The following is a 144179-nucleotide window of genomic DNA, read 5'->3' as shown; positions in this document are numbered from 1 at the left end:
TTTTTTTGCTCTGTTTTTGGTCATGTGATGAAGTTTCTTCTTTTTCCAGCATTTCAATTTAGCATTTTTTTCATCGGCCATTTTATCGTATTGGTTTTTGTGCTGTTCTATTCTTGTTCTGGCATTTAATCTCAGTTTCTTTCTCTGTCTGAATTGCTGATTCTGCTGCCAGTTTCACTGCTTTTACCTCTTCAGTTCATAGAAACTCTACAGCGCAGAAGGAGGCCACTCGGCCCGTTGAGTCTGCACCGACAACAATCCCACCCAGGTCCTATCCCCGTAACCCCACATATTTACCCCGCTAATCCCTCTATCCTCCTGGGACACTAAGGGGCAATTTAGCATGGTCAGTCAACCTAACCCGCACATCTTTGGACTGTGGGAGGAAACCGGAGCACCCGGAGGAAACCCACGCAGACACGGGGAGAATGTGCAAACTCCACACAGACAGTGACCCAAGCCGGGAATTGAACCCGGGTCCCTGGAGCTGTGAGGCAGCAGTGCTAACCACTGTGCTACCATGAGAATAATTTCTCATTGTCAAGCTTCCTTTCTTCAACCTCATTCACCTGATTCAATTCTTCACTGAACTTGCTCTTATTTTCTGGTTGCTTTTTCAAAGAGTTCAGTTAATTCTCCATCATCTCATTAAGTGCTCCTGCTACTTAATTCATCTTGTCCATTTTTGCCATTCTTTTTTCAAGTTTGCTGTCAGTTATTTCATCTCATTGTTTTAAAGTCTTCCCTCGAGCTTTAATTCATTTTGCTGATTCCTCTTTATGTTCAATAGTTCCTAGTTTCTTTTTAGATCTTTAATTTCTACGTTTCTTCCAAGGTAAATCCATCATACTCTTATTGGACATATACATTTCAAAAACGGAACCTTCAATTCTACTCGTCTTAACTTCAACTAAACCCCTTTGTCTTCATTGTTAGTCGGGTCTGTTCCAACGAAGTGTTGATTTGTTTCCATTCTGCAATTCTCTCATTGCGCTTCTTGCGGGATCTTTTATTGCCCTCATTCTGGAGTCTGATACTCTGCTGTGTTGCCCTTTAGGGGATAATAGCCACATGTAGTCGCTGTTGCAATGTAGGAATCATAACGGCCAATTTGAATATAACCAGCTCCCCATAAACAGCAATGAAACAGAAGTCCTGATACTATGCCTTTAAGAAATGCATTTATATAATGTTTCTTGTGAGGGGTATGTTTAAAATTCAACTGTTTTAGACGGTGCCAATTTGTCTGCACCAGGCAGCTCACATGCTGAGAATGCAGGCTAATGATTGATTTTAGTTAGGCATGTGTTTGCTTTAATCTGAGTTAAGGCATTTTTGCTTATTTTGGTTTTTCCCCTGAGGTTTCAGTGTAGGGTTTTGATGAGGTTGATTGGGAATGGTTAGAGCTAAGCTTGAAGGGAAAACACTCTGTTCTCTTTTAGTTTTGAGACAGTCATTTTTCTGGATGGTCCTGAAAGAAGCAAGAGGTGTCTTTCTGTCTCCCTGTCTCTCTCTCTCTCTGGAGGCTACAGTTTGGGGTTGTCAAAAGACAGGTCTCTCTCGCTCCCTCTCTCCAGAGGTGTTCAAAAAGCTCTGAGGCAGTTAACAAGTACAAGCACGTAAGCCTGGAGTTTGCTAACTGATTTTGAAGAGAAGTTTAAGTCTATAAGAGGAATATTGCTTGAAATGGAGCTAATAGAGATAGGTTAGCAGTTAAAAATTGTATCTTGCCATGTTTAAATATTTCAATTGGTAAAAATTAAGCGAATTCATTTGCTATAGTTAAACTGTATTGTTAAATAAAGTTTGTTTTTATAAAAGCTTCCTGTGTGTCAATAGAATCACACCTGGAGTGAAGCACCTTATCCTCACAGTAATGCTAAAAATAAAAATAAATCTTGGGGTCTAGTCAGTCTTCACAATGTAGTCATGAGGTGGAGTTGCCGGCGTTGGACTGGGGTGGGCACAGTAAGAAGTCTCACAACACCAGGTTAAAGTCCAACAGGTTTATTTGGTATCACAAGCTTTTGGAGCGCCGCTCCTTCCTCAGGTGAGTGCAGGATTTGTTTCACAAACAGGGCATATACAGACACAAACTCAATTACAAGATAATGGTTGGAATGCGAGTCTTTACAGGTAATCAAGTCTTTACAGGTATAGACAATGTGAGTAGAGAGAGGGTTAATCACAGGTTAAAGAGGTGTGTATTGTCTCAAGCCAGGACAGTTAGTGAGATCAGGCACTCACCTGATGAATGAGCAGCAACCAAAAAGCTCGTGCTACCAAATAAACTTGTTGGTCTTTAACCTGGTGTAGTGAGATTACTTACTCTTCACAATGTGCTTTGAGGTTTCTGCTCTGGTACCCTAACACCAGTTAAATGTTTCTTTAATGATGTTGGTTAAAGGATAAATATTGGCCAGGATCCCAGGAGAACTCCTCTGTTCTCCTTCGAATGGTGCCTCCAGACTTGACAATCTCAATGCACACATGGCTAACACCTCCACCTAACACTGTCCATAAGCTCATCAAATCTGTTGCTGCCTTTACCCTAACTCACACCAAGTCTTGTTCAACCCTCTTCCTCACGCTTGATCATCTATTCTGGCTCCTGGCTCACCTCAATTGTAAACTCTCATCATCATTGTACAGTCCCTCAGGTAGATGTATCAACATCCTGGGAGTTACCATTGACTGAATTGCCCTATCCATATAAATACTGTGGCTACCAGAGCAGGTCAAAGGATAGGAATCCTGTGCTGAGTAACTTATCTCTTGACTTCCCAAAGTCTGTCCACCATCTACAAGACACAAGTCAGGAGTGTGTTGGAATACTCTTCACTTGCCTGGACGAGTGGAGCTCCAAAAACACTCAAGAAGCTCAATACCATCCAGGACAAAGCAGCCCCGCTTGATTGGCACTCCCTCCACTGTTTCAGTAGCAGCAGTGTGTACTATCTACACGATGCACTGCAGCACTCACCAAGGTTCCTGAGGCAGCACCTTCCAAACCTACAACCACTCCCATCTAGAAGGACAAGGGCAGCAGATCCATGGGAACACCGCCACCTGGAAGTTCCCCTTCAGGTCACTCGCCATCCTGACTTGGGAATCATCATAGAATCTCTACAGTGCAGAAGGAGGCCATTTGGCCCATCGAGCCTGCACCGACAACAATCCCACCCTGGTCCTGTCCTATTCCCGTAACCCCACATATTCACCCTAACACTACGGGGCAATTTAGTATGGCCAATCCATCTAACCTGCGCATCTTTGGACTGTAGGAGGAAACCCGAGCACCTGGAGGAAACCCACGCAGACACGGGGAGAACGTGCAAACTCCACACAGACACTGACCCAAGGCCGGAATCAAACCCAGGTCCCTGGCGCTGTGAGGCAGCAGTGCTAACCACTGCGCCACTGGCATTTTGATCTGAGTCACTGTTACCCTACTGATTGCGGGATCTTGCTGTGTGCAGATTGCTGCCACGTTTCCTACATTGCAATCGCGTCTGCACTCCATAGTTCATGGTCAGTGAATCGCTTCTGAGGCGCTACGTAGGGGCGAGATCTTTTATCCTGCTTTTTGCACTGGTCGAGCACTCTAAGCATGAATGACCCTCCGCCTTCAATAAAAGATAAGCCTTGTCATCACACACTGGCTGCCAGGAACAGGAGCCCATGCAACCTGGAGCTCATTGACTCACTGCCATCTGGTGTGCAGCCTGTCGGGGAACTGCCCTGTCACATCGGGCCTGGTTTTAACCCATTCAAAGCACATCCCTGGAACAGCGAGTTAAAATCAGGCCCCACTTGAGGATTTCCTCTCTCCACACGTGTCAATTCATGAATTAGGCAGCATCATTACACCAGATTATTGGTGGCTGCAGGATTGCCATGGAGATGATATAACATGCAGCATTTATAGATCCATCTGTTACGGGTAACCAAGACAACACACTGATGTCCTCGGGAGCTGACTGTTTGCGAAGATGATTTTCTGTGCTTGGGTAAAGACAGTGTAAATAGATGTCAGCAGCTTGCCGTTTCACACACTAATATGTTTCCTTCTGCAAACTCTCCGGGTCGACAGTGAGAGAGTTGTTCCTGATCCACGGCTCAAATAACAATCTCACCCTGAGTTATTTGATCTGACTAATGGGGAGGCGAAGGAGCCGGAGCCCCCATTAAACAGATAACTCTACAATCCCGGTTCGATTCCCGGCTCGGGTCACTGTCTGTGCGGAGTCTGCACGTTCTCCCCGTGTCTGCGTGGGTTTCCTCCGGGTGCTCCGGTTTTCTCCCACAGTCCAAAGATGTGCGGGTTGGGGGGATTACAAAGAACAAAGAATGGTACAGCACGGAAACAGACCCTTCGGCCCTCCAAGCCTGCGCTGATCATGTTGTCCTATCTACACCAACCGCTTATATCCCTCTATTCCCCGCCTGTTCATAAGCCTATCAAGATAAGCCTTAAATGTGGCTAACGTAACTGCCTCAACCACCTCACTTGGCAGCGCATTCCAGGCCCCCACCACCCTCTGTGTAAAAAACTTCCCCCGCACATCTCCACTGAACCTTTCCCCCTTTATCTTGAACTTGTGCCCTCTTGTGATTGTCATTTCTGCCCTGGGAAAAAACTTCCAACTGTTCACCCTTTCCATACCCCTCATAATTTTATAAACTTCTATCAGGTCGCCCCCTCAGCCTCCGTCTTTCCAGGGAGAACAATCCCAGTTTATTCAATCCCTCCATGGCCGTGCTAAATTGCCCCTTAGTGTATTACAGCATTGCAGCGTTATAAAGGAGTGTAGGAGTACTGGCTCCAACCCTGTCCAACTGGAACACAAAAGAGCTTCCAAAAACTACTTCCCGAATTTATATACGGGGTCCTTGGACAGGACCCTAAAGGAGAACTTGTCAAAACCTAAAGAATACTGCAACTCGTGATAACTCGTGCCAAGCCCTGTAAAAACAGTAAAAACAATCTCCCACTTACCCCACCTTCACAAAGCGAAAGCCAATAAAGAAACCCACATCCACATGAACGGCTACAAGTTAAAGCGCCACCAACTCCAGCTGAAGGAAATTTGGCATGTCCGCTACGACTCTCACCAACTTTTACAGATGCACCATAGAAAGCATTCTTTCTGGTTGTATCACAGCTTGGTATGGCTCCTGCTCTGCCCAAGACCGCAAGGAACTACAAAAGGTCATGAATGTAGCCCAATCCTTCACGCAAACCAGCCTCCCATCCATTGACTCTGTCTACACTTCCCGCTGCCTCGGCAAAGCAGCCAGCATAATTAAGGACCCCACGCACCCCGGACATTCTCTCTTCCACCTTCTTCCATTGGGAAAAAGATACAAAGGTCTGAGGTCACGTACCAACCGACTCAAGAACAGCTTCTTCCCTGCTGCTGTCAGACTTTTGAATGGACTTACTTTGCAGTAAATTGATCTTTCTCTACACCCTAGCTATGACTGTAACACTACATTCTGCACTGTCTCCTTTCCTTCTCTATGAACGGTATGCTTTGTCTATATAGCACGGAGGAAACAACATGTGACAATAATAAATCAAATCAAATCAGATCATACTGCAGAGTGAGCTTAGGTAGGACACTGACCTTCCAGCAACATCTAAAAACATCTACGGACAAGATCAAGTCCAGAAACAACTTGATTGCCAAATGAACTGGATCAACATGGGGAACTGCCACCACCCAAACCTCAGCACTCACTCCAGCAGACGGAGCGGTTTATAAAGTTAACTTTATTTATTAGTCACAAGTAGGGCTTACATTAACACTGCAATGAAGTTACTGTGAAATTCCCCTAATCGCCACACTCCAGCGCCTGTTAGGGTGAATGCATTTAACCAGCACGTCTTTCAGGCTGTGGGAGGAAACCGGAGCACCCGGAGGAAACCCACGGAGACACGGGGAGAACGTGCAAACTCCACACAGACAGTGACCCAAACCGGGAATCGAACCCGGGTCCCTGGCGCTGTGAAGCAGCAGTGCTAACCACTGTGCTACCATGCCGCCCCCCACTGTATTAGAATATCATATAGACAGACAGATAGAGGAGAAGATAGAGAGAGAGAGAGGCAGAGAGAGAGAGATAGATAGAGGTAGATAAAGAGAGAGAGAGAGAGAAAGACACAGGGACAGATGGAGGGACAAATAGAGAATCAGAGAGTGAGACATAGAGGGACTGATGGAGGGGCAGATACAGAGACAGAGAGAGAGAGACAGAGAGAGAGACACACAGAGGGACAGATAGAGGGATAGATAGAGAGACAGAGAGAGACTGACAGACAGATTGAGGACAGAGTGACAGACAGAGAGAGGGAGACACAGAGGGAGGACAGATGAAGGGATAGATAGAGAGACGAGAGAGAGACAAAGGGAGGGGCGATTTTCCCAGCCCATTGCGCTGCTCTAGCAGGTTCCCACTGGGTGCCACGACCTCCACGTGTCTCTGGGGATAAGATGTTAGGAGTCACCAGGCAATTTCCAGCACAGAGCTGATTACAATATTTAAATGAAGTATTAGAATATCGTAGCCTCCACAACCACTCCCCCTCCAACCTGCCCGGGCAGGAGAGGTCCCCTCCAGCAGGGTTTACAACTGCTCCCCACTAATGGGGAACAGGCGGCCTTGAGCATTGCCAGCCTGGCCCCGGCTCTGCCCAAGGGGCACCATGGCACTGCCCACCAGGCATCGGGCAGTGCCAAGAGGGCTGGGCCAGATGGGGTGCCACCTATTGGGGGTGAGGCCTTTTGGGGGCCAATCCATGGGGGTGGAGGTCCCACTGCCACTCTGCCAGAGGATCATTGAGAGAGGGAGAGAAGAGGGTGATCGGGAAAGGCCATCCAGCTGGGTGGGGTGGGGGCGGTCAGGACTGCCGGAGGCGTGGGGGGGTGGGGGGGTGGGGGGGGGGGGGGCAGTTGGGGAGATCGGGTCTGGCCGTGTGGGGGGGAGACATCGAGGTTGGCCACAAGAGGTCCAGGAGGCCAGTGATCTGGGGTGGGGGGATCGGAAGGCCAGCAATGCGGGGATGCAGGGCTGGCCGGCGATCGGCAGTGTGGGCCACTGCGCAGGCGCGAATCTCCACTCTGAAAGGTTGGTCCATGCGCAGTGGCCCATTCAGCGCTCTGCTGTCAGCCTCTCGGGCGCGAATAGTTCCCGCCCCAGATTTTCAGAGTGAATCTCACTCAGACACTCTGCAGTGCACAGAGTGTGGGAGAATCATTTTGAAAATCCCACTGGAAAGACCAGCGTGAATTACTCCAGTTTTCACACAAATTCAACACTTAGAATTGTTTTGGGAGAATTGGAGAGAGAGATGGAGAGAGAGAGAGAGACAGATAGAGAAAGAGACAAAGAGAGAGAGAGAGGCAGAGAGAGAGACAGATAGAGAGACGGATAGAGAGAGACAGAGAGAGAGAGAGAGATGGAGAGAGAGAGAGAGAGAGATGGAGAGAGAGAGAGAGAGATGGATAGAGAGAGACAGAGAGAGAGAGAGAGATGGAGAGAGAGAGAGAGACAGAGAGAGAAAGAGACAGAGACAGAGAGAGACAGAGATAGAGAGACGGATAGAGAAACAGAGAGAGAGACAAATGGAGCTACAAAGTGAGAGAGAGAGAGACAGAGAGAGACACAGAGAGAGAAACAGATAGAGAGACAGATGGAGAGACAGATGGAGAGACAGAGAGAGAGAGAGACAGATGGAGAGACAGATGGAGAGACAGAGAGACAGATGGAGAGAGAGATAGAGAGATGGAGAGATGGATGATGGAGAGACAGAGGGGATTTGGTGACACAGACACAGCTGCCAATGGTGGACTGATTATAATCAGGAAGAAGCAAGGGCTCAGATCTGGAGGAGCGCAGAGATCTCCAGAGGATGTGAGAAACTAAATGGGCAAAATAAACTGGGCAGCAAACCAAATAAGGAGACGTGAGGACAGATGACCAAATGCTTGGACAATGAAGGGAGGGGAATGTCCTAAAGGAGGACAGAGCGAGAGGTAGCGAGCTCAAGAGAAGGAATTCCCTGCGATTTGGGCCCAAAGGCTCCCTCTCAGCACCTTGCTGGATGGTCCAGTTAATTCCTGTGGCACTGTGAGCATCGCCAAAGAGCAGCCGCCTGCCGCCATGTTGATGCAGACTCTGACACCTGTAACTAATCCACTCGATGACCCTGACTCACCTTCCCACACACGGACAGTTTATCTCCTCTCTCCTCTATTGGCCATTGCAAGGTAAACATGTCGTTTTTACTGACAGCCTCACCCACTCCCGGTGTGGCCCCCTTTCCGCACCATCCTTCACCTATTGGCCTAACACTTCTGTTCTGAGTTGCAGTTGGTGCCCATTTTAGCGCCTCCCCCGCCACCCCCAGAGTTCCCAGCATGCCTCACGTGCACCATGAGGTAACTGCAAGCGCCAGGATTATTGCTACGTCAACAAGTGACTGGTTTAAAACGATCAACCCAGGGCACCAGAGAGAGGGCAGGAGGGGAACATGTAAACCTCTGGTGTGGTAACGTGGCCCCTGGGAGGGGACAATCCCTACAGGGCCCCATGATTGGGCTGGACCCCAGGGAGAGGCTGTGTGGGAAGCCAATTGGGAGTGAGGGGCTCGTGTCCTGGGGTAGGGAAGACCCTCAGTTGGAGCCAGGGACGGGTGGATGTGTATCGCAGTTCTGTAAGACCCCTATCTTGTATGTTAGATTAGATTAGTTAATAAACCATCCCTTGTTGAAGCCACATTGAGTCGCCTTCCAATTTACGACACTCTGGGGTCCACCTCTGTGTCAGAAAGCTGCAGGTTCAAACCCCGCTCCAGAGACTGCAGCAAGATCCCACAAACCACAATGGCCCTTCGTGTCAGGGGTACTAGCAGAGTAAATAAACGCGGTAACGGGGAAAGGGCCTGGGTTGATCGTTGTCGGTGCAGCCTCGATGGGGCGAATAGCCTCCTTCTGTGCTGTAGGGATTCTATAATTCTATGACAGGAAAATCTCCATCGAATCCCTACAGAGCAGTAGGAGGCCATTCAGCCCATCGAGTCTGCACCAACTCTCTGAAAGAGCATCTTACCCACGCCCCCACCCTATCCCATAACCAGGCACATTTAGTTAGCATGGCTAATCCACCTAACCCACGCATCTTTGGAGTGTAGGAGGAAACTGGAGCACCCGGAGGAAACCAGCATGAAGAGAATGTGCAAACTCCAGACAGTGACCTGAGGTGGGAATCGAACCCGGGTCCCTGGCGCTGTGAGGCAGCAGTGCTAACCACTGTGTCGCCCTAATGTAACAATGTTTAAACTTTATTTATTAGCGTCACAAGCAGGTTTACATTAACACTGCAATGAAGTTACTGTGAAAATCCCCTCGTCGCCACACTCCGGCACCTGTTCGGGTACACTGAGGTAGAATTTAGCATGGCCAATGCACCTAATCCGCACATCTTTTGGACTGTGGGAGGAAACCGGAGCACCCGGAGGAAACCCACGCAGATACGGGGAGAATGTGCAGACTCCACACAGACAGTGACCCAAGCCGGGAATCGAACCCGGGTCCCTGGCGCTGTGAGGCAGCAGTGCTAACCACTGTGCTGCTGGAGTTTGAGACATAAACACTTGTCTGGGACACAAGGGGAAGAACGCCTCTGCTCTTCTTCGAAATAGTGGCCGTGCGATCATTTATATCCGCCCACGAAGGCAGCTGGGGACATTGTTGTGACGTCTGGTCTCGAAAGACCCTGCAGTGCTCCCACTGAAGATGCACCCCATTGGGACTCGAACCCTCAGCGAGATGACAGAGAGAGACAGAGAGAGACAGAGAGAGTCTAACATGTTGCAAGCTGCTTCATCCCTGCAGCGGCAAAGATCATTTCCAGGGTTAAAAACATACGGCGGCGAGGTTACAGAAATGATTCAATCAGCCTCAGGGTAAACATGACCACATTGTCAGGATGAGGCAGCTGTGAGGCGCATAAATAAATAATACCACCTCTCACTTCCCAGCTGTTTGGTGAGGATTGAAAGCTCATTGGTCGATTGGGCTTCCTTCGCTTGGGTGAAAGTGCAACTTAATCAAGAAATGGATAAGGCGCACGGCCAGAAACAGAGAGACAGCAACAAAAACCGGCCTGGATCCACAGCTGAACCTGACCCGGGTCCACATTGCTCAGGTTTATTTATTAGTCACAAGCAGGCTTTCATTCACACTGCAATGAAGTTACTGTGAAAATCCCCTGGATTGCTGCTATTTGCTTTGCGTCCAGATTATAATCCAGCTTGCAGCAAGCAAGCCCCGACTAACAGCATCCTGCTTGTCCAAAAATATACTTTATTGTTAAAATATCTGCAAGAACATTACACACATTCCAAAATGGCTGTCACACAAAGTGCAATAATATCAGGTTCTTTACATCTGATTTTAATTTGATTTATTATTGTCACATGTATTAGTATACAGCGAAAAGTATTGTTTCTTGCGCGCTATACAGACAAAGCATACCATTCATAGAGAAGGAAAGGAGAGAGTGCAGAGTGTAGTGTTACAGTCATAGCTAGGGTGTAGAGAAAAATCAACTTAATACAAGGTAGGTCCATTCAAAAGTCTGACAGCAGCAGGGAAGGAGCTGTTCTTGAGTCGGTTGGTACGTGACCTCAGACTTTTGTATCTTTTTCTCGATGGAAGAAGGTGGAAGAGGGAATGTCCGGGGTGTGTGGAGTCCTTGATTATGCTGGCTGCTTTTCCGAGGCAGTGGGAAGTGTAGACAGAGTCAATGGATGGGAGGCTGGTTTGCGTGATGGATTGGGCTACATTCATGACTTTTTGTACTTTCTTGCGGTCTTGGGCAGAGCAGGAGCCATACCAAGCTGTGATACAAGCAGAAAGAATGCTTTCTGTGGTACATCTGTAAAAGTTGGTGAGAGTCATAGCTGACATGCCAAATTTTCTTAGTCTTCTGAGAAAGTAGAGGCTTTGGTAAATAACTCACCTCCTGACTCCCCAAAGCCTGTCCACCATCTACAAGACACAAGTCAGGAGTGTGATGGAATACTCCCCACAACACCCAAGAAAACACAACACTATCCAGGACAAAGCAGCCCTGTTTGATTGGTACCCCATCCATCACCGAAACATACACTGTGTTTCTCTCTGCACAGATGCTGCCAGACCTGCTGAGGTTTTCCAGCATTTTCTGTTTTTATTGCAGACAGTGTTGCATTTTTCAATGGAGAGTGTGTAGTGAGTGTGTGTGAGTGTGTGCAAGTGTGAGTGAGTGAGTGTGAGTGTGTGCAAGTGTGAGTGAGTGTGTGAGAGTGAGTGAGTATGTGAGTGTGCGTCAGGAGCGGGCAGCGGAGTGAGCAGGGAGCAGAGTGTGAGCTGTAAGGGCTTTGGCTCACAGGGCTTCGGCGGAGGCGAGGAAGGTTGTTTGTTTGTCTTCTGTTCCCCACCTTTTGTCTGATCTTCCAAAAACTAAAAAGGAAATGGAAGGTATGAGTGGGAGGCCAGTATACTGCAGTCAATGTGAGATGTGGGAGTTCCTGGAGATGACTTGCCTCCCGGAAGTCCATATCTGTGCCAGATGCATGGAACTGCAACTCCTGAGGGACCGTGTAAGGGAGCTGGAGCTGCGGTTCGATGAACTCAGTTTAGTTAGGGAACATGAGAGATTAATAGATAGAAGTTATAGTCAGGTAGTGACACCAGGGTCTTGGAAGGAAGACACGTGGGTCACAGTTAGGAGGGGTAATAGTCAGAAGGGTGATGCGCCAGAAAGTACCCCAGTGGCAGTCTCCCATAAAAGAAAGGGATGGGCAACAGATGGGAGAAGGGAAGGGAGTGAGCAGTCTGTGGAGGGATCCCCTGTGGTTGTCCCCCTCCGAAATAGGTATATTGTTTTGAATTCTGTGGAGGGGGTGACCCTCCAGGGGTAAGCCACGAGGACCAGATCGCCTCCACGGAGACAGGCTCAGGGGTCCGGAAGGGAAAGAAGGGGTTTAGGAGAGCGATAGTGGTGGGGGACGCAATGGTTAGAGGCACGGACAGGCGGTTCTGTGGGAGCGAACGAGAATCCAGGATGGTAGTCTGCCTCCCTGGTGCCGGGGTACTGGATGTCTCCGAGAGGGTAGGGAGCATATTAAAAAGGGAAGGTAGTCAAACGGACGTAATTATACACATTGGTGAAAATGATGTAGGTAGGAAGAGCAGGGGGGTCATACGAGAGAAATTCAGGGAGATGGGTGCTAGGCTAAAAAGTAAGGCCTCCAGGGTAGCAATCTCTGGACTGCTCCCGGTGTCTAGTGCAGGTGAGGCTAGGAACAGGGAGATTCTACAGTTAAACGCATGGCTAAAGGACTGGTGCAAGAGGGAGGGTTTCAAATTCATAGATAACTGGGAAGTCTTCAAGTCAGGATGGCAACTGTACAGAAAGGATGGGTTCCACCTTAACTGGAAGGGAGTAAATATCCTGGCTGGGAGTTTTGCTAGAGTGTTTCAGCAGGATTTAAACTAGTGTGGCAGGGGGGTGAGGAACAAAACAGTAGGTCAGCAAGTACTGAGGCTGGGGTTGAGCTGGGGGCCAGGGCAAGGCTAGCTAAGAAGAGGAGCACTCTGGAGGAGGATGACCTGAGTGGGCCTGGAGGTCTGGAGTGCATCTGCTTCAATGCGAGGAGCGTAACGGGTAAAACAGACGAACTTAGGGCCTTAATGCTTATGCGGAATTTGGATGTGGTTGCGGTGACGGAAACTTGGTTAAAAGAAGGACAGGACTGGCAGCTGAATATTCCGGGGTATAAGTGTTTTAGGCGAGACAGAGGAGGGGCTAAAAAAGGTGGGGGAGTAGTGATATTAGTTAGGGAGCATATTACCGCGGTGCAGAGGGTAGACAACTTAGAGGTGTCATGTACTGAGTCACTGTGGGTGGAACTCAGAAACAGGAAGGGTGCAGTCACTATGCTGGGGGTGTACTACAGACCACCCAACAGCCCCACGGGAAGTGCAGGATAGGATATGTCAGGAGATTCTGGATAGGTGCAGAAAAAATAGGGTTGTTGTAGTGGGGAACTTTAATTTCCCTGGCACAGACTGGAAAGTGCTTAGAGCTGGGGGTCCGGATGGGGAGGAATTTGTAAAATGTATACTGGAAGGTTCTTTGGAACAGTATGTAGATAGCCCGACTAGAGAGGGGGCTATACTGGACCTAGTTCTGGGAAATGAGCCCGGTCAGGTCGTCAAAGTTTCGGTAGGGGAACATGTGGCAAATAGTGACCATAACTTTGTTAACTTTAGGATAGTAATGGACAAGGATGAGTGCTGTCCTACGGGCAGGGTGCTAAATTGGGGGAAGGCTAACTATAGCCGGATTAGGCAGGAATTGGTGGACGTTGATTGGGAGAGGATGTTCGAGGGTAAGTCCACGTCTGGCATGTGGGAGTCTTTTAAGGAACAATTGATAAGGCTGCAGGATAGGCATGTGCCTGTAAAAAGAAAGGATAGGAAAGGTAGGATTCGAGAGCCGTGGATAACCAGGGAAATTGAGGATCTGATTAAAATGAAAAGGGAGGCGTACATTAAGTCCAGGCAACTGAAAACAGATGGAGCTTGGGAGGAATACAGAGAGAGTAGGAAAGAACTCAAACGGGGAGTTAGAAGGGCAAAAAGAGGTCACGAGATGTTCTTGGCAGACAGGATTAAGGAGAATCCTAAGGCATTCTATTCATACGTTAGGAACAAAAGAGTTGTCAGGAGAAAATCAGACCTCTCAGGGACAAAGGAGGGGAATTATGCTTAGAACCCAAGGGAATGGGGGAGATCCTAAATGAATTGGCATCGGTATTCACGAAGGAGAGGGACGTGTTAATCAGGAGTGTCTCGGAGGGAGGTGTTGATCCGTTAGAGAAAATCTCCATTACAAGGGAGGAAGTGTTTTTTAGGGAACATTAAAACTGACAAAGCCCCAGGGCCTGATGGCATCTATCCTAGACTGCTCAGGGAGACGAGAGATGTAATTGCTGGGCCTCTGACGGAAATCTTTGTCGCTTCTTTGGACACAGGTGAGGTCCCTGAGGATTGGAGGATAGCAAATGTGGTCCCATTGTTTAAGAGGGGTAGCAGGGATAACCCGGAAATTATAGGCCGGTGAGCTTGACGTCCGTGGTAGGGAAGTTGTTGGAGAGGATTCTTAGAGATAGGATGTACGTGCATTTAGAACGGAACAATCTCATTAGTGACAGACAGCATGGTTTTGTAAGAGGGAGGTCGTGCCTTACAAATTTGGTGGAGTTTTTTGAGGAAGTGACAAAAACGGTTGATGAAGGAACGGCCGTGGATGTCGTCTATATGGATTTCAGTAAGGCATTTGACAAAGTCCCTCATGGCAGGTTGGTTAAGAAGGTTAAGGCTCGTGGGATACAAGGAGAAGTGGCTAGATGGGTGGAGAACTGGCTTAGCCACAGGAGACAGAGGGTAGCGGTCGAAGGGTCTTTTTCCGGCTGGAGGTCTGTGACCAGTGGTGTTCCGCAGGGCTCTGTACTGGGCCCTCTGCTATTTGTGATATATATAAATGATTTGGAAGAAGGTGTAACTGGTGTTATCAGCAAGTTTGCGGATGACACGAAGATGGCTGGACTTGCGGATAGCGATTAGCATTGTCGGGCAATACAGCAGGATATCGATAGGCTGGAAAATTGGGCGGAGAGGTGACAGATGAAATTTAATCCAGATAAATGTGAAGTGATGCATTTTGGAAGAAATAATGTAGGGAGGAGTTATACAATAAATGGCAGAGCAATCAAGAGTATAGAAACACAGAGGGACCTCGGTGTGCAAGTCCACAAATCCTTGAAGGTGGCAACACAGGTGGAGAAGGTGGTGAAGAAGGCATATGGTATGCTTGCCTTTATAGGACGGGGTATAGAGTATAAAAGCTGGAGTTTGATGATGCAGCTGTATAGAACGCTGGTTAGGCCACATTTGGAGTACTGCGTCCAGTTCTGGTCGCCGCACTACCAGAAGGATGTGGAGGCGTTAGAGAGAGTGCAGGGAAGTTTTACCAGGATGTTGCCTGGTATGGAGGGTCTTAGCTATGAGGAGAGATTGGGTAAACTGGGGTTGTTCTCCCTGGAAAGACGGAGAATGAGGGGAGATCTAATAGAGGTGTACAAAATTATGAAGGGGATAGATAGGGTGAACGGTGGGAAGCTTTTTCCCAGGTCAGAAGTGACGATCACAAGGGGTCACGGGCTCAAGGTGAGAGGGGCGAAGTATAACTCAGATATTAGAGCGATGTTTTTTACACAGAGGGTGGTGGGGGCCTGGAATGCGCTGCCAAGTAGGGTGGTGGAGGCAGGCACGCTGACATCGTTTAAGACTTGCCTGGATAGTCACATGAGCAGCCTGGGAATGGAGGGATACAAACGATTGGTCTAGTTGGACCAAGGAGCGGCACAGGCTTAGAGGGCCGAAGGGCCTGTTTCCTGTGCTGTACTGTTCTTTGTTCTCTTTGTTCTTTGTTCTTTGAGTGTGTGCGAATGTGCATTGAGTGTGAGTGAGTGAATGTGAGTGTGTGTGTGAGTGAGTGTGTGTGTGTGTGCAAGAATGTGAGTGTGTGTGTGTGAGTGTGAGTGTGTGTGCAAGAATGTGAGTGTGTGTGTGAGTGAGGATGTGTGAGTGAGTGTGAGTATGTGTGTGAGATTGCGTGTGAGTGAGTGAATGTGAGTGTGTGTGAGTGAGTGTGTGTGAGTGCGTGTGTGTGTGTATATGTGAGAATGTGTGAGTGTGTGTGTGAGTGTGCTTGTGTGTGTGTGAGTGAGTGTGTGTGTGAGTGAGTGAGTGTGTGAGTGAGTGTGTGTGTGAGTGTATGTGTATGAGTATGTGAGTGTGTGTGAGTGTGTGTGTGAGTATGTGAGTGAGTGTGTGAGTATGTGAGTGAGTGTGTGAGTGTGTGAGTGTGAGTGTGTGTGTGTGAGTGTGTGTGAGTGAGTGTGCGAGTGTGAATGAGTGTGAGTGTGTGTGTGAGTGTGTGTGTGTGAGTGTGTGAGTGAGTGTGTGAGTGTGTGTGAGTGTGTGAGTGTGAGTGTGTGTGTGAGTGTGTGTGAGTGAGTGTGTGAGTGTGAATGAGTGTGTGTGTGTGTGAGTGTGTGTGTGTGTGAGTGTGTGTGAGTGTGTGTGTGTGTGAGTGTGTGTGAGTGTGTGTGTGTGTGAGTGTGTGTGTGTGAGTGTGTGTGAGTGAGTGTGCGAGTGTGAATGAGTGTGAGTGTGAGTGTGTGTGTGTGTGAGTGTGTGTGTGAGTGAGTGTGCGAGTGTGAATGAGTGTGAGTGTGTGAGTGAGTGTGTGAGTGTGTGTGTGAGTGAGTGTGAGTATGTGAGTGAGTGTGTGAGTATGTGAGTGAGTGTGTGAGTGTGTGAGTGTGAGTGTGTGTGTGTGAGTGTGTGTGAGTGAGTGTGCGAGTGTGAATGAGTGTGAGTGTGTGTGTGAGTGTGTGTGTGTGAGTGTGTGAGTGAGTGTGTGAGTGTGTGTGAGTGTGTGAGTGTGAGTGTGTGTGTGAGTGTGTGTGAGTGAGTGTGTGAGTGTGAATGAGTGTGAGTGTGTGTGTGAGTGTGTGTGTGTGTGAGTGTGTGTGAGTGTGTGTGTGTGTGAGTGTGTGTGTGTGAGTGTGTGTGAGTGAGTGTGTGAGTGTGAATGAGTGTGAGTGTGTGTGTGAGTGTGTGTGTGTGTGAGTGTGTGTGAGTGTGTGTGTGTGTGAGTGTGTGAGTGTGTGTGAGTGTGTGTGAGTGAGTGTGCGAGTGTGAATGAGTGTGAGTGTGTGTGTGTGTGAGTGTGTGTGTGAGTGAGTGTGCGAGTGTGAATGAGTGTGAGTGTGTGAGTGAGTGTGTGAGTGTGAGTGAGTGAGTGTTTGCGTTACACAGCTGGTGATCATTTCTGATTTTTACTCTAATTAATTTTGTGTCTGTGATAATTACGGATCTCGGGCTGATGGAGATTCCCTCGGTGAGGTGTAAGCAATCAAAGACAATCCCGGATTTTCCCAGGTTTCCCTGACAACCAGGTGTGTGGGATGAGCGGGGAATCCGTCCCTGGAGAAATCCACCCCCTTGTTGTCACAGAGCGATTTCCATAGGGATTGGAATCAGCAGCAATTTAACCCCCCCCCCCCTCACCCCCCCTCACCCCACCACCCCTCCCCCCTTCCCAATATCCTTCCTTTAAACCAATCCCCACCTTCTTCCCTCCTCCCAGAATCACTCCCGGCCTCAAATCAGAAGGATTGTCAAAGGAACTCACATTTGCATTTCTGAAGTTCTTCCCATGACCACAGGCTGCCTGAGAAGCGGGTGGAAGTTTCCGGATTTAATGCCGAGTGTGACAGCGGGCAGGACAGGCAGCACTGAAGCCCCCCGAAAGGGGGCTTTCTCCACCGCCTCGTTAGAAGGAAAATCCATGAGTAAGTCCCACCATGTCTCGTTGGTGGGTGACCTCTGTGGTGGATTCAGTTGTGCCTTTGTCCTGCCTGGACCACCGTTGTGTGTTTGTTTTGCCTGGACACACCCCCTGCCGGCTCCTCCCCTTGTCACCTAGTATAAAGGTGGCTGTCTCCTCCCCCTTGTTCAGTTCGGGTCGGTTACCTGTTGGGATGTGCTCCTGATTCTGTAATGAATAAAAGCCTACAGTTGTATTGTCACACAAGTAGTCTTTTGCCTAATTGATAGCGCATCAATTTTATTCATAACAGTCCTACCGGCCAGGGGGGGGCGCACCTTATAAAGGCCACTCGCGCGTTCGAGCGCCTCAGCATTGATTTTAAAGGCCCCCTCCCTTCCTCTAACTGCAATATTTATTTTCTGAATGTCATCGATGAATACTCGCGTTTCCCTTTTGCCTTCCCCTGCCCGGACATGACCACGGCTACGGTGATTCGGACCCTGAACAAGCTCTTCACCCTGTTCGGTTTTCCATCCTATATCCATAGCGACCGTGGGTCCTCATTCATGAGTGACGAGCTGAGGCAGTACCTGCTCGCCAAAGGCATTGCCTCCAGCCGCACCACTAGCTATAACCCCAGGGGCAATGGTCAAGTAGAGCGGGAGAACGCAACCGTCTGGAAGGCCGTTCTATTAGCGCTACGGTCTAGGGGCCTTCCAGTCAGCCGTTGGCAAGACGTCCTCCCGGACGCATTACATTCAATTAGGTCACTCCTGTGTACAGCGACCAATACGACCCCTCACGAGCGGATGTTCACTTTCCCCAGAAAGTCCTCCTCGGGTACCTCGCTCCCAGCTTGGCTGATGTCCCCGGGGCCCGTTCTGCTTCGGAAGCATGTCCGGACCCATAAGGCTGACCCCTTGGTCGAGGAGGTCCAATTGCTCCATGCTAATCCTCAATATGCTTATGTAGCGTACCCTGACGGGCGGGAGGACACGGTTTCTGTCCGTGACTTGGCACCCGCGGGTGCCCCTGAGGCCACCACATCCCTCCGCCCCACTGTCCCTTGTGTTGTGCGCCCAGAGACCGCTACGCCCCTCCTCCCTTCAGTCCCAGTCTCCCATATTGTGCGCCCAGAGCCCACTACGTCCCTCCACCCCCCAGCCCCAGTTCCCACTGTTCTCCATACACCACCAGGGCCACAGCCCACTCCTCTCACCCCGATGTACAGCTCGCTTGAGTTGCCGGTGCCGTCGCCACGCAGTACCCGACTACTGGACGGGACGACGGATGGGTCTGCCTCACGCCACCGGCGCCTCCTCTCGACGCTCAGTGCCTGGAGCCTGAACTGACTCCGCTCCCTGCTCGGGCGACTCTGCGACCTGCACTACGACGATCGCGACGGCGGATCAAGCCACCAGATTGTCTGGACTTGTGACATTGTTTCCGCTTCACCCCGTGTTGTTTTTTTAAAGGAGGGGTGAATGTGGTGGACTTCAGTTGTGCCTTTGTCCTACTTGGACCACCGTTGTGTGTTTGTCATGCCTGGACACATCCCCTGCCGGCTTGGCTCCTCCCCTTGTCACCTAGTATAAAGGTGGCTGTCTCCTCCCCCTTGTTCAGTTCGGGTCGGTTACCTGTTGGGATCTGCTCCTGATTCTGTTAGGAATAAAAGCCTCCAGTTGTATTGGCACACAAGTAGTCTTTTGCCTAATTGATAGCGCATCAATCTCTGATCGAGCCCATCACACCAGCAATGTAGCTTTTTAAAGACCCCCCAGTACACAAAAGTCTAAATAGAATACCACTCCCATAGCCTCCCCCACAATGGACACCGACACTATAGTTAAGAAAGCCCACCAATGCCTCTACTTTCTCAGAAGACTAAGGAAATTTGGCACATCCACTACAACTCTCACCAACTTTTACAGATGTACCATAGAAAGCATCCTTTCTGGTTGTATCACAGCTTGGTATGGCTCCTGCTCTGCCCAAGACCACAAGGAACTACAAAAGGTCGTGAATGTAGCCCAATCCATCACGCAAACCAGCCTCCCACCCATTGACTCTGTCGACACTTCCCACTGCCTTGGCAAAGCAGTCAGCATAATTAAGGACCCCACTCACCCCGGACATTCTCTCTTCCACCTTCTTCCGTTGGGAAAAAGATACAAAAGTCTGAGGTCACGTACCAACCGACTCAAGAACAGCTTCTTCCCTGCTGCTGTCAGACTTTTGTATGGATTTACTTTGCATTAAGTTGATCTTTCTCTACACCCCAGCTATGACTGTAACACTACATTCTGCACTCTCTCCTTTCCTTCTCTATGAACGGTATGTTTTGTCTGTATAGCGCGCAAGAAACAATACTTTTCACTGTATGTTAAGTGAGGGGAGAGATACAAAAGTGTCCAGAGGGGCAATTTTTTCACACAGAGGGTGGTGAGTGTCTGGAACAAGCTGCCAGAGGCAGTAGTAGAGGCGGGTACAATTTTGTCTTTTAAAAAGCATTTAGACATGGGTACGATGGGTATAGAGGGATATGGGCCAAATGTGGGCAATTGGGATTAGCTTAGGGGTTTAAACAAAAAGGGCGGCATGGACAAGTTGGGCCGAAGGGCCTGTTTCCATGTTGTAAACCTCTATGACTCTATGTGGCAATAATATATCAAATCAAATCAAATCATAAACCCCACATCACCCCTGCACCCATCCACCCAATACAACAACCCCACCCACTGGCATTGACCCCAGTACTGCCCATGCCATGCCTTGCTGCCCGGGCAAGAGCCTCTCTCTCCCCCTCAGCAGTGCACCCATCTGAGCTCCTCCAGCATATCTATCTGCCAGGTGCTTGCCAGGGGGATACCAGTTGTAACACATGTCGGTGTGAATGGTTAATGTAACGGGAGAGGCATTATTAGACATACAGGCTGATAATTAGATTAAAATTGATGATAATGAGGATCTAGGTGTTGAAGGTCGAGATTCCCGGTACGTCAGTGCTGGGTGGCAGGGACAAGCGCGACGGGATTTCCCACCGGAATGAAGCGCGAAGTGGGATTTTGCGCTCCTGTCGCCATTCAGATGGGATTGCAAAATCCCGGCCAATGAAGTACCTTCATTGTTGGAACGTAGGAAACCTGGCAACCACTTTGTGCACAGCAGGACGGCACGGTGGCACAGCGGTGGGCACTGCTGCCTCACAGCAGCACGGTGGCACAGCGGTGGGCACTGCTGCCTCACAGCGACACGGTAACACAGTGGGTTAGCACTGCTGCCTCACAGCGCCAGGGACCCAGGTTTGATTCCTGGCTTGGGTCACTGTCTGTGTGGAGTTTGCACGTTCTCCCCGTGTCTGCGTGGGTTTCCTCCGGGTGCTCCGGTTTCCTCCCACAGTCCGAAGATGTGCGGGTTAGGTGGATTGGCCAAGCTAAATTGCCCCTTTACCCGAGCTAGTTCCTAGTCAGGGGAACTAGCTCGGGTAAATGCATGGGGTTACGGGGATAGGGCCTGGGTGCGATTGTGGTCAGTGCAGACTCGATGGGCCAAATGGCCTCTTTCTGCATTGTAGGATTCTATTCTATGATTCCTAATCTCACCTCCAAACAACCTGTATCTAGTTATAAATTCCTGCCCCCTTTGCTTTGGTTCTCTCAGAATGCGAGAGAAAGTCTTGTTTTTTAGAAATTACCTCCCTGACTTTGAAGAGAAGCATTATTCCCAGAGGCGTTCGGTCAGCAGTGAAGTAATCGTCTACTATTTCACCTCAATTGGCCTCTTGATGAAACCAGTTGACCTCAACACTTGTTTTGTACCTTTCTCCCATAACATGGACAATTGGCGACCTCTGCTGGACATCTTGAGGTTTGCAGTATCTCACCGTGTGATCACTGAGCTCTGGTGACTCACTGAACAGCAACTTGGATCATAGACACTAGAATCATAGCATCTTCTAGTACAGAAGGAAGCCTTTCAGCCCATCATGCCTGTGCTGGCTATCCAATTAGTCCTACCAGCCTTCTTCTTTCCCTCCAGCCCAGCGATGTTTTTCTTTTAAGTATTTATCCAATTCCCTTTTATTTGATTTATTAGTGTCACACGTAGGCTTACATTAACACTGCAATGAAGTTACTGTGAAAACCTCCTAGTCGCCACACTCCGGCGCCTGTTCGGGTACACTGAGGGAGAATTTATCATGGCCAATGCACCTAACCAGCACGTCTTTGGAAGGAAACCGGAGCACCCAGAGGAAACCCACGCAGACACGGGGAGAACGTGCAGACTCCGCACAGACAGTGACCCAAGCCGGGAATCGAACCCGGGTCCCAGGCACTATGAAGCAGCAGTGCTAACCACTGTGCCACCGTGCCACCTGCAACGGAAAGAGAGTCTCCTTACGTCCCTAGCCCTTCATAATTTTGTCGACCTTTATTAAATCTCCCTCTAACATTCTCTGCTCGAAGGAGAAGTTATCCCAGCTTCTATAGACCTTCTACATTCACTGAATTCTCTCATCGCTGGCGCCACTCTGATAAATCTCCTCTGGGTTTTGAAATTTAACCAGTCTGATTGACATACTGGCTTTCTGTATGAAAGACGGAAATGTTTGTTTAACCAAGCTGTGAAAGATTAGAGTAAACACATTTCAGAGACGGCACAAAGGTACCAGGAGAAAGGAATGACCCACAATTCCACATTTGGCAACTCAAAGCAAGAGTTGAAAAAAACTCAACCAGATACACAGGAGCAACTGCAGACAGAAATGTTCAACTGGCAAAGCTGCTCCCTCTCCACAATCGGCTGCTCAGGGAGATGGGATCTTACCAGCTGCACCGTCTACACAACTACTGTCCATCCAAGAGCTCCACGAGTCCCAACAACTGCAATGGAACAGCAGCAGTCACCAAGGCAACAAGGACCATGAGAGCGACACTCTCTGGACAAGGAACAGCGTCCAGAACAACAGCTAAAATCAACTTGCACATGTCCCAGTCAGAGACCTGCATAGTTTAAAGACTATGGCTGGAATTTTCCAGCACTTCATGCCAACGGGATCTTCCAGTCCCACTGATGTAAATGGAGATTTCAATGGCTCACTGGCTCCACCAAGGGGCGGGCTATGTACATAATGCATGTGCAGAGGCTGACTAGTGGAATAAACAGTTGTCCATGCATGAGAACAGTGGGTAACTCGGGTAACTCACAGTCACACAGGATCCTGCATGTAAATGTATGTTTTGTTCACTAGCAGAGGAGGGTATTTGTACCTTTCGTTTGATATGAAAAGGGGACATTTGGCTTTTGAAATGTAACCTCCCTGATTGACACATCTGGCTTTCTGCAGTCATGTGACTATACCATGAGGCTGCCTATGGAGGAGAACATCTTAAGGTCAGTTCAATAAAGACTTCGCACTGAGAACACACTGGAGAAGCTGTATATATGAAACACTCCCCAAGGCCTTAACATCCTTCCTTAAATGTAATGTCCAGAATTGGACTCAATACCTCAGCTGAGGCCCAACTAGTTTAACAATAACTTTCTTTGTATCCTATGCCACTGTCTACAAAGCAAAGGATCTTATACGCTTTTTAAACAGTTTTCTCAACTTGTCCTGCCTGCTTCAGTGACTTGTGTATGTACACCCCGCATCTCTGTTCCTGCTCCCCTATTAAAAAAGAAAAACTATAATTACGTTTTTGAGAATACCTTTTATAACTTAAAGATGCCCCAAAGCACTTCGGATTCATGCACTCTCGAAGTATAGTCAATGCAGTAGTGTAGAAAACACAGGAGCCAATTTACACACAGGAAGATATAACAAACATCCCAGATCACCTGGTTTTTATGGTTATACAATCATAGAATCTCTACAGTTCAGAAGGAGGCCATTTGGCCCATTGAGCCTGCACCAACAACGATCCCACCCAGGCCCTATCCCCATAACCCCCACGTATTTGCCCTGCTAATCCCCCTGACACAAAGGGGCAATTTAGCATGGCCAATCCACCTAACCCGCACATTTTTGGACTGTGGAAGGAAACCGGACACCTGGAGGAAACCCACGCAGACACGGGGAGAACGTGCAAACTCCACACAGACAGTGACCCAAGCCGGGAATCGAACCCAGGTCCCTGGCGCTGTGAGGCAGCAGCAGTGCTAACCACTGTGCCACTGTGATTGAGAGATAAATGTTGATGAAGATGCCAAGGAGCACTCCCCTGTTCTTCCCCAAATAGAGCCATGGGATCCTTTCAGTCTACCTGAGAGGGCAAATGGGGCTTTGGTTTAAAATCTCTTCCAAAAGACTGCATCTCCAACAGTGCAGCACTCCCTCCGCACTGCACTGGGAGTGTCAGCCTAGTTTAGGATTGGGCACAGTAAGAAGTCTCACAACACCAGGTGCCCACAGGTGTCTTAATGTGATCACCCCAGTCCAATGCCGGCATCTCCACATCATAGTTGAGGAGTGTAAATGGGGCTTGAACTCAGATGTGTGAATGCAACCAACACGGATTGTACTGTGGGCCAGTTTATCCAAGTGTGGTCCCAGACAATGTGATACGACACTGTCCTAATCCCCCCTTTGGTTCCCTTTGTGTCCACAAATTTATTGACCTCAGTCTTCAATATAAAAAGAAAGATTTGTATTCCTATATCACCTTTCATTACACTGCATTTCCTTCTGAAATTATTATTCCAGAGTTTTTCTCTGTGTCAGCAGCAGAGGCTGTTGTTCTGGAGTGTACACAGTAAGAAGTCTCACAACACCAGGTTAAAGTCCAACAGGTTTATTTGGTAGCACAAGCCACACTAGCTTTCGGAGCGCTTGCTGCCCCTTCATCAGGTGAGTGGGAGTTCTGTTCACAAACAGGGTATATAAAGACACAAACTCAATTTACAAAATAATGGTTGGAATGCGAGTCTTTATACGTAATCAAGTCTTAAAGGTACAGACACAATGTGAGTGGAGAGAGGGTTAAGCACAGGTTAAAGAGATGTGTATTGTCTCCAGCCAGGACAGTTAGTGAGATTTTGCAAGCCCAGGCAAGTCATGGGGGTTTCAGATAGTGTGACATGAACCCAAGATCCCAGTTGAGGCCATCCTCATGTGTGCGGAACTTGGCTATCGGTCTCTGCTCAGCGAGACTCTGCGTTATCGTGTGTCGTGAAGGCCGCCTTCGGGAACGCTTACCCGAAGATCAGAGGCCAAATGCTCGTGACTGCTGAAGTGTTCCCCAACAGGAAGAGAACACTCTTGATTAACCTGTGCTTAACCCTCTCTCCACTCATATTGTCTGTACCTTTAATATCTTGATTACCTGTAAAGACTCGCATTCCAACCATTATTTTGTAAATTGAGTTTGTGTCTTTATATGCCCTGTTTGTGAACAGAACTCCCACTCACCTGATGAAGGGGCAGCAAGCGGTCCGAAAGCTAGTGGCTTGTGCTACCAAATAAACCTGTTGGACTTTAACCTGGTGTTGTGAGACTTCTTACTGTGCTTACCCCAGTCCAACGCCAGCATCTCCATGTTCTGGAGTGTGGCAGCAGAGGGCGCGGGAGGGAGGCAGCAGAGGCTGCTGTACTGGAGTGTCATGATGTGGAGATGCCGGCGTTGGACTGGGGTAAACACAATTCATGTCACACTATCGGTAACCCCCACAGCTTGCCTCCTGGACTTGCAGAATCTCACTGGCTGTCCTGTCTGGAGACAATACACATCTCTTTAACCTGTGCCCAATGCTCCCTCCACTCACATTGTCTGTATCTTTAAGACTTGATTAGCTGTAAAGATTCGCATTCTAATCAGTATTCTGTAAATTGATTTTGTGTCTCTGTGCCCTGTTTGAGATGTGGAGATGCCGGCGTTGGACTGGGGTAAGCACAGTAAGAAGTCTCACAACACCAGGTTAAAGTCCAACAGGTTTATTTGGTAGCAAATACCATAAGCTTTCGGAGCACAGCTCCTTCGTTAGGTGGGGTGGATATCTGTTGATATCTGTTGATATCCACCCCATCTGACGAAGGAGCTGTGCTCCGAAAGCTTATGGTATTTGCTACCAAATAAACCTATTGGACTTTAACCTGGTGTTGTGAGACTTCTTACCCTGTTTGGGAGCAGATTTCCACTCCATCTGACGAAGGAGCAGCGCTCCGAAAGCTAATGGCATTTGCTACCAAATAAACCTGTTGGACTTTAACCTGGTGTTGTTAAAACATTTACTGTACTGGAGTGTGGCAGCAGAGGGCGCGGGAGGGAGGCAGAGAGGCTGCTGTACTGGAGTGTGGCAGCAGAGGGCGCGGGAGGGAGGCAGAGAGGCTGCTGTACTGGAGTGTGGCAGCAGAGGGCGCGGGAGGGAGGCAGCAGCTACTTTGGGCTCCTCTTTCCCTTTTAGATTCTTTGTTTCTCATTGGCACCATGATGTCATCAGAGTGCGACGTGTTGATGTTTCCTGTCTCCTTTCAGGGAGGAGAGAAAAGAGAAAGAAAGAGGGAGGGATAGAGAAAGAGAAATAGAGGGAGAAAGAAAAGGGGAAAAGAAAGTGAGGGGGAGAAGAGGAGCAAAGCCAAGAGAGAGGGAAGAGGAAAAAACAGAGAGAAGGGGGGAAAGAAAGAAATAGAGAGGGAGGGAAGGAGGGAAGGAAGAGGGTCAAAGCGAAGAGAAAGAGCTGGGAGCCACCATTCTGTGTTTGCTGAAGGGCAGTGTGGCAGGATGCCCCGGAAGAGGGGGGAAGGAGCGGGTCCGTGCCTGAAGGATGCCACATCAGGAGGGTCTGGGTCCAGGTTGCTGCCCATTCTCCAGCACAGGGAGCGGCTGGTCCAGGCGGTCAGGGACCATCCCTTCCTCATAGTGACGGGTGAAACAGGCAGTGGGAAGACCACCCAGTTACCACAGTATCTGTACCAGGCTGGTAAGAAAGGACTTAAACTCCGATAGAGCCTTTCCCCGACCCCTGTGGAGAAGATTAAGGAACACGGGTGGGAGGGAGGGGAGGAAGGCAGGAGTTGAGTGTGTGTGGGAGGGGATGGTAGCAGAGCTGCAATGTGGCACAAAGTGGCAGAAAGCGGGCACTGCGTATTACAGGGGTAATGCGGAATGTAAAGATGTGAGTTCTGAAGAAACATGTGTCCCGAATGCATCCATGTGGGAATACGGGAGAGTGGGCTCAATTACAGGACAATCCTGTAAAATAAACACCCTCCCCAGCCTCAGAATGTCCCAAACTCACTTTACAGCCAGTGAAGTCATTTCAAAGTGCAGTGGCTGTTGTAATGCAGGAAACACGCACAGTAAGATCTCACAAACAGCAATGTGATAACGACCAGATCACCTGACTGTTTTTGTGATGTTGATTGAAGGATAACTATTGGCTAGGACACTGGACATAGCACCCATGTTTACTTCGCAGTAGCAGCCACGGGATCTTTTCTCGTCCACCTGAGAGGGAAGATGGTTTAACATCTGATATGAAAGATGGCACCACTAACAGTGCAGCACCACTAACAGTGTGGCACCGCTAACGGTGTGGCACCGCTAACAGTGTGGCACCGCTAACAGTGTGGCACCGCTAACAGTGTGGCACCGCTAACAGTGTGGCACCGCTAACAGTGTGGCACCGCTAACAGTGCGGCACCGCTAACAGTGTGGCACCGCTAACAGTGTGGCACCACTAACAGTGCAGCACCACTAACAGTGCGGCACCACTAACCGTGCAGCACCTCTTCAGTACGGCACTGGGAGATCTTGTGCTCGAACCCCGGAAATGGGACTTGAGCCCAAGACTTCCTGACTCATGCTACCCACCAAGCCGTGGCTAATACCATTGGTTTCGGGTGTGACGCCCTCTGCAGTTGGATAGCTGTGACACAAGTGGGATTAATGAGCTTGGGCCAGGAGCTGTAGCAGATCCAGCCTTTGGGGGGGGGGAAAGGGGTATTTAGGAAGTTTCTCTTTTCTTTTTGACAAGCTCACAGCTGAATATTACTGGTGAACCTTTCGCTTTCTTCTTCACCCCATGCCGCCCAATCCAGGACTCGGAAGGCATGGAATGATCGGGGTCACACAGCCACGACGAGTCGCTGCCATTTCTGTGGCTCTCAGAGCAGCGGAAGAGATGAAAACCTCTCTGGGAAAGAGAGTGGGTTACCAGGTTCGCTTCGACGACTGCACCTCTGAGGTGAGAGAGGCGCAATTGAATTGAATTTTCCTGTGTGAATGGACAGCGACTCAGCAGGTTGGCTGCCCAGGCTAGAGGTCAAAGATCAATAGATTTTTAAAGTTTATTTTATTGATGTCACAAGTAGGCTTACATTAACACTACAATGAAGTTACTGTGAAAATCCCCTAGTCGCCACACTCCGGCGCCTGTTTGGGTTACACTGAGGGAGAATTTAGCACGGCCAATGCACCCTGCAGACACGGGGAGAACGTGCAGACTCCACGCAGACAGTGACCCGAGCCGGAATTTGAACCCAGGTCCCTGGCGCTGTGAGGCGGCAGTGCCAACCACTGCGCCACCACATTCGGGAGAAAGGAATCGAATTTCCTTTATTCTTTCAGGAATGTGAGCATCACTGGAAAACTCAGTGTTTGTTGCCCAACCCCAATTATTATTTGGATTGTGTGGCTTGCCGCGCCACTGCAGAGGGCAGTTAAGGGGACAAACACATGGCTGGAGGGATAGAATCCCTACAGTGCAGAAGGAGGCCATTTGGCCCATTGACCCTGCACCGAGCCCTATCCCCGTAACCCCATGTATCTACCCTGCTCATCCCCCTGACACTAAGGGGGAATTCAGCACGGCCCCAGTCCACCCAACCAGCTCATCTTTGGAGTGTGGCAGGCAACCGGAGCACCCGGAGGAAACCCACGCAGACACGGGGAGAACCTGCAGATTCCACACAGGCAAAGGCCGGAATTGAACCTGGGTCACATGTAGGTCAGGCCTGGTAAGGACATTAGTGAACCAGATGGGTTGGTTATTATGATGTCATGATCACTATTACTGGCTTTATATTCCAGAGCTTATTAATTGGATTAAAATTCCTCCACCTGCTGTGGTGGGATTTGAACCCATTTGTCCAGACTCTCCAGATTACTAGTGAAGTGACGTTACCGCTGTGCCACTGTCTCTCGCTGGGCCGTAGCTTGTGTGGAGCATAAACAGAGCTGTCACGCTGCCTGGCCTGTTTCTGTGCTGCCAATCCTGTGTAGTGGCTGATTTTTATTCTCTTCCCAGGAGACTGTGATAAAGTACATGACCGATGGCTGTCTGCTGCGAGAGATCCTTCAGGACCCGGGCCTCAGTCGGTACAGCATCATCATTCTGGATGAAGCCCACGAGAGAAGCCTCAGTACAGTTACGAGACACTTTTCTCTCCACAATTCTGCTGCTTGGGTTTTAAACGGGAACCTGATTTATCTTTTAGCTGATGTTTCCCCCTGCAACAACACAACCTCACCCCATAGAACCATAGAAATGTTACAGCACAGAAGGAGGCCATTTGGTCCATCTTGTCAATGCCAGCCCGAGGACACCCCACCTTCCTGCACCCGGCCCCATAAGTCCTGCAGCTTACAGGTGCAGATCCAGGTACTTTTTAAACGAGTTTAGGGTCTCTGTCTCCACCACCAACTGATTTACTCTATCACAACACCTCAGAATTCTGAAAGCCTCCATTCAATCTCCCCTTATCCTTCTCTGCTCTGAGGAGAATAATCTAAGCTCCTCCAGCCTCCCCATGTAACTGAAGTCCCCCACCCCTGGTACCCTGATTCTGGTAAATCTCCTCTGCACCTCCACCTTGTTAGGATTATAGAATCCCTACAGTGCAGAAGAAGACCATTCGGCCCATCAAGCCTGTACCGACAACAATCCCACCCAGGCCCTATCCCCGTAACCCCATGTATTTACCCTGCTAATCTCCCTGACACTCGGGGTCAATTTAGCACGGCCAATCAACCGAACCCGCACATCTTTGGAGCACCCGGAGAAAACCCACGCAGACACGGGGAGAACGTGCAGATTGCACAAAGTGACCCGAGGCCGGAATCAAACCTGGGTCTCTGGCTTTATGAGGCAGCAATGCTAACCACTGTGCCACCGTGCTGCCCCTATGTCATCCACACATGGCAGTGTGTTTACCCATTGAGATCCGTGAACCCTGCCACAAGGGAGGTTGCATGGGTTTACAGGGATAGGCCCTGGGTGGGATTGTGCTCGGTACAGACTAGATGGGCCGAATGGCCACCACCTGTACTGTAGGGATTCTAACCCGTCGCAACCAATCTGCTCGGCTGCTTTACAACAGAGACGGCAAAACAGTCCATTTGTGTGACATTGCGATGTGTGCAGCAATGGGCAGAGTTTATGGTGTAAATCACCTCTGAACGCAGCATGGTTTCTCCCCACAGGACATTCTCTTTGGGTTACTCCGGTCCCTGTCGGCCTGGGTGCCGCCGTCGCGAGAGCGCGAGATTCCCCTAAAGGTCATTGTGATGTCGGCCACACTGGAGAGCGAGAAACTCTCGGAATTCCTGGGCAGATGTCCTGTCTGTCACGTGTCCGGCAGAACTTACCCCGTCAAGGAACTATTCTGTAACCTGATTGGACCAAAGGACAAAGAGAGCTCCGGATTTGTTAAAGAGGTGATTCCGAATGACTTATTCCGATATATCAATGTGAACACATCACGACAAGCGGGTGACCAGCCCAATTTAAGCTGGACTGTTTTGATTTGATTTGATTTACTTTGTCACATGTATTAGTATACAGTGAAAAGTATTGTTTCTTGCGCACTGTACAGACAAAGCATACCGTTCATAGAGAAGGAAACGAGAGAGTGCAGAATGTAGTGTTACAGTCATAGCTAGGGTGTAGAGAAAGATCAGCTTAATGCGAGGTAGGTCCATTCAAAAGTCTGACAGCAGCAGGGAAGAAGCTGTTCTTGAGTCGGTTGGTACATGACCTCAGACTTTTGTATCTTTTTCCCGACGGAAGAAGGTGGAAGAGAGAATGTCCGGGGTGCGTGGGGTCCTTAATTATGCTGGCTGCTTTTCCGAGGCAGAGGGAAGTGTATACAGTGGGCCTGATTTTACCATTTTCATTCTAAGTGCTGAATCTGGGCGCAATTCAGATCCAACTTGAAAATCTGCTCTCAGGCACCCCCCATAGACACTCAGCCTGAAAAAAAAATCACGAGTCTGAATCGCGCTGTGGGCGGGGCTTAGCGCGGCCGAAACGATCGGAGCTCTGAACTGCGCATGCACAGTTAGAAAAAAATTTGAAAAAGCGCACCCATGTCAGATTGCTCCCAGGAACGAAAAGCGGGAATGATGGCCCCACAGACATCGCTGTCCCCCTTATCCACTCACCCCCCCACTACCCAGACCGATCGCGACTCTCTGCCCCCCTTCCTCTTCACTGATCGCCCGCAGAGTGGCAGCGGACCCTCCCACCAGAGATATATCGTACCCCCCCCCCCCCCCCATCCCAGACAGTAATCTGGCCTCCCTCCGCCACCCGCTCCCCCACCCCCCAAAAACCAGACAACGACCAGGCCTCCCTCCCACCCCAACCACCCCCCTCCCAACCAGAGAATGATCTGACCCACCCGCCCCCCCATCACCGATCTGAGTCAGGGAGCCGTTGGAAGCGCTGAACTCGTCTCTTCAGCAGCTGGAGCGCCCGATTCAGACTTTTATTCAGCAGGTCCATTTTGGCGCAATTCTGGATCGGCGAACGCGGCGGTAAAGGGGGAAATGCTGATAAAGTTGAGCGGGCAGTTCATTAATTCGATATAAATGCATGCAAATGCATTTAAATCGCCATTGCGCCCGTTTTGGGCGCGAATCGGATCGTGGTCATTCCCAGGTTTTGGTAAAGTAGCAATCTGCGCAGGCGTGGGCGCAGCGCGGGGCGCGTTAATGGCCTCACACCCGACTTTGTCACATTTTTGCACTGGAAAATGGGCGCGACGCAATGGTAAAATTGGGCCCAGAGTAAATGGATGGGAGGCTGGTTTGTGTGATGGACTGGACTTCATTCACGACCTTTTGTAGTTTCGTGCGGTCTTGGGCAGAGCAGGAGCCATACCAAACTGTGCTACAACTGGAACGTTTTATGGTGCTGGGGAGGAGTGTTTAAATTAGTGTTTAAGTTCATGTTTTAAATTAGAAGCTGCTGCTTTCAGGACTCGATCTCGACTGATGCTCCGGTACTGAGGGAAAGTTACATTATCAAAGGGGCAATCCTTTGGCTGAGATTTTAAGCTCAGTCTACCTGTGTAAATGATCCCATTGCATTGATGGAACGTAATTGGGGTGGCACGGTGGTTAGCACTGCTGCCTCATAGCGCCAGGTACCCGGGTTCAATTCCAGCCTTGGGTGACTGTCTGTGTGGAGTCTGCACGTTCTCCCCGTGTTGGCGTGGGTTTCCTCCGGGTGCTCCAGTTTCCACCCACTCTTCAAAAGATGTGTGGGTTAGGGGATTAGCGATGGGAAATGTGCAGGGTTACAGGGATAGGGTGGGGTGCGTAAGATACCTTTTCAGAGAATAGGTGCAGACTCGATGGGCTGAATGGTCTCTTCTGCACTATAGGGAGTCTTTGATTGGGGAGATTTCCCATCCTCCTAACTCTGACCACCCATTGCATCACTCACGTCCATTACCCTGCCTTTAACACCTGCATCTTCAACTGTCTAAGCACCAAATTCTGAAATCCTGCGCCCCAAACCGCGCTCCCTTAAAACACCTCGCTGGCAACCTTTCTGACCAAACTTTCAGTTGTCTGCTCCGATGTTGTCCCCTCCAGCTCGGTGTCAATTGGCTTCTGAATTGGCTTCTGTGAATCCTCTTGAGGTGGTTTATTAGATGATGCGTGCTACCTAACTGCAGGTTGTTGTTGTGCTGACAAGATGGTGTCCTGGGGAGATGGTGGCATTTCAATAATATCACTCGGCAAGCAATCTAGAGGCCCAGGCGAATAGCCTGGGAACACGGGTTCAAATCCCACCATGGTCGCTGGTGGAATTGAAATTTGAAGTAATTAATCTGGAATTCTAAAGCTAGTTTCAGTGACGGTGACAATGAAACTGTTGTTGATTACCCTAAAAAGTTTAAAGTTTATTTATTAGCATCACAAGTAGGCTTACATTAACACTGCAATGAAGTTACTGTGATAATCCCCTAGTCGCCACACACTGATGCCTGTTCGGGTACACTGAGGGAGAATTTAGCACGGCCAATGCACCCTAACCAGCACGTCTTTTGGACTGTGGGAGGAAACCGGAGCCCTCAGAGGAAACCCACACAGACATGGGGGGAATGTGCAAACACCACACAGACAGTGACCCAAGCTGGGAATTGAACCCAGGTCCTGGCGCTATGAGGCAGCAGTGCTAACCACTGTGCCACCGTGCTGTCCATCTAAAGACCCACCTGGTTCACTGATGTCCTTTAGGGAATGAAATCTGCCGTCCTGACCTGGTCTGGAAAACACGTCCAGACCCACAGCAATGTGGTTAACTCATAAATGCCCTCTGGAATGGCTGAGCAGGCCACTCAGTTCAAAGGCAGTTAGGGATAGGCAGCAAATGCTGACCTTGCCGGTGATGCTCTTATATAAGACCATAAGACCATAAGACATAGGAGCGGAAGTAAGGCCATTCGGCCCATCGAGTCCACTCCACCATTCAATCATGGTTGATTTCAACTCCATTTACCCGCTCTCTCCCCATAGCCCTTAATTCCTCGAGAAATCAAGAATTTATCAATTTCTGTCTTGAAGACACTCAACGTCTCGGCCTCCACAGCCCTCTGTGGCAATGAATTCCACAGACCCACCACTCTCTGGCTGAAGAAATTTCTCCTCATCTCTGTTCTAAAGTGACTCCCTTTTATTCTAAGGCTGTGCCCCCGCGTCCTAGTCTCCCCTGTTAATGGAAACAACTTCCCTACGTCCATCCTATCTAAGCCGTTCATTATCTTGTAAGTTTCTATCAGATCTCCCCTCAACCTCCTAAACTCCAATGAATATAATCCCACGATCCTCAGACGTTCATCGTATGTCAGGCCTACCATTCCTGGGATCATCCGTGTGAATCTCCGCTGGACCCGCTCCAGTGCCAGTATGTCCTTCCTGAGGTGTGGGGCCCAAAATTGCTCACAGTACTCCAAATGGGGCCTAACCAGTGCTTTATAAAGCCTCAGAAGTACATCCCTGCTTTTGTATTCCAAGCCTCTTGAGATAAATATCTCAGAATAAAGGGAAAAAATATTTTGCCTCAACCAACAGCACCAAGAACTTGGGTTCGCTGGCCTTCTGTCTCTGTTACTCATCAATTTTGATACCTTGCTGTGTGTAATAGGTCAACAAACCTGCCAACAGGATAGTAATTACACTGCAAACTCAGTTGACTCGGAAGAACATCCTGGAAATGTGATAGGCGCTGTGTAAATACAAATTATTTCTTTCTAAACGATGGTGTTTGCTGAATGTCTCAATCTTGCCTTGTTCCTCATTTCCAGGTTGTAAATGTCACTTTGGACATTCACATGAATGAATCAGAAGGAGACATCCTGGTGTTTTTAACAGGTGGGTCACATTGTCATGGGCTGGTTCTGCAGCACAGCCTAACTTTAGTGAGGCCGCATTTGGAATAATGCGTGCAATTCTGGTCGGCACACTACCGGAAGGACGTGGATGCTTTGGAGAGGGTGCTAAGAAGTTAATCCCTCCACACTGCAGAGCAGATGAGTTGCCTGCCCAGACGTCCTTCTGTGTTCATCAGCCAAGTGCACAATGTTCCTGGCTGCTGTCTTGGAAAATTCCCTCCATCATGAAAGGATAGGTCATCTCGACTCAGTGGCTAGCACTCGCGCCTGAGTCAGGGTAATGGGCTCAAGCCCGAGAGAGGTGAGCACACAATCTAGGCTGCCCCCTCAGCACTGGGGCACTGTCAGAAGTGCCATCTTTTGGATAAGAGGTTAAACTGAGGTTCCCTCTGCCCCCTCAGGTGGTTTAAAAGACCCCACAGCTCGAAGTCCATGGGAGTTCTCCCTGTTGCCCTGGACAATACTTATCCCTCAATACATTCTTGTATCTGTATAAAACTTTAGTTAGGCCGCGTTTGGAATAATGCGTGCAATTCTGGTCGGCACACTACCGGAAGGACGTGGATGCTTTGGAGAGGGTGCTAAGAAGGTCTATCAGGATGTCGCCTGGTCTGGAGGGTTTTAGGCACGAGGAGAGGTTGGGTAAACTGGGTTTGTTCTCACTGGGCTGAGGGGCGACCCCATAGAGGTCTGCAACATTATGAGAGGCATAGATAGGGTGGATAGTCAGAGGCTTTTTCCCAGAATGGAAGGGTTGACTACAAGAGGGCACAGGTTCAAGGTGAGAGGTGGTAAGTTTACGGGAAGTTTTTCACACAGAGGGCGGTGGGTGCCTGGAACGCACTGCCAGTGGAGGTGGTGGAAGCAGCACCTGAGCAACATTCAAGGCATATCTTGGTAGACGCATGAATGGGAGGCGAACAGATTTGATTTGATTTATTATTGTCACATGTATTAGCATACAGTGAAAAGTATTGTTTCTTGCGCGCTATACAGACAAAGCAGACCGTTCATAGAGAAGGAAACGAGAGAGTGTAGAATGTAGTGTTACAGTCATAGCTAGGGTGTAGAGAAAGATCAGCTTAATGCGAGGTAAGTCCATTCAAAAGTCTGACAGCAGCAGGGAAGAAGCTGTTCTTGAGTCGGTTGGTGCGTGACCTCAGACCTTTGTATCTTTTTCCCGACGGAAGAAGGTGGAAGAGAGAATGTCCGGGGTGCGTGGGGTCCTCGATTATGCTGGCTGCTTTGCTGAGGCAGCGGGGAGTGTAGACAGAGTCTGTGACGGGTAGAAACCTGCGTATCGGTGCAGGCTTGTTGGGCCGAAAGGCCCGTTGCTGTGCTGTATTGCTGTTTGTTCTTTGTTCAAATAATGTGTCTAAAACAGATCAGCTGGTGATTATCAAATTGCTTTTTATGGAAGGATAAACGTGCTGTTTCACTGTCACGTTTCCGACATTACAATTGGCTCTAAAACACCTTGTGTTATCCCGATGTCTTGAAAGACACTCTGACTTTGCACCATGCTTAACTGTGACATTGCCGCCTGGTTCAGGTGCCCCCAGTCTGTTTCTCTAATTTCCAGGAGTAACACTGCGATTACACAAGCAAAATGACCTCATTGTCAGAAATAGTTTAATGATGTGACGTTAACCATAAATGAATGGGTTTTAAATCACTCTGTTCAATATTTTAGCTTTCATTTGTACCTTAATTTATTTATCCAAAGTCTTTTCTGACTTCCACTTGTTAAAACATTAACTCTTGAAGCCTCTGCCCATCACTTTGGATTCGAGAGCAACTTTCCACCTTGGAAAAAGATGGGAATAGAAAGCTGGTGGTGGCAACAAGTGAGCATGAAGCTTTCAGAGGGCTGTAAAAACCCATCTGGTTCATTAATATCCATTAGGGAAGGAAACGGCATCCCTACCCGGCCTGTCCTATCTATGACTCCAGTCTCATACCAATGTGATACACTCTTGACAGCCTCAAAAGTTGTCTAGCAAGTCATTCAGTCGGACAACTGGGGGGAACGGGGCAATCAGTGCCAGCTTTTCCAGTGACGCCCACATCTTGTGGATGAATATATGTCAGAAACTAATTTATTTTATGAGCTCAAAATCCTGGAACACTCTCCTCAATCATGTATATGTTGTATGTTCGATAGGTCTCACAGAGAGAGGTTCTGAGTCTTGTATGGTTGAACATTAAGTGTACATATGTGATTATGTATGTATGGACTCCATAAGTGCATACGGTTTTAGTGTAGGCAGACATCATGAATGGTGCAGGCTTGGAGGGCTGAAGGGCCTGTTCCTGTGCTGTCTTTGTTCTTTCAGTGATGGACCGAATGGCATCTTCTTGTGCTTTAAGTTTCCGTGATGCAAAATGCTCTGTTCCACTGAATGAGGCCCAACATGTGCTCCTTAACCATTTTCATTTTATAGGGCAGTCAGAGATTGAGCGAGCATGTGACTTGCTTTTCCACAAGGGGGAATCAATTGATTACGAATACGATGTGAGGGATCGATCGGTCGAAGGGCTGCTCATATTGCCACTATACGGGTCTATGTCAACAGGTAATGCCAATAGCAATTTTTTTTTTAATGTTCTTTTTGCAATTGACTTTGTTTGCTTCTCTGTGGGTCAGGGAGCTTTAACGTCTTTTCCCAGAACACTGATAGAAAATACAAGGGCACTAACATAAAGCTCCTGCCATGTGGAATGGTGTGACTGCCCTTCATTATCCCACCTGCTACAAGAGCAGCCATGGGTCCTCATTGGCAAAGCTTGGGCCCGAAAACTCAGTGTGGAAAGAGGTGCCTGAAGTTGAGTCGTTCCCCTCTTGGCAAGACCATAAGACATAGGAGCAGAATTAGGCCACTCGGCCCATCGAGTCTGTTCCATCATTCAATCATGGCAGATATTTTTCTCATCCCCATTCTCCTGCCTTTTCCCCATAACCCCTGATCCCCTTCTTTATCAAGAACCTACCTATCTCTGTCTTAAAGACACTCAATGACCTGGCCTCCACAGCCTTCTGCGGCAAAGAGTTCCAGACATTGGGAAAGCACGAGGGAAGGAAATTTGCTTAAAGTCTGCCCACCATCTGCAAGGGACAAGTCAGGAGTGTGATGGAATACTCTTCCATTGCCTGGATGGGTGCAGCTCCAACAACACTCAAGAAGCTCGACACCATCCAGCCTGATTAATTGACATTCCTTCCACAAACAGTTCCTCCCTCAACCACCGATGAACAGTGGCAGTAGTGTATTCCATCTACAAGGTGCCCTGCAGGAACTCACCAAGCTGCCACCTTCCAAACCCATGGCCACTACCACCTAGAAATACAAGGACAACAGATGGGAACACCACCACCTGGGCTTTCCTTCACTGGCAGTGTAGAGGGAGCTTTACTCTGTATCTAACCATGTGCTGTACCAGCACTGATGGTATCTCTCTGACGGTTAAGCTAATAAACTGTATCTGATTGCGGAAGCACTGTTTTAATTGACATCTAGTATTCTCTGATCTCAATCCTAACTGTGACTTCTCCTTCAGATCAGCAGAGAAAGGTTTTTCTTCCTGCACCACCCCACATCAGGAAATGTGTTGTTGCGACTAATATCGCAGCCACTTCCTTGACCATTGACGGAATAAGGTGAGAAACGCAAGCTTGATTTTACTGTCCCTAATGGCCCTTGGTTCTTTCAACGTCTCTTCCAAATGTGCTGACACCCTGAGCATCCATAAACACCATCAGCCCACCTCTCGATTGTACCTCGAGCGAGACTGGAAAATTACTCCAGTCCAGACTGAGTATTGATGGTGTTTGGCTGCGGAGGGAGTTATTGAACAGATCAAACCTGGCGCCTCTCATGTCTACATAAGCAAACTTAAGAAGAGGGTGTTGCCTAATGAGAGGCAGCAGGAGATTTGTCAGTACCTGCTGCAGAGCTGGTGGCGTAACCAACTGAACAAAGAACTGAACAAAGAACAGAACAGCACAGGAACAGGCCCTTCAGCCCACCAAGCCTGCGGCGATCACATTGTCCTATCTAGACTAATCACCTGTATCCCTCTATTCCCCGCCTGTTCATGTGCCTATCCAGATAAGTCTTAAATGTTGCTAACTTATCTGCCTCAACCACCTCACTTGGCAGCGCATTCCAGGCCCCCACCACCCTCTGTGTAAAAACTTCCCCCGCACATCTCCACTGAACCTTTCCCCCCTTATCTTGAACTTGTGCCCCCTTGTAATTGTCATTTCTGCCCTGGGAAAAAGCTTCCACCTGTTCACCCTATCCATACCCCTCTTAATTTTATAAACTTCTACCAGGTCGCCCCCTCAGCCTCCGTCTTTCCAGGGAGAACAATCCCAGTTTATTCAATCTTTTCTCAAAGCTAATACCCTCCACACCAGGCAACATCCTGGTAAATCTTTTCTGTAGTCTCTCCAAAGCCACCACGTCCTTCTGGTAGTGTAGCGAACAGAATTAGACACATTATTCCAAATGTGGCCTAACAAACATTTTATATAACTGTAACATAATTTGCCAACTTTTATACTCGATGCCCCGGCTGATGAAGGCAACCGTGCCGTATGCTTTCTTCACAACCTTTTCCACCTTTGGGAGGTGATGGCCTAGTGGTATTATCGCTAGACTATTCATCCAGAAACTCAGCTAATGTTCTGGGGACCCGGGTTCGAATCCCGACACGGCAGATGATGGAATTTGAATTCAATAAAAAATTATCTGGAATTAAGAATCTACTGATGACCATGAAACCATTGTTGATTGTCGGAAAAACCTATCTGGTTCACTAATGTCATAGAAATCATAGAAACCCTACAGTACAGAAAGAGGCCATTCGGCCCATCGAGTCTGCACCGACCACAATCCCACCCAGGCCCTACTCCCATATCCCTACATATTTTACCCGATAATCTATGCATCCCAGGACACTAAGGGGCAATTTCAGCATGGCCAATCAACCTAACCCGCACATCTTTGGACTGTGGGAGGAAACCGGAGCACCCGGAGGAAACCCACGCAGACACGAGGAGAATGTGCAAACTCCACACAGACAGTGACCCAAGCCGGGAATCGAACCCAGGTTCCTGGAGCTATGAGGCAGCAGTGCTAACCACTGTGCTACTGTGCATGTCCTTCAGGAAAGGAAATCTGCCGTCCTTACCCGGTCTGGCCCACATGTGACTCCAGAGCCACAGCAATGTGGTTGACTCTCAACTGCCCTCCAAGGGCAACTAGGGATGGGCAATAAACGGTGGCCAGCCAGCAACGCCCATGTCCCACGAATGAATAAAAAAAATCCCTTGACAACATGTTAATGAACAAGATTGTCAAGTTCCAACATATCAATCTGAGGGAACCTGAGGAAACTCTGCCAAATAGAAAGGGAAAGTATTCCTGACACTTCAGGGTCTAATCTAAGTGAATACTTCAGTGTAGCACTGAGAGAGTCAATATCTCAGTACTGTCTGTAGGAGCTTACTGTGAGCATATTGGCTGCTGCGTTTCCCACATCACAACAGTGACTACACCCCGAATGCATTTCATTGGCTGTAAAGCACTTTGGGACGTCCTGGGGTTGCGAAAGGTGCTATATAAATGCAAATTCTATCTGTCTACCAATTTAAAAGTTTATTTACTGAAATGTCAAGTGATAGACTCCAGAATTACAATGCCAAGGGATGAGAGATTTAATTCTTACCCCGAAATATTTGAATAGAATTGAGTATCTCCTCAACCAGTCTCTTATGTTATCAGGCAAAGTGCACTGTGTTTTGTGATTGGAGTTAGTTACTGGTATTGTGTGGTGTTAAATACCAGAGGGTGGGAATGATCTGGACTTCGCTGCCTGAAAGGGTGGTGGAGGCAGGAACCCTCACAACATTTAGGAAGTATTTAGATGAGCAGTTGAAATGCCATAGGATACAAGGCTAGAAGTGCTGAAAAATGGGAGGATAGGTGCTCGATGTCTGGCACAGACATGATGGGCCGAAGGGCCTCTTTGTGTGCTGCAAAACTCACTTCCCACCTCTTTAATTACAGGTATGTTGTGGACTGTGGCTTTGTGAAGCAACTGAATCACAACCCCCGAGTGGGACTCGACATACTGGCGGTGGTTCCAATCTCAAAGTAAGTGTTTAAAAAAAAATACAATTAATTCCACGAATGCACTGAATTTCAATCTCATTATATAAACAAACAAAGAACAATACAGCACAGGAACAGGCCCTTCGGCCCTCCAAGCCCGCGCCGCTCCCCGGTCCAGGATTGAATCCTGAATCCAGGATCCCCGCCCAATTTTCCAGCCTATCTACATCCTAATATCCTATCCACCAAGCTGTCCCTCACAGCTACGATGCTTTGTTCATCACAACCTATTAACTCACCCCCACCCCTCCATTCCAGACCATGTGATCTCCAGGGAGAGGCGAAAACCCAGAGTGAAAACCCCAGGGCCAATATGGGGAAAAAAAAATCTGGGAAATTCCTCTCCGACCCCCTGAGGCGATCGAAACGAGTCCAGGAGATCACACTGGCCCTGATCAGAAAATATAGAATCCCAATATTCCAAATCCCGCATTCCAATTGAACAGAATTCCAATGGAGCAAATCCTTCTTTTTCCATAGAACCATAGAATCCCTACAGTGCAGAAAGAGGCCATTCAGCCCATCGAGTCTGCACCAACACTCCGAAAGAGCATCCCACCCAGACCTTCCCTCTTCCCTATTCCCTTGCGCATTCACCATGGCTAATCCACCTAACCTACACACATTTGGACACTAAGGGACAATTTAGCATGGCCAATCCACATAATCTGTACATTTTTGGACACTAAGGGGCAATTTACCATGGCTAATTCACCTAACCTACACATATTTGGACTGTGGGAGGGAACCAGAGCACCCGGAGGAAACCCACGCAGACACCCGAGGCCGGAATTGAGCCTGGGTCCTTAGCGCTGTGAGGCAGCAGTGCTAACCACTGTGCCATCCATACTGAGTAGAAATTCAATCGATCAGGCCTTTTCCTATTCATTCTTCTGATGCATAAAATCTAAACACAATTTAAAATTAGCAGTTGGTAAAGAACGAAAGGAAGATAATGTCTCGTCAGTGCATCACTTTCAGATATTTGCGGGGGGGGGGGGGAACTGTATCAGGTGAATGTTCTTTTTAGTTCAAACCCCCTGTGCCCGTTGCAGGAGTGAAGCTGTGCAGCGAACAGGAAGAGCTGGAAGAACGTCTGCTGGGAAATGTTACCGGATCTACAGCAAAGAATTCTGGGAGACATGCATGTCTGATCACATGGTACCAGAGATCCAGAGAGCAAGTTTAACATCCGTGATCCTTACCCTGAAGTGTCTCGGAGTCAACAATGTTATTGGGTAAAGCAGTTCAGATGCCCTTTCTGTTCCTCTCTGCCATGGAGATGGAGGATGTTGGCTGGAATCTGTGTGTTTAAAGTTTGTTTATTAGTGTCACAAGTAGGCTTACATTAACACTGCAGTGAAGTTACTGTGAAAATCCCCTAGTCCCCACACTCGGGTACACTGAGGGAGAATTTAGCATGGCCAATGCACCTCACCAGCACGTCTTTCAGACTGTGGGAGGAAACCGGAGCACCCGGAGGAAACCCACGCAGACACGGGGAGAACGAGCAACCTCCACACAGACTGTGACCCAAGTCGGGAATCGAACCCGGGTCCCTGGCGCTGTGAGGCAACAGTGCTAACCACTGCCCATATGTCTGCACGTGTGAAGGGCAAAATAGAGACCAAGTGTTCAGTGGTAACCACTTCTGATAAGAAGCTGCAGAGACCTAAACCTGGTGTGCAATTCCTTGTGTTGTTGTAGAATCATAAGAAGCCAGATTTCACAGCACCAAGGATCCGGGTTCGATTCCCGGCTCGAGTCACTGTCTGTGTGGAGTTTGCACATTCCGTGTCTGCGTGGGTTTCCTCCGGGTGCTCCGGTTTCCTCCCACAGTCTGAAAGACGTGCTGGTTATGTGCATTGGCCGTGCTAAATTCTCCCTCAGTGTACCTGAACAGGCGCCGGAGTGTGGTGACTCGGGGATTTTCACAGTAACTTCACTGCAGTGTTAATGTAAGCCTACTTGTGACTAATAAATAAACTTTAAACTTCAAAAACTTTAAAAGAAAGCTCTCCAATCCACTGTATCAAATCTCAGTGGGCCAAACTCTCCCCCATTTTCTCCTGTTGAATACCTTCTCACTGAGAGTTTACATGAAGTGGGTGTGGGTTAATTTAAAAAATGGGCTAAGTATATATAATTAATTCTGCCTTCTGTAGTTTTTCAATTCGCCCAGTTTTTTATGGAGCCACAGCTGCAACTTCCCACGTCACCCAGGATCTCACTGCTTAGGGCATTAAGCTGCATAGACACGCAAACTGTGGTGCTGGCGTAATGTAAGTTCCCTTTAGTTAAAAACTTTATTAGTGTTACAAGTAGGCTTACACTAACACTGCAATGAAGTTACTATGAAAATCCCCTAGTCGCCACACTCCAGCGCCTGTTCGCATGCACTGAGGGAGAATTTAGCATGGCCAGTGCACCCTAACCAACACATCTTTCAGACTGGGAGAAAACCGGAGCACCCGGAAGAAACCCACGTAGACATGGGGAGAACGTGCGGACTCCACACAGACAGTGACCCAAGCCGGGAATCGAACCCGGGTCCTTGGCGCTGTGAGGCAGCAGTGCTAACCACTGTGCCACCGTGCCTCCCAATACACTAACACTATAACGATATGACAACCACGCCTGAGTCAAGCCCCAATTGCTTTCCTTCTCTCTGAAGAATTCCTCTGCTCAGACCTTTCCTTTGCCTGATGTGAAATGCAGACTCCCCAGTGGGGCCTGATCCACTAACCCGAATCTGAAGAGCCGGAATTCAGGAGTTGCCCCCCTCACCCCCACCTCCAGTGAAGCGCTGTGGGGCTTAACCAGCTCAAACCAGCATCTTACCGACAAAAAGGACTGGTAAATCTTGCACTACTTGTCCAGCTAAGACTAACCCAGCCTGGTTAGCAGGATTATCCAGACCAGAATGCCAATCGTCATCAGGATTATTGCAGAGCCGATTGGCTCAAATATGCAATCGGTAGCAGGTTCCCGTCTACTGTAATTGGCCCCAAGCGGACCGCATCCCTCCAGGACGACAAGGAGAAGCCAATTATAGCATCCTGCAGACTGAGGTTAAATACAGGTGGGGTCTCCCAGATTGGTGCAGCCTGGCACACAGTCCAGTGTCTCACTGAACCAGGGGAGCTGAGGAACAATGTCGTTCTCATGGAATTCTGCTCTCTGCTGAGTGAGGTTTGTTTGGGTTACTCGACAGGTTTCCATATCTTGACAGCCCAGAGGAGAGGCACATCCTGGAGGCACTGAAGAAGCTTTACCAGAATGATGCTATTGACAGGTGAGTAAGTGGGTGACCCCATCACTGACTTTGTGTTCAGTTTATTAATTAGTAAAGAACACCAGTGCAGGCCTCTCATCAGTTCCAACTACCCCTCCCCCCCCCCCCAACCTCACCCCGCCACCCTCCCCAGTGCGGGCCTCCTTCTACATTCCAGAGCTAGCCTCCCCCCAGTGCTGTATTGTGTGTCAGCCTGGCTTATGTACTCATGTCCTGGAATGGGTCTTGAGCTCACAACCTTCTGCCAGCTAAGCCCATCAGGCATTTGGTCATTTTAGTAAGACACCCAGGCAAACCGTCACGTTTCTCTCCCAGCCGCTGTTGTTAGGTTCAAGAATTCGCCGACACCTTGTGGTCTGGTACAAGCGTATGGGTTTATTAGGAGTTCCTTTTCTGTGTTAGATGATGTTACCAGTCTCCTATTGTTCTCTCTCTTACAGTCATTATTATATATTATTTCAGAGAATACCCACTCACATTCATCGGTTAATTAAACACATCTGCAGAGGTGGCCGACACTAATTGGTTCTGACCTCTGATCATGCACTGCCCACGGGTTAGTGATCTCTGCCAAGGTTAGCTGATCACGAGTGAATGTACATGTTGATCTCAGCATGTTGTAACATTGTAACATGTCCCAGCCCAAGTAAAACCTGAGACCTTAGCATGATATATCGTGTGAGAAAATGTTAGTACAAATACATTGTGGAAAATGTTATAAAAATTATATAGAACATAGAACAGTACAGCACAGAACAGGCCCTTCGGCCCACGACGTTGTGCCGAGCTTTATCTGAAAGCAAGATCAAGCTATCCCACTCCCTATCATCCTGGTGTGCTCCATGTGCCTATCCAATAACCGCTTAAATGTTCCTAAAGTGTCTGACTCCACTATCACTGCAGGCAGTCTATTCCACACCCCAACCACTCTCTGCGTAAAGAACCTACCTCTGATATCCTTCCTATATCTCCCACCATGAACCCTATAGTTATGCCCCCTTGTAATAGCTCCATCCACCCGAGGAAATAGTCTTTGAACGTTCACTCTATCTATCCCCTTCATCATTTTATAAACCTCTATTAAGTCTCCCCTCAGCCTCCTCCGCTCCAGAGAGAACAGCCCTAGCTCCCTCAACCTTTCCTCATAAGACCTACCCTCCAAACCAGGCAGCATCCTGGTAAATCTCCTCTGCACTCTTTCCAGCGCTTCCACATCCTTCTTATAGTGGGGTGACCAGAACTGCACACAATATTCCAAATGTGGTCTCACCAAGGTCCTGTACAGTTGCAGCATAACCCCACGGCTCTTAAACTCCAACCTCCTGTTAATAAAAGCCAACACACTATAGGCCTTCTTCACAGCTCTATCCACTTGAGTGGCAACCTTTAGAGATCTGTGGATATGGACCCCAAGATCTCTCTGTTCCTCCACAGTCTTCAGAACCCTACCTTTGACCCTGTAATCCACATTTAAATTAGTCCTACCAAAATGAATCACCTCACATTTATCAGGATTAAACTCCATTTGCCATTTTTCAGCCCAGCTTTGCATCCTATCTATGTCTCTTTGCAGCCTACAACAGCCCTCCACCTCATCCACTACTCCACCAATCTTGGTGTCATCAGCAAATTTACTGATCCACCCTTCAGCCCTCTCCTCTAAGTCATTAATAAAAATCACAAAGAGCAGAGGACCAAGCACTGATCCCTGTGGCATTCCGCTAGCAACCTGCCTCCAGTCCGAAAATTTTCCATCCACCACCACCCTCTGCCTTCGATCAGATAGCCAGTTACCTATCCAATCTGCCAACTTTCCCTCTATCCCACACCTCCTTACTTTCATCATAAGCCGACCATGGGGGACCTTATCAAATGCCTTACTAAAATCCATGTATATGACATCAACTGCCCTACCTTCATCAACACACTTAGTTACCTCCTCAAAAAATTCAATCAAATTTGTGAGGCACAACTTGCCCTACACGAATCCGTGCTGACTATCCCGGATTAATCCGCATCTTTCTAAATGGTCGTAAATCCCATCCCTAAGGACCTTTTCCATCAATTTACCAACCACCGAAGTAAGACTAACCGGTCTATAATTACCAGGGTCATTTCTATTCCCTTTCTTAAACAGAGGATCAACATTCGCCACTCTCCAGTCCTCTGGCACCATCCCCGTGGACAGTGAGGACCCAAAGATCAAAGCCAAAGGCTCTGCAATCTCATCCCTTGCCTCCCAAAGAATCCTAGGATATATTTCATCAGGCCCAGGGAACTTATCGACCTTCAGCTTATTCAAAACTGCCAGTACATCCTCCCTCCGAACAACTATTTCCTCCAGCCTATTAGCCTGTAACACCTTCTCTTCCTCAAAAACATGGCCCCTCTCCTTGGTGAACACTGAAGAAAAGTATTCATTCATCACCTCGCCTATCTCTACTGACTCCATACACAAGTTCCCACTACTGTCCTTGACCGGCCCTAACCTCACCCTGGTCATTCTTTTATTCCTCACATAAGAGTAAAAAGCCTTGGGGTTTTCCTTGATCCGACCCGCCAAGGACTTCTCATGTCCCCTCCTAGCTCTCCTGAGCCCCTTTTTCAGCTATATATAAAAAATAAAATGGTTGGCTTCCCACACTGTGTATTTCTAACATGTTCAGATTTAATTTGAGGATCCCCGGCTTATAGTTAACCTTGGTCCCACCACAGAGGACAAATTATAGCTACCTTCCCATCACTGAAGGCAGCTGACGAATGTGAGACCAGGAATCGAACCTGGGGCACATGGGGTGAATACTAATCAGTAACACAACAGTTTACCCATTGCCCTCCTGTTCCCCCCACCCCTCCCCATGCTCTCTCCTCAATGGTCCAGAACTCATTGAAGAGTGTCACTTAACCCCGGTGACAGGACCTTAAAGTCCCATTAACTTTCCTCCTGAAAATGTAAGAAGCAGGAAGATCTGAATTTGTGGGGGTTTTTTATTTGTTCATGGGATGTGGGCGTCGCTGGCTGGGCCAGCATTTATTGCCCATCCCCGAGGGCATTTAAGAGTCAACCACATTTCTGTGGGTCTGGAATCCATGTAGACCAGACCCGATAAGAATGGCAGATTTCCTTCCCCTAAAGGACATGAGTAAATGAGATGGGCTTTTACAACAACAGCAACGGACGGCATGGGTGGCCCAGTGGTTAGCACTGCTGCCTCACAGGGCCAGGGACCCGGGTTCCATTCCCAGCTCGGGTCACTGTCTGTGGGGAGTTTGCACATTCTCCCCGTGTCTGCGTGGGTTTCCTCCGGGTGCTCCAGTTTCTTCCAACAGTCCAAAGATGTGCGGATTAGGTTGGATTGGTCATGATAAATTGATCCTTCGTGCCAGAGGTTTAGCAGGGTAAATACGCGGGGTACGGGGATAGGGCCTGGGTGTGGTCGGTACAGACCGAATGGGCCAAATGGCCTCCTTTTGCACTATAGGGATTCTATGAAACTTCTATGACAATGGCTTCCTGGTTATCATTAGACTTTTAATTCCAGATTTTTACAGAATTCAAATGTCACCATCTGCTGTGACGGGATTCGAACCTGGTCCCCAGAGCATTACCCTGGGTCTCTGGATTACTAGTCCAGTGACAATGCCACTACGCCACCGCCTCCCCTCCTCTTGCCTTTCAGGACCTTGGGACCGAAGCGCTATTGGAATATGACGAAAACAGCGTTCAGTTTGTGCACAGCAAGCTCCCACAAACAGCAACGAGATTTTGGGGGCTGGATAATCTGTTTTAATGATTTTGGTTGCAGGATAGATATTGGCCAGGACACGTGGGAATAGCATCTTTGGATTTTTATCCGCCTGGAAGAGTGAGCAAGCCTCGGTTTTTGCCGAGTCCTCGCGAGTCATTCTTCTCCCTCTCCTCCTTCTCAGGACGGGCTGCGTGACCAAACTCGGGAGACTGATGGTGGAATTCCCTCTCCTGCCGTCTCTGACACGGGCAGTGATAAAAGCCGCGGAGTTTGGGTGCGAATGCCTTTTGCTTCCGGTGGCTGCCATGCTTTCCGTGGAAAATGCTTTCATTCGACCAGGTAAAAAGAATGGCCTCTTGAAGAAGAACCTGAATTTACACACACACGTTGTCCCAGAATCTGAACTGTAGTCACTGTTGCATGAAGGAAGGTGGCAGCCATTTTACACACTACAGAGTTACATAGAAACGTAGAAACTAGAAGCAGGAGGAGGCCATTCGGCCCTCCGAGCCTGCTCTGCCATTCATTATGATCATAACTGATCATCAAATTCAATATCTTGATTCCCCCCTTCCCCTCATATCCCTTGATCCCTTTAGACCCAGGAGCTATATCTAATTTCTTCTTACAACGCCAGGTTAAAGTCCAACAGGTTTATCTGGAAACACGAGCTTTCGGAGCGCAGCTCCTTCATGAAGAAGCTGATGAAGGAGCAGCACTCTGAAACCTCGTGATTCCAGATAAACCTGTTGAACTTTAACCTGGTATTGTGAAACTTCTTACTGTGCCCACCCCAGTCCAACGCCAGCATCTCCACATCATCATTTCTTCTTGAAATCTCAATGTTTTGGCCTCAACTACTTTCTGTGGCAGTGAATTCCACACATTCACCACCCTCTGAGTGAATAAATTCCTCCTCACCTCTGTCCTAAAAGGTTTACCCCTTATTCTCAAACTATTACCCCTTCTATACTCCCGCACCATTGGGAACATTATTTCTGAATCTATCCTGTCCAACCCTGTTAGAATTTTATAAGTTTCTATGAGATCCCCTCTCACTCTTCTAAACTCCAATGGATACAATCCTAACTGACTTAGTCTCGCCTCATATGACAGACCTGTCTTCCCAGGAATCAGCCTGGTAAACCTTCTCTGTACTCCCTCTAAAGCAAGGACATCCTTCCTCAGATAAGGACACCAAACTGCATGCAATACTCCAGATGTGGCCTCACCAATGCCCTACACAATTGCAGAAAAACATCCTTATCCCTATACTCAAATCCTTTCACTATGAAGGCCAACATGCCGTTTGCCTTCTTTACTGCCTGCTGTACCTGAGCACTTACTTTCAGGACTGATGTACAAGGACTCCAAGGTCTCGTTGAGTATCCATCTCTCTCAATTTACACCCATTCAAGTAATAATCTGTCTTCCTATTTTTGCTACCAAAGTGGATAACCTCACATTTATCCACATTATACTGCATCTGCCATGCAGATCCCCACTCACTCAGCCTGTCCAAATCACACTGAAGCATCTCTGCATCCTCCTCACAGCTCACCCTCCCACCCAACTTTGTATCATCTGCAAATTTGTAGATAATACATTTAGTTCCCTCTTCCAAATCATGAATATATAATGTGAACAGTTGGGGTCCTGGTCAGATCCCTGCGGTACCCCACTAGTCACTGCCTGCCAATCGGAAAAAGACCCATTTATACCAACCTTTTGCTTCCTATCTGCTAACCAGCTTTCTATCCATCTCGAGACATTACCTGCGATCCCATGTGCTTTAACTTTACGTTGTAGTCTGTTATGTGAGACCTTGTCGAAAACCTTCTGAAAGTCTAAATAAACCACATCCACTGGTTCTCCTTGGTCAACTCTACCAGTTACATCCTCAAAAAATTCCAATAGATTTATCAAGCATGATTCCCCCTTTGTAAATCCATGCTGACTTTGTCTGATTATCCCATTGCTTTCCAAATGCCGAACTATGAAATCCTTGATAATGGACTCTAGTGACTTCCCCAATACTGACGTTAGACTCACTGGTCTATAGTTCCCTGTTTTCTCTCTACCTCCCTTTTTGAATAGTTCAGTGGTCGGTTTCAGGACATTTTGCCACATTATAGACACTATATGAATACAAGCTGTTTCCTTGATGGCAGTTGAGGGTATCAAGAGAATTTTAAAAATTCTTTCAAGGGATGTGGGTGTCACTGGCAAGGCAGCATTTGTTACCCATTCCTAATTGTCCTTTCCACTGGGTGGTTTGCTCTGCCATTTCAGAGATCAGTTAAGGGTCAACTACCTTGCTGCAGGTATGGGGTCACATGTAGGCCAGACCTGGTAAGGATGGCAGATTTCCTTCCCTAAAGGACATCAGTGAACAAGATGAATCTTTTCTACAATCAATGATAGTAGTCAGGAGGGGTCACCATCATGAGTCTATATATTCCAGATTTACTAATTAGAGAGGTTTACATCATGGAAACAGGCCCTTCAGCCCAACTTGTCCATGCCGCCCTTTTTTCTCAACCACTAAGCTAGTCCCAATTGCCTGCATTTGGCCCGTATCCCTCTATACCCATCTTACCCATGTAACTGTCTAAATGCATTTTAAAAGACAAAATTGTACCCACCTCTACAATCTAGCTGATCCATTTTATATCATTATTTTATAGACCTCTATAAGATCACTCTAAAGCCTCCTACGCCCCAGGGAAAAAAGTCCCAGTCTATCCAGCCTCTCCATATAACTCAAACCATCAACCACATTGCTGCAGGTATCACATTTAAATTCCACCCACGTCCTTGAAGCATTAACCTGAACCTCTGGATTTCTAGTCCAGTGACATTGCCACTATGTCACCATCATGAATAGAATTGTTATTATCTACCTGATCAGTCCTCAGTTTAACTTCTCTGACAGTGCAGCACTCCTTTAACACTGCAGTCAAGGGTCACCCTGGGTAATTGTCTCAAATTTCCAGAATGTGGTTTGAACTCATGACCTTCTGACTCAAGGTGAGAGTCCATCCAAAGGAATCAACATTGGTGACTTAGAGTCATAGAGGTTTACAGCATGCAAACAGGCCCTTCAGCCCTACTTGTCCATGCCACCCATTTTTGTTTTTAAACCCCTAAGCTAGTCCCAATTGCCTGCATTTGGCCCATATCCCTCCATACCCATCGTACCCATGTAACTGTCCAAATGCTTTTTTAAAGACAAAATTGTACCCACCTCTACAACTACCTCTGGCAGCTTGTTCCAGACACTCACCACCCTCTGTGTGAAACAATTGCCCCTCTGGACACTTTTGTATCTCTCCCCTCTCACCTTAAACCTATGCCCTCTAGTTTTAGACTCCCCTACCTTTGGGAAAAGATATTGATTATCTAGCTGATCCGTGCCCCTCATTATTTTATAGACCTCTATAAGGTCACCCCTCAGCCTCCTTCGCTCCAGAAAAAAAAGTCCCAGTCTATCCAGCCTCTCCTTATAACTCAATCCATCAAGTCCCGGTAGCATCCTAGTAAATCTTTTCTGCACTCTTTCTAGTTTAATAATATCCTTTCTATAATAGGGTGACCAGAATTGCACACAGTATTCCAAGTGTGGCCTTACCAATGTCTTGTACAACTTCAACAAGACGTCCCAACTCCTGTATTCTTGGTGCAGTTAATGTCGGAAACACTATTAAGAGTAAATAATGTACATAGCATTTGCTTTAAGACTCTAAAGACAGCTGGTTGCATGAACAATACAGAGAGAAATAACACACACAGTGACCACAGACAGGTGGTAATAGTGTTAATGCAGTTATTCTCAGTGTCTCGGTCCAGGGAAAAGGTGAATTTTCAGCACCCAGTTTGGAGCTTCTAATCATTGCCCAGAGACCACCGTGGGGTGGACATGATTGGATACGGTTACTATCTCTTCCCCCACCCTCTGCTGAGATTCCTGAACAAGACTCCTGTACCAGGAATGGCCATTTGGTTACAGAGAGGTGGCTGTCTGACTTACGAAGTGGAGGTGGATCCCTCCTCTGAGCACGAACACCCAACCACTCAAAGAGGAGTACGTCGCCTCAATCTGTAAGAGTGAGTGTGAAGTGTTACGATCTGCGCTTCAGCAACTTTTAGTGGTTAAATCAAAATAACTACCTGACACTCTAAAGTCAATAAGTAACAATTTACCTAACAGTGAACAAGTTAACTAAACTACTAACAAACCGAATAAAACAGGATTCTAATGGTATGCTGTTCAGATAAATACAAGTCCCACTTATTAACAAAAAAATAAAATTTTAGTCACTCTCTAAATTACAACCAGGTTTGGTATCTTCTGGAATATTTTGGACCTTCTCTGTTGATTCTTCTGTATTATTGTTTCTTCGCTACCAAGATGGAGCTTTCTCTGAGACATGGATGAGGCTGTTACGCTGGCAGGTGGCAGTTGCTCTCTCTCTCAGTTTATTGTCCCACTGCCGCCTTCTTTTATGCCTGTGATGACAGATCAACATCTCCTACAGTATGATTGGTTCCAGGTTGCCAAAACCATCAAATTTAAATCTAATAGGTTGCTGGTATCCAAGTACCTGATTTAAACTGATTGGCTGAATTCAAAAGCCTGTTTGTTGCCTTGGCAACATTGCTGCCTGGCCCTCCGATACAAATGTTTCACTTTGGGCACTCTATCTGTACTTGCATTTTTTTTTACCTTTCTCAGCACAGAAAAAAAACAACTTTTTAAAGGAACCGTGTAATACTGTCACCTCTTAGCATTTTTACAATTTGTTTTATAATTATACAAACACCAAATTCTAACATTCTACTCAACTTCGCAACACTGACACCAGGGTGAGGGGCAGGCACACTGTGCCGTATGGAAGGTCTGAGCCTTCAGGAAAATAGGGAGGAAGGAGATTTGGGAATGGTAGGGGACGGGTAGAAGACACACTCTCCCTGTAGACATTAGGGAGCCTTTGAGAAGAACAGTGAGCTCCCAGCAGGGGAAGGAATGACAGTAGGGAGAACCACTCCGGGCGCACTGTCACCAACTCAGGGTGGGTTCATTGAGAGATGGTGGACCCACGTACCCGCTGGCTTGGCACAGAAGAGGGATTGGGAAAACCAGTCACAAACCCCCTCAAACAGTAACAAGGAAATGCGGGAGTGGCGAGGGAAACACGAGGTGGATGTTGAAGGGCTGGCCAGGAGGACACTGTACTCTATCCTGTTATAAAGGGGGAGGTTGATCCCCTCTCTGAGAACTAACACTTAACCACTCTAAGAGGAATACCTCCCTTCATAATCTGTTAAAGAGTGTGTGAGAAGGGGTAAGATCTGCCCATCAGCAACTTTTAGTGGCTAAATCAAAATAACTACCCGAGACTCTCTGAAAAAGCAACATTTTATTTATCTAATTAACAGTGAACAAATTAACTAAACTGTTAACAAACAGAATAAAGCATGATTCTAATGGAATGCTGTCTAGATAAATCCAATTCCCACTTATCAACAAAAAGTATAGAATTTTTAGTCATTCTCAAAATACAACCAGGTTTTATCTTCCGGAATCTGCTGTCTTCACTATCGAGATGAGGCTTTCTTTTAAGACATAAATGTGGCTGTTAGGGTGGCAGATGGCAGTTACTGGCTGTGTGTGTCTCTCTCTCTCTCTAAAGCTGTGAGCTGTGGCAGTTGCTGGCTGGCTCTCGAGCTGGGAGCTGGCTGTTATACCTCTGATGACAAAGCAACATCCCCACAATAGGATTTGGTTTACAGGTTACCAAAACATCAAATTCAAATCTGATAGGCTGCTGTTATTCAAGTGCCTAGTTTAAATTGATAGGTTAAAATTCAAAAACATGTTCTGATTCAAATGGCTGAAGCCTGTTACCAAGGCAACCCTGCTGTTTGGCCCTTTGGTACAATGTTTCAGTTTGTGTACTGCATCTCTTCAGTACAGAAAAAAAACTACTTTTTTAACAGAACCATGAACTGCTTTCTCCTCTTAGCACTTTACAAACACTAACTTCACATCATTCCCTACAGGGAACCCGGAGAAACAGAAGGAAGCGGAGCTGAGGCACCGGGAGCTGGCACAGGAGGCTGGAGGCAGCAATGACTTTGTCACCTTACTCACCGTGTTTAAGAGGTGCAGAGAGAGGTAAAGGCGGAGCGGGAGGTTGAGGAGAATGTCTCGGCTTAACCGGGACAGGCAGGGTAGAGTACCGAGCTAGAGTAAAAGCAAAGGATGCTGGAGATCCGGAATGAAAACGGAAAGTGCTGGAAAAACTCAGCAGGCCTGGCAGCATCTGTGGAGAGAGAAACAGAGTTAACATTTCGAGTCCAATATGACTCTTCGTTGGAACTCTTCCAGTGAAACAAAGTGCAGTGGATGCTAAGACAGTGAGTAAATTTAAGGAGGAGTTAGACAGATTTTTAATTGGTAATGGGGTTGAAGGGTTATGGGGAGAAGGCAGGAAAATGGGGATGAGGAGCATATTAGCCATGATCGAATGGCGGAGTGGACTCGATGGGCCAAATGGCCTAATTCTGCTCCTATATCTTATGAACTTATGAAGAGTCGTATTGGACGATGCTGCTGGACCTGGGTTTTTCCAGCACTTTCTGCTTTTATCAGCATACAGAGTAAATTGGGCTGGTGCAAGCACTGCTTAATAGGAGATAGGGGAGGTGAATTTATCCATGTGATAATCATAGAGGACACGGACTAATTAAAAAGAAACAATTTGAATTTCTATAGCACCTATTGGAACCTAGAAGTCTCAAACCCAAGTACTTTTGAAGTGTGGTCAGTGTTGGAAATGTTTGTGACTTCAGTTTAGGGTCTCACCTGAAAGACAGCACCTCAGACAGTCCAGCACTCCCTCAGTTCTGCACAGGGAATGTCAGCCTGGATTCTGAGTTGGAGTCGCTGGAATGGGACCCACAACCTGAAGGCCCACTCTGCAACCAAGTAGGACCATCCACAGAAAGCCTGTCCCTGTTGACTGTTCACACTGGAAGGGGGTATGAGCACAGGTTGAAGAGAAACCAAGAAAGGGGGGGGAAAGCTTACTGGACCCGAGGGTATTGCAATGCCCACAGGGTTTACTGGGTCCACCACCTGATGTGGTGCTGGCCTATAGAGGTCCTGAAAGAACTAGATCGCGCTGAGAGAACTGGACAGGAGTACCACAGTTACTCTCGGTGCACCTCATTGGGGATGGGAAGACCTGTCAGAGCTTCTGTTTGCTGTTCACCCCATAGAATCACAGAATCCTATAGTGCAGGAGGAGGCCATTCAGCCCATTGACTCTGCATCGACCACAATCCCACCCAGCCCCTATCCCCATAACCCCATGCATTTACCCTAGCTAGTCCCCCTGACACTAAGGCTCAATTTAGCACGGCCGAGCCACCTAACACCAAGGGCAGCACCGTGGCACAGTGGTTAGGACTGCTGCCTCACAGCGCCAGGGACCCGGGTTCAATTCCAGCCTCAGGCACTGTCTGTGTGGAGTCTGCACGTTCTCCCCCTGCCTGTGTGGGTTTCCTCCGGGTGCTCCGGTTTCCTCCCACAGTCCAAAGATGTGCAGGTTAGGTGGATTGGCCGTGCTAAATTGCCCCCGAGAGTCAGTGGACTATAGAATCCTACAGTGCAGGAGACCATTCAGTCCATCGGGTCTGTACCGACCACAATCCCACACAGATCCTATCCCCATAACCCCATGTATTTACCCTGCTAATCCCCATGACATTTTTGGACTGTGGGAAGAAACCGGAGCACCTGGAGGCAACCCACACAGACATGGGGAGAATGTGCAGACTCCACACAGACAGTGACCCAAGACAGGAATTGAACCCGGGTCCCTGGCGCTGTGAGGCAGCAGTGCGAACCCACTGTGCCGCCGTTGGAAAGTGTGTGGACATTGAGTGACAGCAGGGAGGGGCTATGGAGCTCCCGTGATCAAATTGGCTCCAGAGCTCCCCGTGCGGGATCGCAGGACATAAAGAATGGCCACTTGGGCAAAGTGCTGGAGGGCAGTCTCAGGATAAACTGTTGATGAGGTAGGTGCCGACCCTGTGTGAGTCACAGTCCTCAACGCGGAGTCTGTTATGAACTGTTTATTCTCTTCTGTTGTTGGTTTGCTGCAGTCCCCCCCGTTCCTGTGAACTCACCAATGTGATATTCGCCCTCAGTGACTCCCCGGCTACCTGGTGCCGTGAACATTGGATCCACTGGCGGGCAATGAAGACTGCGTTTAGCATAGAGACACAGCTGCGAGAAATACTCAACAAACTCAAGCAGGTGAGGGTGGCCGAGTGTCGTTTTAATTGAATTTCAGTTTTAAAAATATTTTTAAATGCCTTTGACAAAGAAGCCATGATGTGGAGATGTAGGTGTTGGACTGGGATGGACACAGTAAGAAGTCTCACAACACCAGGTTAAAGTCCCAACAGGTTTATTTGGAATCACGAGCTTTCGGAGCGTGCTCCTTCATCAGGTGAGTCCCTGAGTCACTCCGAAAGCTCGTGATTCCAAATAAACCTGTTGGGACTTTAACCTGGTGTTGTGAGACTTCTTACTTTGGCAGTATTTCCCCCTCTCCTCCACTTTGTCGCTCACTCTTGCTAGTTTGCGCTCTCTCATGTGGGCTGTCTCACTTGCCTCTCAAAATTTAAACCAAAGGCTCACGTCCTTGTTGTTTGCAGAGGAAGGACTTCCCCACGGAGACATTTGACGGCTCCAAGTCTGAGCTACTGAGGAGATGTTTGTGTGCTGGCTATTTCTGCAATGTGGCCAGAAGGTGAGACAGACAGTTCCTTGCCATGGTCAGAGATTCCCGTCTCTTGCCAGCCTCGCGGGTCTGATGTTTAATCGAGGATAGTGAGTTAGCAGCACTGATTCCAGATCTCCAGCATCCTTTGCTTTTACTCTAGCTCGGTACTCTACCCTGCCTGTCCCGGTTAAGCCGAGATATTCTCCTCAACCTCCCGCTCCGCCTTTACCTCTCTCTGCACCTCTTAAACACGGTGAGTAAGGTGACAAAGTCATTGCTGCCTCCAGCCTCCTGTGCCAGCTCCCGGTGCCTCAGCTCCGCTTCCTTCTGTTTCTCCGGGTTCCCTGTAGGGAATGATGTGAAGTTAGTGTTTGTAAAGTGCTAAGAGGAGAAAGCAGTTCATGGTTCTGTTAAAAAAGTAGTTTTTTTTCTGTATTGCAGAGATGCAGTACACAGACTGAAACATTGTACCAAAGGGCCAAACAGCAGGGTTGCCTTGGGAACAGGCTTCAGCCATTTGAATCAGAACATGTTTTTGAATTTTAAGATAAAATAGAATCAGATAAAATAGAATCATAGAATCCCTACAGTACATAAGGAGGCCATTCGGCCCATGGAGTCTGTACTGACCGCAATCCCACCCAGGCCCTATTCCCGTAACCCTCATTTACCTTGCTAATCCCCCCGACACTAGGGTCAATTTAGCATGGCCAAACAAAGTAAAGTTTATTCGTGTCACAAGTAGGTTTATATTAACACTGCAATGAAGTTACTGTGAAAATCCCTTAGTCGCCACACTCTGGCGCCTGTTCGGGTACACTGAGGGAGAATTTAGCATGGCCAATGCACCTAACCAGCACGTCTTTGGACTGTGGGAGGAAACCGGAGCACCCGGAGGAAACCCACGCAGACACGGGGAGAATGTGCAAACTCCACACAGACAGTGACCCAAGTCGTGAATCGAACCCAGATCCTTGGCGCTGTGAGGCAGCAATGCTAACCACTGGGCCGCAGTGTTGATACCGGTGAGCCAGATGAGGAGAAAAGAAACAATTGCTCTCAGACCCGTGACTGCGGCCTGTCTGAAATTGTGGTGCCAATTTTGTGTCAGATTCTGGAGATTTGTACCCTGTGGCCCTGGCCCAACTCATTTCACACAGGACCCTGGCAGCCCGCGGACCTGGGGTCTTTCTAATCTATTCGCTCTGGGGTGGGTCTGAACCTAAAACAGAAGTGAAAGGTCAGAGTTGAATCCACTCCATCCCTCAGTTGGATTTGTTTTGCGACGGACGATCACGCTGTCAGCAGAGCCACTTTTATACGTAGGAAAATCTCCTGTCTGTCGAGGTGTTCCTCCCTTACAGTCTGAGGAGATCTGATCGATCCTGGTATACATGTTCAGTTGAAATTTGCCACGGACTTGATTTTTAAAATGTGTTCACCGTACCGTGTGTGTCGCTGGCAAAGCCAGATTAGCGATCCTGACCCTCTGCCAAGATTCCGGGCGGCACGGTAGCACAGTGGTTAGCACTGCTGCTTCACAGCTCCAGGGACCTGGGTTCGATTCCCGGCTTGGGTCAGTGTCTGTGTGGAGTTTGCACATTCTCCTCGTGTCTGCGTGGGTTTCCTCCGGGTGCTCCGGTTTCCTCCCACAGTCCAAAGATGTGCGGGTTAGGTTGATTGGCCAGGTTAAAAATTGCCCCTTAGAGTCCTGAGATGCGTAGGTTAGAGGGATTAGCAGGTAAAATATGTGGGGGTAGGGCCTGGGTGGGATTGTGGTCGGTGCAGACTCGATGGGCCGAATGGCCTCCTTCTGCACTGTAGGGTTTCTATGATTCTATTCCCGTCCTTTCATTGACGGATCCCAGTTCTCTCCTTGCTTCATGTTCCCTGGATTCCTCTTAGGAGTTTGTGTTTTACTCCGTAACCAACATGAGAAAGGAATGAAATAAACCATCCTCCCAACAACCCCGATGATAACGGACTGGGACGGATTGTTCTCAGGATGTAGGAAAACAGATAACCTGATAAAGTACAAATGCTAAAAGTAACACTTGGTGTATTTCTTTGCAGGTCTGTTGGTAAAAGCTTTCACACCATGGATGGACATGGTTCCATTGTCTACATTCATCCGTCTTCCGTTGTACGTAATATATTGTTGCGTTGTTTATCTGTAATTCTATTTCTCCTCGCAACGTTTCCACCGAGGGGCGTTCACAGCCTGCTCCTGTCCCCTCATGTTTCATCACACTCCTACAAGACACTGTTTGTTGGGCCTTTATGATATTATTGATCTGTGCAATGTGGTGGCACAGTGGTTAGCACTGCTGCCTCACAGCGCCAGATTCTGACCTTGAGTCACTGTGCGGAGTTTGTACGTTCTGCGTAGGTTTCCTTCTGGTGCTCCGGTTTCCTCCCACAGTCCAAAGATGTGCAGGTTAAGTGGATTTTAAGATAGAAACAGGGAAGTTGTTTCTACTGGCAGGTGAAACTAGATCCGGGGGCAAGGCCTCAAAATAAGGGGAAGCAGATTTAGGACTGAGTTGAGGAGGAACCTCTTCACCCAAAGGGTTGTGAATCTGTGGAATTCCCTGCCCAGTGAAGCAGTTGAGGCTACCTCATTGAATGTTTTTAAGGCAAGGATAGATAGATTTTTGAACAGTAAAGGAATTAAGGGTTATGGTGAGCGGGCGGGTAAGTGGAGCTGAGTCCACGAAAAGATCAGCCATGATCTTATTGAATGGCGGAGCAGGCTCAAGGGGCCAGATGGCCTACTCCTGCTCCGAGTTCTTATGCTCTATTGGCCATGCTAAATTGCCCTTTAGCGTCCAAAGATTTGAGTGGTGGATTAGCTGTGGTAAACATGTGGAGTTATGGGGATAGGGTGGAGGGGTGGGCCTGGATAAGATGCTCTTTTGAAGAGTCGGTGCAGACTCAATGGGTCGAATGGCCTCTTTCTGCACTGTAGGGATTCTATGGAACCAGATAGTGAACAGAAACAGGAAAACATTTGTGACCCCCCCCCCCCCCCCCCCCTCCCCAACCATCCATGGCCCAGGTGACATTGAGATTTATCACGGGGATGGAGCCTAGTTCTGCCCGAGCCTGGTCTATATGTGCACAAATTGTTCAAGGCGGCAGGGCAGGTTGAGAAAGTGGTTAATGCGATATGCAGGATTGAAAAGGAAAGGCATAGAGTGCAAAAGCAAGGACCTTGTGGTGAACCTTTATAAAACACTGGTTTGACCTCAAACTGAGTATTCTGTCTGTTTAGGGGCATCAGACCAGGAAGGATGCGAAGGCTTTAGAGAGAGTGCAGAAAAGGTTCATGAGAATGGTTCCAGGAATAAGGGACTACAGTTCCGTTGGTGGATTGTAGAAACTGCTGCTCCTTTGAGAGAAGGTTGAGAAGAGAGGGGTGTCACGGTATCACAGTGGTTAGCACTGCTGCCTCACAGCGCCAGGGACCTGAGTTCAATTCCCGGCTTGGGTCACTGTCTCTGTGAAGTTTGCACGTTCTTCCCACGTGTCTGCGTGGGTTTCCTCCGGGTGCTCCGGTTTCCTCCCACAGTCTGAAAGACGTACTGGTTAGGGTGCATTGACCCAAATAGGCGCAGGAGTGTGGCGACTAGGGGAATTTCACAGTAACTTCTTTGCAGTGTTAATTTGTTAGTCACCAGCCTACTTGTGACTAATAAATAAACTTTAAATTTTAAGAGTTCTCACTGAGATTCTCAACATCAGGCAGGGTTTGGGACAGGATAGATAAGAAGCTGTTTCCTTTGGCGGAAGGGCTGAGAACCAGAGGGCATCGATTTAAGGTGATTGGCAAAATAAACAGAAGACAATGCGAGGGAAAATGTTTTTAGGTAGCATGAGGCTGGGATTGAGACTACACAGAGTGATGAAGGGAGATTCATGGTTTTAAAAAGGGGCTGGAATTATTATCTGAAGAGAGAGAGCCAAGAATGCAGGGGAGTGGGATGAGTGGAGTAGCTCTTGAGGAGAGCCAGCACAGATATAACAGACCAAATGGCCTCTTTCTGTGTTTTGACCATTCTACAATTCTATGATATATCTCAGTGCACTTATCCAGAGTGTTCAGGGATCCCCAAGCAACAACTTGCATTCATATAGCGCCTTTCACATCGTACAAGGTCCCATGGCACCTCCCAGGAGCATCATCAAACAAAAAGAACTTGCACAAAGCTGAAGGAGGCGACATTGGTACAGGTGACTAAAAGCTTGGTCAGTGAGGTGGGGGTTTAAGGAGCATCAACAGGGCACAGTGGGCAGGGAGAGGTTAGGGTTGGCATGTCCAAATCTTGGAGAGACAGCCGGAGGTACAGCTGTTCGTGCAGAGGAATCTGGGGATGCAAAGGAGAGCAGAATTGCAGAAGTACAATACTCTCGGTGAGTTGTTGGGGTAAAGGAAGTGATAGCATAGGCAGCTGGGATCAAGTGGATCCTTTGAAGGCTATAGAGGGTGTAGGAGTAGAGTTAAGCGAGAAATCAGGAGGGCAAAAAGGGGATATGAGATTGCTTTGGCAGATAAGGCAAAGGAGAATCCAAAGAGCTTCTACAAATACATAAAGGCCAAAAGAGTAACTAGGGAGAGAGTAGGGCTTCTTAAGGATCAACAAGGTCATCTATGTGCAGATCCACAAGAAATGGATGAGATCCTAAATGAATATTTCTCATCCGTATTTACTGTTGAAAAAGGCATGGATGTTAGGGAACTTGGGGAAATAAATAGTGATGTCTTGAGGAGTGTACATATTACAGAGAAGGAGGTGCTGGAAGTCTTAAAGCGCATCAAGGTAGGTAAATCCCCGGGACCTGATGAAATGTATCCCAGGACGTTGTGGGAAGCTCGGGAGGAAATTGCGGGTCCCCTAGCAGAGATACTTGAATTATCAACAGCCACAGGTGAGGTGCCTGAAGATTGGAGGGTGGCAAATGTTGTGCCTTTGTTTAAGAAAGGCTGCAGGGAAAAACCTGGGAACTACAGGCCGGGGAGCCTCACATCTGTAGTGGGTAAGTTGTTAGAAGGTATTCTGAGAGACAGGATCTACAGGCACTTAGAAAGGCAAGGACTGATTAGGCACAGTCAGTTTGGCTTTGTGAGTGGAAAATAATGTCTCTCAAATTTGATTGAGTTTTTGAAAGGGTAACCAAGAAGGTAGATGAGGACAGTGCAGTTGATGTTGTCTACATGGACTTTAGCAAGGCCTTTGACAAGGTACCGCATAATAGGTTGTTGCATAAGGTTAAATTTCACAGGATGTGTCTGGAACAAGCTGCCAGAGGCAGTAATAGAGGTGGGTACAATTTTGTCTTTTAAAAAGCATTTAGACAGTTACATGGGTATAGAGGGATATGGGGCAAACACGGGCAATTAGCATGGTGGTAGAAAAAGGGCAGCATGGCCTGGTTGGGCTGAAGGGCCTGTTTCCATGCTGTAAACCTCTATGACTCTGACAGCTAGTGGGGAGACTAGATCCAGTCCAGTATGGGGTAGAGAGCAGGGGCACTGGATTTTCCCTTGTGCTGAGAACCCCGAATAATACAAAGGTGGGCAGAGGAAGGTAAATGTCAAATGGGAGCATTCTTGAAAACAATCTCACTACAGCAGCTTTCTTAAACCTGTTCCCAGCTATTCGACCAGGAAAGTCAGCTCGATTGGATCATCTTTCACGACGTTATGGTCACATCTAAGATTTATGTGCGGACACTGTGCCCGGTCCGTTACGAGTGGGTGAAGGATCTGCTGCCCAAGTTGCATGAGGTTGATGTGTACCAGCTGAGCAGTGTGGCAAGGGATGAGGTGGCCACTGGCATCACCCAACGGCACGAGGTGTCACATAAGACCAAGCAACAATCAGGTGAGCTACCCAGCCTCCAAATCCTCTCCCCACCTTTTCTCAGCACAGTGGCCTATGCAGGGGACTCAACTGCTATCTGGTGACTCACTCCAGTGTCACTGCTTCCAGGGTTCAAAAACGTTTTTCTATTCATAGGATTAGAAAGGGCAGCTGGACGTCCTTGAACTGGCATGGACAAGTTGGGCCAAATGGCCTCCTTCAGTGTTATAACTTTTCTGTGGTTCTATGGGATGTGGGTGTTGCTGGCTGGGCCATCCCTAATTGCCCTTGAACTCAGCATCTTTCAGAGGGGAGGCATTTTAAGAGTCAACCACATTGCTGTCACATGTAGGCCAGGCCAGGTAAGGAGGCAGATTTCTCTCCCTAAAGAACACTAGCAAACCAGATGAGTCTTTACAACAATTGACAATGGTTTTCAGGGTCAATGTTTTAATTTTTATTGGATTCAAATTTCATCACCTGCCGAGGTGGGATTTGAACCTGGGCCCAGCGACAATATCATTCGCCACTGCCTCCCAGGTCAAATGGGTATGTTTAACTTGCCACATTCTTTCCCCCTTGTAGAGCAAGCCCTACAAGAAGCACTCAGAAAGCTGCAAAAGAGAAACGATGAGAAGTCCATATCAGACGCGAGGACTCGATACCTACAGCGCAAACTGGACAAGTCGCAGAGCTGAATGGGCCAGTGAACCAGAAGAGAATGAGGGTCCACAGGAACCCTGGATCCCCAGTGCCTGACAAGGGCTGAATGATGCACATATTCCCAGTCATTCCCAGGCTCTACAGGAAGAAGGCTCTGTATCTTCTTAAGGAAATTAATGAATATCAGTGGATCTCTCATGGCAATGCATATACGGCATTGAGACCAAGTGTGCTCCTCAGGTTAGAGTGGAAGAATCATTTTAAAGGTGTATATTATTACTTTTAAAATTTATTCCTATCATAAACCCTACATTTCTATTAGAAAGGACCAATGTAAAACTATAGATCATAGAATCCCTACAATGCAGAAGGAGGCCTTTCGGCCCATCGAGCCTGCACCAACAACAACCCAGGCCCTATCCCCGTAACCCCACATATTTACCCCACTAATCCCCTTGACACAAAGGAGCAATTTATCATGGCTGATCCACCTAACCCACACATTTTTGGACTGTGGGAGGAAACCGGAGCACCTGGAGGAAACCCACGCAGACATGGGGAGGACGTGCAAACTCCACACAGACAGATACCCGAACCTGGGAATCAAACCCGAGTCCTTGGCGCTGAGAGGCAGCAGTGCTAACCACTGTGCCACCGTGAACTTGTCACGTTGAAATTGTGTCCTCTCGCCACTGCAGTGCATCTTTTGGCGGGATGGTGTTATTACATCATGACCGATTTTGTGGGCATACGATTTGTTTTGATTTATTATTGGCACAAGTACTGAGAGAAACACAGTTGTGGTCAGTCCACAGTGAGATCAGTAATACATCTCCATTCTCTCACCACTCCTTGTGTCGTGGGGACTGCTGCAAGTATTTGTGTCAAAGCCCAGGGGCTTTGTGAATTAAAGGAACACAAGCAACAGGGGATAGAGATAAAATTTTCAACATGAACTAAAAAAATAAAGGCAGCAACTTGCACAATGGATTGCTGCCCTTCATTAACACATCGATAGAGAGACAGAGATTGCAAACACTTCAAAATTCAAATTCCGAGGGAAAAAAAGAGATAAAATTGGCCAAAATGACAAAAGCAAGGACACTGAAAAATCAAAACTCTCAAATCAGCGCAGCAAGAATTTATAATGTAAAACATTGACAAGGAATTTACACAGATATAAGATTTTTATAAAATGTATATATCGCCTGTTAAATCCTTTTCAATCAATGGAAACCATCTTGAAGCATGAGAACCAACAAACAGGCATGTGGATTAGGCGGATTGGCCGTGCTAAATTGCCGCTTAGTGTCATGGTGACGAGATAGGGTAAATGTATTGGGTTATGGAGATAGGGCTTGGGTGGGATTTTGGTCAGTGCAGACTCGATGGGCCGAATGGCCTCCGTCTGCACTATAGGATTCTGTGAGTTCAGAAGCTGCCTGTCGGAGTCTGTGTGTTCTCCCCGTGTCTGCGTGGGTTTCCTCCGGGTGCTCCGGTTTCCTCCCACAGTCCGAGATACATGCTGGTTAGGTGCATTGTCCATGCTAAATTCTCCCTCAGTGTGCCCGAACAGGCATCGGAGTGTGGCGACTAATTCACTGCAGTGTTAATGTAAGCCTAATTGTGACTAATAAATAAACTTTACTTTTTACTTTAAGCTGGAATGTTGCTATCTGAGAGTTAGAAAGCTACCTGAACCTTGAATTTCTTCCAAAAAAATATTAACACCCGAATATTCAGGGTGTAACTGCCTTTAAACAGATTGGAGTCCAGCAGACATTGGAAGTGCGTACATGTTAGTCATCCATGCACTAATATTTGTACAAAAAAGCACATTTATATTGTGCGTTTAATGTAACAGTCAGTGCGAAGCAAAGATGGGGAAAGATTGAATAAATGAAATGAATAAGTGACAGTCATTTCATGGTTCCGATTCGTGAATAGATAAACTAATCCTTTTTTGTTGAACTCTCAAATTTATTTATTTTTATAAAGTATGAAATTTGCGCCAAAAAAGTTTCCCAAAATATCTTCTGTAAAAATGGTTTATTTTTAAGAATGAAAATAAAATTTAAAATGTTTAAAACCAATAATCCTGTCGAATCAGTGAGTGTCAAAGCTGAATTTATTTTTTCTCTCCATAAATTTAGGATTGACCCTTTTACAGCGGAATCAGACAATGGTGAGGCTATCGGAACAACACATACTTCTGATTACTGTGCAACATGTTATATTATTTCATAATTCTGCTAAAATGTCTCTTAGTTCACTGACTAAATGCATCAACAGCATGTTGCATCAATAAACTAATTAACTGGAAAATATTTCCTTCAATACTTTTGTCCCACCCTCATTACTGCTTCCCTGTTTGTTAATATGAATGCTAGTATATGATGGAGGAATGATACAGCAGTTTGCCTTTTACCTTCAAGTTTATTCTACACGCAGCACAGTAGAGATACAATCCTTACGATTCCCCCACACCGACTGTTCCAGCTGTGTCCATTTATACTTTGATTTGATTTTTTATTGTCACATATATGGAGATACAATCAAAAGTATTAATTCTTGTGCGCTATACAGACAAAACATATCGTTGATAGAGTACATAGGAGAGAAGGAAAGGATAGGGTGCAGAATGTAGTGTTATATTCATAGCTAGGGTGTAGAGAAAGATCAACTTAAAATATGGTAGGTCCATTCAAAAGTCTGACGGTAGCAGGGAAGAAGCTGTTCTTGAGTGGGTTGTTACGTGATCTCAGACTTTCGTATCTTTTTCCTGATGGAAGAAGATGGGAGAGAGAATGTCTGGGGTGCGTGGGGTCCTTAATTATGCTGGCTGCTTTTCCGAGGCAGGCAGTGGGAAGTGTAGACAGAGTCAATGGATGGGAGGCTGGTTTGTGTGATGGACTGGGCTGCATTCATGACTCTTTGTAGTTTCTTGCGGTCTTGGTCAGAGCAGGAGCCGTACCAAACCGTGATACATCCGGAAAGGATGGGCATCTGTAAAAAAAGTCAAACTTCTTTGGAGGTTGAACCCCAATAATCATCACCCTGTCTTTAATAAGGCAATGAGCTTAACAATGTCATTGCCAAAGCATACACTTGCTTATACACTGTCCTCTCATTGCCAACTCATATTTGTACGACAATCCTTGACACATGGAGCCTGTGTTTAGCATTCTATTCACTCACGGGAGCCTGGCCTTACCCATTCGTTACATCCACACATGCACTTTTCATATTTCACTAAGTAAGTAAAGTTGCCGTAGTCCCAGATGAGATGGAGAGTTGAGTGGTGGTAATTTAACCTGAGGGTCGCCACACCTCAGGCACTGGGCAAGGTTGAGAAGGCGGGGCCTTCGTGAGTAACTTGAGCTGGTACGGGAATTGAACCTGTGCTGCTGGTGTCACTCTGCATCACCTGAGCTGAACCGACCCACTCATAACTCCCACATGCACATTTCTCACATTTCACTGGATAGCACACAGCAATTCCTGGCTGATTGAAGCATTCTTGGGCCTGGCAACCCAGTGAAATCTGGCAACGCTCAGATTGCTTTTAGAGACAAGACTCAGAAAAAAATGAGTTTTTAACCGAAGTGAGGCTTGTTTTACTCAATGTTGTTGACAATGGTGGCACAGTGGTCAGCACTGCTGCCTCATCACGCCAGGGACCCAGGTTCAATTCCTGGCTTGGGTCACTGTGTGTAGTCTGCACGTTCTCCCTGTGTCTGCGTGGGTTTTCTCCGGGTACTCTGGTTTGCTCCCACAGTCCGAAAGATGTGCTGGTTAGGTGCATTGGCCGTGCTAAATTCTCCCTCAGTGTACCCGAACAGTGTGGCGACTCGGGGATTTTCAGAGTAACTTCATTGCAGTGTTAATGTAAGTCTACTCGTGACTAATAAATAAACTTTAATTACCAGGACACAGGGTCAAATTCCCTCTGTAAATCTCTTCTTTAAGGCCCTCTGTGAAACTCACCTTTAGGACCAAGATTTTGGGTCATCCAACCTAACATCTTGGTGATACATTCCGTTTGATAATGTGCCAGTGAATGTTTTACTACCTTAAGGTGCTATGTAAATGCAAGTTTTTGTTATTTCCCTGCAGCAATGTTATTAATGTCTGCCATGGTGGCGCAGTGGTTAGCACTGCTGCTTCACAGCGCCAGTGACCCGGGTTCGATTCCCAGCCTCGGGTGACTGTGCGGAGTTTGCACTTTCTCCACATGGTCTGCATAGGTTTCCTCCGGGTTTCCTCCCAGAGTCCAAAAATGTGTGGGTTAGGTTGATTGGCCATGCTAAATTGCCCCTAGTGTCAGGAGGGTTAGCAGATTAAATGAGGATTACGGGAATAGGGCCTGGGTGGGATTGTGGTCGGTACAGACTCGATGGGCCAAATGGCCTCCATCTGCACTGTAGGGATTCTATGGATTATATGATTCTTGATTTTGCTGCAGATGTGATTCCAGCCTGGGCTGGTCTGTGGGTGGGGGATATGGGAAAGTGGGGGATATGGGAAAGTGGGCAGGCTCAGGGCTATGGTTCTTTTTCACATGGCAATAAAGAGAATATTGGTGGACAAGTTGAACTGTTCCACTCTTACGCAACTGTTTATCGGGCTTTGGTCTGGGTCAATTGCATTCCTTTGGCTTGGAGGAGGAGTCCTGCCGCTGGGAGCTAATGAGGTTGGCGTGAAATACAAGCAAAGAAAGTTAGTTTAATTCTGTGGTACATTCACGCACACATTTGGATCTGTGTCAGCAAAAAGGTCAATGTTTCCCAGTATTCAAAATACCATTGGTGTATTTATTTAAACAGATTATAACATTTGCAAACCATGTATGCTTGTGATCAGAAGCACGCACAGAAGCATCTGTGTTTTACGTTCATGGCTGTTGGAGTTGCATTGTAAAGGTCGAAAAGTAACTGTGCACAGTGCAGAGACCTTGTACCTCTGGATCTGTCACAGCCATCATTGACTCAAAGGCTTTCACCAGATAAAACCCAAACCAGAGTCAATCCGGTATAAATTTGTTGCAAGAACATTTTGACAACAAGAAAATTGACTGCTTTCCTTCGGATTAGGGCAGAATCCAATCTTCCCCAGATTCTCGGCCAGTGGCTATAGTTACCAGTAGCCTTTGCGAACTGTCCGAGTAACATTAACAAAGAAAGACTTGCATTTATATAGCACTTTTCATGAGCTCTGGATGTCTCTGCGATTGAAGTACTTATGAAATGTAGCGCACTGGCGCACAATTTAAAGTTAAAGTTTATTTATTCGTGTCACAAGTAGACTTAGGTTATCACTGCAATGAAGTTACTGTGAAACTCCCCTAGTTGCCACGCTCTGGCGCCTGTTCGGGTACACTGAGGGAGAATTTAGCATAGCCAATGCACCCTAACCAGCACAGAGAGCTGCCACAAACAAGAGTATGATAGTGACCAGATTATGTTTTTGTGTGATGTTGATTGAGGGATAAATATTGGCCTGGACACTGGGCATAACTTCCTTGCTCTTGAAAATAATGGAATGGCGGCACAGTGGTTAGCACTGCTGCCTCACAGCGCCAGGAACCCGGGTTCGATTTCCGGCTTGGGTCACTGTCTCCCCATGACTGTGTGGGTTTCCTCCGGGTGCTCCGGTTTCCTCCCACAGTCTGAAAGACGTGCTGGTTAGGTGTATTGGCTGTGCTAAATTCTCCCTCAGTGTACCCGAACAGGCGCCGGAGTGTAGCGACTAGGGGATTTTCACAGTAACTTTATTGCAGTGTGAATGTAAGCCTGCTTGTGACACTAATAAATAAACTTTAACAATGGGGCTGAGAAGGGGGATGGGGCCTCAGCATATAACTGCATTCAAAAAGCACCACCTCCAACAGTGCAGCACTCCCTCAGTACTATACTCGAGTATCCATTTGGTACTCAAGCCCTGGAGTGGGACTTGAACCAGATCCTTGTGACTCAGAGGCAAGAGTGTTACCCACTGAGCCCTGACTGAGAAACATTTGGCAGCTGACAGTAAAACTTTGTGAAATAAAAGCAAAGAATATTGGAGACAAGCAGCAGGTTAGGAGGCATCTGTGGTGAGAGAATGAAAGATCAACAACTTGAAATATTAACTTGGTTTCTCTCTCCACAGGTACTTTGCATTTCCAACATCCTTCATTTTCTTTTGGATATTATTTTAGTTCATTTATTAGTGTCACAAGTAGGCTTAAATTAACACTGCAATGAAGTTACCGTGAAAATCCTGAAGTAGCCACACTCCGGCGCCTGTTCGGGTACACTGAGGGAGAATTTAGCATGGTCAATGCACCCTAACCAGCACGTCTTTCAGAAAGTGGGAGGAAACCCGAGCACCCGGAGGAAACCCACGCAGACACGGGGAGAATGTGCAGACTCCACACAGACAGTGACCCAAGCTGGGAATCGAACCCGGGTCCGTGGCGCTGTGAGGCAGCAGTGTCAACCACTGTGCCACCGTGCCACCCTGCAGTGCTAATCACTGTGCCGCTGTGGATTTCCAGCATCTGCAGTATTTTGCTTTCACTTTTTTTTTAAAGCCAGGCTGGGATACAGTTGTACGGATGCCAGCACTGGTAGCGGTCCAGATGGTGAGTCACGACAGGCTGTCTGCACTCCTGGCTGCCCTCCCACTTCCTACCCTCTAGAAACCTGAGGTCATGCAAAACTCTGCTGCCCAGCTCCTAACTCGCACTAATTTTTCAACCCTTGTGCTCGGTATGCTGAATTGCCCATGGGTGTGGCAATGCAACGATTTTAAAATAATCATCCTTTTTTTCAAACACCTCCTCTTTCCCCCCTGTAATCTCCTCCAGACCCCAGGGTTATATCCCCATTGGAATATCCATTAACCTCTAATTCGACCTCTTGAATGTCCCTGATCCTAATTGCTCTTCTATCAGAGGACATGCCTTCAGCTGCCTTCTTTTTCTATTCATTCGTGGGACATGGGCATCACACTCTCTCTCACACACACACACTCTCTCTCTCACACACACACACTGTCACACACACTCTTTCACGCTCACACACTCTCTAACGCATGCACTCTCTCACACAGACACACTCACACCCACACATACACGCGCTCTTTCTCTCACACACAAGACTTAAACTTCTTACAACATTTATTGCCCATCCCTAGTTGCCCTCAAGAAGGTGGTGGTGAGCTGCCTTGGATGATTGATACAATTGAGTGTCTCACTCGGCCATTTCAGAGGGCAGTTGAGAGTCAACCACATTCTGTGGCTCTGGGGTCACATGTAGGCCAGACCGGGTAAGGACGGCAGATTTCCTTCCCTAAAGGACATTAGTGAACCAGGTGGGTTTTTCTGACAATTGTTTCTTGGTCATCAGTAGATTCTTAATTTCCAGATATTATTTATGGAGTTCAAATTTAATTTGATTTTGGATTTGAAACCCGAGTCCCCAGAACATTAGCTGAGTTTCTGGATTAATAGTCTAGCGATAATACCACGAGGCCATCACCTCCCCTGGACCCTAGAGTCTGGAATTCCCTCCCCAAGCCTCTCTGCCTATCTCCTTCTCTTTCCTCCTTTAAGATGCTCCGTAAAGCCTACCTCTGCTCAAGCTTCAGTCATCTCTCCCATGTCTCTTCATGTAGCTCAGTGTCAAATTATGTTAACAATCCAAAGAAGCACCTTTGGGAACGTTTCACTATGTTGAAGGTGCTATATAAATGCACGTTTTTGTTGTTGATACAAGTAGCCTATAAATGTACTATTCAATGGGCAATGGTCACTGGGCAACATTCAGAAGTGGGCACACTGGACCAATTTCTCCCCACAGGCCCGCCCCCCCCCCCCCCTCTCCGGCCCAGTACAAGGGCATTTCCCCAACTGGGGCCAGATATTTTTTCAGCTTGCGAGGATGCGATGGTGAGCTAGCTCAGTGCACCAGCCTCCTGACTGTGGAGTGATAGGCTGCCGGTGTGTGTTTATGATGCACTTCGACAGCCCATCAGGGCCTAGCTGCTAATCTCCTGGGTGTGAGGAGAGATTTGGCAGGCGAGGTTGTTGTGTTCTTCCTATTGGATGGATGCAGAGGAGCAGGTTAATTGCCTACTCCCTTGGTGAAAGGTTTCCTCAGGTGGATTGGTCAGGAACCAAATAAATCAGTCCTCAAACGGATTGTGAAACATATTGAATGGCAGCTTTCAATTCATCATTTTGGTAGCTGCCTAGAATCCCTACAGTGCAGAAGGAGGCCATTTGGCCCATCAAATCTGCACTAACTCTCCGACAGAGCATCTTACCCAAGCCCACCCTCCCTGCCCTATCCTTGTAACCCCATGCACTCACTATGGCCAATCCACCTAACCCATACATCTTTGGACACTAAGGGGTAATTTGGCACGGCCAATCCACAAACCTGCACTTCTTTAGACTGTGGGAGGAAACTGGAGCACCCGTGGAAACCCACACTTCTGTCTTGGCAATTTACCAAAGGAGACTTTCTTGCTGTGAGTGAGAATGGAAGATGTTTTCCCTTGAAATCCGAAAAGATCTTGGGGAAAAGAAGAGAGTGACTGAAACCAGGGCATGTACAAATAACTGGGCAGGCCCCAGTACATAATTCTGCTCCATGTCAGATGGAGATTCCTGAATACCAATGCCAAAGCTGTTTCAATGCAGATAAAACTGAGGCTGTTTTTCCAGGACATGTTTCGTTACTCTAGCACTACAGCTGGTTAAGACAGTACCTACCAGAAAGGGCCTGGAAACAATCCAAAGGGGTGGGAGTGCGACAATTAGTCTTGCTCGTCCCACCGGAGTGAAATGTTGCTATGCAGGGATCGATTTGAGGACCGGTTTGGGCTTGGGTCTGCTTTGATTAATGACAAATTGATTGTCCTCAATTGCACATGAAGATTTGGAGAAGTGTCGGAAGGACCGTGTGGAACGGAAACCGCAGAAAGGAGCCAACCTGGAGAGATTGGAGAAAAATTGATGAAAAAAAAGGACTTGGACCCATTTTTCTTTGAATATATAGAATGCCTCTACTTTCTCAGAAGACTAAGGAAATTCGGCATGTCAGCTACGACTCTCAGCAACTTTTACAGATGCACCATAGAAAGCATTCTTTCTGGTTGCATCACAGCTTGATATGGCTCCTGCTCCGCCCAAGGCCGCAAGAAACTACAAAGGGTCGTGAATGTAGTCCAGTCTATCACGCAAACCAGCCTCCGATCCATTGACTCTGTCTACACTTCCTGCTGCCTCAGCAAAGCAGCCAGCATAATTAAGGACTCCACAAACCTCGGACATTCTCTCTCCACCTTCTTCCGTCAGGAAAAAGTTACAAAAATCTGAGGTCAGGTACCAACCGACTCAAGAACAGGTTCTTCCCTGCTGCGGTCAAACTTTGAATGGACCTACCTTGCATTAAGTTGATCTTTCTCTACACCCTAGCTATGACTGTAACATTACATTCTGCACTCTCTCGTTTCCTTCTCTATGAACGGTATGCTTTGTCTGTATAGCGCGCAAGAAACAATAACTTTTCACTGTATGTTAATACATGTGACAATAATAAATCAAATCAAAAATCAAAAGAATGATCAGATTGGCATTTCGCTTGCTTTTGGAAATGGCACATTCTTTGATCATCTGTTTTTTTTTGTGCAAGGGGCTTTGTAATATTGAACCCACTTTTAAGTTTTTAATTCTGGAGTGAAACTTGAACCCATTGCTTTTGTAAGGAAAGCGTTAATTAGACTCAACTGAAGCCTGCTCATGTTATGCTGCTATTGATTTATCTTAATATTGTAGTAATAGTGACCTTTAGCCTTCATCTGATAAGCAGGGAAGTTTAAGTCAATTGAAAGTAGCCCTGGGATATTGAACCAGGTCTAACCTTAAAAGCAGTGGTCAGTTTAGTCACTTCGGGGAACATAACTAAAGGCATGTTGTTGAATACTGATTAGTGCATTTCATCAGTTGATAACAAGCACAGAAAAAGCAGTTGGCTCTGCAGAAGGCAACATCTGGACGTCTATAATCATTTTTAACTGGGCTTTCATCAGTAGAAAGAGATTTACTGGCACAGAGTGCTGCCAAATGAAATAAGAGTTTTAATTAAAGTTCCATTTGGAATAGCAAATATGGGATAAAAAGTGAGGGAACTGTATTGGTCTTTTAAAAAACTGTAAATAAGAAAAGTTAAATCAATGATATTCCGATATAGAGTTGTATTTTTTTAATTATGTAATTCAGGATTGTATGGATGGAGTGAGAGAAATCTATACAAATTGGCTGTTTGTAATGAAGGCCTAACTCAAATTATTTACCACATTTCAGTCCTTCAATTAAACCGGCAAAGCGTGCCAACTTTTAAGTGTTTATTTAAATAGTGCTGGACATGTGCTGTATATTAAGTAGATCTCTGAAGCTTGATTTTAAGTATTTATAACCTTATTGATTTCAGGAGTAAGTTATAAATAAAGACTACTGCCCTAACACTTCCACAATTACTGAAGCCATGATGTGGAGATGCCGGTGTTGGACTGGGGTAGACACAATAAGCGCTCCAAAAGCTCGTGCTGCCAAATAAACCTGTTGGACTTTAACCTCGTGTTGTGAGACTTCTTACAATCACTGAAAAAAAGAGTAATGTGGTCGTAAGATTTTCGTTTTTCCTTGACATGTGAGTTGAGGAACCTGCCGGTGGGTTCTCAACTACTGTCTACCACAAGACTACCTTATTTGGTCAATATACACATTGGGATTCCTACAGTTCTATGTGCTACAAGATTGGCTTCATCAACAACCTCGGAAATAGGGTCCGAGCCATTTACTCACTGTGCAAGCTTGATGCTGAAATAGGGAACATCAAAGCCATCCTGTGGGTTAAAAGCTACCATGACCAGATCAGTGATCACTCTAGAATATAGAATCATAAAGTGCAGAAGGAGGCCATTCGGCCCATCGAGTCTGCACCGACCACAATCCCACCCAGCCCCTATCCCCACAACCGCATGTATTTACCCTAGCTAGTCCCCCTGACACTAAGGGGTAATTTATCATGAACAATCCACTTAACCCACACGTCTTTGGAGTGTGGGAGGAAACCGGAGCCCCTGGAGGAAACTCACGCAGACACGGGGAGAATGTGCAAACTCCGCACAGACAGTGACCCAAGCAAGGAATTGAACCCGAGTCCCTGGCACTGTGAGGCAACAGTGCTAACCACTGTGCCACCATGCCGCCGAGATCATGCAATTTCATGAATGACCTTGGATCTTGGGCTGTCACTTTCAGTCCTGGAAAGTGCCCAGTCTACCCAGATTACCCTGGAAGGGTACGGTGTCTCAAAAATCTGAGCAACAGGTAAAGTTAGCCGTTACACGCTGTTACTACGTAGTAGCAACACAAGTGGTACTCTCCACCAACAGAATGCTGCCATCAATCCAAAAGCACATTTTGTCTATCACACAGATGAATGATCAGCGGATCATATCAAACAACACATAACTTCGGCAGTTCACAATAAACAACCAGCCTGTGTTTGTAAAACTCAGAACATATGGTCGGCACGGTAGCACAGTGGTTAGCACTGCTGCCTCACAACACCAGGGACCCGGATTCAATTCTGGCCTTGGGTGACTGTTTGTGTGGAGTTTGCATGTTCTCTCTGTCTGTGTGGGTTTCCTCCCACAGTGCAAAGATATGAGCAAGTTAGGTTGATTGGTCATGCTCAATTGCCCCTTAGTGTCGGGATTAGCAGGGTAAATATGTGGGGTTACGGGGATAGGACCTGAGTGGGATTGTTGCCGTTGCAGACTCGGTGGGCCGAATGGCCTCCTATTGCACTGTAGGGATTCTACGATCCATGATGATTCTATAGTGTCCAACATTAGATGTAATTCTGTGATTGAACAGCACTTGCTAAACTATCCTGATTGTACTAAAAATTACACTGAAAACCAATTTAAGATTATCAATTGGGCTCACAGCCTATGCATGTTAGAGGTCACATATATTCACACTTGGGCCCTGTTGTTTGCAGATAGAAGGAATGGGTCCATGCATTGCGCCTTTTTCAACTAAACAAAAGCTTAGGGGACAGCCGTTCCCTGGTTCATCCCCCATGGCAACACCTTGAATTTGAAGGAAAGCTTGGCAGTTAATTGTTCCCTGCTACATTCTCCATGATAATGCTTCTACCAATCAGAGTCCACTTGCCAACAAATCAGCACTCTTTTCTCATGCAGTATAAATTGTTATTCCTTTAGCTGTTGGTATTCTTGCCATCTGTCCTGATGAGTACAAGATGAAAAGCTTTGACAGCATCTTCTTTTTCAGCAATATTCAAGTTCTGTACTACCAAACGACTACTTTCACAGTTGTACGCAGTCATACTTTGACTTAGTTGGACTGTAATCTGTTGGTATTTCTACCAAAGTCTGTTCTTGTTATTTCTTTTGCCCCAAATCTCTCTGTGGGGGGCATGACAGGTGGCATCCTTACCTCTGGGCTAGAAGTTCTGCATTTGAGTCTGGTTCAGGACTTGATGGTCATGGAAGATCCATTCATAAAGTGGGCAAATACCTTGATTATCAGCCTGTAAACCCTTCCAACGTGCCTGGTAGTAGGCAGTAAGAGCGGGATAGTTTCCTGATCAGTCAAACATTCCCAGCCCAATGATGCCTCAATTTAAAAATTCTCATCCTTGTTTTCAAATCTCTCTGAGATATAACCCCTTTCTATCTCTATAAACTCCTCCAGCCCTGTAACCAACTGAGAACACTACCTTCCTGCAACTCTGGCCTCTTGTTCTTTCCCCACTTGCTCTGCTCCACAATTAATGGCTGCTGTCTCAGCCTTCAGCTCTGGAACTCCCTCCCTAAACCATCTCCAAGATGCTACCTTGCTGACCAAGCTCGCCCTAATGTTTCTTTCATTGGCTTGATATCAAGTAGCTCAGGATATGGTGAGATATTAAAAGTATTACTTAAATACAGATTGTTGTATCAATAACTCCTTAACCACAAATCCAAACAGTGGCAGCTGATACTCTCCAGGCTGTCCCCCCGTACCCTGTGGTCAGGTCCAAATGCCTTCATGATGAGGTAGAACAGTGGCAAAGTAGGAAGCAAATCCTGTGCTCCAGACCCCACTACCTCACGCGAGGTTCTGTCCTATACGCACAGAAGTTTATTTAATAGTCACAAGTAAGGCTTACATTAACACTGCAATGAAGTTACTGTGAAATTCCCTTAGTCGCCACACTCTGGTGCCTGTTCGGGTCAGTGCACCTAACCAGCAGATCTTTCAGACTGTGGGAGGAAACCGGAGCAGCCGGAGGAAACCCACGCAGACACGGAGAGAATGTGTGATCGCCACACAGAGTGACCCAAGCCGGGAATCAAACCCGGGTCCCTGGCGCTGTGAGGCAGCAGTGCTAACCACTGTGCCACCCAAAGTCCTGCAGGTTGAGAATCAGCCTGTTCAGTCACACAAAGATCCAAGACAGAAACCACGACACTGATTACACGTCAGCCTTGAATTGAGGGACAGCCGATTTAAGTAGTTTTCGGCTTTGAAGGGAAGTGACTGAGAGATTACCACATAAGAGATAGTAAATGGTTGAGTAATCATAAATCCAGAACACCATTACAGGATAAACTCTTGACATCAATCCTATTGTTGTCTTTTACTTGTTGGAATGCGCCCCCACAACAGTCAATCAGAGCTATTTTCTACATAGTTACACAGCACATGGAATAGAGTATGTTAGAGAGAAAAAATAAGGGATTATTTAGGAAACAGTAGGGTGCATTGTTAAGTATTGAAAGGCATGGTGCACTGTTGCAGGTCTAAGCTTTCAGATGAAATGTTACATTGAGGCCTTGTCTGCACAATCAGGTGAATCTAAATTTATTTGAAGAGCTGGACAGTTCTCCTCCAGTGTCCTGGCCAACATTTATCACTCTACCAGCATCATTAAAAAGGATTATCTGATAAGAAATCTCACTGGAGATTGGACATGGCGTACAGGAAAGAGATAAGAGCACGTAGTGAAATGGTACAATGACAATAATCTCTCCCTCAGTCAGTAAAACGAAGGAGATAGTCATCGACTTCAGGAAGCATAGTGGAGGACATGACCCTGTCTACATCAATGGTGATGAAGTGGAGATGGTTGGGAGTGTCACGTTTCTCCATGTTCAGATCACCAACAATCTGTCCTGGTCCCTCCATGCCGAAGCTATAGTTAAGAAAGTCCACCAATGCCTCAACTTTCTCAGAAGGCTATGGAAATTCAGCATGTCTGCTACAACTCTCACGAATCTTTACAGATGCACCATAGAAAACAGCCTTTCCAGATATATAACAGTTTGGTATGGCTTCTGCTTTGACCAAGACTGCAAGAAACTACAAAGGGTTGTGAATGTAGCTCAGTCTATCATCCACCCAGCCTCCCATCCGTTAACTCCGTCTACACATCCCGCTGCCTCGGGGAAGCAGCAAGCATACTCAAAGATCCCACGCATGTCAGACATACTCTCTTTCACCTTCTTCTGTCAAGGAAAAAATACAAGAATCTGAAAACACATCCAACCGACTCAAGAGTCATCAGAGTTTTGAATGGTCCTATCATATATTAAACTAATCTTTCTCTTCACCCTACTTGTAACTGCAACACGATATCCTGCACCCTCTCCTTTCCTTCTCCCCAATGTACTCTATGAACAGTATGCTTTGTCATGTAATGCGCAGAAAACAATTCTTTCATTGTACCCCAATACAAGTGACAATAATAAATCAAATCATCACTGTTCACAGCGGTTAGCATTGCTGCCTCACAGCGCCAGGGATCCAGGTTTGATTTCGGCCTCGGGTGACTCTCTGTGTGGAGTTTGCACATGTCGGCGTGGGTTTCCTCTGGTTGCTCCAGTTTCCTCCCACAGTCCAAAGATGTGCAGGTTCAGTTGATTGGCTATGCTAAATTTCCCCAGAGTATCAAAGAGAATAGCAGGGTAAATACGTGGGGTTATGGGGATGGGGTCTGGGTGGGATTGTTATCAGTGCAGGCTCGATGGGCCAAATGGTCTCCTTCTGCACTGTAGGGATTCTATGATATGCAGATATGAGGCTGCATTTCTTTCTTTATGACAGTAACCATACTTTCAAGGTACTTCATTGGTGGTGATTGCTTTTTGAAATGTTCTGGGGAGGGGGTAAGAGTTGTGAAAGGTGCTATAAGATCTAAAGGCTAGAAGGCAAATGCCTAAAATTATAAATCCACTTCATGTATTTGCAACTGAGTTGCACAATACACCTATACTGGAATAAAAATAATCAAACAGTGAATAATATGATCCCCTGCTGAGAGAGGACACAACAACCTTCTAACATTGCAGAGGCAGATCCAGCTTCTCAATGAATGGAGCCAGGAGCCGGAAGTGAGGGGGAGCAAACCCGGAAGGTGGGGCGGAAGTGGCGTCACGTCATGTGCCAATGATGTGGCAGATTATCAGCCTTCCGCCAACAGAAAATAGTCCCGCCTTTACCTGGGCAAAAAAAAACACGAACCGAATGAATGAAACCCGATCGACGGGGGGGGGGGGGCGGGGAGGGGAGCGAATCGAATGTAATGGTGTTTAGGGAGGAATGGAATAATAAAAAAGCGGCGGGTTGGGTGTGGGGGTTGGTGGTGTCTGGAGCCGGAGCACTCCCTCGGCTTGCTGTTGGGCCGCGGCTGGGTGGGTGGGAGAGAGGAAGGAGAGGGGCGGCTTACCGGCGGGGCGGGAGTGTAGTGTTCCGCTGTTTCCGGTTTTCCGCCATTGCGGCTCCGCTGCGGCTCGGCCCCTCGGACCGTTTATAAAAGGAAGAGGCTGCGGGTGAGGGAGCAGGCCCGGGCTGTGTGAGTGTGAGAGAGAGTCACTCAGCCTCGGCAGCACCGCCAAGGGACACAGGTGAGACCCGCGTCTGATCCACCCTCCCTGTCAGTGCCCTGTCTCCTGAGGTAAAATTCGGTGTTAATAATATTTTTCTCTCTCTCTCGCTCAGATCCACCCCATTTCCCTGCCGGAGGTTTGACTTGACGAAGCCGCCAGACCGAGGTGTCTCTTCATTTCTCCCCCTCTTTTTTTTTCCCTTCACGTCGTCGTCGACATGGCTCAGATTCTGCCCATCCGCTTCCAGGAGCATCTACAGGTAATAAAAATCATCATCTAACTCCCTCAGGGCTCCAAAACCCGACCTTAGTTTCACTCCCAAACCCTCCCCTCCCCTCCAGGGCTCCCAAGCCTCAGCCCCTGGACAAATGTCATCCCCACCCACCCACTGGAAACTTTCCTATAATCCTCCCTCCCTCTGAATTGTTTAATCCGGATTTGGCTTTCTCTTTCTCTCTCTCTCCCCTTTCCTCCTCCCTCTCCCCCCCCCCCCCCCCCTCCCCTCCCCTCCAAATCTCTTACAAACATTTTTTTTTGCTTCTAGGGGAAGGTTCAACCTTGAACTACACCCTGGCACAGTTTCCACAATGTCACCCGTATGAGGAAATGTATTGGAAATGCCCACCCACGGGATTTTAATTTTGTTTTTTTTCCCCCTACCCCACCCCTGGTATTTTACCTTTCCTTCCTGGTGGCCCAGGAAGTGCTGAGGCTGCCACAGGATGGGTGGGTTCAGAGGGGAGGGGGTGGTAAAGCTTTTTTGCCAAGTGCTGGAGCCCATTTAGTTCCCACCCACTTGAAATATTTCTCCAATTTGACAAGGAGAAATAGGTTTTATATTGAAACCTTATTTCTCGATGAACCCAAATCACCTGCATATTTTAATCTGAAATCCACCTCCTTAAGTCCCCTTACTGTAAATTGCTTGCTTAGCACTTGTGGCCTAACCTGACATCCTTGTGATGACTTATTAGTGAAATTGTTTTTAAATGTCTAATTTAATTCTGGAGTGAAATATTGCAGTTGTGCTGCCAAAAGGCCTTCCCTTCAGCTCAACTTTCAGAGGAAGAATTTAGATTCAAGTTGAATAGTTTTAATGAATGTGGTGTATCTATGGACAGGTGCTGTTACAATGTTAAAATGCAAATTTGTTATACACCCTTGATTCTTGGTTTGCCAGATTTTGTATTGTTTCATGTAGTTACATTAGTAACATGGTGTTTTGTATCTATTTTCAAGTTTGGTTGGATGTTTCTGTGACTGGTTCCCAGTAACCAACAGATGTGGATTATTCATTACCTGACATTAACCTGTAGTTTGCTTTTGAATTGAAAGCTTGATGTGGGTTCATTTTTTTAAAAAAAAGTTATTTTGATGCAGAGTTCCTGCAGCTAAAATCTAATTAGGTATTACTTGGACTGGTGTCTGGAGTGGAGAAAAATCATATTGCAATGGTGTGATATTGCTGCAAGTGATTTTTGAAATTTCTTTACCTGTTGGCCTTTAACAGTGTTTAACTTGCCACTATTTTTGCTACCTGTTTAATTCCCCCTTTCCAATTTTTTTTTTGGGGGGGGGGGTGGAATGGAGGCAGAAAACATCACAACTCTGCAATAAAAACACTTTAAACTCTAAAAGGTGCATTTGAAATTCTAAAAGAGCTACATACATTCCAATGTTAGACCTGCCTTCTCCCTGGAGGTGCTAACTAGATGTCACGTGACTGCATTTAAGGATGCAGTTGAAGTCAGCAGCCAAATGCTTTAATTTCTAACTTGTGATGGCATCAATCGAGATTGTAGTCATGCTGGTATTTTCTAAATTGAAGCAGAACTCTTGTCCATTGAGCTATCTCTTTTTTGAACTGGTCAGTGACACTTCAACTAGGTTCAACCTTGGCGACAAATATAAATTCCAGTTGATCTGTTCCTCTAATATGTAATGTCCTTTTACTAAGAACTTTGTACTCATTGTTTGGAGTCCCTGTGTTTGCATAACATACATTGACAATTTAGTAAATTAAGCAGTGCTAATTAATTTTTCAAATGTTAGCCAAAACTATGCTGGTTTATTAGCTTTGGACTTGTGTAACTTTCCTTTAGGTCCAAAGTGCAGAGGGGTTATTACAATTGTACTGTTTGTGTGTGTGTGTGGGGGGGGGGGTGTAAAACCTATGTGGCTGTTAATATGTAGGGCAATACATGCACTTCACCTGACTACCCTGTAAGTTCATAGTTGGGTGCAGTATTGATCAACATGACTGCATGCAGTGAATATCATATTTAATATGCAAGTACATGGCAGTGTTGTATAGTATTTTCCATCCTAACTGCAGAAAATGGAAATTTGAATAAGTCACATTCTTATCCCCTCCAATCAGTTGGAATATTTAAATGAGTGCATCTTGTGATCTCATGAGCCATTTCCTACCTGAGGGTGGGTATCCAGTTCAGTCCCAAATATAGTAATTATACTTTTTACAGGAGGGGGTGGCATGTTTAGTATTCTTGTAAATATCAGCCTGTCTAATTTGGTTCCCCCTCCCTGTATTCTACAACAAACATGCTTTAATTTCTCCAGCTAGCACAGAATATAAATCTGCTAGTATGCAAATCTTCATCATGATCAGACTACTCCATTCAATGACCTCCAGCAGTGTTGGATTGCAAACCAGCTGTGCTGCCTTGAGTAACTATTTTGGTTTTTTGGGTATATAACTTGTGCTGATCACCATCTCAACCCTTGATCTTTACTTTGTAGCCTTTTTGCTTCTGCATTTGATTTAATTCTGAATAGGGCCCAGCAAAACAAAGGCTATGCTTAGGCCACTGGTAAAGTCACCACAGTACCAGATGACCATAAGCTGTGACTGGTGGTGATTTAACCTGATGATCACTGCACCTCAGGCAAGGTTGAGAAGACAGGGCCTTCATGAATAGCCTCAGCTGGTACAGGAATTGAATCTGCTTTTGGCATTGCTCTGCATCATTAGCCAGTTGTCCAGCCAACTGAGTGCAACCAACCCGTTGTTTGCTATGTTCTGCTGATCTAGAAACACTCTAATTAATACAAGCAGTGAGGCAGATCATTGCTATTAGCAGGTGACCCTGGATGCCTGACCAAATAGTTTGTGAAGTAATTTACTGGTTTCAGTGCACCCATTTTGCTCGGCCTTTATAAAACTGTTTTAGATGCTGGATTGGAATCTGGTTAATTTTGGTGGTTACAACGTATTTTCAGTGTGGGATGCTAATTACAGAGAACAAACTTCCAAATGTAGTGCACTGTAGCATACTTTCCTACTTACCTGAGCTCCATGTTAACATGGCAAATGTCTTGTACTGTATCAGATGGTTGTAATCAGTTGAACTAATTGTACTTGGTCTGGGTGACAGGAGGAATGTTTGTATGTAACTGGTAAATCAGTTGACTGACATTGGATGGGCTGCAGTGTTGTAGCTGAATATTGGCAATGTTTTCTCTACTGTTTGTATAATTTCAACTGTGAAGTTTCACTCACCAGTCAGTCCATCAAAGACTGAATCGCCTGACTATTATATCCACAGCTCCTATCTACCAACTCGCCAGATTTTCCAAGGCACTTGTCCTTAAAACTATTACTGTCTTAATTTGATCCTATTCCTAACCCCACTTTGTAAATCGGCTATGGAGGAAAGCCTCATGTTTTTCCAGCTAGCAGCTTCCTGTCCACTACTGTCCTGCCCCACTGTGTACCATTGACAGTCTTCTTACCAGTTTTTCAAATCTTGCTACATCTGTTCCATTTACTTTGATCAATTCTGTATTCCTGGTCTAGGTCAGCTTTTGTGAAATGTCTTTTGCTGCATTAATAGTTTTGGAAGTTTTCTTGCAATAAGCTGGTCAGTCCTACAAGGCCTGCTGTGTAGAATCTGATGGAGTTCCTGTTTTCAGCTTTTTCCTTACGGCAGGCCCCCCCGCCAAAATGTGACTCTATTATTCTGCTCCATCAGCTTATTTTAAAACTTGTTTTGCATGGGATTGAGGGGGGACTGTTTAAGCAATCTGCAGGTAATTGGTGGATCAACTTGCCACAGACCAACTCTACAACTTCCTGTAGTCCTAATGAGTGATGTAACATGTATTTGAATTCCATTTTGGGGTGTTGGTCTAGTGCTATAATTTGTTTTAAATAGTGCCTGTAAAATGTCCAAAGCCATTTCATGAAGTGCATTTTGGGTCAAAAGGCCAAAAGTTTGGGAAGGGAATTCCAGAACATGTGGCTGGGGAAGTTGAAAGCTTTTCTGCAGTGATGGAGGGATGGAAATCAGATGTGCAAGAAGTTAGAATTAAAGGAAAACGAGAATAGTGTCTGGAGAAAATTGGGAGAAATGAGGCCATAGAGGATTTAAAACCAAAGATTAACACTTGAATATCACCATGACCTAGTCTGGGGTGGGTGAAGGGAAAGTGGTGCACAGATCTGAGTGAGGACATGTTCATCCAAAACTATGCTTAGTTTATACAGTGTAAAATGGAATAGTGAAATCTGAAGTAACAAGCATTTCAGAATTTCAGCAGTAGATGAGCTAGGCAGGCGAAAGGAGGTGTTGCAGAGATGGAAATGGGTCTTTATAGTGTGGGCAGAAACTCATTCTGGAGGGGGAAGTTGCAGACAATCTCAGCCTCTGTTGCAGCCTGTGCTCCCTGCAATTATCTGAACAGTTTTTCTGCAACATATTTAATTCAGCTATAGTGGTTACCAATGTGCTTTGAGATTCCAAATATCACTGTAGATTGTTGGAAAGCTTCCTCCACTTTAGGATGGGTAACAAAATGGATTTAAATTCTCCAGAAGCTTTGAAATCTACATAGAATAGTTATATTTGAAACTACTTTTGATTTCCATCTTATCTTTCCTCAATTCACTGAATTGTGATTACATTACAACAAACAATGATGAGCCTGATTTTAAATTCAAATTGGCTTCTTGACAAACCCAGCCACTTCCGGTAAGTGTCTGACACAGAAGGAACAGTGGATTTTTAAATGACTCCCCTTCCTGTGTATTTTGAGTACAAATGCAGTATTAATGTTTCCAGCTGTGTGCTTTGTTTTGGTTCCTCATTGGTTGTAGTATTTACTGACTAGCTCTTTATTGGTGCTGTATTGTGCTATTTATCTGAAGTTATAGCTGTTCACTTGGCAGCTACTTCTCTGAAATCAAACCATGGCTCTAGAATTGGAATCCGTTTCCATTCTTCAGCAAAAGGCACATCACATAGGCTTAAGACACATGCAGTTAGGATAATTGAGAATCTACTGCCTGCATACTTTTGAATTTCCTAGCTTTCAACTCCATTCTACAGTCAGTGTGCACACTGGCTGCTTTTGAACTTTTTTTTTGTGGGAGCAGTCTAAATTAATTGACTGACTTTGGATATACTAAAAATATTTTGATGCTCTTGGCACAGAATGGGAGATGCAGCTGCATCAGTGTTACCACAGCTCCTGCTGTTTGCTCATGTATGAAAAAAACATAACACTTGAACATTTTAATATTGGAATACTTCTACTTCTGTTTGGAAATTAGTGAATGCACACCATAAGGGTTACTGCAAAATTTCTAATCATTGCAGTCTTGGATTTTTTACAAAAATGCTGCAAAGCCAACTGAGGGAATGTTCTCTATACTTGAGGTGTCTTCCCTCTGGTATTCCTTGGCTTTGATATAACTTTAAATAATCTCCTTGGCATGATTTCTGCAATAGTGAAAACAAGGTTGTCTCCTTCCAAGGTACCTCAATTTAATTAAAAAATTGATCCACAAAGTAATACTTGGGCAGATGGTCAAAAGGCAGAGATTTGGGTTCCAGAGCTTGGTTTAAGGCAGTTTCAGGATCAATGGTGGAAGCAGTTAAAATGGGATGCTTCAGCAAAATGACTAGATGCTGATATTTGGAGGATGATAAAGTTGCAGTGGAATGAATCCCTTTTAGGATTTAAACCAGGATGTGAATCTTCAATGATCCTGAGGCATTGTGGGTTGCTAAGCACAGTGCATGAACAGGACTTGGTTTGGAGTAGAGTTTTGAATGACAAATTGGAGACTGGCCAGGAGTGCAGTGAGTCCAAGGACATGGAATACAATGGCTTCTATCTTGCTTTGCTTCCTGCAGGAAGCATATGAGCTTTGATAGTAAAATGATGTGCACCTATGCTTGATGTAAAAGGATGCTGGGACTATTCAACCGGTCTGGCAGCATCTGTAGGGAGCTGGTATTAACAGGAGTCAATGTCAGATGCTGCCAGTCTTGTGTTCCAGCACTTTATTATTGCTTTAAATAACTGGATATTATGCTAACAAATGCAATTGTTAGCCCTGATGACACCAGCTGGCTAAAAGCAGTCACTGGTATGCTTGTGGTGTTTCCTAGATTGCGGTACTTAAAATCCAAACATTTGAATGACTTGTTTACTGGTCTAGACCCACCCCAACTGAAGCAAGGTGCAGCTCTTGATATCCCCTTCTTAGTCTTATTTCCATTGGGTGTTTATACTCAGATCTGGCTCTTTGACTGCTTTGGGAAGCTCTCTCATTGAAGGTGTGCAAAATTTCCTCCTTAACCTGATCACATTGATGCTGTTAATGAGCTGGTTTGTTCTAGCTGCAAATGTTGTCTGACTGCAGATACTGTAACGTGAAGCAATTCTAGCATAGGCTTCATGGGCCAAACTGTTTGAGATGGCTTTACATGGAGAGTATTCTTTAATTTACCTTGTTGGTATAAGGAGGGAGCACTTTGCAGCTTCATTCCACCAATAGTCTTTGGCAAAAACAGCTTGGATCCCTTGTCTAAGCATAAATTCACCTGAGACTGTCAAGGTCATTTTGTCTTTCTCACTTTGATTAGATATCAGTTCTTGTCCCATGCAATAAGTTCCAAACCTGAATTCTGTATTGGTGGACTTGGATCTTGATCTCTCATCTTAATGTACCAGATGCATAACTGGGTAGTAATAGATGACATCTGAAAGGCAGACAATTAAAGCTAGCTTGTCTCTTGGATAAGAATTTGGAAACACATCTTGTGGGATTTGATGCACTACTGGCAAGCAAAGGGTTTGGCTGTTGAAGTGATATTTAAGATTGACAATTAAAGTGTCTACCTATTTCAGTAGACCCCCCCCCCCGAATCCTTTAGCCCCAAGAGCAATATCTAATTTGACTTTTTGGCCTCAACTATTTTCTTTGGTACTGAATTCCACACACTCGCCACTCTGGATGAAGAAATTTCTCAATTCTGAAAGGTTTATCCCATATCCTCAAACTGTGGCATTCTTTCTGAATCTACCCTGTTTAATCCTATTTGAATTTTGTTTGAGCCTCCCTCTTACAGACTTAGTCTCGTAACAGACCTGCCATCCCAGGAATCAGCCTGGTAAACCTTCACTGTACTCGCAAGCAAGGAAATGCATCCTCTGATGAGGACACCAACTGCACACGATATCCCAGGTGTGACCTCACTGACCCTGTAAAACTGCAGTAAGACATCTTTATTCCTACAGTCAAATCCTCTATGAAGGCCAATGTACCATTTGCTCCCTTTATTGCCTGTGTACCAGTGTGCTTGCTTTTAGTGACTGCACAAGAGCACCAGTCATTGAGTATCCACCCCTCAATTTGCACCCATTCAAGTAGTAGCCTGTCTTATTATTGCTACCAAGTGGATAACCTCACATTATACTGCATATGCCCCCACACAGCCTGTCCAAATCACACCAGCATGTCTGCATCCTCCCACTCAACCTTGTATCATTTTGGAGATGCATTTAGTTCCCTCTTCCAAATCATTGTGAACAGTTGGGGCCCTAGCAGAGATCCCTACAGTACCCTGCTAGTCACTACCTGCCAATCAGAAAGGCACATACGTGAACTCTTTGCTTCCTAACTGCTATCTATCTCAAGACATTACCTGCAATCACATCCACTTTAATTTTACCTAGTAGTTTGAGACTTTAAGTCTCAATAAGCCACATCCACCGGTTCTCCTGTCAACACTAATTAAATCCTCAATTCAAACACCTCCACCACCATTATCCTCAAACATTTTTATTCCTGTGGACCTGTTTTTAAATTTGCTATTTTGACTCCAGACTTTTGATGCTGGAAATCACTACACCAAGATCCATGCTCCACATTAACTTAATGTCCAGTTAAAAACAGATTTGGGTTCTGGTTTTATCTCCAGCCCCATTGGACAACAAGCTGCTTCCCAAGTACCCAGGTCAACCAAATTGGAATGTTGCAAAGCTACCAAACATCAGCTTCAAATGCTCCACTTTACCTACCTGGCTTCTGGCTGGATTGGGGGCATGAGGTAAATGTGTTGGGTTGTTGATTAAACCATGGAGAATAAAGACCTTTGATCAAATCAGGTTAAAGCTAGAATGCAGTTGATGGTGTAGACAGTGTTTTTGCTGATTGCATTCTACTCAACCCCTGCAGCTGATAACAGTTAAGTTGAGCCTCAGATTTTTGGTTAAGGAATTTGAGCTTCTAGAACTCGGACTGCATTATCAAAGGGTTCTGGTGGTTTATTTGGGCTGCCACTGATCTTGTTCATTGGCGACTGGTAGTCCAAGCACCCACTAAGCAATTGGGAGGTAGCAAGTACAGTGGTGCATCTTGAGCTTGATCTGGTCTGTACTGAACAAATCTGAAATTCTCTGGGATGCATGAAAAATGTTGATGGGAAGTAGTTTGATTTGGTCATGTGGGCATTGCTGGCTAGGCTAGCATTTTTCAGAGGTTGTGTTGAGCCACCTTCTTGAATGCTGCTTGCCACTCATCAGTCAATACCTGGATGTTGACCAGGTCTTGTTGCATATGGACATGGATTGTTTCAGTATGAGTGAATGGTACTGAACCTGAAGGATTGATCATTGAAGTGGCTGAAGATAGTTGGACCTGCACATACCTGGGGTTTCTGCAGCAATGTCCTGGGTTTGAGATGATTGCCCTCCAATAACCATCACTAGGTATGTGGCTCCTTGATGCCACACTTGGTCAAATGCTGCCTTAATGTTCAGGTGAGAGCCAAGTGGCTGCCTTTGATTGCTGGAAATGAGTCAGCTTAGCTGAAGGATATGTTAGTGATTCCTTGGAGGTCAGATGCTTCCAGTCAATGTTCAGTGGTTGAAGTTGTCTCCCCTAGCACACAATATTTTGAGTACATTGTTGGCTGGGCTTAAAATCTGCCCTCATGGTACAGCCTTGCTCCTATTAGTAGGTTCCTATTAGCCCAGCTTCTCTTTTATCTTACAACTGTAGAACAGCATTACAGTCTTTATCTATATTAAAATAAGTTAACCAGGTGGGTTTACTCCCTTTTCAAGTACCCACTTTACAATTGCATAATCTCCAGGTGACCTTCCAGAAGTCTAAGGCAATAAATGCTGGCCTAGCCAATAATACCCAGATCCCATAAATGAGTTTAAGTAAAGTCTCTTGCTATGGGTCCAGCTTGTGACTCACTTTGAATTCACTGGTATCATAGTTCGGAGCCCCCTGACTTCACCTGTGCACTTCTAACATATATTGCCTTTGCTCAAGTTGAACTAGTAATTAATGCACATGCCTAAAAATTCAAGTGAATACTTGAAGAGTAGTTGTAAATGCTGGCCAGTATAGATATAATTTCCTTTTTGCAACTTCATCCTCCTAGGCCAAATTTTTAGAGCTCCAGTGTGGACTTGTGACCATGTTTCTGCTCTGTTTTGAACCAGGTAGCCGTTTGCATATAAAACATGCATATAAATTATAGTCCTGTTTTGAGCGATGTAAACCTTTTTTGACCTCTGAAACCAATTAGAGCTGGTATTGGACATGCATTGATTTAACCAACTAGAAATGCCACCATTGGCAGGCATACCTGTGTAGTGGGTGCATTTCAGACATCTGGACAATTCCCACCATGATCCTTGATCTAAAGTTGCCACTGTAGTAGGCAGCCTGAACTCAGTTGACAGGTTCAGTATAACCACTTCTTTTGATTAGAGGTGATTTGCAGCAGATTCTCTCATCAAATAAGTTGCATTACACCTGAAGTAATTCTGAGGAACCTCTGTCTCTATTGCCCTTGCTCATCAGCCCTGCATTCACTTGGAGGAATTATGTTTTGTGTTGGAAAGGCTTGTGGTTGAACATGGCACAAGTGGGGAATGAGTCTTGTATAGTGCCAACTGTCTTGATGCAATGATTTCAGCAGGACATGGTTGTCTGCTTCAAAGCTGGGAATCTTGGCTTCTGTATTATAGCTTTCAAACTGTTACGATACCAAATAAAATCCTATGAATTATGACCTGTTAAAGCATTGGTGCCCAAAGAACTATGTTCCCCCATATTATGGCTAAGAAACTTAAATTTGGGTGATTTAAGCCTTTGGTTTTCCAATTGAGCTTGACAGGGTGGAAGATAACCTGCTGACATCAGTGATGGTCTTGCTTTCTTGACATGCAGTGCTCCAGAAGGGTGTGACAAATTTGCTACCTGACTGGTCCATAATGCCTAGTCAGAGAATTGATAAGCTTGCACCCTTTCTCTTGCTGCTTTGAATAGATCTGCCTCCAACTCCAGCACAAGTAGTCAGAGGTTTACAGCATGGAGACAGGCCCTTCAGCCCAACTTGTCCATGCTGTCCTTTTTTAAAAACCCCTAAGCTAGTCCCAATTGCCTGTTTGGCCCATATCCCTCTATATCCATCTTACCCATGTAACTGTCTAAATGTTTTTAAGAGACAATTGTACCTGCCTCTACTACTACCTCTGGCAGCTTGTTCCAGAATTCACCACTCTCTGGAAGAAAATTGCCCCTCTGGACCCTTTTGTGTATCTCACCTCACCTTAAACCTATGCCCTCCAGTTTTAGACTCTCCTATCTTTGGGAAAAGATATTGACTATCTAGCTGATCTATGCCCCTTATTTTATAGACCTCTAAGGTCATCCCTCAGCCTTCTACACTGAGGAAAATCCAGCCTCTCGTAACTCAAACAAGTCCCAGTAGCATTCTAGTAAGTCTTTTTTGCACTCTTTCTAGTTTAATATCCCTTCTATAATAGTGACCAGAACTATACACAGTATTCCAAGTGTGGCCGTGCCAATGTCTTGTACAACTTCAAGACATCCCAACTCCTGTGTTCAATGTTCTGACCAATGAAACCAAGCATGCTGAATGCCTTCACCACTCTCCACCTGTAACTCCACTTCCAAGGAGCTATGAACATGTACCCCTAGATCTTTGCTCTGTAACTCTCCTCAACATCCTACCATTAAGTCCTGCCCTGGTTCAATCTACCAAAATGCATCACTTCACATTTATCTAAATTAAATTCCATCTGCCATTCATCAGCCCCAGTGACTGTTCAGCATAGGTTTATGCAGCTAGTTTAAAGACTTCCTATTGGATAGGAGGGGTTTTTGCGGTCCATTTGAGTCTTGGCTGTCTGAGGTGCAGGAGTATGTGCAAGGTACCTATTTGGTCACTGGCATGCTAGAATGTTTGTTACTGTTTAGTGTAGACCTCATTTAAAACCAAGAACTGAAAGTGACTATAGATTAAGCTTTGGGGCATGTTCTTGACTCTTTCCAAAATATACCAGTTTGTCTGCATTGAGTCCAGTGACTTGGCTTTCCTGATGCAGTTATGATTTTAACAGCAACTTTGCATCCTTCCTGGAATTCAGTATAAAGTTCTTTCTGCTGATGGAAGCAACCTCCAGGAAAGTGGCAAATTGTTTTCAGAGCTTTGAGCTTCCTGAAAGATACTATCTTTGCTGGAATGTTGAAGTTTTGGCACTTCTATTCATGACTAGTGTCCACAACCTATTGGTCAGTATTTGCTTTTACTCTGCACTTATCTCAAACAAACGCAGTTTACAGTTCAAAGCTTGGCATTAATTGGCCCTTAAGTTTTAGTTCTAACTTGATTTGTTTTAATCACCAGTCTGACCTTGCTGTACTGTCCCTCAGTGCTATACTGGTAAGAGGTAGGAAAGGACATGCAAGAGCTTCCATAGCCCATGTGGTGTCTACCTCCATTTCCCTGCCAGGCCAATCTTGTTTCACTTTGATTTGGGACCTTGCATACAAATCCGTATAGAAGTCTAAGTTTACATTAAACTCCATTTTAACAGCATGCTTCAGTGCTACTAGTGTTGGTAATCCATAAGCTGCTCCCTACACCAATAACCCTTATCACGTTCCTCCTTTGCACCAAGCTTCTCCATACATGTCCAAATACTTTGTTTCAACTGTTCAAGTTGTAGCAAGTGCTACAATGTTTCTTCTAGGCTGTTCAACCTAAAATTCCCATGCACAAGTTGGATGTTGCCATGCAAGAAATTCAAAGGATTGGGAGGGTATATTGCCATTTGGTGAATTTCCTCCAAACCCAGAAAAATGTTACCCTATAGTAATGGCAGTGCCATTATAGACTGTGGGCAAACTGTATTGATTCTAATCCTTCAGGGACCTGATTCAGCATTTTCAAAGCTGCTATTGTGTAAGGGGTTTTGCTTCACATCAGCTTTATGGTTAGTTTAAACTCTGAAGTTTAGGCTACCTAATTTTCCCTTCAGGTTCTTTGAACTTTATCTGATTGTCTAATCATGTGATGGTTTTGCATTGGAGCTTACAGACTTTTATCAAGTTTCCAGTCAAATATGGATGATTCTAGATTTGGAACAAGTGCATAATTGTACATCAGACTGTGGACCATCAGCCTTAAATTTGTGCTGATAGAATCCATTCGGTCCAAACCTGCACCAACAACAATCCCACATTTACCTTGAACCACATCTTTGGACTGTGGGAGGAAACCCATGCAGACACAAGGAGAATGTGCAAACTCCACACTGACCCAAGCTGGGAATCAAACCCAGGTCCTTGGTGCTGTGAGGCAGTAGTGCTAACCACTGCCGCCTCTGCTGTTAGTGATCCAGCTTGCAAGTCTTTGTCTCTTTCTTGAAGTTGTTTTTCATGTCACTAATGTGGGAAACAGTAGACAAATTGTACCTGAGGTCCTGAAGCTATTTCCATTAGTGTTGCAAGTTAAGAATACAGTGGCCAGGGTACTGGCAGAACTCCCCTACTGTGCTTCAGGTAGTGTCATTGGATCATTTGCCTCCAACTGAGAGGGCAGATATTACAATATCTTGGCCAAAGGCAACATCTGCACAGTGCTCCCTCCTGTAGTGCCAACTTGGATACGTGCTCAAGCTGTGAGTGGAGGTTGAAACTTTTGTAGCTTGTCTATGAAACACAAATTATGGCTGTACAACAAGGACTTCAGTATGGCCACCATTTTATCCAAGTTGGTGGGACTGCAGTGGTTCAAGAAGGCAGCTCATCACCTTGGGGGCAATAAACACTGGCCTAGCCAGCAATGCCTGAATCCTGTAAATAAACTTAAAAGGCACTGTTGGTTTGCATGAAGCTTCCCTAATCTTCATCTGCATGTTTATTCCACATGCCATAAATTTGCAGCATTAAAAACACACATCGGGTGTTTGGCTTTGAACAGCTCATTCTCACTTTGTCTAACATCCCACTAACAGTCCCTATATCTTAAATGTTCTCAACAGATTTACTAGACAAGATCTGTTATGTCCCTTCTATAATGGGAGTATCAAACTAGTCTGACCTAACCAGTTTTGTCTACCTGCACCTCAAATGATCTACTCTCCATTCCTTCATGTCTCATTTTGGGGTCATATTGACTGTTGTTTTCATAAATCTGATTTCACATTGGTCTCTGCCCAGGCTGCTTACCCATTGGTCCCCATGAAGCTTTATATGGAATGGGGGCAATTATGCCATTCGTTGCATAACTTGCCCCTCACTTAATTTATCTATCTTTGTTGCATGCTGCTTGCTCAACAGTCCACATTGAGCTATGAGCCACATCAGCAAAACTAGATTATTGACCCCCCCCACCTTGTCACTTCAGCCCTTATCCAAACTAAACCATACCCATAGTTTGTCACCATTTTCCAATTTTTTTGTTACCCCTTGTACTCTGTGTCTATGCAACCAACTGTAGAATTCTTAAATGTTTGTCTAGTTGGTAAGACTGCAAGACATGTTGTCATGTGAAGTAACTAATGATGCAGATTATCTTGCTGTGCCATAATGAAGCAGTTTTTAAAATGGCTCAGTTCCGCGGTTGTAAGTTTGCCATAAATTGTTACTGAAGTACAGTACATCACCTGTTTGGAATGAATCAATGGTGAGTTAACATGCTGCAGCAAACCAAACCTACATATTACTTGGGGTAAATTTAAGAATTGCAAAATAGTGTGGGGGCAACATGACCTGATCCAAACATGGTTGCCATGAATACAATTGATTCATTGGATTTCCCCCATTCAAAACTAGTATACTATTCTCATTACTTGGTTAGTTTGAATACAACTAAACAAGCTGGATTATTTTTCTAGGGATGGGCCAAGTCCTGTTTCACTTGTTCATAACATTGAGCAATAGTAATTCCAGTTCAGTTTTCTCAATTTAAGAAATTGAATAATGGTGAGTATCTGCCCTTTTCTTAGAAGGTACCTGAGTGTCTCCTGTACCTGATCCTAGGTGATGGTCCCATGATAAAGCTGACTGTGCCCTGAAAATCACTACAAAGCCTGTTGGCACCTTGGGGCAATTATGGATTGGCCAGCACTAAAGAACAAGAAAGGAGCAGCTTTTACTAAATGAACCAGTGCTTCAGTCCTCATCTATATACTAATTGAGTGGCCCTGTGTCAAGTGTTGGAGCTATATTGACCAGCACTTTAATTGCCTTTTGATAACTTGTGCTGCTGTTGCTAAAATCCTAACTCTTACAACAAATGACATTATTAGGAAAGTTACTGCTTGTAGGATGTGGAGGCTTTGGAGAGGGTGCAGAGGAGGTTTACCAGGATGTTGCCTGGTGTGGAGGGGAGGTCCTATGAGGAGAGGCTGAGGGATTTGGGATTGTTTTCGCTGGAAAGGCGGCGGCTAAGAGGGGATCTTATTGAAACATATAAGATGATTAGAGGTTTAGATAGGGTGGATAGTGATAGCCTTTTTCCTCTGATGGAGAAATCCAGCACGAGGGGGCATGGCTTTAAATTGAGGGGGGGTAGTTATAGAACCGATGTCAGGGGTAGGTTCTTTACCCAGAGGGTGGTGAGGGATTGGAATGCCCTGCCAGCATCAGTAGTAAATGCGCCTAGTTTGGGGGCGTTTAAGAGATCCGTAGATAGGTTCATGGACGAAAAGGAATTGGTTTAGGTTGGAGGGTCACAGTTTTTTTTTTTAACTGGTCGGTGCAACATCGTGGGCCGAAGGGCCTGTTCTGCGCTGTAATGTTCTATGTTCTATGTTCTATGTAAGTTCTGAGCAGAACAAATGTCAAGTAGAGCAATGCCCAGATGGCTTTAGTAGTAGGACAAGCCTTCAGTGATTGAGGTTGGAGCATTGTTGGTTCTGATTCCTAGCCTGTTCATGAGTACTGGAATACTTGCTATTGATTTTTCCATTTTGACTCATTCCATTTTTCTGTCAATACCATTTTGGTAATTGAAAGCATTTTTGACAACTTGTAATACAAGTTGTCACTTTTTTTGCCTGTGAAGTTGCCTTTTTTTCCCTCTACAGTGGAGACCAAGGATGTTCATGGGTGGAAATTTGAACTATCAATGTAACCCAGAGATCAGAAAATTGGGAACTTGAGGTAATTTCCTTAGTGATTCCCATTTGATTCCTGGACATTACCAAGTTGGTGGATAATGTGCTGTTTTCTCCCTGGTAAATGAAGGGATAAAAGGTTCAAACAAGTGCTTTTTGGAACAGCTTTGCAGAATGCCACCCAAAGACTTTTTTTGGCTCACTATTCCAGCCTTTAATCTTGTATGCTAAAGTTCCTAGATTAACTTTGTTTTAGGTCATTTTCTTGTGTTCAGTCAAAACAATAAGTTGTTTCAACAGTTTCTAAATGTTTCCAAATCTTCACCCATGAAGGTTACTCATGCTGGGCTACAAGTAACTGATATTTGGAGTCAGCAGCATAGCTGGGTTTGATTTATCCCTTACCTGGTTTGCATTGGATAAAGCCGTGGAAAGGCCAGAAGTCAGCTGTAGAACTTGCTGTCCCTCTGCAGCTGAAATCAGTAAACTTTTCAAATTGGTAATCAAATACAAGCTTCTGGGCCTGTGGAAAAGTACAAGTTTATCTAGTGTTGGTGGGAGATGACCAATGTAACCACACCCAACTTTTGTTCCATGTTTGGTTTCTCTTGTAACCACGCAAGAAAAGGTGTGGTCGCAATGTTACTTGTAAAGGTCATGCAAACCTTAGTTTAAAAATAGTCACATCAGTGCCAAACAGAGCAATTTTTGACGTTTTCTGCTGGGAAGTGGAAATGCTGAGTATTTTCTAGTTTGTGGGGTAGTGATGAAGGCTTTTAGTTTCAAACTTCCCAAGAATTTCCTAGGTTGTTGCTGAGCTCTGCAGGTATAACCTAGTTTTAGTTTCACCCAGAAAATCCATGGACTTGCTGGACATCTCACTTCAAGCAAGCCATCAATAATTTGCCCAAAGAACTGGTAATCCCCTTCTCCCAAGGACTTTTGGTTTAGTTGAAGAAATTAAACAATCACTGTTACTACTGACTTCTAATTATCTGAATTAATTGCTCTTAGAAATGTGCCATGGAGTACATTTATCTGTTCTGCCACACCTAGCTATTCGCTTTGTAATTTGTGGTCAGTGCCCTGTTAAAAGGTGAAGGCAGATGGTTGTGCAAGTAATAAAGCACCTTGGCTAGAGCATTTGTTTCAGTCTATGGTATTAACAGCAATGAGAATTGTGTAATTGTACAGTATTTGATTTATTGTCGTATTGAAAATTATTGTTTCTTGCACAGTGTACAATCAAAGCACACCGTCCATGGAGAAGGAGGGTGCAGAATATCATGTCACAGTTATAGCTAGGGTGTAGAGAAAGAGCAACTTGATGCGAGGTAGGTCCGTCCATTCAAAAGTCTGATGGTAGTGGGGAAGAAGCTGTTCTTGAGTCAGTTGGTACATGACCTCAGACTTTTGTATCTTTTCCTGACGGAAGGTGGAAGTGACTGGGCTGCGTGGGGTCCTTGATTATGCTGGCTGCTTTTCCAAAGCCGTGGGAAGAGTAGATGGAGTCAGTGGATGGGAGGCTGGCTTGAGTAGACTGGGCTTCATTCATGACCCTTAGTTTCTTGCAGTCTTTGACAGAGCAGGAGCCATACCAAGCTGTGACACAAGCAGAATTCTTTCTATGGTGCATCTGTAGAAGCTGGTGATAGTAGTAACAGACATGCCAAATTTCCAAACGGTACTTCAGGATCAAAATCTGGGCCACTTTTCTATAAAACGGTCCCTGTGCTGGATTTTTCTCCCCAGCCTTTCTGAAGATTGATTCTTGACTAATAAGATCAAGGATGTCAATTTGGTGGCTGGCTGGACTTGATTACTTTGGATTTTTAAAACCCACCAAATCTCTCATGGTGACAAATACAATCTTCAAGTCCAGCTCTTTCAGTTGGCAAGAAATAATGCCTGTTCCAACTTCTCTCTGCTGTCAATGTTTATTGAGATTTGGCAGCTGCTTGAACTTGAATGGAACAGTCTGCAGACTGCCTTATGGAAAGTGGTGTTAACAACTGCTCAAGTTTTAATTGTGTGGAAATTAGAAAGTACAACCATTGTTTCCTTAAACGTCATTTGATCTGAATGCAATGTGTAACAATGGGGTTCTAATGTACACATGACATTCTTCTGCCATGATCCTGGATTAATTGCCTTGAATGGAAAAGTGTTATCTTTAGTGCAGAATATCACCATATTGGGATGTAGATTCTCATTCTCAAGTTTCTGCCATGGATCAGTGATATTCCAAGTTTGTGCATTCAAGGCTGACTTCAGTGCAGTGTTATCAGATGTTGTTTTTTGCATAAGATGCCACAGCACTGTTCAAAAATAAATTCACTAGTGTCCTGGCCAACATTTATCCCTCCACCTGAAGCAGATGCTCTAGTCACTTGTTTTTGTTCTGTTTTTGTAGGAGCCTGCTGAGTGTAAATTGACTTGTGATATTAGTGACTACTTGACTGCAAAGTGCATCTTGTTCTTCAAGCATGAACTAATTTTGAAATGCAGGTGACTAAAGCAGACTATCACAAGGTTACTTGCCCCTATGAAAGGGCAGGAAATGCAAAAGATGGCTGCTGTAAGATTGGTGTAACTACAGTGTTTCATCAATGCCAGTCTTACCCAGATGGCCTGCTATTTCTTTAATGATGGATTAAGCAGACGCAGCATGGATTCATGAGGGGAAAGTCGTGCTTGACAAACTTGGTGGATTTTTATGAAGATGTGACTAGTGTGGTTGACGGAGGGGAACCGGTGGATGTGGTGTTTTTGGATTTCCAAAAGGTGTTTGATAAGGTGCCTCAAAAGGTTGCTGAAGATTGGGTCACATGGAGTTGGGGGTAGGGTGTTAGCATGAATTGGGGATTGGCTCTCTGACAGGAAGCAGAGTCGGAATAAATGGGTGCTTTTCTGTTTGGCAGATGGTAACTAGTGGCATGCCGCAGGGATTGGTACTGGGGCCTCCACTATTTACCATTTATATAGACTATCTGGAGGAGGGGACTGAGTGTAGGGTAACAAAGTTTGCAGACGACACAAAGATAAGTGGAAAAGTGAATCGTGTGGAGGGCGTAGAAGGTCTGCAGAGAGATTTGGACAGGCTGAGTGAGTGGGCGAGGATCTGGCAGATGGAGTATAATGTTGACAAATGTGAGGTTATTCACTTTGGAAGAAATAGCAAATTGGGTTATCTAAATGGAAAGAAATTATAACATGCTGCTGTGCAGAGGGACCTAGGGGTCCTTGTGCATGAGATGCAAAAACCCAGTCTGCAGGTGCAACAGGTGATTGGAAGGCAAATGGGATGTTGGCCTATATCACAAGGGGGATAGAATATAAAAGCGCAGATGTCTTGCTGCATCTGTACAGGGCATTGGTGAGGCCGCAGCTGGAATACTGTGTGCAGTATTGGTCCCCTTATTTGCGGAAGGATATATTGGCCTTGGAGGGAGTGCAGAGAAGGTTTACCAGGTTGATACCAGAGATGAGGGGTGTTGATTATGAGGAGGGACTAAGCAGATTGGGTTTGTACTCGTTGGAATTTAGAAGGCTGAGGGGGGGATCTTATAGAGACCTATAAGATAATGAAGGGGCTGGATAGGATAGAGATGGAGAGATTCTTTCCACTTGGAAAGGAAACTAGAACTAGAGGGCACAGCCTCAAAATAAAGGGGGGGTCCGTTTAGAACAGAGTTGAGGAGGAACTTCTCTGAGGGTGGTGAATCTCATTCTCTGCCCACTGAAGTGGTGGAGGCTACCTCGTTGAATATGTTTAAATCACGGATAGATGGATTCCTGATCGGTAAGGGAATTGGGGGTTATAGGGATCAGGTGGGTAAGTGGAACTGATCCACTTCAGATCAGCCATGATCTTGTTGAATGGCAGGGCAGGCTCAAGGGGCTGGGTGGCCTACTCCTGCTCCTATTATGTTCTTAGTCTTCCCTCAACTTAATCTTTCTCCCCATAAGTGCAATTGTCTGGTGGTTTGGTAGAGTTCCTGATTTTGTACAATCTGACTTTGAAATAGTTAGCTCAAACACTGCAATTGTTAACTGCATAAATATTTGAGGCAGTGGAGGAGTGTTTAAACCCACCCTCCCCCTGCATCTTCAGAATTGGCAAGTCGGTGCACGTAAGTGTAGCAAGCTCAAGAACCCCCGCAGTGCAGAAGGAGGCCATTCAACCCATTGAGCCTGCACTGACACAAACATCCCCTAACACCTAAGGGGCAATTTAGCATGGCCAATCATCTAACCCCCACCTTTGGATTGTGTGGGTTTCCTCTGACAATGTGTGAACTCCACACTGACCTGAGGTGGGAATTGAACCCAGGTCCCTGGTGTTGAGGCAACAGTGCTAGCCACTGTGCCAACCCACATAACATAATTCCCAACTGGTCTGAACAAGCTCCCAAAGAAAGTTTGATCTTGACATCTGCAATCTAATTGGAATAAATGTACAATGCATCAAAGCAGTCTGATTCTTTGAATAATGCAGACAGATGGCAAAAACAGCATGCTGTCTGTCCTGATACAGGATGTCTTTGCAAGAGGCATGTGACTGCATCAAAATTGGTAAAACAATTTGAATTTTCACAGCAATCACTCAAGGGATGTTTTTATCTTTTACCAGCTGACTAGAGCTATGACTAAGTGTCTGCCAGGATAACTTTTCAGTATTGTTAACCATGAATAATGTAGTACTCCAAATTGCTCTCTCTCCAAAGGGACCAAGGACAGCTTTCTCTATCTCAATGTGTACCACGGTTACAAAATTGCTTCAGCTTGCCTTGTCTAAATCCCACTTTTTGCAAGTTGAATTTATCTCAAATGCAAAACAGCCATGTTATGTTGAGTGAATCTTTGTATAAAGTACAACCAACTATCTCAATTGTTGTGACAGGCTTGTACAATAAGATGGGGGGGAAAATGTTCCTAATCTAACATAAAAAAATGTATTCTCTAATTTAACTTTCTCTACTCCATTTAAATTACATGTCTGATTGGATGCCATGTATGCATCAATTTGAATGAGATCTGGAAGAATGCCATATTCATGACTCATGTTGAGATTTAGTACTGTTGGCATTTGAACTCTAGTGCTGTGAATATGTTCATTCCAGCAGTGGTAACTTGCAACCCCTATCCACCTAAATTGGAGAGAAATCTCATCCAGCTCCAACCCCTTGAGTGTAAGTTGAGCACTTTTCCATAAATCAAAATGCTTTTCCTGTGGTGAAATAGACTTTTAGCATTTGGGTCAATGCTCTAAAATGGAGTGTTGATCATTCATGACTGGGGCATTTCAGTTAAATTGTCCAAGCACCTGGTTACTCCCAACTCTAATCTGATATCCTGCAGCTTCCTGTTGCAGTTTGGAACTTCTGCACAGTTTTAGATTATGAATGCAGTAGATTGCACCCATTTTATCTATGTCAGCAGGATGAGTTCTCTTGTTTGTTTGTTTTTTAAAGATTGGTAACTTCGAGATGTGAATTATTTTAAACCTTGAATGCTGGATATTCACTTCCGCTTAATAAATTTGCCTGGATTTTTAGATTCTGGTTTCCCTTAATTCATATCCTGTTTTTGAGTTCTGATCACAATTGCATAATTTAGACCTAGAACCAAATCTGTCTTGATCATTTAAATGATGTTTCCACTTGTATCCAGGCATCATGTCATTGCAGTATCAATGGAGAAAGAAGCTGCAAGTAGGAAACATTTTTTTGCTTGAGTGTTGTATTCTGGCTGTTTGTGCATGCCTTCAGTCATTTCTTCAAGCCTGCTCTGGCAGGTAATCTTAATGCAATAGCCCTGAAAGGCAAAACCAATTCCTGCCCATTGCATTTCCTTAAGAGCTGTGAAAGTGGAACTAATTATCAACATACTGGTTAACTGGTGCACAAGCGCAATGCTTTCCTAAGTAAAAGAACCAATCCTTCAATTCTTGCATACTTGGATGCCCTTTTATGAACTAGCTTCCCCCTTTCCTCCATTTTGTGGGACATCAGTAAAAAGTGAAGCTCGGTTGGAGGCATAGTTGAGTCACAATTAGGAAGAATAAGCAGTCATATGTAGAACTTGAGTCCGTTTCATTTTGTTTCCACACCTGTGTCCAGTAGCCTAGCTTTTTTTGACATTGATGCATTTCTGATTCATTGCAATTTTTGTTTCAGCTCCAAAACCTGGGCATTAATCCTGCAAATATTGGGTTCAGCACTCTGACAATGGAGTCTGACAAATTCATTTGTATTCGGGAGAAAGTTGGTGAGCAAGCCCAGGTGGTCATCATTGATATGAATGAACCCAACAATCCCATTCGCCGTCCAATCTCTGCTGATAGTGCTATTATGAACCCAGCCAGCAAGGTTATTGCATTAAAAGGTAAGAATGAGTTAACAATGTTTACAGTTTTTTTTAATGGGTGGGTATTGCATTTGGTTCAGATGGTTTTCTTTTGTTTTGGTCTTGAAATACAAATTTGTGTAGACTTAGCCTTGTCACTGCATTGCAATTCAACTGAAAGTTTTTCTTCACGAGCTTGTCCACTTTGACTAAAGCAGTGCATGCCTTTCAATGTGGTTAGTTGCTAGTGACTGGATGCACATGGAACTAAGCTGATTAAAGTAAAAATGAAGAGCAAGGTGTTTTTGGCTGGAAGCATCCAGGAACTAATCTTTTAACATTTGAAGTAAACTCCATCCCAGTCAAAGATTTTCTTAAATTTCATGTCTAAATGCACCCTCCCATCTCTGGTCAGACCTTTCCATCAACTCCTGTCTACCATTTTGGCCAGTGATCTGAGAATGTGTATTCAACTTCCAGTTTGCACTGGACTTAATTCAATTAATTTAGTGTGGGTTTATCTTTAACTTCAGATTTGGAAATTTCCATTACCTTGCCAAAAGGTTGCTGAAAACAAATTAGAATTTTGTCCCAGTGCATGCACTTAAGGACGTGAGCAATCTTGGCATGCATATGAAGCAGGATTAGGGTATTTGACCCCTCCAGCCTGCGCTCCCATTCAATAAGGTCATCACTGTTTGTGGCTTTAACCATTTTCCCCAGTAACCTTTGACCCCCTTAGTCAAGAATCTATCCACTTATGCCTTAAAAATATTCACCACTGCTCCCAGGGACACGACCCTTAATTTCTTCTAAAATGGGAGACTATTACCTTTTTAAACTGGTGACCCACACAGGAAGCTTTGGATCCTGTTTCATAACTTGAATCTTGGAAAAACCTTGCTGTTCTTTGCTGGTCTGGCTTGTGCATGACTAGTTTCACACCAATGTGGTTGGCACTTAAACTGCTGTTGGTTCTGTCTCACCCTTGAAGGGTGAGTACTGAATGTCAACCTTGCCAGGAACACATCCTGTGAATGAAAAAGCTCATCTCGGGCAAGCCACCTGTGCTCCCTAGTGAAGGAACACTTGTAGATGGTGTCATAGGATAATCCTGTTAGTCTGCCCCATCACTGAATGCAAATGTAAAAGGGAAAATGACAAATGATCTCTTTCCCTGTTCTTGGAGGTTCCTTTTTGCATACTGTGCAATGTAGTTAGCTCATTAAAAGTGGCTTTAGTGGATGCAGTGGTAGTACAACAACTTTTGGTGAGCTAATTGCATGTGAATGCAGTGATGTGTACAAAACAGTTTCTTCTAGTTGGAACCATCTTGCAAAATAAACTGGGGTGATGTGTGCCATGCCACTTCCAAACTGCAGAAATCCTAAGTACCTTTTTTAGCCTTGCAACCTATAGTGTTGTGTAACCTGGAAGTCCTAAAAATGTAAATAGGATTCTCCATATCCCACCTACATAGTCTTGCCATATATAATCAGAATAAAAGCTGCTCATCTTGGGCAGATTTTAATTTCTATCACTTGATAGCCTTGAGTGTAAAAAAAACTCCCAAGATAAAATTTCTGACAGCTGAATTATTTTAAATGCACAATTGAGCTGCAAAGCCCATGAACCCTACTTTGTGAAAAAATAACTTTTTTTTTCTTTATGCAGGAGTGCTGATTACATCAGGAGCTGATTTTTAGAGCTATTTTTAAAAAAAAACTTAATTTGCTTTAGCTAATTCATTAGCGTCCCCTAGCTATTCCCTGGATGTCTGTTTTGTCTAAATGCATAATTGCTCCAAACTTGGGTGCATATGTATTCAAGAATTTTTCACCTAAGTATGAAATTAAGTCTAGTGAAATGCAGTGACTGCTTTATCTTGCATCTGTTCACGAAGCAGTTGGAGATTTAAATCTCCAGACATAGCCTGCAAAAGGTTAACTTTATAGAAGCTTTTTTTGGTGACGCTTAATATCTGGAGTTTGTTTTACTGATTCAATTACTTTGCATTTCTTTACTGCTTTCTTTGTATAAGCAGATGGTGAGTTACTTTAAATCTAGACACATGATTCTGGTCCAGTTTATAAACTGTTGGGTTTCCAGCTGCTGTACTGGAAGACTAAACTGTTCCTTTATTAAAAAATTGAAGGGCCTATGTATTGAATTTTAAACTGACAAGCCTGAACATTTTGGTGTTCCCTTGTAAATGCCTTTTTGTCAATACTGATTTGACAATGTTAACGTACTCCTGTGGTTCAACCACTGACATGAAGGCTTGAGGCCTTTTTTATGAATAGCTGAGTATGAAGAGTTACCTGACTGAAATTGCAAACCTTTCTGGTTCCTAGCAGCTTGGGGGTAATTTAAAAAAAAATACAATTGAGTCCTGGTAATGTCAGGCAACTTAATTTGGCTTGTGCTGATATAACACTGGCTACATCCCCACAGCTTGCAATGCACAATTCTTTGTCTCTATGTCTGAATTCTGAAACTGGGTGAGGGAATGCAAGTTGCACATTATGAACTGGATCAGAACAACCATGAGCCTGAATTTTGCATTTTGAATTCTATGTAGTGTTGTGTACAACTGGATATTTGGGATGGGAACAAGCACTAAGCAGTTGGGTTTTTCCCCTGTACTTCATAGATCCAAGGGTTTAACAACTTCCGTCTGAATACAATTGAACAATGGGTTTTTTCTCAATCTTCACTTGTCAGGCTTGGTAGGAAAAGTTGGTTTGAGTCCACTAGTGTGCCCTTTTTGTTCTGGTCCCCGTTAAGTGTCTTTGAGGCGCTCAACACTATGACCCAACCTTGTAGTGAATTGTGGATGAGCTTTTGCACCAAGAACTTCAATGCAGTTCAGCAAGATGCTTGGCTTAGAGATTGTACTGTTTCCAAAAATTCTCATAGCCATGGTACACCAATTATTCGTTACAAGTGGGAAAACTTTAATCTCATTGAGTGCTAGTTGTAGATGTTCCCATCCTTTGAGTGCTGTGTTGTGCTCCAGAAACGCATACAAATGAATGCTGTTTGGTTCAGACCTGCTACCATTCACATGTAATGCAATCTTGTAAAAAGGTTATCTTTTTACAAAATATTAACAACTATAGACAGATACTGCATTGCTCTGGATGGCTTTATCATATATACCTAGTATCAACTGGACAAGTAGTTAGTCCTGTGATTAGTTCCTCGACATTGACCAAATTAACTTGATTTCTAACATTGCAACTTTTGCCAGATCAGTAAGAAATTACAAATGTTTGTTCAAGGTTATACAATCTATATTGGTTAAATTGTGGGGCATCAAATCTACTCTACTAATTTACACCTTTAGAAGGGAAACCTACAAGTGAGCTTTACTGGCCTGCTAACTAAAGGTCTAAGGGGAGGATTTTGAGCTAAATAAAGATTATAGAGCATTTTGGCAGTATCTGTTTAGTCTTAGTCTTTGGATTCACTATTTCTTCAAATTCCTACAGCTGGAAAAACACTGCAAATATTTAATATTGAAATGAAAAGTAAGATGAAGGCTCATACCATGGTGGATGATGTCACTTTCTGGAAGTGGATCTCGCTGAACACAATTGCCCTGGTAACGGACACTGCAGTCTATCACTGGAGCATGGAGGGAGAGTCTCAGCCAATGAAGGTCTTTGATAGACACTCCAGTCTAGCAGGCTGCCAGATCATCAATTACCGTACTGACGCCAAGCAGAAATGGTTACTGCTCATTGGTATCTCTGCCCAGGTATATACAGAATTCACTAGGTGCTACTTTTTTGGAATAAAGTTTTTCCTGTATTGCTTGCCATGTGGATGTTGGCTACAGATGCCAACTGTGTCCCATTGCTTATTTTGGGGTTATGTGATGGCATGGTGTCCCTCAATTACATCTCTGGCATTTATACCCCATTCAACAATTGATGGTTTCTCTGTACAGCATTAAGGCAATGCTTAAAGATACTGGTGGGGTTGAGGAAGGGCAGGGAGCACAGGTGTGGCTACTTCCTGCCAGAGGGCAAATGTACTACAGTTGGGAGCTGGTCTTGTGCTTGCTGTTCAACTGCAGAAGTAGCTGAACTACCCACAATTGCTTTTGGGGCTACAATGATTTTCTGAAGTAAAGTCACCATTAAAAGTACTTGTGATAGCTCAGGCATGTGCACTGACTGGGCTTAAAATGCATCTTTGGCATCCTTTTTCCCCAAACCAACTGGAGAAGAAAGCACATAGATATATATATAGGAGCTTTAGGTCCCTCTAACTTTGTAAATTTGAATCTTTGAACAGCAAAACCGTGTGGTGGGTGCAATGCAGCTATACTCCCTGGACAGGAAAGTATCTCAGCCAATTGAAGGACATGCAGCAGCCTTTGCACAGTTCAAGATGGAAGGCAATGCAGAGGAGTCCACTTTATTCTGCTTTGCTGTCAGAGGACAAGCTGGAGGAAAAGTGAGTCTGTCTTGGTATCATGTTCATGGGGCAATGGTCTTAACTAGTACTGGACAATTGTTGCCTTTGAATTTTGTTTCTGTGCTTTAACAGGCAGGGCTCTATTTTGGGTTGGTTCTAAACTGGAAAACTAAAGTCAATTTGGTTTTGTCAATGTGGTGAGCAAACAGTGGGGTGTGGGGACAGCATGAATGTCCATGCCTTTCACTTTCTGACCCTAGTGAAGTGCTGATTGTTCAGTTCTGTGGTGGTTTATAATCAAGGTGGAAGCCATCATGAATGAGGGCAGCACCATGGGCAGTGGTTAACACTGCCTCAGCACACAGGGACCTTAGTTTGATTCCTGCCTTGGGGACTGTCCATGTGGAGTTTGCACATTCTCCATGTCTGCCTGGGTTTCCTATTGGTGCTCTGGTTTTCCCTCTGCCCAAAGATATGCAGATTGGTAATGCTAAATTACCCCCAGTGGCCAAAGATGTGTTGGATTTGGGGGGTGGGGAGAGGAACGAGAGTCATGAAGTGTTCTTTGAGTTTGTGCAGACACTGGTCTTCTGCACAAAGGGTTCTGTGGACTTGTCCTTCAGCTCCAGTAACAGATCTGAGAAGTTTTTCTATTTCTAGCCCATTGATGCATAGTGCCTGCAGTAGCCACAGGAGGTTTGGAATGTTTCTAGTTTGTATTTTACCACTTAACAGCTGAGTGCATAAAACTGTGTCTAATATTTAAGACTTCAGGAAGAAGGTTGGACAGCCATAAATCTTCCAAGCCTGAAGTAACTTGTGCTGTGGCTACATTGTACTCGTGTAACTGGCTTTGTAGTTTAGACAGTTTTATTTCCAACTGAACCCAACCCAATGTGGAAAACATAACCAGTTTCTTTCAGTTAGTACTTGACTCTGCAGTAATGAATTAATCTCATACTGAGCCAACATGGTTTGAATTCTAGTATAATGCTAACTTCAGTATTTAATAGATTGATTATTGTGATTCCATTACCTGTATGTATACTCCTGTCTGGTTTTCTTCTAGCTTCATATTATCGAAGTGGGTACTCCTCCTACAGGGAACCAGCCTTTTGCCAAAAAGGCAGTGGATGTCTTCTTCCCACCAGAAGCACAAAATGACTTCCCTGTTGCAATGCAGGTAATTGAGTACCTTGCCACTTTATCTAGTTTCTTCAACTGTGTTCTGGAATGAAGTACAGAACAGGCCCTTCAGCCCTCCAAGCCTGTGCTGATCATGATGCCCTAACTAAAAAAACATCTGTCATTACTTGGTCTGCATCACACTCTCTATTCCCTCCCTATTCATGTATCCATCCAGATGTCTCAAATGTTGCTAATCTGCCTGCTTCCACTGCCATCTCTGGCAGTGCATTCCAGGCACCCATCACCCTGCAGTAAAACTCTTTCTTTCCCCCCCCCCCCCCCCCCAAACCACACCTCCCTTAAACTTTCCCCCTCTCACTTTGAACCTGTGCCCCTTGTAATTGGAACTTCCATCCTGGGGAAAAAGCTTCTGACTATCCACCCTGTCTATGCTGCTCATAATTTTGCAGACCTCTATCGGGCCCCGGCTTCGCCTTTCCAGTGAAAATCTGTTTATTTGGCCAATGCCCTCGACCAGGCAACATTCTGAATCTTTGCACACTCTCTCTCCAAACCTTCCACATCCTTCTGGTAGTGTGGTGACCAGAACTGGACACTATATGCCAAATGTGGCCTAACCAAAGTTTTTATACAGTTACAACATGATTTCCCAACTCTGCAGTCAATGCACTGGCCAATGAAGGCAAGCATGCTATATGCTTAATCACCTTGGCCACCTTTGTTGCCACTCTTGGGGAACTGTGGACCTTCACACCTCCGATCCCTATGTTAATGTAGAATAATATCCAAGCCATTGTGCAGGTTTGGGAAACTGAAGATACTTTTGCCACCTTTAATTAACATTTTCTATGCACAAAATAGATCATGAAGAATTAAAATGGCTGAGCCTTATCTGTTCCTTCAGCATTTGCTTGGTGTATGTTGGCTGCTTGTATGCCAAAATGGTATTTGACATTAGATTGGTTTATATTCATTCATGGAACATGGCATTGCTGGCTGTTGCTAAATAGCCTCAGTGCACTTTAATTCCAAACTAATGGCACCACAATAATTCTTGCTGTCAAACATGTACAGAATCTCCTTTTCCTTTAGCAAAATAAAGATTGCATTTACTGTTTTGTACCCCAACACCTGCATTCTTTTACCTTGCACAAAGATTTTGATACTGGCCTTCTGATCCTTTTCCACCAATGTATCCAACAGCACTATCAGTTGTAATTGGTTCTTGTGGGATGGGACAGTTCCTTCAGAGGTGCTGTATGCAGCAACCTGGGTGAAACAAACCATTGCACAATTTGAAGACTAGTCTAATTTTTTTCATAGTGTCTACAAAAATTAGTTTTGTCTGAGTGGTATGCACTAATTCAATGAACCTTTTTCTTCCCTGACAAAGATAAGTGCAAAGCATGATGTCGTCTTCCTAATCACTAAATATGGATACATCCATCTATATGATTTGGAGACTGGGACCTGTATTTACATGAACAGAATCAGTGGCGAGACCATCTTTGTTACAGCAGGACACGATGCCACATCTGGGATAATTGGAGTGAATAGAAAGGGTCAGGTAGGAAAATGTATTTGAGTTGGAATTATTTGGCTGCAAGTTTCTGGTTTTACACTTCTCATGCATGCAGTTTTATGAACCAATTCATGAAGGCCCTGTAATTTTGAAAGCAATGTGACAGCAATTTTCTTGCCCAAGAAACTTGTTTTACTAATTGTGATTCCCAAAAATCTAGAACAGTCCACACCAATCTTTGTCAGTACACTGGTTTTGAAGATTAGATTCCATTCCTACCCCCCCTCAAGTTACTTAGCCTGCTGTGGGTTTCTACTATATCTCCACTCCATCAGTATGCTGCCCCTTAGTGGAACCTCCAAAGAGACATGTCCACTCCCAGGTTGATGTGGCTCAGCTTTACCTGTTAGCAGTGTATCTAAGGTGAGCCTGATATTGGTGGCAATCCCTTGCCACCAACACCTGTATAATCCGTCCCTTCCCTGTCCACTAAGCTGAAACCTGATTCCACAGATCTTCTTAAAAAAACCATCTTCAACTGAATTTTAGCAACCCCCAAACACATTTTGGCACAGCATGTTTCCTTGCATCACTAAAGTGCCTTAATGCCTTTTCTTTAAAGTTGCACTGTATATCTTCTAACAAAACTACATTGGTGTAATTTACATAGAGGCTTAACTAAAGTGCTCTGCTCAGTTAGCCAGCCTATTGCTTCATAAATTATAAAATGTGCTTCTGGGTTTCATTTTAAATTTGAGCAGGTAGTGAACTGTTTGGCTGATTTGTGCTATTTTCTAGGGCATGTGGTGAGTCAGTGACCTTTCATGGTTTGTAATGCACAGAACTAATGTGCAGGGCAGTTTTAGAGTATAGTTAGATTCAGGTGGTGGCAGCAGCATGCTTGTGAAGAGGAAGTGTTAATACAAGAGTCAGTCAATTGATCCATCACTTGCCAGTTATAGCAACATTAATTTTTAATGTGGAAATGTGATCTGTTGGCAGCCATTGTATTTAACCAAAGGTCATTGTTCAGAGTCTCCCTTTTGGCAGACAGTGGGGGAAAGATTCTAGATCTTTTTGTTTAGGGTTTGAATATTAGTGCATTATTCAATATGAAATGCAACATTTTTCTGTCCCAAGGCACTTTTCAAAAATTCTTTGCCTGTAGTGTGGTGCAGGAAACAGGGACCCAATTTTCACAAAACAATGCAATATTGGGCTGGATCTTTTACACCAACCTGAAAGTAAATAGACCTGGTATAATGTCTCATCTGAGACTCAGCCTAGATTTTTGTGCTGAAGAGGAACTGGGAATCCGCAACTTTATATCTAGTTGAAATGAAGAGATTGCAGTAGAGGGATTTGAATGTTCCACTAAGGGGAAAATCCTGTTTTTAGTATGCAGAAGGTGAATGGAATGTTTATTGCAAGGGGAATAAAGTATTAAAATGGTGAGGTGACTGTGTACAGTTTGATCTTTCTACTTGGGATATAATTGCATTAGATAGCAGTTCAGAAGGTTCACTTGAAGGACAGGCCTGTATCCATTGCAATAGGGGCTGGGCAGGGTAGATGCTTTGAGGTTGTCTTGCCCATGGGGAATTGGGACCAGGGGACAGTTTTTAAAATAAGGGCTCATTTAAGATGGAGAAATTTTAAAAATTTGGTCTTTAGGCAGAGTTAGTTTGACTGCCTCCATTAGTTAAGAATGTCAGTCACAAGGTTAAGGGGGGAGACAGCAAAGTGGAGGCCACAATAGCATTAGCCGTGATCCTACCAAATGATAACAGGTTGGAGAGGCTGAATGGTCTACTGTTGCTCCTAATTTGGTAAATAACTTTCTCTGGTTTTAGGTAAATATTAATTTTGACCTTGCTTCCAGGTTGAGTTGCCTTGCATCAATCTCTGCTGAATGCGAGCAGCCTGGAATTTCTTGTACATGCAAATGGCTGTGCATGACTGCACTGCCATGGTGCCTGTAACATTTGATCTTGCTATTTAATTTCATTGCATGTGTTGATTGGTAATGTAACTCCTTCCCTTTGCATGTCTAACTGTAAAAGGCCACCATGTTTTTTGGTTGAGCATATTTAGATTTGAAATCAACATTTTTGTCATGCAGCTAATTGTGCATTCCACAAAAGTTAGATCTATTTGTGCAAGAGAAAAGGTATTGACATTATTTGCTTACAAGCCATTTTCCACCAGTATAACCCTACCATGTATGCTGCTAATTGCAAATTTTGGTGTTGTCTGAGCTAATTGCCACTTATCTCCTGTGTCGGGAGCACCAGAAATGGGCTAGGATCAAGGCTGAAGTTTGTCTATGTTGATAGATTAGATTAGTATTTGCCTTGCTGCTGTGACCTTGAACTTCCTTCATGATTGAATTTTATATCCTGTCCTTGTTCTCATCATAAAACAAAATGCAAGTGATATCCTGCTAACCATATAGTAACTTTTCAAACTATTTAAATCTCTGCTAATATAATCCTGAATCCTACAATCTCCTTTCAAAGTAAATTCATGTTGTAGCTATGGATGACGCTACATCTGTAATGGCTGTCCTTGGGACCCTTGTCTGTAAATGACGACCCAATCAACAATATGAATCAGCCAGTGCACACTAGTAGACCTAGCCTGGGCCCATTTAGCATAAAAATAAACTTGTTAACTCATTCTTCCCATTCTCGTTGCTAGGTTGGTGCCCTAATGAGTAGGCTGATTCATTGCAGGATCTGAGTTGGCTTACATCAATGGTTTCCTAATGTACTGCTGTGCTGTAAATGACATAAACCCATCAAGTCAGTCCCAGTCCCATATCCCTACAAGCTTATTTTGAAGTGCCCAACCTATTTTGTTTTTTCAAATCATTGTCCTGTTTCCACCACCCTTGTGGGCAGTGAGCTCCAGGCAATTACACTTCAATTTATTTTCCTACAATTCTGCCTCTTAGCTCAAGCCCTTCAGCTAAGAATTTATTTGTTTGCTTATTCAAATCTGGTATCGAATCTCCTTTGCTCCAAGGAAGACAACCGTGGCCTTTTTGACCTATGCTCGTAGCTCAAATGCCTGATCACAGAACCATCCTGGTGAATCCCCTCTGCACCCTTTCAAGGACCTTTTGTATTGTGACCTGAACTGGGCACACTATTCACATTTGAGGAACTATCTCATTCCTATATTGAATACTGGGTTTCCTTTGAGTTGAGCACTGATGCAGGCAATCTAATTTCTGACATTTTCTGGGATTTGGTTACATCCATGCACTTGTGTGATGGATTAACCAAATCAATATTTGTCATCCAGTTGGCCTTGCTTTTAAAAACCACATTCAATCACTTATTCACATTAAATTTGAATATTGAATAACTTGGCTTTGTAGGGTGATGTTTGAACAGGTAAAATTATTTGAAATGGGATGGAATAGTAAGTGATCTGAGGAAACACCAAGCTGGTGAACAAGGTTTTTAAAGTTTAATCCCAAGGGCTCGGGCACATGAACAAGTCAAACATCCAAACTTCATTTGCTGCAAGTATCAACCTTGCTTGTACCAGTATGATGCTGCTGTGAAAAGACACTGGTGCCGAAGCTCTCCAGAATGATTTGGCATTTTGCCATTAAAGATATTTGTAGAACTCTGCCAAAGGAAAGCAATTTATTGAAATGCAATGTTAAAATATAGCCGACTGGTAGTTTCCCCATAAAGCTCAAGTTTTGTATCCGTTTTCTATATTGAATTGAAGTTTTTACTAAACCGAATGCTTTGCAGCCATCTACATTAAAAAATAGTTTCCCAAATGGTGGTAGCTAACAGCTGTTTACTTTTGCAGGTGTTGTCTGTCTGTGTTGAGGAAGAGAACATCATTCCCTATATCACCAACGTTTTGCAGAACCCAGACCTTGCTCTGCGCATGGCTGTGCGCAATAACCTGGCTGGGGCAGAGGAACTTTTTGCTCGCAAGTTCAACACACTCTTTGCTCAGGGAAACTATTCCGAGGCAGCAAAAATAGCTGCAAATGCACCAAAGGTAATGCACTATACAGTGTAGTAAAAATTAAGTTGATATGAAATGGCTTGCTTTTGCCAAGAAGTGGATCCCAGGTTTGTTAGATGCAACAGGTGCATTGGCAGGAAATTGAAGCATTTTAAGCTTTGTGCACATTTTTCTCTTAGTGATGTGAAAATTGCAGATATTTCCAGTTTAATTTAATGGATAAATGGTGTTTGGAGCCACTTTAGTGGCAGCCTTAATCATTGTGATACTGATATTGACTCCTTTGTCTGGAGAATCTGCTTCAATCTCACGTGTAAGAACTAAATCTGTTTAATGGCAGATGTAATGAAGTTTAGACATTTTTTTGACCATTGTCTTGTTCAATAGTTTTCCATAATTTCAATATGTGGACTTGATTCAGTTTACTTTGTTCATTTGACTTCATGTGCTTTTTAAATCAGGGTATCTTGCGCACTCCAGACACAATCCGCCGTTTTCAGAGTGTACCTGCCCAGCCAGGACAGACCTCTCCTTTGCTACAGTACTTTGGAATCCTGCTTGATCAAGGGCAGCTCAACAAATTTGAGTCTTTGGAACTATGTAGGCCAGTGCTACAACAGGGCCGCAAGCAATTGCTTGAGAAGTGGCTAAAAGAGGATAAGGTAATGATTTTGACAAATGACATTATCAATTGGATTCATCCCTAGATGCCTTTTTGCACACTCGTTCAAATTTAATGCAACTTACTTGTGCTTGCTACACTTTCCAAGATCAGCATAGAATAATTGTCCTACTGGCTTTGCTATTTAATGCATTCAATTTGGGCACTGTTGGCTGGGCCTGCATTTATTGTCTACCCATAACTACCCTTGTACTGAGCAGCCTGCTGGTCATTTCAGAGGGCAATTTGGGAGTCACATGTAGGCCAGACCAGGTAAGGATGGCAGATTTCCTATCTTACAGGATGTTGGTGAACTAGATGGATTTTAATGTCTATCAACAATCATTGGGCTTTTAATTCACCATTTACTGTGGTAGAGTTTGAGCCAGTGACAGTGCCACCCTCTCCCTGCAGCATGTTAGCATGAATCCCAGGTATCTAATTCTTTCAAGTTGAATTTTGTTATGTTTAGAGTAAAGTTGGAAGGCTGCCCAGATATCTTCAATAGAGGTTTCTGTTGGTTAGTGATATTGTTAAATAGTTGATGTGATGTGGTGTTGCTCTGAAAGCTACTACCTTGAACTATGTAGTTAACTTGGCACTTGGAGCCTCCATCTACAAGGCTGGAATGTTGTGCTTCTGAATGGTGGAGTTCTAATGCAAGCTAACCCAGGACCAAATGGGCTACTTGATTAACTGAACTAGCCACCCCCTCCAGCACCAACAGATGGATGCAGTATGCACAATTGATGCATGGCAACTCCATGCCAAGCTTGCTTTATCTGCCATGTAGCCTCCATGAACAGTGTAGGACCACCATAATCTCGAATTCCTCTTCCCAAGTGGCATGATCCTGATTTGACCTTGTTTGAAGTTGAGTAGCTTTTTCCAAATATGGGTGGAGATCTTAATCCACTGTTCCTGAAATGATTGCCATTTTCTATTATCCCAGCCTTTGTTCATCAAACTTGATGTCTTGCCTCAAGTGTGAACTGATTTCCTACTCTGTCCTGGTATTAGTCGAGCATATTTGCCATGATCTTGAATCCAATGCCAAGTCTAAATTGAATGTAGGCCATAATTTTTGTAGCTAGCACATTGTGTCAGACCTAATAGCACGCAACTTTTTTGACTACAATGATGGGGGAAAAAATTGTGGATCAGAGGCTTTAGCAGAATTAAATTTGCCAAGAATTAGTACTCGATTTAAATTGTAGCTGGTTTGTAAACCAACTCCAGAGCTGTGGCACCATGTAACAATTCCCCTCATCCCCACATGCCTGTGTCACAGCTGGGTGAGAATGATCTCCTGATTGTCTTGCACTAGTAAGCTGAACTTTTGGTGGTTTGTGATCTAATGGGTCTGTTTTGTTCCTGTAGCTGGAATGCTCAGAGGAGCTTGGCGATATTGTGAAGTCTGTCGATCCTACACTGGCACTGAGTGTCTACTTGAGAGCAAATGTCCCCAACAAGGTGATCCAGTGCTTTGCTGAAACTGGCCAGTTCCAGAAGATTGTGCTGTATGCTAAGAAAGTAAGTCTTAATGTGATTAACTATTTGTTCAGCTTGGACTTGAGACAATTTTAAACCTTGTTAAATCTGCTTTTCCTTCTAAGGATTTGACCAATCTCCTTATTCAGTTCTATACTCTTTGGGAGTACTGTAGAACTGGTTGGAAGATCCTTCAACTCCCAGCCCTAACTGGTGCCTCCAACCTAACACTAATTTTCAGAGCTGTGCATAATCCTTCACTGCTCCTGGGACACGGGCAGGAATGGGCCATAAAGCCCTACCAGTCAGCTTCATTTAAAGAATGGCTGGCTCATCTACCTCTTTCCCATCCTATCCCAAAGCCCTTGATGGTAAATCTACTTAGTCTTGAGGGTTGATGACTTGAGCATCTACATCCCTCCTGGAGTAGAAAATTTCACAACCCTTAAATTTCAGCTCGGTCTCCAATGAATCTCTTGTCTTGAGACTGTTAGTGTTTTGGTCAGTGCAAACTGCTTCAGCACCTACCCTTAAAACTACAGATGTTTCCCATGATGTCCCTCTTGTTTGTACAGTAAGGCAGTCATCTCAATTTGGGGATTTATCTGGTGAATCTGTGCTCATCCTTAATTACTTGGAGCTAAACTACATGGTATTTCAGGTGTGGGGTCACCTGTAACTCGAGCAAAACTTCCTTGTGCTTTGTACTCGGCCCCTGACAATGCCCTAAACAACAATTAGTCTTTGTCTTATTGCATGTTCATATTAACTTTGATTTCATGTGCAAGGGCCCTCCCATCCCTCTGCCTGGATGCATTTACGATGCACATTTTTAAAAAACAGGTTTTTCTATTGGAAAGTGGATAATTTCAGTTTCAGAATTCTATACCATCTGCCATGTTCATGCTCAAAGCATTACAACTTCTGACTCATGTCCTCCTTGCTGCTTTCCCACTCTGTTGTCCGCAAACTAAACTTGGATGAGGGAACGGTGTGATGTATCCAAGTCATTAATTATAGATTGTATTGCAATTGGCTGATGCCCAGGCACTGATTCTTGCAATGCCTTGATTGCAATCTGAAAATGTCATTATTGCTATACATGTCTGTTGTCCTTTAATCTAAAGCTTTAATCCCCTTTAGTGAGTCCTAATCTCAGCAACCTTTATCAGAATGATGTAGTGAGTGCCTGGCAGAATTTGTTTAGATTGTATTGGGGTCAGCTGCAAAAAGTGGCTCTTATCAAAGTTAAAACATTTTAAAATGAGAAATGTGGCTTTAGATTGTGATTTGGAAATTCTGCCTTCTCTCAAGAATCCATTTTAAAGCTGTAGGCTTGGAACTAATGTAGCTAGATAGTTGACTGCTGTAGGTGTGTATTTATTTATTGCTCAACTGTGGCCCATCCTTGTTCAGGTTGGTTACTCACCAGACTGGATCTTTCTGCTGAGGAACGTAATGCGAGTTGGTCCTGATCAAGGACTTCAGTTTGCTCAGATGTTGGTTCAGGATGAAGAACCTCTTGCAGATATCACCCAGGTAAGGGAATTCTCTCTTTGAAAGTGAGTGAATGCAGAAAAGAATCTTTGTACTTCAGTTGCCCTTGTTATATTGCAAGAATGTCCTTCCATGTATGTTCTCCTAGACATCTAAAATTGCTTGCATGTTTGGCATTGTGTATCATGTATTTTAATGTTTCCCTGAATTAATGGACAGTGAGAACTTTAGTGAGCACTGCAGAATGATCATTGTTGATTTCAAGAATAGAATGTGACTTTTGTTCACAAGGGGACCTTGAATTATTTTAATACACTAAGGAAACTTGAAGTACCAAATTTCCATTAACATAAGGGGACCATCATGCCATAAATTAATCCAATGGAAGTGGATTCCCTGGGCCTGGAAGTTCCTCCTATTCTGAGTTGGATGGCAAGTATTGGGAGCAAAGGGGAGTGGGGGGGCATAGTTGGTGCCCATACTGAGAAGTGGAACTAGCTCCAGATTGTTTGAACCCTTACAGAATGTACATTTGCCCTTTTTAAGGTACTATTGTAGTATTTAATGCAATGATTTATAATCTGAAATGTCCTGCTTCAAAAGGTGTTGGAGGCCAATTAATTGGTAATGTTCAAAAGGGAAATTTGGTACATGCCAAAAGGAAAAAAATACAGCTTTTGGGTTGAGGAAAGGGCAGAATGGGGATGAGGGATGGGCCTGCCTGTTTCATGAATTGTCCTTTGTTACAAAAGGTTTTTTCAGCACATCAGTCTCAAACCTTGGAAGTTGAGTCTCTGACATTATCAGGTATCATTTGTGTTGGCTTGGTCAAACAAGGTAAAAACACTGGCCCACAAAGTGCATCCCTTTGATAGATTAGTTTGTAGTGGAGAAATTATTACAAGCATTGTTTTGCAGCCACTTTGTGAAAATTCTCTGAAAAATATTCATTATTTTGGAGCACCCTTTGTATTTCAAATCACTGAATTTCTCTTGATTTACAATCTTGTTGCAGATTGTTGATGTGTTCATGGAGTACAACTTGATCCAGCAGTGCACTTCTTTCTTGCTGGATGCCCTCAAAAATAACCGTCCATCTGAAGGCCCCCTGCAGACTCGCCTCCTGGAAATGAACCTCATGCATGCCCCTCAGGTACAAGTCATTTCAGTATGTGAAGCGAAGCTGTGACCTTGTAGGTTGTGGAGAACTGTTTTAACCCTCTGGGTGGGAGTAGTATAATTGAAAGTTGCACTCACCCTGTTGGCAATATCCTTGTCCTTCATCTCGTGATCCAGCTGAATGGATTTATTTGTTTCTATGGTATCTGATCTGAAGGGCTGTGTAACTTTGGAATGAGCCTGAGCCAGTCAAACCTCTTGCCACAATGTGGTACTTCATAGAATCCCTACAGTGCAGAAGGAGGCCATTTAGCCCATCAAGTCTGCACTGACCACAATCCCACCCAGGCCCTATTCCCATAAGATATTTTGCCCTGACACTAAAGGTCTATTTAGCATGGCCAATCAACCTAACCCCATATCTTTGGACTGGGAGAAAACTGGAGCACCTGGAAGAAACCCATGCAGACACCAGAAGGTGCAAACTCCACACTGACCCATGGCCAGAATTGAACCCAGGTGAGGCAGCAGTGCTAACCACTGTGCCAATGGAAGTTATGTAAAATGTGACATGCTGTTGGGGTTAACTGAAGGGGAGCTCAAAGCATAACACCAATACTGGCCATTTAAGCTAAATAGATACAGCACACAGGCCATTTAAGCTAAAAGGCCTGTGTTTTTCATCAGTACAAATTTCCCTCTAATGCTATCACTATTGGATCACCTTCAACTGGAGGGAATTTGCTCAGTATTGCCCTTTGAATTTGTATAGAATTTTAAGGTGCTTTATTTTCAAATTTGTTCTTGACTCAAATCAGCTACTTGTTTCTGCAGCTGGTACCACTACACAAATGCAGTTTGTGGTTGTCATTTCAAGCCCTCTAGTGGTTGCATGAATGATGTACACCAGCCATTTGTATTATACAACATCCTTGTTAGACACGCTGATAATTGGCAAGATCATTTGCATTCAATATGCTCATTGAATTTCCCTGGCTACTTCTCTGCTGATATTTACTGTTTTTTTAACTGTAGAAATGCTTATTTTCACATGAAGTAAACATTTATGCTGATACTATTTCTTGTGCCAATATAGCTTTCATTTCTCTTGAGCCAGTACCTTTAATGTAAATCGATTGTTTTTCAGGTTGCAGATGCTATTCTTGGTAACCAGATGTTCACTCACTATGACCGTGCACACATTGCTCAGCTTTGTGAGAAAGCTGGACTGCTGCAAAGAGCCCTGGAACATTACACAGACCTGTACGATATCAAGCGTGCTGTTGTGCACACACACCTCCTCAATCCTGAGGTCAGTAAATAGAATCTATTTGGTAATTTAATGTAACTCATTTGTCATTAAGAATATTTAGCATTTGAATTGCAAAGCTAATGGTTTAAAATCATAAATAACTTTGACATTGTAAATCTTATCTCTTTCCCACAGTGGCTTGTCAATTACTTTGGCTCCTTGTCGGTTGAGGATTCTGTTGAATGTCTGCGTGCCATGCTGTCTGCTAACATCCGTCAGAATCTGCAGATCTGTGTGCAAGTTGCCTCCAAATACCATGAACAGCTTGGGACACAGCAGCTGATCGAATTGTTTGAGTCTTTCAAGAGTTTTGAAGGTAGGTCCTAAGAGGTTTGACTCCACTTCCTGGAAATTCGACTAGAAGGGTTTTTGTTATGGATAATCCATAACCAGTTAACGCAGTGGCAGAATGGGTGATACCACATCCTTATCTCCAATATTTGTGCAGGAGATTGCATGCAGTTTAGTTTTTTGTGCATGTTGAAGCAGCATAAAAAGTGTACTCATTATCTATTTGATTTGTTATCAATTCTTTGAAGTAATTGGACAAGAGACTCTTCCAAGTTTGCAAATGTTGCCATGGCAACAAACTAACCTGGTCCACAGGCTCACTATCTTCAGTGATGTATAAAGCACCCTGCTTGTTTTCCAAGTTCATAATGGTGTACTGCAGACAGTTCAAAGGTTCTTTCTGTCCTATGTCCCAGTATTAAATTTCCGCAGCCCATCATTCTCTCACTGACCGAGGTGGTTTAAATTCTAAATCCTTCCCCTTTATGAGCTGCTGCACTTTGGTTGCCTTTGCTATTTGAAATCTCCTCCAAGCTCTAATACTGCCTTCCTGATCTACCCCTTTATCCTCCCCTACCTCTTCTCTCCAATGCTTTCTTCTCTTGCAAGCAGCTCAAATCTACCAGTTCCCCTCATTTGAATTGTCTTTTGTCTGTTTAGAGTAAGTTTAAGCTAGTAGTTGGCTTGATTGAATAGCTGTCACACTATGAAACAATCCCTAGTTATAAAATAGATGATGGTTAAGTCATGCAAGATTCAATGTACAGATGCATGTCGTTCTGGGGGAAACTGCCCATAGCAATTTTTCATTGGGAGCTGGAAGTGTATGGACTGCATTAAATGGTGGAGCAGGTCCTAGTTGTCCCAAGGGCCATGACTTGTTCCTTGTCACCATCTTTGATTTTGGAAGCCTGACTAAATGGATGGAGATTGGCATGATGTTTAAAATTAGTCTGGCTGTTTCAATAGCATAATTCATGAGCTAGGGCTATGAAATAATTGGAATGAATCCTGGAACAGAATTGGGGCATTGGTTTTTCATGATTTGACCCAGGAATGTTGCTGGCTATCTTCACCTCAGTAAGAGTTTTAACAACACCAAGTTAAAGTCCAACAGGTTTATTTGGTAGCAAATACCATTGGCTTTCGGCGTGCTGCTCCTTCCACTCCATCTGATGAAGGAGCAGCGCTCTGAAAGCTAATGGTATTTGCTACCAAATAAACCTGTTGGACTTTAACCTGGAGTTAAAGCTCTTACTGTGTTCACCCCAGTCCAACGCTGGCATCTCCATCATATCTTCACCTCAAAACAGGATTCCCATTTAGCCCCATGTAACAACTTTGCTTTATTTGTAAGGTCTGTTCTACTTTTTGGGCTCAATTGTAAACTTCAGTCAAGATCCAGAAGTCCACTTCAAGTACATTCAGGCTGCCTGCAAAACTGGGCAGATCAAAGAAGTGGAACGAATCTGTCGTGAGAGCAACTGCTATGACCCAGAACGTGTGAAGAACTTTCTTAAGGTAGTAATTCAACTTCATGGCTTTGTTTCTTGGTTCTCCTGCATATACTATGTACATGCCAGTGTCTTAATTTATAAAATATTTAATGCAGAGTTTTATAAGTTGGCTGTTTGGGTAGAAACACAAAACCTAACGAGTAGCTGATGCAATCAGTTTTCCTGTAGCCTTTAAAGAAGCTGTTGTCTTGTGTTCTTCATGCCATAAACTGATGCATTTTTACTATCTATTAGCCATGTGTAATTACTGCTTTCTGATTATTCCTGGTAGTTGGGTAAGACGGTAAGAGTTTTAACAACACCAGGTTAAAGTAAATGGACTTTAACCTGGTGTTAAAACTCTTACCATGTTTACCCCAGTCCAATGCCAGCATCTCCACAGTTGGGCAATACACAGTATCAATACTGTAATTGGACATGGCAGTATCTTGGTTGTTCCAAACTCAATCAGATATTCTGTGCCCAAGTGAGCACCCAAGTGGTGCCTGTGCAAATCTTGAGCATTCTCTGGAATTTGTGCAGACAGTAACTAAGCTGGATATCTACTTCTAAACCTGTTAATCCACACAATTCACAGTCTTGTAATTGCAATTTGTCACGTGAAAAACAGGCTTGACTGCAAGCAGCTTTTTAACTGGGATGTGATAAATTGAAAAGCAAAGCTGGTCTCAATTAGCTGCTCTAAACTGGAAGTATAATGTTAGGAATATAACTGGGTCTAATGTCAGTTATTAGACTCTTTCAGAAGGCAATTGCAGGGTGCTAAGTAACAGCAAATAGGCTTTAAACAAATAGAACATATCCTAGCTGCTTTCTCAACTGAAGATCCATAAAGCTTGTACAAAAATATAGAACAGGTTAAATCTGTTTTGCCGAATTGATCTGTCGGCTGTGCATTAAATGACCATGTTAAACTTATTCAACTGCTTATCGGTTTGTATAATGTTGAACTGAGTGACCAGCTCCTGATGGAAGCTATTATTTTTTGTGCTGGTCCTTATCTGGAATGGGCAGGACATGTACCAGGTAAATGTTTGCAGCGCAGGCCTTTCCTTCCCTCCCCTTATTTCCAGCAGACTATATCCTATCCTGTTTTTGTGCAGGACAGTGCTCTTGGATGTGGCAAGACATTGGCAGAATATCATTTGTAAAGCATCTTGCAGTTTGATTTGTGTAGTCTTAACTTCTCAGAATATAATCTAAAACTTGTGGACATCTGGCTGGTATCAGCCCAACTTCAAGGAAAGCCACCAGTTACTATTGTAAAGTGCATTCTGAAATCATTATTTGGTCTGCTTTTAAGAAGGCCAAAATGGAAATGTAACTGTTTGCTAGGGCCAGCTGAAGAGTATTTTCACCTTGCTTTAAACTTGTGAACTCCCATACTAATGAATGGATGGTGGCTTGGTTCACATTGGGGAAATTCTGGCTCTATTTGATGCAAATTAGTCAGTGTCATTGCATATCAAGGTGGAGAGATGTGGTTAGTTGCTTTTACCTTGCTCCTAGCCGAGAGTGCAAGTACAATGATTTTAGAACTGATCTGGCTTACTGCCAAGTCATGTACCAAGATTTTGCAGTTTTCTTGGTGCCAAAAGGCTAAGACGAGACAACTTGTGGCAGATGTAGCTATATGATTGCATAGCTTTCAATTATAAGTGGAAGTAAGTGGGGACTTGGCCACTTAATTGGCTCAAGTCTTGAATTAACATGGATATCTCATTTGGTGTTTGTTAGCAAAAGCTAAACTGAATTTGGAAGGTAGTCTGCAGCTCATTAGTTGTGGGCAATGCAGACAGCTGTTTTCTCTTCAGTAGTTCCTGTGGGTGGTGGTAGGCCTCTTGAACCACTGCAGACTGCAGCTCATTGGGTACCAGTGCACACATCCTTATGACCTGGTTGGGCCATTGTGTGGTGTTAGTACTACGGGAGTAAAGTTACCTGTTCACTTTTGCCTAAAGCAGGATATGGTGCAGTGGAATTTGAACACTGCTGTGTTGCTTTCAATATGGGAGTGGGGAAAAACTGAATAGACCAAAGCTCACTTTGGTCTATTCTGACCCAGCATTATTCCACTGTTGCAGGTGTTGCTCGGCTTTGAAAAAATAACTGGATTTTATTTGGAGTCAAACTGTTCAGGAGAGCAAATTTACTTAATGAGCTGAAACTGTGGATTAAAGCTGATATAAATCAGAGCAATGTCTGCTTCCCAATCCCAGAGTGCTATTCCTGTAGTAACTGCTAGCTTCAAAATCAGCACTACTGTAGTAGATGTAGGGTTTTTAATCTTAAATATTGTGTTCAACCAATAATTGTTTGGGATGAAGTTTTCACTAGATCTCATCAATGACGGAGAACATCTTGGATGAAGATTATTTCAGTTCAACATTCAGGGGTAGTTAATCCCTCCCAAGTTTCAAATAGAATCCAATTTGTGTTAAGATGGCCCTTACTCAACCAAAGCAATACATATGCCATGTTGCATTGATATGCAAGATTTAAGCATTTAGTTTGATATTCAACCTATTTTGGCAGCTGAGTAGACTAGAAATATTTGTAGTTCTTGCTCCCAAGCATCTAGCTTGTTTTCCCCATTTCCTGTTTGCTCAAACTGTGTGCTCATGCTCAAAAGGAATGCAAATTAAAATTCAACCCAGTTTTTGGTGTATAAACTAAAGCTCAATCCATTTGGTTTGAGAGCCTTGGTGCACCCCAAAGTGTTTGCACTTGGCAATTTGAGTCATTTTCTGTACGTGCACACAGCAAGAGATTAGTGACTAGTTCTTTTTGGATCTTTCAAACATCTGAACTAACATTGCAGTCATGAAATGTAGATTTAAAGGCTGGTAGGTTGTGAAAGATCAAGTACTGATCTACAGTATAAATCAGTATCTTTTCCAGATTCCATAACTGAATAAACCATTTGTGGATGCATCTAAAGACATGGCTACTTTTGCTGTAGTTTTGACTTAATTGGCAAGTCAGATCAAAATATTTAAAATCCAATCAAGGCTATGCATTTGACCAAATACTCGAGTGGTAGCATTTGTCATTATGAAAATGTATATTGCACTTGGTTCTGTCAAAAGGAGGTTCAGAGCAGTTGTAGGAAGTCTGTTTATGCATCTGTTCAAATACATTTCATGCACAAGACTCTGACGCTGTCAAATCTTTTTAACTGTTGTTTTCATAGGAGGCCAAACTGACTGACCAGCTGCCTCTGATTATTGTTTGTGATCGCTTTGACTTTGTGCATGACCTGGTGTTGTATCTGTACCGCAACAACCTGCAGAAATACATTGAGATCTACGTTCAGAAGGTGAGTGAATGGTGTAGGTTAGAACTGGAAATGTTCTGTCTTTTGTAACTTGGGGGCAGGTGGTTCAGTTGCATTTCTAGAGGGGGTGGCAGTAATTTTCCTCGTCCACAAGCTGAACTACTTGTTTTTTCCATGGGATGTGGACATTGCTGGCAAGGCCAAAATTTGCCCATTCCTAGCTGCCCTTGTGCAGCTTGGGCCATTGCAGAGGATAGTTGAGCCTTGTTCTGGGGTTTGGAGTTGCAAGCCAGATCGGGGAAGGATAAATGATTTTGCATTAATTCCTGTAACAGGCTTTGAGCATCATAGAATCCCTATAGTGCAGAAGGAGGCCATTTGATCCATCAAGCTTGTACCAACTGCAATCCTATCCATGTATTAACTGTTAATCTCCCTGAGACTAAGGGGCAGTTTACCATGCCCAATTTCCCCCAACCTTGAACATCTTTGGACTGTGGGAGGAAACCACCAGAGCACCTGGAGGAAACCCCCACACATGGAGAATGTGTAAACTCAGTCACCCAAGACCAGACTTGAACCCAGATCTCTGGCACTGCTGTTTCTAAATGATCATTCTCAAATTATGCATGTCCTAATATGCATCTGTTTACAACTAACAATGATCTTTTGCTTTGATAGGTGAATCCAAGTCGTTTGCCAGTAGTGGTTGGAGGGCTGCTTGATGTAGATTGTTCAGAAGATGTCATTAAGAATTTGATCCTTGTTGTACGTGGACAGTTCTCCACTGATGAATTGGTTGCTGAAGTAGAAAAGAGGAACAGGTATGGTAACCCTCTAACTAGTCTGTTAGACATCTTCACTTCCTAACTGATAACAGAATTGCAGGTTCCAATTTGCAAATCTGTAGCAGTTGTGTGAAAGGGTAAGTACCAGTAACAGACTTTCCAAACTGGGCCACTGAAAGACTTGGCCAATTGGAACAAACTGGTTTGATTTCTGATTTCACTACTTGTGGGTGTACCTCACTCTGCCCATCAATCCCTTTGTGAAATTAGCAAATGTGCCAGAATGGTTCATCAACTTTGGAGTCAAACACCATCCCTGGCAGTCCATCTGATTCTATTCTAAATTTTAATTGCTTTGACATCTGAGGATTGAATGAGCAGGAGACCAATTGGTGCCTCAAGTCTACCATAATTCAACATGGATGATCTGATTTGTGTCTTAAATTCCATTTTCCTGTCTTCCCATAAACCCTTCTCCCTGTAGAAAGAACTTTACCTTGAAGTATATTCAGTGACCCAGTCTCCACTGCTCCTAGCGTAGAGAATTCAAATGACTGTTCCTGCCTCTTCCACCACTCCCTCCTTTGAGGGTTTGTCCTAAGCCTCTACACCACTGATTCCAATTTTTAATATTTTGAGGCCTTTGTATGATGCTGCATGTTTTGTGCACTGGCCACTAACTATTTGGGGTTTTTTTGCAGGCTAAAGTTGCTGTTGCCCTGGCTGGAATCACGGATTCATGAAGGTTGTGAGGAACCTGCCACCCACAATGCACTTGCAAAAATTTACATTGACAGCAACAACAACCCTGAACGCTTCCTCCGGGAAAACCCATACTATGATAGCCGTGTGGTTGGTAAATATTGTGAGAAGAGAGACCCCCACCTGGCTTGTGTAGCCTACGAGCGTGGCCAGTGTGACATGGAGCTGATTAATGTGAGTGATAATGTTTTGCCCCAACTATATCCAGTTAATGTACAAAATGCAAACTGGGTTGATTCCTTTCCTAACATTGGTTCTTTTACAAACTTCCAGCTTGCTGTAATACCTAGCTAGAATAAGTGCTTGTGAACGGTATCAGCAAATGTTGCAGCCATTTTGAGCATAGGGCAAGAACTCAGCAGCATTTTACTTTTTTTAAAAAAGGTTTTGCTTTGTTTTTGGAACATTGGCCAGGGATGATTCTTGAGGTGCAAATGGGATAGTTAAATGGTCCCCTTGAAAAAGTAACCAGTATAGCCATGTCCCTCTGCAAGGAACGTCTATAAATTTGCCCTCGAGCCTTGAGAATGAGTGCACCTATTTGAGCTAGTCATTTATTCAGTGGGAATTTCACACTACAGTGCAGAAGAGGCCCTTCAGCCCATTGAATATGCACTGACACATGAAATGCCCTGACCTGCCCATTAATCCCACTTGCCAGCACTTGGCCCATAGCCTTGAATGTTATGGCGTGCCAGGTACTTTGAGGCATCCCACCTCCACCCTCCCAGGCAGTGCATTCCAGACTGTCACCACCCTCTGGGTAAAGTTTTTCCTCCATTCCCCCCTCACTTATTATGTCCCCTCATAACAGACCCTTCAACTAAAATTTTGCCATACTGTAAAGATGACCTGAAGTTCATTGTAGCTTTCTTCAATATGAAAAATACACTTTGATTTTTGAAACTCCACATTTGCTTCACTTCACTTAATTCACTTAAATTTTAAGTTTCAGGGGTCTGGTGGTGGTGGGGTGGGGGGGGGGGGGGGGGGGGAGGAGAAATGCTTGCTCTGGAACTGTCCTTAAGATACTTTCTACCTCTAACAGGTATGCAATGAAAACTCCTTGTTCAAGAGCCTGTCTCGTTACCTCGTCCGCCGGAAAGATCCTGAACTCTGGGCAAGTGTCCTGCAAGAAACTAACCCTTACAGGAGACCACTTATTGACCAGGTAAGAAACCATCTGATTGTGGCATTATAGAACTCCAGTATTTGTGGAGTGGCTTTGTTTGGCTACAATGTAGGAGTCCTTGGTAACCATTCCTGCTGAAATCCTAATCCAGAATTGCATTATCTATAATAGGTTACTGATTTTAAAAATAAAACCAACCTCATTGGTAGCTTTTGGAAGCTTGTGAAAGCCTGCAGGTTTCAACATTAACTTTAACTCGTCAATCTATTGTCCATCGCAATCTATTTTTGCCATTCCCATAATTGATCACACTCCAATTTAGATCCACTTGGAAATTATTGGTTCCAAGATTTATACTGATGCACTTAATCTTGAGGTTAGAGCATAACTAAATAGTAAATGACCCTAGATTAAAATTCCATACATTGAATAAGTAGTCTTAATGAAACCTCACAAGCCCAGCAATGAGGAAAATCTAGAGCAATAGTTAGACAAAGCCATGAAAGTGATCTAAATGGAGTTGGTTCCTACGGTTCGAGAGTTCTTTAATGTCTGTGCAGAAGGGTAGTATGCAGTCCTTGATGCTTTGCACTTGTCTAATGTAGTTTATGGCAGTCCAGCTTCCTTATACCTAGAACACTGCTTTTGAGAAGTGCAAGAGAATTTTTCTAAGCTTAGCTACACTATTGACAATCCATTCAACATTGTCCTTTTCCTGAATTCAACTGATTCATTTTTATCTATTCTCTGGGCTGTCTGTGGAAGGTTGGTTGGAGTTGCAGCGCAAGCCACTTTTTTCCCCTTCCCTATTGTAATTCTGACGACCTGCATAAAATGTGCATACTTTAACGAATAAACTTTAGGAAATCTAACTTGGGTATCTTGTATTGAAGTTTATAATTCTTGTGACTTTTCCAGGTTGTGCAAACTGCCCTGTCAGAAACTCAGGATCCTGAGGAGGTTTCTGTTACTGTAAAGGCTTTCATGACTGCTGACCTTCCAAATGAATTAATTGAACTATTGGAAAAAATTGTCCTGGACAATTCTGTCTTCAGTGAGCACAGGTAGAACAATTCAGTTCAGTTTGTTTATAGTTGCAGATGTGTTAATGCCCACAAGCACAGCATCTGTGGAGAAGTCCAAAGAATCAGATTAACTATCCACAGAAGCTGTCCTACTAGAGTTCCAACAGTTTTGTTTCATTCTGGCGTTCAATATTTTGCTTTTATTAAAGATGAGCACATTTCAACAGCCAGTGGTGATGGTTTAGAGTTGTAACTTGGTCTGCTGATGCTGTTTTTTGCACTAGATGCCATCTGAATCTAGCTTTACTACAATGGCTCCCTCTTTCGCTGTATTTAAAGAACTAGCTATTTGGTTTTGTCCTCACCTCAACATGGTTCCCATCTCTCTAGCCTAGTATGCCTGGTGTCAACCAATTTACTGGCTGCTGGATCATGGAGGCTGGATTTAGAACTTCTGGTGTTTGCCTGCTACCACCTTTGTTTTTGCAATTGTCCTGGAAGGGCAGAAGCTGTGTCAAACCCTGTAGGAGCTTAAACCTACAAATCCAAAGAACACTCCAATTCAGGTGATGCAGCAATGGATTTGGCAGACGAAACATTTCATAGTTGTTACCCCTTTGTACTCTAGAATCGGGTTTATCATTTTATAATGTACATTTGAATTAGGTACAGCATGGAAGGATACCAGAGTCCATGTTGGACTTCTTTTGGGGAAAAAAAACTTGTCACTATTGCTGTTCTTGCCAATTGCCTTAAATCTATGCCCTCTTGGTTCTCAATCCTTCCAACAGGAACAATTTCTCCCTACCTATTATGTGCAAACCCCTTGGATTTTGAATACCTCACCAAATCTCCTCTTGGCCTCCAAGGAACAGTCCAAACTTCTCCAGTCACTTATTCCTCAGTCTTGAGACATTCCTGCACCCTCCAATGCTTTCATAGCCACCTTCCTAAAAGTATGGTGCCCAGAATTAACACTGAACCGGTTTCATACAGGTTTAATCTTCTATAATTCTTCATGGGTTATGTATCTAGCTACTTTTCTGATTTTAGTAATCGCTGGTACAGACCTACATGGTAAGTGGCTGATTTGCTCAACACCAACACCCAGATTATCCTGCAATGCTTGCTGTAAATCTTTGCTGAAAAAGATAGTTGAGTTTCTGATTTTCCTACTTTGAATTGGGGAAGGAAGTCCACTATGCTGCATTAGGATGTAGTAAAGGATGCCATTTGTTGCTGTAAACCCATATCTAGGTGAGCTGTTGTGGTATCCTCTAGTGTAATAAATCTAAGTGTGCAACAATGCTGAACTCTTCCTTCCTCCCCACCTAGAAATCTGCAGAACCTGCTGATCCTCACTGCTATCAAGGCTGACCGTACCCGTGTGATGGAATACATCAATCGCCTGGACAACTATGATGCACCTGACATAGCCAACATTGCAATCAGCAATGAGCTCTTTGAAGAGGCATTTGCCATCTTCAGGAAATTTGATGTGAATACATCTGCAGTGCAGGTGAGATGAAATATTTTTGTATACTTCAAACATGGTACCTTTTTTAAACAGTGGAATTACATAGTTTAACTCTACCCTGTACCCTCCAGGTGCTGATTGAACATATTGGAAATCTGGATCGTGCGTATGAATTTGCTGAAAGATGCAATGAACCTGCAGTTTGGAGCCAACTTGCTAAAGCCCAGCTTCAGAAAGAGATGGTTAAAGAGGCCATTGACTCCTATATCAAGGCAGATGATCCTTCATCATATATGGAGGTTGTAGAAGCAGCCAACAAAAGTGGTAATGTTTTCAAATACTGCTGCTCTTCACCTGAGCTTTCTACCTTTTCTGGTTTCAAACCCTGACTAGGCTTTAATCTTGAGCTTCAGTCTTATTGTCTACCCATTAATGTGAGCAGACTGGTTGTCTCTGCATTTACTATCTTGCCTTCTGTTCGTTTCAGGTAACTGGGAGGACCTTGTTAAGTACCTGCAGATGGCCAGGAAGAAGGCCCGTGAGTCCTATGTGGAAACTGAACTTATCTTTGCATTGGCAAAAACCAACCGCTTGGCAGAGCTGGAAGAGTTCATTAATGGTCCCAACAATGCTCACATCCAGCAAGTATGTTTTTCCATCTCTTTGCAGGTGATCTGCAGTGAAGCTAAAATACACAACTCCCAAGTTTGAAATTGAAGCTTGAGGGTCTGGGAGTGAACATAATGCAGTGATCAAATCCCTTCCCTTAACTCAATGGCTGCAGCCAATTGTAATGCTGTTGGGCTTGGTAGAGATCTAGTGACTCCGGGTTTAGGGATTGAATGTGACCTTTTCAGTGTGGGTCACTACTTGTTGCCTTGACTGTCTCTGCTATTGATGCATCTTGATGGCCTCTGACCTCTCCTGGTTTTAATTGGTCAGTGACAGGATGTAAATCTCTTCAGTTTGAGAATCCTCAGCCAGATGAAAAGATAGGAACTCTTAAGTTGTAGGGAAATATTTTCCTGTGTATTGTAGAAGCTGTTTATTGAAGTGGGACCTGGACACCAGTGGCATTTGGTATTCTGGTTTCCATTCTGCACTGTTCAGTAGTACAAGCCTTTTTTGTGTTCACAGGTAGGTGATCGCTGCTATGATGACCACATGTATGAAGCAGCTAAGTTGCTGTACAACAATGTCTCCAACTTTGGTCGTTTGGCATCAACTCTGGTTCATCTAGGGGAATATCAGGCTGCAGTGGATGGTGCACGCAAAGCAAACAGCACTCGCACTTGGAAAGAGGTACACTTTTTTATTTTTGTCTTTCTGACTTTGGAACATTGATCTTTGGTTTAAGTGGAGGTGCAACTAATTAGTGAGCACTGGGCAGAAATTGGTTTTCTTCCCCTGCCCCCCACATGGTAGAAGTGAACCAGTTACTCATCTGTTAGGAGAGGATTGCTTGCATGTTTTTTGGGCACACATGGTGAATTTTCCCCATCAAAGTCGAGGAAAAATAGGAAATGGCTCCCTCAAACAAGGGTCAGAATGACAACTTTAAGAATGGTTTTTGATGCCATGTCCCATAACTGAACATTAGTTTCCAAGTGACAGTTGCTCAAACTATTAGCTGTAAACTCGGGTCTGTATTTTTCATAACCAGTGTTCTTGGTTTAACTGTCTTTTCTGCTGGTTTCCAGGTGTGTTTTGCCTGTGTTGAGGGGAAGGAATTCCGCCTAGCTCAGATGTGTGGCCTCCATATTGTTGTACATGCTGATGAACTGGAGGAACTTATCAACTACTACCAGGTAATGCCAGAAATGTAGCCTCGTCACATTATGCATCATTTAACTTGGCTGTTTTAAGTTAGTCAGTTGCAAAAGTTTCCTCACTTTGGCACAATTTTTACAGTTGATACACAAACTGTTTATTGTACCCCTCAAAATAGCAACTTGTAGAATAAGCATTTAACTGGTTAAAAAGAAACCATAGGTGCTGATTGACATTACTCCAGTTAAGTTGGTTCTGTGCTTGCACTGAGCTCTCAATGTACTCTGTTTACAGGACCGTGGTTACTTTGAGGAACTCATCACCATGTTGGAAGCAGCTCTTGGTCTGGAGCGTGCGCATATGGGAATGTTTACTGAATTGGCAATCCTATACTCCAAATACAAACCACAGAAGATGAGGGAACACCTGGAGCTCTTCTGGTCCAGAGTCAACATTCCCAAGGTAGATGTGCTGTCTTTTGGCTTGATGAGGGAAGCTATGTACTTTCAATGAGTTACTAACTGGCTGTAATTGCACAGGTGTTGAGAGCTGCTGAGCAGGCTCACCTATGGGCTGAGCTAGTCTTCCTGTATGACAAGTATGAAGAGTATGACAATGCCATCATTACCATGATGAACCACCCAACAGATGCATGGAAGGAGGGTCAGTTCAAGGACATTATCACAAAGGTAAACAATACTTGTCATTGGGTAGTCAAATTCTGAATTATCCTCACTAGGGAAAGTCTATTGTGGGCCATTTACTTCCAAGTAAGGGTTAGCACTGCCTCCTCACAGCACCAGGGACCTGGGTTCAATTCCAGCTTTGGGTCACAAGTTTGCACATTCTCCCCGTGTCTGCATGGGTTTCCTCCCTCAGTCCAAAGATGTGCATGTTGAGTTGATTGGCCATACTAAAATTAACACTAGTGTCAGGGGGATTAACAGGGTAATAGAGGTTACAGAAATGGGACCTAGGTGGGATTGTGGTTGGTGCAGACTTGGCAGGCTGAATGGCCTCCTGCACTGTAGGGTTTCTTTGATATGATTTGATTTATCATGTGGTTTGTACAAGGGATGTGTTCTTTCCATCTCTGCCTACATGCTATTTGTCACACGTACCCCAAAAGTGACTTTCAAACCAGCAAACGTAAGATTAGTCCTTTCTTGTATGGTAAGCACCTGCATTTATGCCCTGGAGGCAAGTTCACAAATGCACAGGTGTTCAGTCGGACTGTAATGTGGAGTTTTAATACCAGCTCTACCCACTGGGTGACACTAGCAACCATATCTCTTGTACAAAGTGCCACCCAGTGGCTAGAGGAAGCTGGTTCAAAGCATATATTGCATTTTATTCCAACCTTGCTGTAAATTTTGCTTGTGCTTTAGCCTTTGCTGAAGCCAAAGTTTTGGCTCTTGTCAAGTAACCTTGCTTGGATTAATATTTAATTTACATTTTTCTAAGGTGGCCAATGTGGAGCTCTATTACAAAGCAACACAGTTCTACTTGGAGTTTAAGCCTTTATTACTGAACGATCTGCTCATGGTGCTATCCCCTCGTCTGGATCATACGCGTGCTGTCAACTACTTTACTAAGGTACTTCAGTTTGTCAATGCAAATAAATTGCAAAAGCAAAACTACCATGCTCTAAACCTGAAAGGGAAACCTACCATCTCCTCCCCCCCCCCCCCCCCCCCCCCCCAAACCCCAAATTCCCCTTGAGTGTATTCAGTGGCTAGCACTGCCTGCCTCAGTGTTAGGGACCCAGATTCAATACTGGTCACTAGAGTTTGCATATTCTCCCGAGCTGCATGTTTCCTCCCACAGTTCATATGTAGGTTAGGTCAATATGCAATTATTCCCCAAGGGGACTAGCAGGGTAAATATGTGGGGTTACATGGATAGAACCTGGGTGGGATTGTTCAGTGCAGGCTTCATGGGCCAAATGGCCACCACCTGCACTATAGGGATCTAGGGTCCGGTTCTACAGCTTAATGCCAGCAAGCTTTGGCCTTCTGGCTGTCATGCCTTAGCCTGGTCCTGTCTTCATTGTCAATTCCCTCTGTCCATCTCTCTCATGGCAAGAATTTATCCTTAACTGATCAGAATGATAGGTGGGACTTCCTAGTCTTGAATGGCTTGATGTGTAAACTCTCGTCAGCTAGTGGGGTGAGTATGGGTATCTTTACCTGTCCCAATAGTGGAAATGTATGGGTGAAATTGGGAGTGGCAACAGTAATATCTAGAATAATGAAAGTAAGATGTGCTCAAGTTAGTTAAGTAGTAGTTAGCATTTTGAAGATGGATCCCTGGAGTTGCTCTAAGTTTATCTTGAACCTGTGTTGCACTGAAACCGGAAGAGTGCTGGAAAATCTCAGCAGGTCTGGCAGCTTCTGTAAAGAGAAAAGAGCTGATGTTTCAAGTCCAGAGGACCCTTTGTCAAAGACATAGAAAGTGGAAGATATTTATACTGCAGGATGAGGGTGAAAGATGACAAATCCTATTTGGCATTGCAATGGTGCTTATGATTTCTCATGAACAGACCACTTAATCTGGTATCAAATTTATTTTCTTGGCGCATCTGTTCCTGTTTGACTTTTAAGCAATAGGATAGTTGCAAACCAAACTACTTGTTGTTTCAGGTGAAGCAGCTGAACCTGGTCAAACCCTATCTGCGTTCTGTACAAAGCAACAACAACAAGTCTGTGAATGAGTCACTGAATAACCTGTTCATCCAGGAGGAGGACTACCAGGTAGGTGAAACTTGAATGGAAGGTGCTCAATGAGCAGCCTTTTGACTGTCCCATTATATCCTGAAGTTGCAGTGTAGAACACATTTTTGATAGACCTGTAGATAGTGCCCACTATACCTCATTGTTAGTGTTATAGTGAGCATCTTTATGTATATAGAGTAATGTGACTGACAGTAAGGGTTTTCCAGGTCTAGTCTTGCCACAAGGGACTTTGAACTGGAGGAACCAGTTGCACAAGTCCATGCCATACTATATTTTTATAAGATTGAATATCACAATGCATTTGACTACCTTTTTGGCCAAAGTTGCCACACCCATCAATAGTTCATCTGGTCAGTTCTGTTGTGGTTTTTATATAGGTAAATGTGTATTTTCTGTCTGCCTGTACTGAAAGTTAAACAAATGTCCTTTTATACTTAGGCTCTTCGCACCTCCATAGATGCATATGACAACTTTGACAACATCTCCCTGGCTCAGCGGCTTGAGAAACATGAGCTGATTGAATTCCGACGAATTGGTGCGTATCTGTTCAAGGGCAACAACCGTTGGAAGCAGAGTGTGGAGCTATGCAAGAAGGACCGGCTTTACAAAGTAAGATCTCTTCACTGCCTGTGTTCGGTCCATGGTCACCTGATGGAAGTGGCATCACCAAGATTGTTTTTCTCCTCACTGGGGTTGAGCTCTGAAAACAGCTGGAGTGCCTGCATGCACTACATTTAGTGTAACCATCAGACTTCCAAAGCAGTCTAACAGACTCCCATTCACTTGCCCCACATGACTGAAGATTAAATAGTTTATACCTTCAGTCACCTTGAAGGTCCCATCAAACCTAAAATGCTAATGCTCTGGAATCTATATGCAAGCTGTTCATTATTTGAAGCACTCTAAACTGTAGTTTATAGCATTTGTATTTTAAAGGTATTTTCACATTTTTAATTCGGTGTACACATGGAATGGCACAAGGTGACTTGAGGGGCCCAGAGCATATGAACATTAATCCAAAGTACTTCAGTTGTGCAATGCAATTTTCAGATCCTGCTTGGTTCTGGTCACCTTGCCATGAGCCTGTCTGACAATGAAATGGAGGGTTCAAGGATTACAAGATGAACAACGCTGCTTTCAAGAGTGAACTATGCATGTAGATTGACTGTGCACTCAGTGCACATCTTTGTAATATGGAATACTCCAGCATAGATTTTTCAAATAACTTTGGGGTGGGTACTGCTAAAGAGTAGCTCTTGGTCAGACAGTAGTAAATTTTAAAGCCAGTCTGGTTGCTGCAGTGGTACTTGCACAAGTAAGTTAATGTACTCTTGTGTTTTGCTTTTTCAGGATGCTATGCAATATGCATCAGAGTCCAAGGATACTGAGCTAGCAGAAGAATTGCTGCAGTGGTTCCTTGAGGATGGGAAGAATGAGTGCTTCGCTTCCTGTCTATTTACTTGTTATGACCTGCTGAGGCCAGATGTTGTGCTTGAGCTTTCTTGGAGGCACAACATAATGGATTTCTCTATGCCATACTTCATCCAGGTGATGAGGGAGTATCTCTCAAAGGTATGTGACAGTACACTGGAGTGAGCTTGAAAGAGGTTGGTGTAGCTCCAAGGCACTTAACAGCTTGTGTTTGAAGTCTTGTCATGTTTTGAGAGATAATGGCTACTGCGAAATTGTCATGATTTCTGGTGAGGTTTACGATGGAGATTAGAATTGTTTTGAAGCCTATAGTATGTTAGCACAATTTTAGATCTGAGAATTTACTGTTTTGCTATTCAAGTCAACCTAATGACTGGAAAATGGTTCATCCTAGACTAACGGGCTTGGTTAAACTACTGGATTATTGTCTATCTCCTGTCATCCAGAGTAAAATACTGATTTAACCCAGATTAACATTCTGGTACTCGTGTTTTCCCTATTCTCATTCTAAGTGTTTAATTTAACTTTTCCTAACTAGCATTCTAAATCTCCAGGTTTTTCTTCTGACCATCCATTCTAGGATAAGTTTAGGAGAGCTCTTAATCAAACCATTTAATAGTTCAGTTTTTGACTTTGCTGCATTGCAAATATGCCGGAGGTGCTGAGTTTGCCTGACCATCTCTTCAAGGCTGGCACAACACCCGTTCCATTTCACTTAAATATTTGAACTCTGCCATAAATTGTACAATTGAGATTTGGTTAGCACTGCAGCTCCTTTGGTTTGAAAAATCAAGTCTTAAATCTGGTCTCCAGTTTAAACATCCTTTGGAATGCATTGCTTTGCAGACTCACTTTGTTTATATATTAAAATTGATCCTAAACTATAGAAATTACAAGATTGCCGATGGACAGTTTTAATTTGAAAAATCAATGTTTGCTGGCTGTTAGTGGCAGACCTGTCCTAGTGACGTTGTACTGCAGTACTATAAAGCTGTTATAAATTAATGTGGGATTGTTTGGCATAACTCCAGTGACATATCTTTGGCGTTAAACTGAACAATAACTGGAGACTCAGCAGATTTTTTTGCTTGCAGAACTAAACCAAAAACTTGTTCAAGGAATTCTGCTAGGTCCCCCTGTTGGAGTTATCCTTTATATTTTTCCTGTCCTACTTTGAACAGTGCGCTGATGTTACACTCCCTGCTGTAGAGGGGCAGTCGTTTTACTTGGTAATGTTAAACTAAGTTTGACTAGCTTAACTAATGACTTGGCTCTCAGTCTTGTATTGAGTGTCTTGCCGTAATTTGTGCTTTTGGGATGTGACAAGAATTATGCTATAGTTTTGATGGTTTATTAAGTGACAATTGAATTTCTTGAGTGAATGCTGTATGGAATGGGATTCCATAAGTGGGTTGCCTCTAACCTGAGGTTTTGGGATTGTCAACTGCTGTTATACAGCACAAGTGTTAGTGAATGTCCCCAAATGCGGGCACGTGATTGTGGGCATTCTCTGTATAGTCCTTGCTGTAAGAAACTTGGTTTGAATAGCAATTCTTGAATTGAATCACATCAGATGCTGAAGCTGCTGAAATTGTGACAGCAAGAAGCTTGAGGTGGCTAACACTTATCCAGTTTCCCCCTACCCACACCTGCAGCACTACTTTGTTTACACTAATGCCTTATCTAATGACCTCGCATTCCTGGCCAAACTTTCCTGTGCAGAGTTGTGATCCTTTAATATGCTTGCAGTGTCTTATTTTGATATTTAATTGTTTTTCTGTACCTGTTGCAAGCTACCTTTTTTGCTTGCAGATGAATGGCATAATAAAACTTGGGTTTAGAATCCAACTTGATGCAGCCAGTGTAAATTTAAATTCCATGCAGCCACAGATTGGCCAGTTTTCTTAAGCTAAGTAATGGTGATAATTGTCTTGGGGCAACACTTCATTTCAATGTAGTATAGTGGGGATGAGCAGGGCTTGCTTTCTGCTTCTTGAAGCAAAGATTTTATCCTTGTGTAAAGAAGTTTAATGGTTAATTGAGTCCATTCATGTGACTTGCCATCTGGTTTGGAAAATGGCAACATCAAATGTGGAGGTTTGGGAATAGTTAGTCACAAAGTTGGGTATGGGGTACTGAAGCCTTGGAAGCTGCACGGTTTTAGTGGAGTCTGACATTTGGAATAGGTTGTTGCTTAGTCAAAATTAATCCCAGCAAGGTGGTTGTAGAGTTAGTTTGATCAATTTTATTCTGCCATCATTCATCTGTATATTTGTCCTTCCTGATGTTCTGTAGTACACAATGCTGCTATTTACTGTTCTTTCTTCCTCCCCCTCCCCTTTCCATCTCCCTGTTCTGGGTTTTCCTTCCTTGACTTTGCTCCTTTTTCTGTTGCTGTTTTCTACCTGCTTTATTGTGCTGGATGAGTTTGGATTCTAAGCTGCTACCCTCTGAATTCCCTTGCAGGTTGATGAAATAAAGAAAAAGGTGAAAGTTGACTCATTTTCCATCTTTAGTTCTGGAGACTGAAACTCAGGATATCTGCATGAATTGTTTCCTTCCCATCTTACACGGCTGCTTTTTAATTCCACTAGATCCACTGCAAATCCTTGCGAGCAGAGTTAGAGCAGTTGAAAATGTTTAGTGAGGACCTCCAGTGACCTTTTTAAGCCATTGGCAGAAATGGGCAGGTGGTCATATGGTGACTGGTTCACAATCCCTGCCTTTTCAGAACTTAAAACCGGACTTAAACTTTTTTAAATAGTGGAAGTTTCCAATGTGAGTATTTTAAAGATTGATAACATGCAACCATCTTGCCTCTTCCAGAGGATTGTGAACCAGCTTATGAACTCGTTCTGTTAATACTTTCTGACAGACATGAGGCAGCTTGTGGGGTTTTGTGATGGGACCTGTTCCCCACACTGTTTCTCATGAAGTTAGTCCCTGTGGTGCCTCATTGCTCCAAATGTTGGCTTTTGCCAACTGTTACAAGGATGAAGAGCCCTCTTATCTCGGGTGCCCTTCCATGTTAACATCTAATGCCCCCAAGTTTTCAGATGAATCAGCTGGAATTTATAATGCAACATCAAGGGGTTTAACTTGTGTCACAGCCAAGTGGTGCTCAAGGTGAAAATATTTCCACAGGGACTCTTGGGACAAGTGGGCAGCAGTGTTGTGGGTACAGCCATTCAGTAGCCCCCTCCCAGCCAGTGTGTGTGAAAAACGGGTAATGGAACTGTGGTGTTTGTTTAACACTTGAGCATGTGCAACTCCATTTGCAAGGGGAATCACGTTTGAGGCCATGAAGCATTTCTGCTTGGCTGAGTGTGCTTTCGAAGAGCCTGTTTGGCAGAACCATCTCGGGGCCCTCTTTTTTTTTTTTTGCTTCAGTACTTTTGCCTCTTTTTCATGCACACAAATGCTAAAAATGAAACATCAGCATGTTTTTCTTGACCAAAACTGCAGTTTGCTGGCTGTAGTTTGTGGAAAAGCCTTTGTGCTGCAGTTATTGCTCTGCATTCTCTTACTAACTGCTATTAACAAAGGGGTATGTGAAGAATTTTGAGCTGTTTTCGTGCAGATCAGTTTAAAACTAATTTTATTCCAGTCCCACAAGGGGTTGATGCTTGTAATTTTGTGCTTCTTGTAGTCTTGTGATTGTTGGATGTGTACAAAATATTCTCTTGGGCAAAGCACTGTCCAATAAAGTTTCATTTTCAGGGTGCTAATGTTCTTGATTCTTTAATTGCCCCAAATGATTAGGCATACTGAGATTTGGGTGAAATAATTCACTGACAGTAGCAGTTCATTCTCCCATGTTTGTGGTGTTATTGGCTTCACTGGGGAGTTGCCAGCTAATGAGGCCTCCCCTCAGTGCCTCACACTGGCATTAGTTTTGAGTTGTCTATAGAAGTAACTTGGGAGGGGGGTGGAATATAAAGTTTTGAGTTTTTTTAGTCAAGGCTTTGACACTGCAATAGTTACTCTGAAATTCCCCTAGCTGCCACACCTGTTCAGGTCAATGCACCTAACCGGCACGTCTTAGACTGTGGGAGGAAACTGGAGCACCCGGAGGAAACCCGTGCAGACTCCAGTGACCCAAGCTGGGAATCAAACCTGGGTCCCTGGAGCTGAGGCAGCAGTGCTAACCACTGAGCCACCTGGAGACTCACTGACCAAATGTGCACTTAATGCCCATTTTAAGATTCAATTTACCATAACTACATCTAACTAATGCAGTTAACCAGGACGGAACACAGACTACATGTCAGGATTCTGAATGGAGTTCTTGCATATATTGTGACACGAGCTGAAGTTCCATCTTAAACTATTTGGGTGTCAATTTTAACAAGAATTTAGACTGGTTCCTCAGGTTGCCATGAAATATATTCCCATTAAAGCTATAATCCAGGGCATGTTAATTACCAAACAAATATGATTCCTAATCCAATTTTAAGATTCCATTGAAATCACTTTGTTTCAAGTTGGGTTTGGATTCTTTCTTAATAGGGTTTGACCCTTGTGTTTGCATTGGTGCTTGGTTCTTGGTTTGTGGTTTTTAAACTTGATCATAATACTTTAAATCTTGTTAGTTATTAAATGGTCTGAACAGTGAGATTTCTAAAGAATATTTATGGAGTCAATCGAATGCTTTTGTGCTACAAGAGCAGTGTAGAGACTTTGCATGATTTTGAGTACATTGTTTTCAAGATCATAGACCATAATACATAGGAGCAGAAGTAGGCCATTCAGCCACCCAGAGTCTGCTCTGCCAGTCAAATGAGACCACGACTGATCTGATTTCCCCCACTCCACTTTCCAGCCTTATCCATAATCCTTGGTTCCCTTACTAATCTGTATCTCAGCTGCCTCCATAGTTATGGTAAAGAATTCCAGATTCACTACCCTTGAGTGAAGACATTCCTTTTTTAATGGGTGACTCCTTATTCCCTTTTTATCTGAGACTCTCCTACAAGAGGGAATAACCTCAGCATCTATCCTGTCAGGCCCCTGAGAATCTTGTGTTCCAATAAGGTCGCCCCCCCCCTCTCATTCTGGAGTACATGGTTTATTTTCACAGGGGAGGGGGTCAGAATTTTCTGTGCTTCTGCACTGGGTTTGGGTCATTGAAACAATTCTTCAGGATCAACCAGACTTCTGCACGGGGCTCTGTAGTGGGAAAACCTTTTTTGGAAAGGAACAAGTTTTTGGTAAAGAATACAAAGCTACAAGGAAAGGAGATGGGAAAGATGAGCAAAAATGAGTCACCATTAGTTTATTCACCAGTTGGTTGCTGCTGTAATACCAGTTTTGCCCCATGCCACTAGCCTTTGATTTTAGCTTGTTCTGGATCTGCCTTTTGGCTAATTTTCTCTGCATACCTCTGACTAATACAGTAATCTGTTAACATTAACAAGCATGGGGGCAGGAGACCATTCAATGGATGAAGTCTAGGTGCAGATATTGCATGCAACAGTTAATCATTTTTATACCCTGTGGTGGTCTAAGCTCTTACTAACAGCTTGAGCTGTGCATAAGTATATTTGAAATCTGTTAACACTGCTTGAACCTTTTGAGGATTAAACAGCTTGTTTATAGTTCAGGTGATAGGCAGAGTTACTGAGTAGTAAGATCCTCGAGTTGGTTGCTGTCCTGACTAGTAGGAATGCTGCAATTGGTCTTTGCCCTGCCCTCCCTCAGAGGTCATTAACCAGGGCACTTGCATAGATTGAGCCACTGGGAATGTATATAGGACTCCATAGTGTTTTGCTGTAATGACCACACTTGCTGTTATCAAACTGGAGTGGTCACATGAATGACCACCAGAGTAGAAAAGAACTGAGGCAATATGAACATGGACCTTCTGTTCTCTAGACTATTAAAAATATTTAAGCTTCCAGTGCAAAATAACCAGAAGATTTCATGATTAAGAACTTTCAAACTTTACTACAAATGACTTGAACATATTATTGATTAAACATTTTTGTGAGCAACTTTTTACTGAACCAGAAACTAGATTTTCCCCCATTTAACTTTTCTAACCTGACTGGACCTGTCACCGTCTAATAGATGCACTATTCTCTGCTCCTGATGGCTTGCTTCTGCTAACTTTCCCAGCTGGGTACTGATTACAGAACTGGCTTCCACTGAAGGTTATACAATAGGTACTTTTTCCTCCAGCCCAAGCTGGGTGAATCTTCCAATCTCCTTTTTAAATTCCCTCAAACTTGGTTTCTCAGTGCAAGTTCCACCTGTGTTTTGTGGTGAGCAATTAGTCAGACTGGTTGCCTCCGTCCCCTGCTGTATCTCTGACTGCAGACCACCCCCAAACTGCCATTGGTAATCGGATTTGTATGGATGCTTATACCTCCCCATGGAATTTTGGAAGTGCACTAGCCTCGTATCTGGGTAACAATGCTAAAGTGATCTTTGATCCCAACTCCTTGCATCTTGGAAGTATAGAATCCCTACAGTGCAGAAGGAGACCATTCGGTCCAGAGTCTGCACTGACCATAATCCCCAGGTCCTATCCCTGTATTTACCCTGCTAGTTCTTCCCCCCCCCCCCCCCCCCCCCCCCCGACACTAAGGGTCAACCTAACCTGCACATCTTTGGATAATTTACAACCCAATATCTATAACATTCAGGATTTTGGGAGACTCTGGATCTGTGATGGCAGCAGTCAGAATATGCCTTGCACCTCTCAGTAAAATCTTGAGCCCTTTAACTGCCAGGCAGACTCCCTTTTACCCAATTTAAAGATGCAGTCCCAAAATGTACCTTATCCTAACATTTAACACCGCATTAGGTAGACTTTGGGTTTACAGTCTGACAAAACAATGACTGGATTTTCTTTAGGAAGAACGATTAGAGGTCGATGTAGTTTTAAATCTGAAATTCTGCATCTTCACTTGGATATCCTTGCTTCCTGGATTGTGTTGATGGTTTTTTGTCTCAATTTGCTGATGTAGGATGTAACAAATGGATTCTTTTGCTGCCTTGCTCGGTTCTCTGGAACTTGTTCACAAAGCTACTTGAATGCAAGGAAGGGAATCAAACGCTGCTATAAGCATTCATTGGAGGTCTTGTGGATACTTTGCACAGGTTTCACTGGAACACTTGCTTACTCCAAGAAAGGAGAGCGAGTTTGCTTTGAAAAGATTGTGGCTGGCCTTTTGTTTTGTGGAACTGGGTAGAGTATCCTGGCTCATCCCTTGATCAAAAGCAATAGGTGCTTTGTATCTTTGGCAACTGACCTTGATCCCAATCCAGAAGCTGTTGAAACTGAAGCTTTATCAGCATCCATGTTTCCCTTCTCTCACCACCTGCTTCCTCACCAAAAGAATCCGTGAAAACAGGTAACCTGCTCCCTGTCCATAGAATCACTATATGGCACAGGAGGAGGCCCTTTGGTTCAAGTCTGCACCAACCCTCTGAAAAGAGCATCCCACCCAGGACCTATCCCTGTAACCCAGCACATTTACCCTACCCCTCAATGTGTTCCTCAAATTGTACTTTCTTGGAGTGTTGCATTGGGTGGAGGCTTAATATACTTCCCAAAGCCCTGCATGTTGATGCTGCAGTTTACTATTCTGTATGAACTATCCTCCTAATTCAAACACTTGCCCGGTAGGTGTACAGAATGCAACGTTGTGGCCTTTGCTTAGTATTTTAGAAATCGCTGAATGCAGAAATATCACCGTTGCCGTACTTTAGACATTTGAATGAGTTGTGGTTTGTTTTGCAATCCATTGAATGGTCACTTGTTTCCTGTTTTGGAAATTTCTAACAATTTTAAGCATTTGAGGCTTTTCCTTCTGATCAGCAGAAGCCTCGCCAATGTGAGACAAGTGACTGGTAATTGTTTGGCCCTTTTCAGGTGGATAAATTGGACATATCTGAATCACTAAGGAAAGAGGAGGAACAGGCGACTGAGACGACACCCATTGTTTATGGTCTGTATTGAACAGCATTTACATTTTTTTGTGGACTCATTGTCAGATTTTAAAAAGAAATATGAATGTGTGTAGGTGGAAGCACTTGGACTGTCTGCACAGGTCAGAAGTCTGACCTGGAGGTCACAAACTTCCCTTTCGCTGCATCTGATTGTCATTAGACCAGTTCAGCATTTTGGACTTCACATTGAAGTGAAATCATGGGTTTAATAGCAATGACCTCCTGAACCAAGCTGTAACTACTGCTGGGGTTTCAGTTCAAATTGTTTGCCCCATAACTTTAAATTCAAATCCTAGTGACGTTTGTCATCTGGTCCATTTTTGCACGTCAGTGAAAGATTGCTCGTACTGAAGCACTAATGCCACTCGGTGGTAATTGCTTGTTCCCATGATACCTGTCAGCCCACACCATGAACTGCTAAATGCTTTTGATGGTTCAAACAGGCATAATATCAACCTTTTTCTCAATTGCACACTGCCACCCATTGTTTAATCTAACAGGCCTCTTCAATGGTTTTCAAGTTGGGCTAATGCCTGAATGCAGTGGAGAGTGGATAAAGATTAAATGCTTTACTGGTCACCTGTACAAATTATTTTCTTGCAATTAAATAGACTGTAGATCCACATATATTCTGGATTCTCTCTTTGAAGTTCTGTTTCAAATGGCCCACATCTTGGGGCACTTGCAGTCATCTTGACCTGGAAATGTACTAATTATTGTCTCCTCTATGCAGGTCAGTCGCAGCTCATGTTGACAGCAGGACCCAGTGTGAGCGTCCCTCCACAGGCAGCCTATGGCTACAGTTATGGTGCCCAACCATACACTCAGCCTGGCACATATGGGTATAGTATGTAAGACACCAGTTCCCAAGTTACCCACCTGCTCAGCATCTGCCAGTTTCCCTCCATCTCGGCAGGGAAGAGAAAGCAAAGCTCTTTATATTGTATGTCATGAAGGACTTCAGTCTTTTTTTTGTTTTTCTAGTTCTGAATGTTTGGATCACAGCTGTCTAACTCATCCCTCACATTCCATGTTAATTAGATTGTGATTTTCTTTGAAGGGGAATGGTTGTCGCATTTAAAGCTCTTGGTGCGAGCTCATGTCCTGCAATACAGTCTGTTGTAAAGATTTGCACTCTAGTGAGACAATACTTTTGATGTAGTAACTCCCAACTGTGTGAACAGCTTGTGGGCTGTATAAAAAAAAATAAAGCAGTAAATCTCATTGTATTCATAAAAGTTGAGTACAGGACTTGGCTGCTTATCTGGTATGTTAAGCAACAAAAACACTAATCACAGTGCACCCAACACCATGATCTGAAAGTTGGAAATTTGAGTAGTTCTGTAAAAAGGTTTGAAGGCATAAATGTTCACCTGACTCATTGATTTGAAACTTGGATTCTTCCCAATCTATGCAGGTTCTTTAAAACCATGTCGAGGTTTTTAAAGTTTCTACTACAACTGTTCACTCTCTCTCTCTCTCTCTCATGGTTTAAGATGGCCCCTTGTCCTAATACAGTGCTGATGTGGGACCATTGTTTTGACAAACTCCCTGAACCCAGTCTGTGTTTCCAACCCTGTGCTAAGTAAGGTCTTGCATTTGCTGGATATTGTGGTGTGTTAGGTCACTGTCTTTGAGTGTACAGAATAAAGAATTAAACTGTCCTGTCAGTTTTTTGTGCAATTTGAAAGCAGATTGGAAATAAAGTAACAGGACTATGAATTTCTGCTGATTTTGTCTTTTTCTGCTGTTTTTTCACTACTTGGGTCATGACTGATAAATGGGAGGGAGGACGAAAAGAACTCCAGCTAGAAAAGTCCTATTAAGATGTTCACATGGGACACCAGTGTCTAAGATCTTATTGGATTCAGCAAATATGCTTGTAACCACTCAGTTGATGATTTCTCAAACAGCGTATACAATATCCATCTAGCTAAAACTGGGGGAGAAAAGGAGGAAAGTGCTAAGGTTAAACCTGCATTTGAGAATTTGAACTATTATGGAGTTAGCACTAATTTGGGTGTAGTTCCCTAACTTTGCAGTTTATCTAAGCCACATTACAACCGTCAAAAAGATGTTTTCCTTGGCCAGTGGATGAATGCCATCACGCTCCAATCTATCCTCAAGCCCATATCTTATACAGCCAAACTTTCATTTGCACACAACCATGTCCATTTGATGTGAATAAGTGTTGGGCCCATTTT

The 144179-nt window shown here is 44.7% G+C and overlaps 2 protein-coding genes across 6 annotated transcripts; both read left to right on the top strand.

Moving 5' to 3' along the window:
- Positions 1–25894: 25894 nt before the first annotated feature.
- Positions 25895–64965, top strand: dhx40 (DEAH (Asp-Glu-Ala-His) box polypeptide 40). Of its 3 annotated transcripts, none has more exons than XM_078224643.1 (18): positions 25895–26376; positions 27497–27642; positions 28705–28824; positions 29880–30113; positions 33995–34061; positions 36526–36657; positions 37640–37739; positions 40156–40242; positions 41316–41498; positions 43475–43555; positions 47486–47643; positions 53368–53482; positions 55522–55630; positions 56035–56129; positions 58176–58245; positions 61759–61987; positions 62552–62895; positions 64783–64964. In XM_078224643.1, exons 1-17 carry the CDS (start codon positions 26178–26180, stop codon positions 62662–62664), a joined length of 2238 nt encoding a protein of 745 aa, XP_078080769.1. In that variant the 5' UTR covers positions 25895–26177; the 3' UTR covers positions 62665–62895; positions 64783–64964. The 3 variants fall into 3 exon arrangements, with proteins under 3 accessions (XP_078080769.1, XP_078080768.1, XP_078080770.1); XM_078224642.1 differs by having other exon boundaries at positions 25902–26376; positions 62552–62869; positions 64783–64965; XM_078224644.1 differs by lacking the exon at positions 25895–26376 and adding an exon at positions 26470–26571 and having other exon boundaries at positions 62552–62869; positions 64783–64965.
- Positions 64966–78437: 13472 nt separating this feature from the next.
- LOC144501199 (clathrin heavy chain 1) lies at positions 78438–143697 on the top strand. 3 transcript variants are annotated; one of them, XM_078224635.1, is made up of 35 exons: positions 78438–78604; positions 78699–78845; positions 100468–100675; positions 104131–104399; positions 104942–105103; positions 106134–106247; positions 107607–107780; positions 111570–111767; positions 112196–112396; positions 113776–113928; positions 115303–115425; positions 116399–116536; positions 117650–117814; positions 117950–118130; positions 119463–119626; positions 122816–122941; positions 123581–123723; positions 124389–124623; positions 125498–125620; positions 126500–126645; positions 127942–128125; positions 128215–128407; positions 128571–128728; positions 129221–129385; positions 129784–129891; positions 130148–130315; positions 130393–130542; positions 131318–131449; positions 132496–132606; positions 133027–133197; positions 133939–134160; positions 135201–135248; positions 136486–136506; positions 141899–141974; positions 142709–143697. In XM_078224635.1, the coding sequence occupies exons 2-35, from the start codon at positions 78804–78806 to the stop codon at positions 142828–142830; spliced, it is 5094 nt and encodes a 1697-aa protein (XP_078080761.1). In that variant the 5' UTR covers positions 78438–78604; positions 78699–78803; the 3' UTR covers positions 142831–143697. The 3 variants fall into 3 exon arrangements, with proteins under 3 accessions (XP_078080761.1, XP_078080762.1, XP_078080763.1); XM_078224636.1 differs by lacking the exon at positions 135201–135248; XM_078224637.1 differs by lacking the exons at positions 135201–135248; positions 136486–136506.
- The last annotated feature ends 482 nt before the right edge of the window (positions 143698–144179 follow it).

Source organism: Mustelus asterias, chromosome 12 (assembly GCF_964213995.1).
Source record: "Mustelus asterias chromosome 12, sMusAst1.hap1.1, whole genome shotgun sequence".
Taxonomy (NCBI): domain Eukaryota; kingdom Metazoa; phylum Chordata; class Chondrichthyes; order Carcharhiniformes; family Triakidae; genus Mustelus; species Mustelus asterias.
Note: the sequence above shows the minus strand (reverse complement) of the source record. Positions and strands in the feature narration are given on the sequence as shown.

What these genes read in the sequence shown, in the direction of transcription:
- LOC144501199 (XM_078224635.1), top strand. Translation starts at nt 78,804, where the DNA reads ATGGCTCAGATTCTGCCCATCCGCTTCCAGGAGCATCTACAG. An exon ending in GCTTCCAGGAGCATCTACAG is followed by an intron (nt 78,846 to 100,467) that starts GTAATAAAAATC and finishes TTTTTGTTTCAG; the next exon opens with CTCCAAAACCTGGGCATTAA. An exon ending in TCTGTCTTCAGTGAGCACAG is followed by an intron (nt 126,646 to 127,941) that starts GTAGAACAATTC and finishes CTCCCCACCTAG; the next exon opens with AAATCTGCAGAACCTGCTGA.
- dhx40 (XM_078224642.1), top strand. Translation starts at nt 26,178, where the DNA reads ATGCCCCGGAAGAGGGGGGAAGGAGCGGGTCCGTGCCTGAAGGATGCC. An exon ending in ATACGGGTCTATGTCAACAG is followed by an intron (nt 36,658 to 37,639) that starts GTAATGCCAATA and finishes CTTCTCCTTCAG; the next exon opens with ATCAGCAGAGAAAGGTTTTT. An exon ending in CAGAATGATGCTATTGACAG is followed by an intron (nt 43,556 to 47,485) that starts GTGAGTAAGTGG and finishes CCTCCTTCTCAG; the next exon opens with GACGGGCTGCGTGACCAAAC.